Source organism: Gymnoscopelus braueri (genome assembly GCF_963280865.1).
Source record: "Gymnoscopelus braueri genome assembly, chromosome: 7".
Classification (NCBI taxonomy): Eukaryota; Metazoa; Chordata; class Actinopteri; order Myctophiformes; family Myctophidae; genus Gymnoscopelus; species Gymnoscopelus braueri.
In genome coordinates, this window is record NC_137608.1 from 18,569,038 (window position 1) to 18,713,216 (window position 144,179).

At 42.0% G+C, this 144,179-nt stretch overlaps 3 protein-coding genes across 5 annotated transcripts; 2 read left to right on the plus strand and 1 right to left on the minus strand.

Moving 5' to 3' along the window:
- Window positions 1-1,571: 1,571 nt before the first annotated feature.
- On the minus strand, window positions 1,572-2,807 carry LOC308088925 (phosphatidylcholine:ceramide cholinephosphotransferase 2-like; the record flags this gene model as incomplete). Its single annotated transcript, XM_080433508.1, has 1 exon — window positions 1,572-2,807. The coding sequence occupies one exon, from the start codon at window positions 2,805-2,807 to the stop codon at window positions 1,572-1,574; it is 1,236 nt and encodes a 411-aa protein (XP_080289634.1).
- Window positions 2,808-18,665: 15,858 nt separating this feature from the next.
- dapk1 (death-associated protein kinase 1) lies at window positions 18,666-113,664 on the plus strand. Of its 3 annotated transcripts, none has more exons than XM_080434023.1 (26): window positions 18,666-18,809; window positions 20,891-21,074; window positions 50,046-50,267; window positions 55,127-55,265; window positions 57,847-57,979; window positions 59,831-59,879; window positions 60,159-60,185; window positions 65,854-66,006; window positions 67,755-67,800; window positions 68,041-68,130; window positions 68,842-68,934; window positions 73,746-73,865; window positions 75,112-75,210; window positions 75,613-75,711; window positions 81,789-81,887; window positions 82,599-82,796; window positions 83,473-83,670; window positions 85,669-85,767; window positions 92,661-92,738; window positions 97,462-97,678; window positions 103,416-103,601; window positions 104,793-104,990; window positions 105,539-105,677; window positions 106,117-106,237; window positions 106,729-106,917; window positions 109,408-113,664. In XM_080434023.1, the coding sequence occupies exons 2-26, from the start codon at window positions 21,013-21,015 to the stop codon at window positions 110,707-110,709; spliced, it is 4,356 nt and encodes a 1,451-aa protein (XP_080290149.1). In that variant the 5' UTR covers window positions 18,666-18,809; window positions 20,891-21,012; the 3' UTR covers window positions 110,710-113,664. The 3 variants fall into 3 exon arrangements, with proteins under 3 accessions (XP_080290149.1, XP_080290148.1, XP_080290150.1); XM_080434022.1 differs by having other exon boundaries at window positions 18,666-18,805; XM_080434024.1 differs by having other exon boundaries at window positions 18,670-18,817; window positions 20,898-21,074.
- An 18,053-nt stretch (window positions 113,665-131,717) lies between these two features.
- LOC308088504 (uncharacterized protein) lies at window positions 131,718-136,199 on the plus strand. Its single transcript, XM_080432972.1, has 6 exons — window positions 131,718-131,848; window positions 132,316-132,430; window positions 133,313-133,441; window positions 133,916-133,998; window positions 134,537-134,737; window positions 135,877-136,199. The coding sequence occupies exons 2-5, from the start codon at window positions 132,328-132,330 to the stop codon at window positions 134,717-134,719; spliced, it is 498 nt and encodes a 165-aa protein (XP_080289098.1). The 5' UTR covers window positions 131,718-131,848; window positions 132,316-132,327; the 3' UTR covers window positions 134,720-134,737; window positions 135,877-136,199.
- The last annotated feature ends 7,980 nt before the right edge of the window (window positions 136,200-144,179 follow it).

The following is a 144,179-nucleotide window of genomic DNA, read 5'->3' on the forward strand; positions in this document are numbered from 1 at the left end:
GGCACTATATAAATCAAGGTTATATTATTATTATCAACTCAATAGGCTTTGTGCATAACTGTAGTCCTGGCACAGGGAAATTAAACACAACATGCAAACATCTGATTAAAAAAAATCAAGTTCAACATGCGGTTCCCTTCCAGTTTGTGCTTCACGTACAACAACAAGGACTATGCCTTTGACAACGCTGAGGAGGCCAAAGAGGAATCGCTTGAACTGACAGGGAGTGATGATGGCCAAGGGTCTGAATGATAAAGTATTTTTGTTATTTCTGTTCTCTGCAAGTTCAGACAGGCTTGTCTTGCAGTTTTTTGTGTTCTTTATTATGTTATTTTTTCTTTGACTTTGGATGTGATTGAGTCAGGGGCGTCAATTGGGTATGGCAAGGTATGGCAGGTGCCTTGGCTCCAGAAAAAAAAAAATCATGAATAGTATCCTAATGCAGGTGTAAGATTGTGTTTGTATTGTGTTATAGGTATAATGCATAGTTTTCTATGCATTTCGGGGGTTTTGGGGGGTTTGACCCCCAAAACGCTCAGTTGGCAACCCTAACCTTGTCATACCTTAGCTTTTGCTGAACTGATGCCACTGGATTGAGTGATTATTAGCACAATATGGCAGAGATGTAGTGTAAGTACAGTTTTGCTGTTCTATTTCGTATGGTTAGTATTATACAATGACAATGGGCACATTTTTTTATTATTTTTTAACAGGTCTAGTACATGAGTACAACTAAATATATTTCACTTAATATAATGGGGGCAAATCATGTGATAAAACGTAAAAAGCGTCTGTCCTGGTTGAAGAGAGAGAGAGTTAATATATAAACCTGAATGAAAAGGAGCATGAAAAACAGAAGAGAGTGGGTTGGCCAAGTATACTATTCCTCCTTTTCAACAAGTAAAAGAGAAGTTGCCATTCTTATAAATAATACACCATTTACTTTAGATAGTTGTATTAAAGACAAAAATTTGTATGTTCTCATTTCTGGTGTTTTATATAACGCATTATGATTGGCTGCATACAGTATATGCTCCGAATAGTAGAAGAGTGACTTCTACTCTGCTTTGTTGGCTGATGTTTCCTCTCTCTCTTCTTCGTATACCATATTGGCAGGAGATTGGAATTCTATGGCCAATCCTGAGGCAGACCATAATCACCCCGTCCACGGCCAAGCCTACTAAAATGTCAAGAGCCATGAGAGAAGTATGTTCTGATTTAGATCTATTCTATTCTATTAGATCTTTTTTTTTTTTTTTTTGTATTGTGTGCCTTTAATTTATACCATTCCAGTGTGTCAAACTTTACTTAAATACATTCATGTCATATTTTTCTGTGGAAAAAAAAAAGAAAAGAAAAAGGATTATGCCCAAATATGGACATGCCTGACATCACAGTGCTGACTTCATAGACTGGCATGAAAATACTTTGTACCTATTTCACCATGTACTGACGTCATAGAATGTCCTCTAAGTAAAGCACTCCGGCAATGGGTAGTGACTATCTTCAAGCTGAACACGGATATAGACACACAGTGCTGACATCATAGGTACTGGCATCATAGATTGGGTCTAGGGCACTGTTTCTGAAAAGGTCTCATCTCTCTGTCTCGTCTCTTCTCCATTACCCGTAGGCCAGTGATGTGACAATAAAGTTGATTCTGATTCTGATTCATTGGTCTGAATGGTCTCTCCTCCTCCTCCCACCATGCTGAATCGCGGTTTACAGCCAGGTGAGAGACAGAAAGGCCAGGAGAAGACAAGAGGGACGGTTGTCTGTACGTTTCTCTCGAGGAAGTTGAACACAGGGTTCCACCAGGTCCTCGACAGGTAGGGGTTAGGCCCCAGTTGCAGTGCATGCGTATTGGCCATTTCGTGGTACACCCAGAATAACCTGGAGGTGAAGAAGTAGGCAATGAAGATGTCGATGCTGTAGTGCAATTGACTCAGCTGGATAAAGATTATTCCTGTGGCGCTTAACAACCAGCACAGCCAATGGTACCACCACATCGATGGCGGGGAGTACTCTTTGATGAAGAGGTATAAGAGAGTCAACATGACGGTGTGCCCACTGTAGAGATAATCACCACACATTTGATGAGCCCCTGCAAAAGACATACCTCCTCCTAACATCAGCTTTAATACCCTCCAAATCTTAGCTATAGTGTCATCATTCAACTTGGGACTGCAGACAATGTGTGGAGGAACAGGCAGAGGTGTAATGTACATGATGGCACAACGATACATGTACAGAGTACTAAGCAGAAAGAGAAACCTACGACTTATTATAGACTTGTGTTTTAGCAGCAGCACTTGGATGGACCACAGTACAGCCAGTGTGAGTCCGGTGACCTCGGTTACTGTAAACCCCCAGTCGTATCTGGGGAGGTGGTCAAAGAACTTATCAGGGAGGGGGGGGCTGACCGACTGATCGGGCATGCTCTCGTGCACCTCGGAGAGGGTTATCGCAGTGAGGAGACCGATAATCATGGTGTAGAGGAGGGTCAGGCCTGTCTTCCACCACTCGTTAGGCAGCCAATCTGTGTGTCCCTTGGGGATCGGGATTTCAGTGTAGTCACTGTGATGGTTAGTCCCATTGCCGTCGATGTCACGAGCACCCATTACCGCTGGAGACGTGTCAATGGTGGAGAATGATGCAGGGGAGGTGGACGTGCAAACCAGTTTGCTGTCGACGACCTGACATGGTGGGAGGCGTGGGATTGAAGGCAGACTCTCAGGTATTGTCACTGTGATTTCCAAGTGGGCAGGGATGGCATCATTGTCATGGACCAGTTCAGAAGCGGCCATGGAAGATGAAGGGAACCCAATTACGAGCTTGTTGACTCCTCAAGAATCACAGCCCCAGGAATGTATCAGCTGGCCAATCGGGACAGTGTACTGTTTCAGTCACGTATAGGCTATCAATATCAATATACAGGCTGGATCAGATCAGATCCAGCCTGTAATCAATCAATTTAGAATGTATGTGTTAGTTGGTTACAGTATTCCAAACAAATCTCTCAACATCTCTCCTCCTTTCCTCGGGTGGAATCACTGGCTGCTTGCATCAAGTTCAGAGCTGTGTTGTCTTTATCAATATCGACGGGCCTCTGAAGTCCGGTGGTTCACCAGACTTATATAGGCTACAGATGTTTCTCGTCACGACTTATGACACAATATGGCTTCCCATATATGGTGCTGTGCACTGAAGCACCATATATGGAGTCTGTTGTGCTCTAAATCTACCCGGAGTCCAAACAAAGAGAAATCCGGTCGACCTCTACCCGGGTATAATCCGGGAATCGGGAATCTGGGTATAAAAGTAGGCTTATGTAGAATCATGTTTCCTTCATATTATGTATCTGAAACAAGGCTGTATTAAACTCTCAAGTATCGTGTTGGAGTGAGCGCCGTGCCTCTGTTTGTCTGTGTTCCGGTCTGTGAGGCGTCATTGTCGTTGCTATTATAACGAGTTGTCTGTGACCATGAAGGTCATACGCATGAACGTCTTTATGTACATGTAAAGCGCAAGCTTAAACTAGTAGTAAATGCTCAAAATGTTCAAAGAAAATGAGAATTGGAAAACATGTCAAAAGAATGGACTCAAAGAGATACACGTTCATTCTCTCCCATTGCATACAGTGACATCCAGCATCAAACCAGTGTGCTTGATTTGTAGGCCTGCTGAGACCATGCTGATCATTAGTTAGAATGTTGTTAAAAACGAGCTACGAATCCAATTCTTCTCCACTGCAACCAGGAGAACTGAATTACTTGCTTAAAGGACGACTTCACCCATTTTCAACCTATTTGCATATAATAGATCCTCACTAATGCTCCTGATAAAATTGTGTCATTTTTTTCTACTCTGTCTGTGTCTCATAGGAGGGCTGTGGACACTTCAGAAACCTGTCTACCAGAGACATCATAATTAGGAAGGGTTTGTTTTTTTGTTTCAATATTTATTTTCTTTTGATTTTTATTAACGCAAGAACAATGGCTTCCATTATAGCATGCTAACTTTCCAGGAATAGAAAGCCTGCCGTTTCTATTAGCTTGGATTCCCTATCGATGATGTCACTGGGAGACGGGTTTCTGAACTGTCCACAGCCCTCCTATGAGAAACAGACTGAGTAGACAAAAGGGGTGCCATGTTATCATGAGCATTAGTGAGGACCAATTACATGAAGACAGGTTGAACATTGGTGAAGTCGTCCTTTAAAAGGATCCCTGGCTAATAAGCCGAATATGCCTTAATACATTATAATTGTCCTCAATAACTAAAATGTAAAATAAAAATCTTAAAGAGGTGGTGCCATGGTTTTGCACTTTTTCAGTTTTTCATGTGTCTATGAGGTTGATAGAACTTCATTAAGCCCCCTGGTGGTGTTTTTATGGTGTTTTATGTCTTCTCTGACTATTTTGAGTTTCTACCTGGAGGCTGAAACCTTGAGGGTCAAACGTGCCAATAGAGAAACAGCGCTTTAGTGACATAGTAAAAACATACCCTCCCCCTCATTATCATAACACAACAGGTGTGGGCATGAGTCTAGGGAGTGTCTATGATAACCTGCATTCACGGAGTGTCTACAACCTTCTAGGGAATGTCTGACAATATTAACACTTATTTTGTGCCTGTTTCGCTTTTTCCCCACTTTTTTCTAAAGACTATTCATAATGAATAACAACCAAGAGAGAGACTTTGTTTTAACTGAACAAAGTTTGTACATTCTAGGAAACAAAGAGAATTCAGTCAAAGTAAAATAAGACAAAATAAGCTATATAAAATAACCCATCACACTATAGGCACTAACAGTATAGGTCTGGTATGAACATCTATGTTAAAGCTGCAATATGGAGGTTTTTGCTTTACTAAATGTTCTCGTTTAAGAAATTCCTTTTGGCATTTTTGATCATGTTGTTTACTAGATTACTTAGTTTTAGGTAGCTGCTCATTACAGGTTTTCCTGTAGGGGAAGGGCGGTACGTTGTGTCCCATTTTTGCCTTGCTCAATAATGACAAAAATGTAAAGTTAATGACTTGGATCTGTCTGTGAACTGTTGTTGGTGTTTTTTTTTAAATTAAATCTCAAACATAAAAGCCACAATTTCGCTTCAAACACGATTAGATTTAGCACACAGGAACAACCAACCCCGACAGCGGGGTCGGTTAGTTGTTCCGCTGAAATAAAGATCACAGTAAATGATTTACTCTTTAACTCATAGCATGTGTTCAGAGACATGTTTTCTTTGACTTAATGTAAACAAAGTTTAAAAAAAAATCTAAATTGAATTAGTTAAAATCCCTGTGAAATCAGGTGTGCACTGTGCAGTCATAATAACTAACATTACATTATAGTAGTGGACAGATAAATGATTAAAATGATGTTGTGACTGTTTTATGGCTAAATTACAGGTCACTACTTGAAAACTAGTGGGGCTGACTTTTATTTCTTCCATTGAAGAGGTAATCAGGAAGTGAACACCTGTGCAAGATCATGCACAAGTTTGCTGTTGTGATGACCCTGAAGGTGAGGTCCAAAGACATCAGAAAACCGAAAACCGATTATCTGACTTTTTATTGTCTTAAAAAAGATGAGGAACAACTGACCCTGTGGAAGAAGATACCCCGCCCTCCCCTACTCAGAGTAGTTTTTGTTTCTGAGTTTGATTGCATTCAAGATGTCTCCATTCATCCAAGATTCAATACAGGCTTTGACCCTTACAACTTTTGTGGGTGCTATATCAATCACAGATAAGAATGTAGATTTAAACCAAGACCAGGCCTCCATGGCCGATGTGTAATTTAGAACATTGGACCAGTCCATTTTCTCCAGAGCTGTTGTTAGTGCTTCACTAGAGTGGTGTTTCATTGATCTGAATCTGATTGTGTTGTGACAAGACTACAGATTTATGAATTTTACAAGTGCATAAAATGATATTATGGTCACTTAAATTGCATTCAATGACTCCACTTCTTGTGATTCTGGACTCGTCCGAGGTCAAAATTAGGTCTATGATGGTAGGGCACACCCTTGTAGTCCTCAAAGAAAAACAAAATGACCGACCAAAAATTGACATCTTAAAAGGCAGCATTATGTTAATGTTTTTTAGGGAAATTAATGCAAAATGGGTAATGTTTGAAAATGTGAGTGATACAGTAGCCTTCAGCTGTAAAAAAAATATTTATATATTGTTGACCCTATTGTAAAGTAGTTTCAAGTTTCAAGTTTCAATTGATTTTCATCAATACTGACCCTTCTGGTTACCAGTTGTGAATGTGATGTTTCTCACTTGCTTTTGTTTTGTTCCTTTCGCTCATAGAATCATCCTTTATACTCATATCATATCATATCAAAGCTAAAGCATGTCGGTCCATTGTTTTCTGTGTTCCTTCTTGACTTTTTCAAAGTAATCTTGGTGGATACTGGATATACTGTAGAGAGGCCAAAAAAAACAAACATGCATTCACGCTGGAGATTAATGCATTTACTGTATGTAGAACAGTCAGTGGTTCTCAAAGTGGGGTACAGGGACCCTTAAGGGTTCCTTGAGGGGGTTCTAAATGGACCTTGCAGATCTGTAACTGTGAGAGTGTACAAATGGAACCAGCAGGGCTTGTCAAACCTTTTCACATCATGGTTTCATTTTGTACACTCTAAATATTATGGGAATCCTTGAAATTAAAAGGTTTGAGAACCACCGCTGATGTAGAAGGCTCATGGGGTCTTGCTTGTGTAGTTGTATGAAGGCTCACTCACTGCGATGACTCACAGAATCAAATCAGTCAAATCTAATCTAATCAAACTGTATTTATAGAGCACATTTAAAACAACAGAAGCTGACCAAAGTGCTGTACAAGGTTGAAACAAACAAAGCATCAACAGGAGCCCATCGGCGCACAGACACATATATATATAGATCGTTAAAACACATTAATCAATGAGATAGGAGAGATGGACATGGAAGTAGAGGAGACAAGGACGAAATTACTGAATTTACTGTAGAATGTTGTGTGAGCTGTCACTTGTTATATTTTATGTCAAGGAAGGGAATGTCACTATTTTGAGACCCACTGTGTGTGTGTGTGTGTGTGTGTGTGTGTGTGTGTGTGTGTGTGTGTGTGTGTGTGTGTGTGTGTGTGTGTGTGTGTGTGTGTGTGTGTGTGTGTGTGTGTGTGCGTGCGTGCGTGCGTGCGTGCGTGCGTGCGTGCGTGCGTGCGTGCGTGTGTGTGTGTGTGTGTGTTTGCTGTGGGTGGGGGACTGGTTGTGTTGTTGCAAGCAGCTGTGTAAATATAAACTGCAGATGATTTATGGGGCCCACCTAACAGGCTCCTAATGACTCACTCACCCATTGATTGACCTGTCTGTCTGTCTGTCTGTCTGTCTGTCTGTCTGTCTGTCTGTCTGTCTGTCTGTCTGTCTGTCTGTCTGTCTGTCTGTCTGTCTGTCTGTCTTACTGATTGACAGTGATTGACAGTCATTGACAGGTTGACAGTATTTAAAATGCACAATTATTGTATGAACTGAATAGAAACTAGAAAAAGTGCTCCTCGGAGCACAGGTCTCCGCCAGGTCAGGTAGGTTATTGTGGGGCAGCAATGTTCGGAATTAGCCAATCAGGATGGAATATGAAAAATTGGATGGAACCATCTTGATCACTTGACTATATGTGTACCGATTTGCATGATGTTTGAATTTGTAGGAGTAATATAAAAAAGAAAAGTGTTGCAAAATTGGCCTCATGGTGGCGCTATAATAGGGCAATGTTAAAAGGGTGGCATTTGTTCTTCAATGTAGTGCGAATGTGCGTGCAAAGTGTCGCAATCGGACGCTGCATTCATGATTTGTGGCATTTTGTTCAAAACGGGCCACTCCTGCAAACTTTAGATGTCAATGTTAGCCAATCAGGATGGAATATGAAAATTTTAAAAGATCCATCGTGATCACATCATCGTGATCACATGACTATAGAGATCAAGTGTACCGATGTGCGTGAAATTTGGATAAATTCTGAAGGCTTAATATCAAAGAATGTGTTTTACATAAGTCGGCCTCCTGGTGGCGCTATGAAAGGCAAATGTGAAAAATGCAGGTCAGTTGTTTTTCCTTGGCCTCTAGGGAGTGTGCATGCAAAGTTTCATGCAGATCGGTGCAGTTATAGGTAAAAACATAAATCGTCCATTTATAGCGCCACCATGAGGCTGATTTGAACATTTTCAAGTGGCATTTCTTCCTCGGCCTAGTGGGAATGTGCGTGTGAAATCTCACGGAAATCGCAAGCTGCGTTCATGATTTGAGGCATTTTGTTGAAAACGGAGCAATCCTGCAAACTTTGGAAGCCAACCTTAGCCAATCAGGATGAAATATGGAAAATTGGACAGATCCGTGTTGATCACATGACTATAGAGATACTGTGTACTGATTTGCGTGATGTTTGGATAAAATCTGTAGGAGTACTGTCAAGAAGTGTGTTTTGCAAAAAGCGGCCTCCTGGTGGCGCTATAAAAGGCTAATTTGAAAAATTTGGGGCAGAGGTTCTGCTCTGTCATCCAGGGAGTGTGTGTGCACAGTTTCGTTGCGATCAAGCCAACGGTGCCGGAGATTAGCTGTACACAAAATGACAGAATGACGGACACACGGACACACGGACGGACACACACACACACACACGCACACACACACACGGACGGACGGACGGACAGGGGGCAAAACATACTCTCTCGCCATGCCTTTCGGCCTGGCGGAGACAATTAAAACATTTATATATATATTGCATCTTTTATGCTCTGTTCCCATTTTCCTCTCCTTTCCAATTTGACCCCCTGGTGCGGTGCTGCCCCCTATAGGGCAGGCCCCCACTTTGAAAGCCTGTGCTGTCGGAAATGGCTGCTGTGCATCACCCAGGTGGGTGCACATTGGTGGTGGTTGAGGTGAGCTTACCCCTTTCACTGTGAATCGCTTTCTGGATCAATGTAAAGCTCTAAATGTAATACATTATTATTATTAGGCCAAAGAGCTTTGCAGCCAAAAGCAGTGTAGGAAAAAAACACAATGAAAACACATTAGGACCTGTGGTAGAAATTATCCTTTTCAGGTGGTTAGTTTCAACCACAAGTCATAGCACACCCTGGGAAAGGCCTGCCTCAAGAGGGTCTCTGCCTTCACCGCAATGTCAACCACCATGACTAACATCAGTCTGACTACAACATAAAAAAAGTGATTTCAGGAAGTCCATTAATACTGACTTGACAGAAAAGTTAAAGAGGAGGTTTACAATTAGAAAACTCATCTTGATGGTCAATTAAATAATAACAATAATCCAATTATCTCATAATCAATTTCCTTCTTTAGCTGACACTCAGAAACCATGTGACTTCAGTGAGAGTGACTTTCATACAGTTCCAAGCAAGGTCACCGATGAAACAAGCAACCAAACGTACAGTCGTCCGTGCCATTGACCAGGGCTTTTCAAACCTTTTCACATAGACACCCAAATTGACTCTCTTTTTCTTTTTACATAAAAATGGCAACATTGAAACTGAATATTTGTACAATTGAATATTTGTACAATTATTGTGTAATAATTTGAAGTGAATTGAGTTATAGTGAAATTTAACTCATTTAACTGGGGAGCTCCCTGGAACCCCCTCAAGGACCCCTGGCGGTCCCAGGACCTCACTTTGAAAAGCACTGCTACAGATCACCATGACAATATCCCTGCGATCCTAGAATGATTGATTAGCAGAGAAGAGAGAACTGTCAGAAATATTGGTGGTACGATATCATTTATTATACATAAATCAAGATGAGCCGGGTATATTAACCACTTACCGTAAGCTTGATTTATACTTTGTTGTACGACGGTGTCATGTGGCGATCATCATTTCGAAAAGTTTTGATTGTTTAAGTTTTTCTGAACATTTTCACCTATAATGACCCCCTATATAAATAGAGACGACAGGTAGGAAGAGGTCAGAGTGAGTAGAAGAGAGGATTGGGTTCTGACAGGACTGAAATGAAAAGCAATATCCAGGTTGACTCAAAGAAGGGAGAGCTAAGCTGATGATACTGGAAGGATAAAGAGAGAAGACTGCTAGCCTGAACAATAGATTGGAATAATTGAGGTACAGCACCATGACTTGAGGGTGCACCACCAACAGGGTTGATGGGTAGGAGACTCTTCTACAGTAAGTCCTCCTACTCCTTTCATATGGTCCTCCTTTCATATGATAGGGTGGCAGTGGCTCAGAAGGTAGAGCGGCAGCTTGAAAAACAGAAGGTTGATTCCTCTTTTGATCCACGGCTACCTCTGAGGCTGTGATAGTGTCGAAGTGTCCTTGAGCAAGATGTAAATGAGAATGAATTCTCATTTATGAATATTGTCACTGATCACTGAATATTGTCAGTGATCATTGTTGTACTTTCGGGTTTTTAATGATCTTGGAAATGATGATTTATGAGGGCAACTAATAGCCAAGACAGCACCAGCACCAATTCAGGAATCTGTATTACAGTAAAAATGCAAGTCCTGAAATGAACACTTGGTGGCAGTAAAGTTCTGATTCAAAGCCAAGAACATATGCTGACCATAGGAACCTTGTGTTCACATGGGAATAAACTAGAATATATCATTCAAAGTAACCACAAAGATTCCACTCAAATATTCTTCTGATACAATTGTACTGATAAAATATTAACTCACGCTTTGGATTCACATGAGGATAAACTTGATCAAGAAGTTAATAATTCTTGAGACTCAACTCAAGTCTGATAACAAAATGGATATTGTATTTATGTAAATCTCTGATTTGACTTTTTTCTGGCTATTGATATACGCTTAAGAGAAGATGAAGATGTTGAGGAGAGCATTTTAATGCACTTGCCATCTCAGAAGACAAGAGCAGAAGTTGTTGATTCCATGTGTGTGTGTGCATTGTTGAACAGAGACTTTTAACTTGAACTGTCTCCATGAACCTTGGCCCTGACCTGTGTGTTGACACCAATACCTTAGCTCTGAACCTCATCTCAGAAATCATGAAATTGTAACTGGACAAAGGGTGCTTTGTCCTAATCATAAACAGATGAGCTATGACATCAGAGCCTTGATGGTATTGAATATCATGTGCTATTATGCACCCGCTACTTTGCCTTTAGGTCATCTGACATCCTCAGAGAGAGAGAGAAAGTGAGAGAGAGAGGGGGAGGGGGCGTAGAGTGAAAACCTGAGGTCACGTAACTGCATGACATACATGTTTTGCTCTGGTGATGACAGATGCATGAAGCATGCACATTTGATGTGTTTTCATGTTTGTCTGTTTTTACAGTCACAAATGGAATGACACACGGACACACGGAAGGACACACGGATGGAGACAAAAAGTGCATAATTATTAACCACTTTCAAGCTGGTGTCCTTGTTTTGGGTGTGTCATTATACTGTAGGCGTAGATCGGTATTTTCGATATTCGTTGTACGGCAAAATATATAGTTTAGGGCTTAACTTAAACCTGCAGGGGCCTGTAGGCCTACTTGGCTCCCTCCTTTTTGCCCCTTTTCATCAAAAATAGCCAATGTACAAGCTTACAACAACGTGTCTCTTTGTGACATGTGAACTTGTAGATTGGTTATTTGTCTGTTTTAAGACATGCCCAGAATCACATGTCCCTAGTGTTCATGTGATTAACACTTTAAAACACTTCTGGGTTCATTTTGACGTCTACTTGACCTTTTGTGTGCAACCCTTTTTTAAAGTGGCATGATTCAATATTTAGATATATTGTATTATTTTGATCAGACACTCCCCCTCTCATATTAGCCCATTCAACTTCAAACTACACGTTAGACTCATTGAAGTTTATATAGAAGGGGGGCATGTCTGGGGGGGGGGCATGTCTGATCAAATGAACAACAAATATCTAAATATTGAAATATTGAAGCCCTAGTAGGCATTAAAATGAACCGAGAATTGAAATACCTGTTTAAGTGGTTATTTCAACTGCAAAAGTCTCATGTGTGTCTGTGGACAAAAAGTTACAAAACTAATGAAAAGTTGGTTGAGTTGAGTGTTAAGACAATTTTTGTCATGTATTACACAGAAGCAGTTCTATTGATGCCTGTTTGGTTTTGGTTAGCATTTCTATTTTATCCTGCAATTTTTCTGTAATTGATTGATTGATTGATTGATTGATTGACTGACTGCTTGACTGCTTGACTGCTTGCTTGCTTGCTTGCTTGCTTGATTCATTCATTCATTCATTCATTCATTCATTCATTCATATTAAGTATTGTTAATTACAGACATGTTGACAGTTCAGAGATTAAAATAAACTCCTTCATAATAAATATTATTCTACAAGGTTTTTTAACATTATATCTCAGAGGTTTTATATATTTAAAAATGTTAAATGTGGTGCATACACTGTGGTGTCATTTGTGTATTATCTCTCAATTACACTTTAAAATGCAAACTTCAGTCAGCAGATGGTGCACTTGTTCTGTACAACATACTACAACTGGCAGCCAAATCCGGCCCCTTGGGAACTTTCCTGTGGCCCCTGGAACACATTCCATATTTCAATGTAGAAATAAATTATTAGATGTTTGGTTGTACAAAAACAATGGCATATAGTCCTTGGGCCAAACCCCAAAATCTCACATATCGGTACCACCTGGGATGGCAAATTCTAGTTGGGATTTTTTTATTCCTATACATCCCTATATATTATTTTTGTATGGTAGACCTTCCTGAGGCCCAGCTAAATTGGGGTTATCAGCTGCTAAAGTTACCACCCCCCATTGAAAAATGGCGTTTTAGTTGTGCATATCTTGGTATTGGCTCACGTTCAGGACATATTACAATGTTTTATATTTTATGTTTGGTATCATTTTTAAGGGGACACTTTGAGCTTTCATTCAAGCCCTTTGGTGACTATGTATGATAAGTACAGTGGTCACTGGAGCTCTTCAAACCTTTAATAACCTTTTTTTTCTCACAATTTCCGCCTAAACCATATATTTTCTTTTAGTTCTGTGGCATCAAGAAACATCAGAGACACAAAATACAACAACTGGAATACTGACATGACCCTAAGGATTCAGAAAATGTATAATTTACCCATAGTATTTCATTCTGAGGTGGTCATTTTCAGCCTTATCTTAAACAAGCACTTTTTATGAGAAATAGGGTAAAACTAGAAGGTAAAACGTAGCCTTCTACCTACGGTGAAGCAAAAAGAAGGCTGTTTCTGTGAACAACTCGTTCGCAATTTACAAAACCGGGGTTACGGAAGTAACCCTTAGTTTTGCTACATTGCTCTCTCGTTGTTCACATATGGGTGATATAAACCCCCGGAATGTATCTACAACCGAGATACCACAATACCTGCCCCAGCGCCTGGGCGCCAGGGCCACGCCCCCCCTGGGACGTGACCCCCTGGCGTCCAAGCACCCCCAGACCCACCGGGTCTGGGGGTAAGGAACAGGAAAAGAAGTGGAGCCCTGACAGACCGAAGTTTGCCTCATAACTAATAAGCAGGCACAGCCTGTCTATTCTAGTGGGGGGGAGGGCCCTGACAGACCGAAGTCCGCCTTATTAATCTAAGGCCCAGACGTCGGCCTATCATACACTAAAGTACAGGGGCATGAACAGATCCTACGGCCGTTCTATGCACCTACCCACCTTCAGGTGGAAGCCACACCCAGGACTGCGTGCGCCATGGAAGACGCCGCCACGCCCAGGCTGTAGAAAGCAGCGAAAGTCGAGGGAGACGCCCAACTCGCTGCCGTGCAGACGTCCTGAATGGAAACCCCTCTGCAGAGGGCCCAGGACGTCGATACACCCCTAGTAGAGTGCGCTCTCAGGCCGTCAGGCACTGGGGCCCCCCTACTAGTGTACGCCAGGCGAATAGCCTCCACAATCCAGCGGGAAAGCGCAGACTTAGTCACCGCCTTTCCCCCAGGCCCGGGGCCCAAGGAAACGAACAGCTGGCTGGGTCGGTCCTGGGCCGCAGTCCTCCGGACATACAGCCGCAAGGCCCTCACTGGACAAAGACAGTGCAGCCTCCGATCCTCCTCTGAGGCAAACGGAGGCGGACGAAAAGCCACCAGCACGGTCGGCGTTACCACCGCCAGGTGGTTCTTGGGGATGAACGCCGGGTTGGGTTTAAGAACAACCCTACTGTTATCACCAGCGAACCTCATGCACTCCGGAACTACCGATAGGGCATGCATATCGCTCACCCGTTTCGCTGTTGTCAGCGCAACCAAGAGCACCGTCTTGAGCGTGAGGAACTTTGGTTCCACCGTCTCCAGTGGTTCAAAAGGAGGACGAGAGAGTGAGTCGAGCACCAGGACCAAGTCCCACGTGGGAAACAAGGACCTGGAGACAGGGTGTTCACGCAACACGCCCTTCATGAACTGGCACACCAGTGGTTGTTTCCCCGCGGTTTTTCCATCGATACCAACATGGTTGGCCGAGATGGCCGCCAAGTATACTTTGATTGTGGAGAAGGCGTTTCCCAGATCCAACCTATCCTCAGGATGTCTGCGACGCCTGGAACGGGACCACAACCGGGGACCGGTCCAAGCACCACTCCACAGATCTAGGTCTGCGGGTGTGGGATGATGAATCTCGCCCCCCGCCTGCTGCAGCAGGTTCTCTCGCAGCGGGAGGGGCCAAGGTCACTCGTATAGGAGGGGAGCTATCTCCGACCTCCAAGTGCCCCATGCTGGAGCCACCAGCAGCACCGTCAGGCCCCGGAGCCTGATCCGTTCCAGAGTGGGGTGGATCAGCTCCAGCGGAGGGAACGCATAAAGTAGCCCACCCGGCCACTCGTGCGCCAGGGCGTCCAACCCCAGCGGAGCCTGGCCTTTCATTGAGAAAAACAGCGAGCATTTCGCGTTCTCCTCTGATGCAAATAGGTCCACTCGGGGCCGCCCGAACCTGACCTTTTTCGGCCGGTGGGGCTGTGAGCGCCTCAGCGTGAACAAGGACAGTGTGGAGGTTCCCCGCTGGGGCTGGGCCGGGTGTCGGGGGGCCGCGGTCCGCCGCTTGGGCGTCATCCCGGACGGCCTCCCCGTCCCCCTCGACCTCGTCGACGACCAGGTAGTCCCGTTCGTCGTGCTGCTCGGCCTGGTAGGGAGTGAGGACGTCGTCATCAGCCTCATCGTCGCCGACCGAAACGACGCTCCCCGGCGCGGAAGAGTAGTGGGAGGCCGCACGGTGCTCGGTGTGGCCCCCGGGTGGGGTGGGATCGGCTCCCCTGTTCAGAAGTCCAGGTACATGAGAGGCGTTGATTGACTCCAGGTGCGTGTTGCACCATAGTATCAACCTTCGTGCCAAGCCGTCCAAGGTAGGAGACCGCAGGCCTCCTTGCTTGTTGATGTAGGCCATGGTCGTGGTATTGTCCGTCTTGACCAGAACGTGACATCCACTGATGTGGGGTCTGAAGCGCTTTAACGCCAAAAAGACCGCCATCAACTCCAGGTAGTTGATGTGGGCCGCCCTCATACTGCGGTCCCACACACCCCTGGCCACTAACCAAATAATAGGCCACACCCACTTCATCAACTACTTTAATTGGACACAGGTTTGTTTAATTTATAAAAAAAAGGAGCAGTGTGATGTCCAAAAAGTGTGTTATATAACTTTTAATATGTTGTTGGCTATGAATGAAAATCCGCCTATTGAGAAAAATAACAAAATGTCAAAAAATATAAAAAGCTGCTCCTATGGAAAGGCTATCATATTTTTATTTACTTATATTGGCCCAAAAAACTATTTAGTATAGGTAAGGTTTTGCCGACTTAGTGGTACCGATATCTGGTCTGGCCCAAGGACTAATAGGGATGACCAATTTGAATGTTTTTACATGACAAAACTAATTAGCAATTAACATTACTCGATAAGAATAAAATGTGGGCTACTATTTAGAATTGAGGAAACGCTGTGACTCACTCAGGGTCCCAAATGTACATCCGCCAGGACTGCATTTACAGTTGTGAAACTGCTACAGGAACCCAGTATAACCAAATGTGGGTACATTTAACCCTTGATGAGTAAATTATGGAGACAATCCTCCACTCTGGCTGGTAGGAACAATGTATTTTCTAATCTACTACTGTGGATCTGCGGTCCCGCGTGTCACATACGTAGTGCGTTGTTGCCTCGATCAACAAACAGCAAGCTAATTCATTCAAGCTAAAATATAGATTTGTGTCGTTATTTTATTTATCACCACACAAAGTCCTCAGTAGGTCGGTTCACTTTTTATTTTCTAAAAGTGTGACAAGGCCATATTCACTGGTGAACATGTGGTAACATTTTACTGTGCCAAAAAAAAGGAATAGTTTGGTGACCACTGGAGAGACGGTTGACAGCCGTAATGTAGACGGCATCCGGGAGCAGTATGGGTTAGCGCCCCAGCCTGTGTCTTCAGTGAGGAAGAAGCCCAACAAATCCACGGTGAGGCCTTTAGGAGGGTCATTCAAGCAAGCCGCAAGTGGAGCCAGCAGTACCACCATGGCTTCTGGCGTGATGGTTCCTTGAAGGAACCATCACGCCAGAAGGAAATGTTTTTTATTTACAGAACCCGCCAAACCAGCTCTCTCGTGCTGCAGTCCTTGATAAACCAACCAAAATGAAGCCAGGCACTGGAAGTTGGATTGATGGAATTGAAGGAATGCTAAAACATATTTTGAGCAAGGCAGACTTGGCTCTGGAATCTGTCATTCTTGCAGAGTGCTGCTGATACTGTGAAAACATGTGTGCTAAGTCCATTGCCATCTCTAATGACTTCAAGAGCCTACAGTACCCTAATTTAATTGTCAAGTGTTAATTCAAGAGTATTTGGGTCAATTTTTACACCCTCAGTTAACCACTTAAGCCCTATTTTACACTTTGTCGTACAATGGTGTTGTTTGGCAAATAGCCGATCTACAAGCTCACAACAAGTTGCATCACAACACATTGATCTTGTAGATCAGGGTGTTTTTTTAGGATTTGACAATTTTTGCCTATGTGACAAAATAGGGACAATAAGTTGAAAGTGGTTAAATTTACACAGGCAAGCTGTTTTATTGTTTAAGGGTATACTGTGTAGTGTCAATCTGAAACAACGGCACAAAGTATAACATGAGCCCCCCCTACCGTGAACCCTTTCATTCCCTGGGACTCATTATGACATGGATTTGTGCTCACTCAAGGTGAAAGTGTTACATGTTGGAACAATGTGCAGCCTACACATCACTTTGTATAGCCTCATACCAGGGCTGGCCCATACCAAGTCTGGTCACCCTGCCTTACAGTGGTGCAGTATACTATTTCTTTTGAATGAGGAGGTTGTTTAACCAGCAAAGCACCATGAGACACTTTGAGAAGTAGATTCACTCTTGCAAGAAGAACAAACTAGACCAATGGTTCTCAAACTTTTACATTTCAAGTTCTCCCCTTAACTCTGACAGTATACAAATGGAACCAAATGGACCCGTTAGGGTCCATTTGGTTCCATTTGTATACTATCAGAGTTACATACTTGTAGGGGTCAATTTAAACCCTCCTAAAGGAACCCAGAGAGTCCCTGAAATCCACTTTGAGAACCACTGAACTAGACTATATAATTTGACACACAAAAAGGATAGGTAAAAGCTATTTAAAATAGGGCCATTGCAGATTTTGCCTTATTGCCCTCGGTGGTAACCATATATCCTATATTCAAATTGGCTTCAGGGAGGACAGGCGGGTGGACCACCACGTCACGCTCATGTCACTGTCATCACACCATGTCATCATGACTCAGCCTTAACCATATAAGGACTTCCCAATGCAGCCACGCCCAAATATAGAGTGCGTTGTCTAACCTCAATGTGTCCTCATGGCATCAGGCACAAAGAAATCAGTCAGCTCCATATATGGGCACAAAAGGGGGCATGCCCATATATGGGCATATATGACATCAGGGATCGCCATATATGGGCATGAAAGGGACATGGACTGACAGATACAGAAAACTCCATAATGGGCATGTCAGTCGGATTGGTGGTGCAACATTGGTGTGAGGGCCGCATAGTGGTCAGAACTCTAGATGTGAGGGTCGCGTAGTGGCCCGAACCTCTAGAGTGTGTGTGTGTGTGTGTGTGTGTGTGTGTGTGTGTGTGTGTGTGTGTGTGTGTGTGTGTGTGTGTGTGTGTGTGTGTGTGTGTGTGTGTGTGTGTGTGTGTATGTATATATATATATATATATACATATATATATATATATATATATATATATATATATATATATATATATATATATATATATATACATATATATATATATATACATATATATATATATATATATATATATATATATATATATATATATATATATATATATATATATATATATATATATATATATATATATAAATGTACTTCTATAACTAGCAATAAATAAATATAAATGGTGCATTTCGTATAGGCCAACTCCCTAAAAAGAGTATTAATAATGGTGTTACAACGATTTTGTGTTACTTAGATAATTGCTACGCCTGCAAAAGTGAAAGGTGGGCAAAACCGTGGCTACAGAAAAGTGAACGCCTCTGCTGCCCCCCTGTGGTTGAAACGCTGGCCATTTTGTGGTCTTCCACCAGCCTCCAGACAGACAGACAGACACACCACTGGTTACATTGTTACGTTGCTGCCGTCCGTTCACTTCACGACAACATTTTGTCTTCCGTGATCAAAACTGGGGAACCTACGCTCCTCCAAAACGCACGCAATCGTGGATTAATTTGGCAGCAGGATAGAAGACACCGTCACCATGTATGTAAGATAGTCTACTTTATTATTATCCACACATTGTTGCAGTTTCCCGACCAAAATGTGATAACGTTGGGCTACTACTATCACGGTTCCACAAGGGAGGATATATATATATGCAAGGGGCGAGTCAGGTTTTAAAACATGTTTTAAAGCCAGTGCTTTGATAACAAATGTGGGCGATCGGTTGTGTTCGGCGGCTGAGAGTTAGAAAAGGAGATGAGGAAAAAAAATACAGTTTTAGGCTATAATTTGATAGACACCTGCGCTGCTGCGCAAAAGATCCACGAACGAGCACTCGTTTTCTTTAGTGGAATAAAAGGAGTAGTAGTAGTGTAGTGTTGGTGCCAAACCCGTGTTCTGGTGACTACGTGAGGCTTCTCAGGGAACCGTGATCAGTGTTTCCCCTCTATTTGCATTTAACCATGGTGCACCACCCACAGCTTCAATTTGAGCACCACAGTTCAAATGTTCTGTAAATCATTATTATTCTTTTATTTTTTACAATGGAAGATGGCTCCATCTTAGATGCCTTTTAATATTGGTAACATCATTTTATAATAAAACATAATTATTTTCATAAATCTTCATATTTTAACTAGACATAGTTTAAATATGAATTGTAACAACTTACAAATATGAACTGCTACAACTTCATCCTAGGGGGAAACACTGGTGATCCATTACCAACCAATATGCAGCGAGACAGACGTGCTTAATGATCACAGCTTTTCAAATAAGAGCACAAGCACATCATGGCATCATGTAACATAAGCTCTGTCTTTGTAAAGCAGAGGAGAGAGAGAAAATCAATTATAGGAGTCGTGACGTAGCCAAAAGGTGCAGGTTCACCGCGCTCAGTGGTGGAAAAAGTACTCTTTTTTTTTTTACTTAAAGGTAGGGTAAGTGATTTGCAATTATTCAAATAATTGCAAAATGGGTCTATGTTCTGATAGTGCTCGTTACTATAGAGTGTCCTGTCCATATAAAAAGTCTCCATGTCTCTCCAGCTCTTTATAAAACAGAAAATGTATTTTGTAGTTTTTTTTTTTTTTTTTGTAGTTTCATTTCCAATTTTATCCAACCAGGACAGAGAACTCAATCAGGATATAGATTAAACAAGTGAAATTGGAAGTGATGACACTAAGAAATGAGCAGACACAATTTTAACTGGAACACTATACAAATTAAGCTTAAAAATGGGTACTTTCTCCTGATTGGCTGAGATTTTGACACCTACCGAAAAATGTATTTTCTGTTTATTAAAGAGCTGGAGAGACAGGGAGACATCTGTTACTGAACAAACACTCTATAGCAATGATTACTATCAGAATATAGTATTTTAACCTTTTAACAAAATACTTTTTGTTTTAACCAAAAAATATCACTTACCCTACCTTTAAGTAAAAGTATCAATACTGCAATGTAGAAATACTCTATTACAAGTTAAAGTCCGGAATAAAACATTTACTCGAGGGATTGGTTGATTGGATACTTTATTAACAGTTTGCAAAGACAAGCACATGGAAGTACAGATCAATACAAGGTTTGTTAAGAGGATTTGAAACCCCAAAAAGCACTATGGCTTGTAAAAGTACAAAAGTATTGATATCAAAATGTACTTAAAGTACCAAAAGTAAGTACTGGTTATGCTGAATGTCCCATTTCACAAGTTTTCAAATGTAAAATCTTTTGAAAATAGCAGATCTACCTACAAGCTCACTGCAATGCATTGTGAGCTTGTAGATCGGCTATTTTCAAATTGCCTAAATGTATAGGGCTGAGGTGGTTAATGTAGGTTTTGTGATAATAATCTAAATCTGCAAAGTACTAGTAACTAAAGCTGTCAAATAATTGTAGTGGAGACGTTTAGTAAACATTTGCCTCTGACATATAGTGGAGTAAAAGTATTGAAAATTGGAAATACTGAAGAAAGTAAAAATACCTCAAAATTGTACTTAAGTACAGTACTTGAGTAAATGTACTTAGCTACTTTACACCACTGTGCTTTTCATACTACTGTATGTGGGAGTTGTGTTCTAAATGATAGTTCTGTCTGCATTTCCCCCTTTTCTTTCGTTTAAAAAGCTCCAAGTATGAGGAAGACAGTCAGTAAACCTGTCCAGAGGCTGACAGGGATGGCCCTGTTGTGAGGAGGAGGTCAGTGGCTTTGGAACAAGCGTCCCTGGAGCAGGAAACGCCGCGACAATATGACCATTTTCAACCAGCAAAATGTTGAGGAATTTTACGAAATTGGAAATGAGCTCGGGAGGTAAGTTTTGCATTGACATCTACAATGTCAGTGGTTCTTAAAACGTTTTTAGTTATTTTTTATTAAGGGCCCTCTTAAGTTTGGTATGCATTAGACCACCAACCCCCATAACTCTGAGTGTACAAAGGAGCCAAATGTGTACACTGTCAGAGTTACAAACCTTTAAGTGTCTATTTGGTTCCTATAACTATCAATCAAAATGATTGATAGTGGTGATGGATAGCTGGAGTGAGACCCCCTGGACTCAACGACCCCTGGGGTTGTCATTGAGGTGGCCTAGGCTAACTGGGCTTAAAGCCTATAACAGGGTAGCATTTTCCACACTATGACAGCATGGACAGTATGAGCACAATGCCTTTGGCTTTGTCACCGGTTAGAAGGCTACTGAGTGCCATATAAACGTCCTCTTTATTTTCGATGGTAGAAGACTAATGATGAATCTTCAATTCAGACGGCTTTTATGTGAAATGTAATTAAATGTAAATTATGGTCCTTGTGTAACGGTATATAATGTTGGTGCCCTCAATGTATGCAAAAGGCTTTTGGATGCAGTTCATTTAACAAATGCCTACACGCGCATACACACACACACACACACACACACACACACACACACACACACACACACACACACACACACACACACACACACACACACACAGTCACACACAGTCACACACACACACACTCACTCACATATGGTATTTGCATGGAAGCGTTCATAGACACACATGCACATTTGCTTACACATGAGTAAACATGCATGGGTCATCATCAACACTTGCACATGCAGGCTCACACATTCTCGCACACATACACACATACATTTACACAGACACAAATACGTTTGCTTGCACACTTGTGCAGTCTGCATGGGCCAACACGCACAGTCGCGCACATACTCATCCCACACAGTGAGATATGCCTGACTGGCGCTGATTGATGTTCTCATTGTCAGTGAGGCTAGTGTTGGTTATTGCAGTGGTTCTTAAAGTGTGGTCCAGGCACCCCCAGGCGTCCCTGAGAGGGTTTCCAGGCGGTCCCCAGAAAAATAAGTTCATACAGCATCAAGAACTGTTTAACCACTTTAACCACAATTGCATCGGCTATTTCAAAATAGCCGATCTACAAGCTCACAACGCGTCGAAATGCGATACAAAATAGCAGATATACAAGCTCATAGCGCGGCACTCGAGCTTTGTAGATCTGCTATTTTTGAAAAATTAGTGCAAATCTTTGAATATATATTGTTTTAAAGCGAACATTTTTAACTAAAATCTTTGCTTCTGGGGGTCCCTGGAACAAAACGTTTTGGGATGGGGGTCTGCGGCCAAATAAATATAATTTTGGGGGTCTTTGACATGAAAAAGTTTGAGCACTGCACCACTGATCTAGAAACATATGTTTTTCAGAAAACTGTTAGGATTTAGAAGACATTTGTAGAATCGGCTTCAGGTCTTAATGGGTTAACAAAGAAATCTTGTATGGCCACATACATATTAATTTGTGGGTCCTACCTTGACATGAAAAACTTGGAGAACCACTAGCTGCTCTGCCCTCTGTTTGTTAGGAGGAAGACGCAGACTGAATCTTTCTGCTCCATTAGGATTCATATCGTTACTGATGTGTGGAATTTTGAAATAACCTCCTAGTTATTTCGATAGATCAATGTTATTGCTCAGGAGAAGGTATGCATTATGCAATACCTTGTGAACTTGTAGGTGTGTTATTTTAGCAACGGTATACTTAATCACGCCTGTAATTACATGCTCAAAATAGGAACACCAGGTTGAAAGTGGTTAACCAATGAACAGTATCAGAGCATTAGAGTACTCACAATGACTCCATTATAACCATTGGAACAGGTTTTTTTTATTTTTTTCCATTTCTTGAGAATTCATGGTTTTGGACATACATGGTATCCACCAGACAGTGATATACTAGTGAGGCCTGCCTTCAGTTCGTCCAGTTCATGTTTGGTGCAAGGTGCCCATTTGCAGAGGGATGAAAGATGTTGAGAGATGGAAGGGGTTAAAAGATATGGACTCTGCTGTCGTGATTACTTTTTTTAGTGCCATTAGCGCATGCAGTGGAAGACAGGTGTGCATAAATGACGGATAGCTCTTACAGTACATGTGGCAAATCCCATTAACACCATGTGCAGAACAGAGTTGGTGAGATGAACGAGGCAATGTGCTTGACAGATGATATGTAGGCTACGATGCATTAGGCAAGCTCTGCCGTGAGAGCAGAACCCCAGACGCTTACAATGTAAAATCCTGAATGTTAATTTAACCCTGTGAGGGTGAAAACTCAAACTGACTGAGGAAGATTTCCTCATGTCTGAAATAAAGCTATTTTTGCTGAAACAACAACAACAGATAAAAAAGAAATTGTAGGATAAGGATGAAGCGTGGTCTAAAAAATTCACTACTTTTCTGCGGCATTTAAAATAAAGATTTGGTTATTTGAACATTTTGAAGCATTTATAATGTTTATATTGTTCCAATGAGGTTTGGTCTAATTGGTCTTAATTAGTGACATGTTCCCTTAATTTTAGACTAGTCGTGTAGTCTGTTACAAAATCATCATTTAAACGTCAGTGAATTTGGTCGCTGGAGGCTCTTGCCGTCTCCCATGTAGATAAAGACTTAAAGTACATTGGTGTTTTACCTACAGCGCTACAGTGTATGGTGGCATTATACAATGTGATTTATACTATGGTGGCATCATGCAATGGGAGAAGTGAGCTGCTTCTCAAATGACTGCTGCAAACATTGAAATGGAACTCCAGAAAGACTCTCTGATATGAAGGCATTAAGGCATGTACCCCATTCCTGGGATAGTCAACCAATTGTGTTCTATTCTCTGGGGGCTGTCTTGCTGCAGGTATGCAGCTTCTCAGTTCAGCACTCAACTTTCTGCGCTAAGGGGGCACAGCTGAATTTGGTAGTGGCTTCATTCAGCTGCACCGGTAATGGAGAAGGTTGGGGAGCCGTGTCTAATGGTATTGAATTACTGCCTGGAAGCAAAGTAGATGGCTACGCGAGTGCGATAGGTCTTGTTTGGAACTTGTTCCAGTCTGGGTCCATTGCCCGCTGCAGTCTTGCTCAGGAGGAGACTAGAGATTCTTGGTTGGGTTGGGAATGATAATCATGATATGTGTTTTAACAGCTCATGCTGTAAATGGCATTCTTTCAGTCTGGTGACGATCTGATGTAAATTGTTCTGCATCAGTCTATAAAGATTGGAGGGCCCAGACAATCATCCTCTCTCAGCTATTTCTCATGGCTTTTAAAGCATTGTTTTAATTTTTAAATAGCAGTCAAAAAATATTAACCAATAAAGCCTAAAAATCGCCCCAGTTTGCTCATTTGAGTGCTTGGTCTGACATTGGAACTAGAGGAAAGGTCATGGGTTCACCAAAATCAATAGGTTTCTGCTACATCTCAGGACTATGAATATTCACTTTTTTGTACGACTAAGGATTTGTGAGATACACTTAATTGAAAATGGAAATTTTGGTCTGATGGTGGTGCTAGAGAAAAGGTCACAGCGTCACTAAAATCAATACATTTCTTCGTCCTCTTGGGAGCATGAAAGTGCACAGCACATTTCATGGCAATCCATTTGTTACTTTTGGAGATATGTTGGTCACAGACAGACAGTGGTGAAAATATAATCTTCTATGATATACTAGAGCAGGGCTCTTCAACAGGGGGTCCGGGACCCCTAGGGGGTCCTCAGAGTAACTACAGGGGGGGCCGCCAAATCGTGTGATAGGGACTTTTTTTTTTACACTAACCACTTGAACCCTATCATCCCTATTCTGAGGGGAACATGAGCCAAAAATAGCCGATCTACTTCTCGGCTATTTTTGGCAACAAGGTTTGGTGCAGAGGGAAAAAGGAGCAGACCAAGTACAGAGCCAACTGTCAAGTTTACAAAGTACAGAAGGTTTAAGTGGTTAAATGTCTGAAAACACGCATGAATACAATATGTAGTCGGGGTCCCTGCTTCATCTCTCTCTCAGCTAGGGGGTCCTTGGCCTGAAAAACGTTGAAGACCCCTGTACTAGAGATTAGAGACTTTAACCCTTTAAGACCTGAGGCGATTCTTAAAAAAAATCTAAATCCTAACAGTTTTTCGAAAAAAATATAAAAAAAAAAAATTTCACGTTTTTTCAAAAATAGCAGATCTACAAGCTCGTAGCGCGGCACTCGGTGCCGCGCTATGAGCTTGTATATTTGCTATTTTTGAATAGCCAAAGAAATCTAAAGTGACACAGATGCGTTTAAGGTCTTAATGGGTTAATGGGAGAGAGGCGAGGTTGAGCTGGTTTTGACATCTGCGGAGGGGGGGTGAGGTATTGGGAGAAGGATGCTGCCAGGCAAGAGGAGAAGAGGAAGGCCAAAGCTGAGGTTTATGGATGCGGTGAGAGAGGACATGCAGGTCGCTGATGTGACTTAGGAACACGCAGAAAACAGAACCTGATGTTATCAATTATTTCATATTTTAGAAAATCTATTGAATCTGAACATTTTTGGACTCTCCCGTTGCACAGTATAGGGAAGGGGTGGATGAAAGTACAACACAAGTTCAGTGTTAATTTGGCACATGTTACAGAGTACATCACATGTTGTTATTAAAATGCTCAACCAGTGAAACTGCTGGATGTCAGCTTAAATTGAACACCATGCTGCTCAGAGTAAATGTTTTGCAACATACTGTATAGTAAATGCCATGCCCTTTCTGTGTTGATTCTAAAGTTGATACTCTTAACTCACCTGTATACAAAAACAGGTGGGGTTGATCAAGGGACCAAGGGACTGTTTATGATGAAAGTCGGTGAGCCTATGTGTTCATTGGCTAGATTACAGCGGTGTGACCTGCTCTGTAATTTCTTAGAAAGAGAGCCTTTTGATCTGACTGTATTCCAGTCTTGACTCTGTCTGGAATTGGAATGAAGCCCATTGGGTTTGGCAGAGTGGGAAATGACCCAAGCGGCGGTGAGTTAAGCCTCTCACTGACGCCAAGTCTGCTTTGGAATGCTTGATTTCACCAAAACCTGGTTTAACCACTTAAACCCCAGCATCCATATTGTGGGGAAATGGGGCTTTCATTGAAATTAGCTGATCGACAAGCTCACAACGCGTCGCGTTGTGAGCTTGTTGATTGGCTATTTTCAGCGAAAGTTTTCCCCACAATAACAGAAAACAGAAAATACACTTTTATAGAGCCCTGAGGGACTCCGGTCAACCATATAGGGTTTAAGTGGTTAACTAAGCGACCAACCCCTGTTCCTGAAACCCCTCTGAAACACACAGTATTTGTTTGTGTTGTTGTTGTTGTTGCAGTCATAAAGATCACAGTGTATTTGACGCAAGCCCTGGCCATAGAGGTTCAAGGTTAACTAAGTATGTTATGCCTTCGCATTAGCCTCAGTGGTTGATTCATAAGGCCTTGACCTTTTTAGTCCTCACTCTAAGGCTTATCTCTCTCAAGCTGGTCTGAGGAGTGCAGATGTGGGATAACCTCCCGGCTCTTTAAACTCTTGCAGAGTGACACACAGAGGCCAATGCTGACAGTCGAGGTAACAACAGAGCGGTGAATTCAATTGTAGAAGTCATAATGGCTCTTCTTACCTCTGGAGCTGCTTTGAAAAATGTGCACGTTTCACTGTAAATGTGAGTTCAGTTCCCTGAAGTGCCGCATGTAGTAGCACTGCTAGTCTCCTTTCCTCTAATAAGCAAAAAAAGGCAAAAACACTGACGGCATCGGCTCACAGACGATTTTGTCTCTCTAAGTGCTTCACGGAATGCCTGAAAATGTCCACTTTATGTTCGTGGATCAGAGGAAATCATCAAAGGACACTTAAGCATTGGATTCCAGGCGAAGCTCATCGGTGATGCCCCTCAGGCTAGAGGCACCTCTTTCTGGGGAACCCTTTAGAGGCATTAACCCATTAAGACAGGGAACACATCTGTGTAACCACTTTAACCATTATTTTATACTTTGGCTATTCAAAAATAGCAGATATACAAGCTCATAGCGCTATGAGCTAGCTTGTAGATCTGCTGTTTGTTTTAAATCGTGAACCTTTGTGCAAATCATTGAATATATATATATATATATATATATATATTTTAAAGCAAACATTTTTACATCCGTTTTTAAACTGATAAAACAAAGACATTTGTAGAATCCCCAGAAGCAAAGATTTGAGTTACAAATGTTCGATTTTCATGATTTTTCTAAAAAATAGCAGCTCTACAAGCTCATAGTGCGGCACTCTATGTGCTTGTATTTGTATATCTGCTATTTTTGAAAAATGACAGGTGCTTTCCCGGTCTTAATGGGTTAAGATGTCTTGAGTGGGTCCTAGACTGAGTAGTGTTATGTAGCCACTAGCCAGTGGATCACAGGAGAGGACCAAAGCCAAAGTGGAACTAGTCAAAAATATTGTTTTTTTTCCAAGACATGTTGGAGCTTTTTACAGACCATCTTCTCTTCTTAACCACCTGAACCCCAGCATCCTCATTCTGGGGGGAACGTTCGTCAAAAATAGCACAATGTTGTGAGCTTGTAGATTCGCTATTTTTGGCGAAGAGATTTGGTGTAGGCGGAAAAAAGCGGTCCAAATGCAGTTGTAACTCAGGTCCGTTTTACTGAGTCTAGAGAGTTTAAGTGGTTAAGTAGACCATCGCTATGCTAACATTTTAAATACTGATAATTTGTTTTAGTCACACCCAAGCACCCTCTAATGCCTTGCATAAACTACATGTAGACCACTTTGCAGCTGGTGACCTACATCCCACTGGTGTTGGGGGGGGGGGGGGGACCTGGACCCAGTGCCTTGCCCCTCCACCCAGGAGAGGCAGCCTAGCCACATCCTACCAGAGATTGTACTTGTCTGTTGGTGTTGTCACAAGTACACAACATGGTGTTTGAACGTAGTCGTTAGCAATACTTTCTCTTATTGTTGCCTGTTTTATTTTTTGTAAGCTGTTTGTGTTCTTTGGTTAGTTAGTTACATGAGCCGGGAAAAGAAGACTCCCTTACACTTTACTGCATATCCCTTTTTGGTCAAGACGTGGATGCTCACGCAGCCAGAGGGAGACCTGGGTTCAAATCCAAATGGTAACATCTAGGTGCATTGTTACATCATATACTCAGGGCGAAGCTGAGAGTGGACTGTACGTGCCAGGAATGCAACCAGGCGGCCAATTCAAAACAATAGTGACAGGGAGGCAACGTTATGTTCACCTGACCACCTAATGCATCATTTATGATCCATCATATGACGGTGCTGCACGCTAAAAATAGCAGATATACAATCTATATCTGCTATTTTTGGCATACAACAAAGTGTAATTTTATTTTTTAGCAAGGTTGAGTTTTTGAGCTAGAATTTCTTTCTTGTGGTCTGTGATCTTGTCTTCAGATGTTTAGTCTGTCTTTAAGCCTGGACGCCTTAAGCCTTTTGATAGCACCAAAGCAAACAGACTCCTCTTGTTGCAGTTTGCTGGAAAGTACGAAAAGAAAAGAAAATGTACCTCCATTAAGGCAATCCTCAAGGAGTATAATTTTCCAGAATTAATCTGCACAGTCAATGGAGGATAATTGGAATCCTGCCAACTGTGTTAGCGGGTGAATAGCAGGAGTGTGTGTGTCTGCGTGTGTGTGTGTGTGTGCGCGCACGTTTTGAGGGTGGGGGGTGTGTACTGCTGACAAGCCATTGTGGTCAATGAAGAGAGAACTGTGGTCAGTCAAGCATGCAAACTGAGAGGCTGTGATAGCAAGAGGAAAGCCAAGTTTCCCTCGTCCTTTCTCTTGGTAGGTCATCACATGTCACCCTGCATACTCTGCATAGCTATGCTGAGTGTGTCGAGAATCCGATCTTCACCCCTACAAACCACAATTGACAAAACATCAGCTCACTGTTGAGTCACCACAATACCTAATACTTGCACACATAAACAGAACACAGTGCAATAATATATTTTCTGTCAGTGATGAGGACTTAAAAAAATATTCATAACTTAAGACTTGGTTTGTGATGAACCACAATGTCTTTAACGCTCATTCAGTCTCCCACTGAGCTGTAACTATTTTTTTTTCAATATATCAACATATCGACAGTCGACACAAACAATCCTAATAGGTTGTTGATAATCAAATTAGTCTAATTGACCACTTCACCCTGTATTATACTTTGTTGTATGATGGTGGTGTTCAGAAATAGTGAAAATAGCAGATCTATAAGCTCACTACGCATTGTGATGTGACTCGTTGTAAGCTTGTAGATCTGCTATTTTCACTATAATAAAACCAAAAACTTTAATTCATGGTAATCGAGGCAAAAGTTTTTAATATTCCTGATAATGATTTGAATCCAGGCCTTGCACAGGTTTATTTTAAGTGAGGGTTAGCGTTGGGGTTAAGGTTACATAAGCACTGGAATGCACCTCCTCTGCCGTCTCACCTGCGTCTGAAAGGTTCTCGCCCTTTCAACTGTCATTTCAGAGGCACTGACAGCAGAGACAGAGGGTTGAGTGTCAAGTTGTCGCTAATGTTTTTTTCCAAACCTACAAAACCAGTCCGTGTGCCTTCCAGCACCCACTGCGGTCGTGATGACAGAGGTTAACCACCTCGAAACCAGCTGAATGTCAGTTTCAGCACGCATATGGGGGCCCAGGCTAAGAACACAGAGCGAGAAAATGAAGCAGGAGATGACAGATGGACCAGCTGATGCCCACCACCACCACAACCACCACCAGCCTCGCTGACAGCTACCACCGTCTTGTCTCTTGAGTCTTGCACAGCTTGTGCTTCTGTTTGTGTCTGATATCGTTGCTGTCGGATAGAAGCTGTCTTATCTCCATATTTTTTTCATAAAATGAACACTATATTTTGTACGGTACTTTGTCATTTGACAGTGTCTCACAAAAGTAGCAAAAGTAGTTTCTATTTATTTTTTATGTTCAGCTATAATGACATGCCCCTAAATGGGGACTCCAGGTTGACAGTGATTAAGTCTGTCTCTCAGTTTGATAAATATCTAACCAATGAAAAATACAACACGAGCTTAACTACATTGGATCCTTTGGAACACAGGGTATTTTTTCCATTAACTGAAAAGTAACGGTTTTGGACATACTTGGTTTCTGCCCGACAGCAACGATATCCAAATTAGCTTAAACAAATCCTTTCTCTTTCTCTTTATATCTCTTCCAACTCTCTCCTCTTTGTCTGCCTCGATTGTGCCAGCCGTCTGTCAGTGTTAAACAACTTTCAGACAACTCTACCAAAACCTGTTCTCACTGAACCAGTTTACACAGTACGACCCAATGTCAACCTCGAACCCGAGTCATTAAAGGATCTACACCATGAATTTAGAAAAAATATTTGATATTTAATATCATATGGTGTATGTCCCTCAAACCTTTTTCAAAAGGTTTGAGCCTAAATCATCACTCAGATATACTCATCCCAAGTCAATTGTCTCTGGCTTATACAGCACTTTCAGCTGCAATACCAAAACGTCCTCTTGGGCAGGGGGGGGCTACTGAGCAATTCTGTCTGGCCAGCATCAATGCAATGGCAATGCAAGTGATGTCACTTGCATTGCCATTCTGAAATGGCCTGTTCAGACACGCCCATTCTGAAAATCTCTGAAATGAGAATGAATGACTGAATGTTAAAAAAAAATATTTTTGGGGTACAAGAGACACTGGGGAGCCCAAAAAATACCCCCCCCCCCCAAAAAAAAAATGAAATTCATGGTGTGGCCCCTTTAATTTAGCAAGTTACCAATGAAATGTATGAGCAGAGAGATTATTGCTACTACTGTTCCAAGAATTCCAAGAATAGATGGCATCGTTGTGCTGTACTTCCTCAACTCATCCTATTGTTCCACGTGTCACTCCACCAAGTCTCCTCAGTTGTTGCTGCGTATAGCTATCTAATTGATTCTCTTTAAGGATAAGTCACTGTAAGGCTAGCTGTTCCCATGGTCTGATGGGATGTCAGCGGCGGGTCAGGACCTTGCGGTTCACCAGATGGCATACTTTTCTCTTATCGCTAAGCTGAAGATTGTAAAGGAGAACTGCTCTAGAATGCCTAGATGCCGAATTTAAGCTTTTCCTGAGAGTTTGGTTTGTTATACCTCTTACCTCCAGTGACAATGTGTCCACTGTTGCCTTTAAGCTGGGGGAGGTGAGTGACATTCCAGTGACATGCTGAATGGCCTTTCCCTGTGAGTACAGACGAGTGCAAACACTGGATACCTGCTCTTATTGTGGCTTTCTTTCCCAGTCATGAGTGTGTCACTGCTGTGGCTCATACATAGTTAGACGCTGCAACCACTCCAATGTGCCGATCTTTCCTCTTAAAGGACAATACTGGTGTCAACACATGTACGTTTACTAGAAGGATAAACCCCTTGAGATCATGAATCAACTCATTTTCGAGGGGGGGCCTTAACAGAAAATACAATACACGAAACAATACAACAGAAATACATCCATACAAACACAGATAAAAGCTCTCTCAGCCCTAGCCACTCCCACGCCCCCTTATTACCCCCAACGTGCATACAGTCAATGCGGCATGTGTACACATACCCATTCAAAGCTATATACAAATAAAGACCTGCACATTGGAGAACACATTTCCATAATTATGTCAAGTACAATTCTCAAAAACAATTAGACGCAAGAGCAGGACGTTGAAGGTAAGTAAAAAAGAGATGCTTTAAAGCAGTGGTTCTCAACCAGTGGTCCGGGGACCACCAGTGGTCCTTGAGGGGGTACCAGGGGGTCCCCAGCAAAATTTGTTAACATAGCATCACAATCATTTTTTTTTTTTTTTACTAAATTTTTATTGGAACAAAAGATTTTCAAAAGACAGATACACATACATGAAAACAAGACAGAACATAAAAGTGGGGGGGGAAACAGAAACAAAAAAAACCAGGACAGTAGAAAAAAACGAAAAAAAACCCGAAAAGGCTGCATTCTACAATTGTTAGTTATTTTTCTATTACCGGTACATATTGGTTATACATTGTCCATGGGCTGAAAGAGAGATGACCACTTTTCCCAGTATTTGTGTAATTTGTCCTGAGTCTGAGTATGAAAGTTAGTTTTTCCATAGAGTATATTTCCCTTATTATGTCCATCCAATTGTCTTTGGTTGGGGGATCCTGTTGATACCAGCGACGCGTGATCGCTTTCTTGCTTGCTGCTAGAAAGATTTTGATTAGATATTTGTCCTGTGTCAAGAAATCTTCAGGGATATTTCCCAACAACAACAAGGTACAAGTCTGAGGTATCTCAAAACCAAGAACAGCCTCTATGGTGGCGTGAATATCTCGCCAATAATTTTGAATTTTGGGACGTCACAATCATTTTTTAACCACTTAGCTTTGGCTATTCAAAAATAGCAGATATACAAGCTCATATCTATGAGCTTGTAGATCTGCTATTTTTGAAAAATCTTGAAAATGTGTGCATATCTTTGAAAATATATATATTTTTAAGTGAACATTTTTAACTCAAATCTTTGCTTCTGGGGGTCCCTGGCACAACATTTTCAGATGGGGGTCCGTGGTCAAATGTATGTCAATTTGGGGGTCCTTCCTTGGCATGAAAAAGGTTGAATGCAATGCTTTAAAGACATGGATGTAGGTAATGGAGCTAAATAAACAGGATAGGTTGTTCCAGTCAGATGGAGCTATATATTTGAAGGCACATTGGCCAATGTCTTTAGATGCCATTGTCTATTCACAGTATTGACCATGTATCATAGTAGACCAGGTTTGTTTATGTTTGCTCCGAAGTCATTATAATAATTACTGTCATTACCTGAATAATTGAGTCATTGTTGGCTAAACATCATTGCACGGTTAAGACATTTTGGTTGGGCACGCAAAAGTGATGGGTGGGCGGGCTGGCACACCCACAGATTTTCTTTATTGTGAAAATCCTTTGCTTTTCGTTATTTCACAAGCTGATGCAGAGGGGCATGGGATGTGCATGGTTGCAGATTTGTCCTAAGGCAGTGTGTTTGAGTCGGCTTAGCTTGTGACAATGAATCCAGGGGTTGACTGCGTGTAAAAGGATGTGCAATGCTACATTTTCCTGGGGTTTTTAACTGGAACTTTCGGTTCTCACATGGCCTTATATATTTGTGCACTTAACCTTTTAAACTGTCTCGGTTGTCGGCCATGGAAAACGTTTGGTTCCTTAAATGTGTTTCATGGAGGAGGTGTCAGAGTGCCATGGGTATTTTAGACCGTTAATCCGTTGTATTGTTTACCTTGTCATGAATACTTGATAGTGTTTACAGCTCAGGACAGAATATATCAGTGCTGTGTGCACAGTGAAGTGTGGGGAAAACTCAGGAAGTACTAAACACTCAGGAAGTACCCTAACACACACACACACACACACACACACACACACACACACACACACACACACACACACACACACACACACACACACACACACACACACACACACACACACACACACACACACACACACACACACAGAGAGTGAGACATCCATCCAGTATTATCCACTGCACTCTTCCTCCCTCCAACCAGTGCTGGTTCCTCTTCTCAAGCACTGAATCCTGTTGCCTTGGTTACGCTTCCGCCGTACACAAAAGCCTAGTGGTTGCATAATGCTTAACTGCCGGTGCAGTTTGTAGCCCACGCTGCAGCTGAGTGGGCAGGCAGCGTTCGGAGGGATCCTCCCACACTTAAGCCTGTTGCGCATGGGTGTCGCAAAAATATAATAATATATATGATATAAGTTCACAGAGAATTGCAGCGCAATGCGTTGTGAGCTTATAGATCGGCTGTTTTTGGTCCGCGACACCGGCGCAACTAAGTACGAATCAGGCTTACGTTCCATAATCGTGAATAGCTCAGCCTCACCAGGGAATATTAACACTGAATGATACACCTCCCAATTGGACAGTGAGGGAGCCCATCAGAGCCCATTGTTGCCACTGTGCCACATAGGCAGATCATTACTGGATGACAGTTAGGCCCAAACATGAAAGGATCCCACATGCCCTTCGGTGATACTGATATTCCAATGTAAACAATACATTATTGTCTCCGCCAGGCCGAAAGGCCGTCCGTGTGTGTGTGTGTGTCCTGTCCGTCCGTTAGCAGCTTATCTCCGGCACCGTTGGCCCGGTCGCTGCGAAACTGTGCACACACACTCCCTGGATGCCAATTCAGAACCTCTGCCCTCTTTTTCACCAGGAGGCCAATTTGTGCAAAACCCATTTTTGACATTACTCCTACAGATTTTATCTAAACGTCATGCAAATGAGTAGCCTACACAGTATCTCTATAGTCATGTGCTCAACACGGATCTGTCCGATTTCCCATATTCCATCCTGATTGGCTAAGGTTGGCTTCCAAAGTTTGCAGGATTGGTCCGTTTTGAACAAAATGCCTGAAATTATGCACGCAGCTAGCAATTTCCGTGAAATTTCACACGCACATTCCCACTAGGCCGAGGAAGAAATGCCACCCTTTTCATATTGGCCTGTTATAGCGCCACCAGCAGGTCTAATTTAGCAAAACAAATTTTTGGAAAAAAATGCCTCAAATCATGAATGCAGTGTCCAATTGCTGTGAAAGGCCTAAGAATAAATGGCACCCTTTTCACATTGGCCTATTATAGCGCCACCAGGAGGCCACAATAACGTACCTGACCTGGCGGAGACCTGTGCTCCGAGGAGCACTTTTTCTAGTCTATCTATAATATTGTCTATAATATAGGAGTTTTTTTTTTACAGGAAACACTGTATTTTTGGGCGGTGAAACCGCCCCTATATGTGAGGTTTGGACATTGCACCCCCCCAACCCTGCGCTGTGATTGGCCACCAGTGTACCCCCCTAACCCTGCACTGTGATTGGCCAATCACAGTCTATTCAGGACTGTGATTGGCTAGTGAAACATGACACATGTGCATAGCCCCATAAATAGGACTAAGCACTTAAAAAAAAACACATTTATGGGGTTTTTTAAGTTAGGGGTGTACAATGGTTGGTCCACAATATTACTTTTCTTTAAGTGAACTTCCATCACTGTGATGACCACTGTGACCACACCGCCCACTTCACACTGGGTGTGATTTTTGGGCGGTGAAACCGCCCCTATAAGTGAGGTTTGGATATTTGTACAACAAATCCTGCGCTGTGATTGGCCAAAAATGTACCCCGCCTAACCCTGCACCGTGATTGGCCAATCACAGTCTATTCAGGACTGTGATTGGCCAGTGTCACATGACACATGTGCATAGCCATATATAAGAAACCATAACTTTAAAAAAAACATATATATATTTTTTTTAAGTTATGGTTTCTTCCATCATAAATAGTGTTTCAATAAATGTATTTATTTTTTGTACATGATTGGTTGACTCCATTCAGTATTGTGATTAGCTAGCAAGACACCGCCCACTTCACACAGGGTGTGATTTTTTATGTTTTGTTCGATAAGGTCATAACCTTTGCTCCAAGGTTACAGCAGGTAGAGCTATGAGTAGATTAGGAACAACAAGGAAACCGGTCCTATTTATGCCAACCAAAATCTGAGGATTGTTATTATTGTTTTTCTGAGTTTCATAGTTATAATTACAGTACCTCCAAAATTATAGTTTTAGAATTTGTTGTCCTGAAACCCGGAAGTGGGTCTGTAATGGGTTCCATCACCTGGTTTCCAAGGATTTTTTCAATTCATGCAGAAAACATGGTCTGTGGTTTGAAATAAGCCTAAGAGAGTTTCACATATTGTTCTACAGAATTTGTTACACCTGCTAAACTAACTAAGAAATTTGAAGCTGTTCTGTGCCATGTTTTTTTTTTTTTTTACACAAGCGTTAATTGCTTGTGTGGTTCAAAAATCATGTGTGGATTAGTGGGGATTATCTTGTTGAAATGTCTGAATATCATAAGCCTTTGTTTGCTACAGAGCTTATTTTCTTTTATCCAAAGCCCAATGCAAAAAAAATCTATTGGAAATTGGAGATAATGGTTTGTTTGGCCTACAAAAATACATCATCCATACAGCATATAGTAATCAGTTGACAACACCCTTGATAACAAAATTACTATATGTAATTTAAAAATGTTCCCCAAAATGTCTTTTAATTGTTATTATTTTCATATTTTATTTTCCCGATTCATAATAAAGAGATTTCTGTTTTTTCAGTTCAATGTTTTGGGTTTAGATGCAGAGACTGTAATAGTAATTTCCTAACATTTATTTTGTGTTTCATCATGGAACCATTTTTGCGTTGTTTTTGTATCCACTTGTGAGCCATTGCCTCGTTGAAAGGTCCACCTGTAGCCAGAGGCAGTGACATTTGCATTCATTTACAGATTGGTATCCAAGATAGATACGTGACTGAACCCTTTATATACAGTTGATCTGGACAAGAGTCTCTGTGCTGCTGGCAGCAAAATAGGCCTAAAACATGAACGATCCACCACCGAATTTGACTGTGATTAGAAAGTGCTTTTCCTGGTATGCTGCTGGAGAGACAAGGATTGAGGATGAGCCTCAATCCTTGACCCATCTGACCGTGCCAAGTCATGATCAAGAGGTTTCTATTAAAATTAAGACCATGGGCAGTCCACTCCCCTTTTGTATTTCTGAGAGTTGTACATTGAATGGGCACTGCTGGGTTTCACTCAGGGTCCTGTGTAGGACTGGGCGAAATAGACAAAATCAAGTTGACCAAAATACCTCAATATCGATATTGTGACGATAATATCATATATTGTGACAATAATAAAAAATGTCAAAGTGAACAGCAGATCTACAAGCTCACATGTTGCTTGTAGAGCTTGTAGAATGGCTATTTTCACTACCTTTGAAAAGTACAAAATAGGGGTTATTCAAAATAGGAAAAGACCTACACTTATGCCATATTACGATATCCAAAATACAATACAGCGATATAATATTGATATATTGCCCAGCTGTATTATATTGCCCAGCTGTATTCCTGTGGTAGACAACGCCTTAATAATTTGACCAACAGTGGATGGACAAATGTAACGGTAATTTGAATAAAGTGGAATGTGTGTTCCCCCCTGTTACCGTTCGTGTATACTACACATCAGCCTTTTAAAATGTAAATAGCCTCACAGCTTGTCAGGGTGACATTTAAACAGGCCAAATCCACTACTCTATTTTAAACGGTCTCTAATGTGTGATGTTTTGGCTGTACGGGGGGATATTGCAAGCCTGCCAAACCCCTAGTAGTCCATTATGTTGCATTGTTCAGTCAGCCAATCACTAGGCTGCACAAAAGCTGATTTGTCAGAGAGCGGATTGAAATTGAGGTTTTGGTGTTATTAGAGGACTCTGTTAGCCAAGCCGACATACAGACCTGGATTGAATGAGGTGCCATACAGTGTCTCTCATGAAACCATCTCTTGGGCTTGCCTAAAAAGGATAGACATAATAACTATAGACAGTAATAATAATAATTGTGTCCCCTTTCAGTTGTTGTTGAGGTATTTGCTGCTGTATTTACACACATACTGTATACTGTATGTAGAATTTGTCCTCTGCATTTACCCGTCCTAGCAATGGATGCCATTAACCCATTAAGACTTGGAACGCATCTGTGTCATTTTTAGATTTTTCGCTAAAAAGCATTATTTTACACTTTGGCTATAAAAAAATAGCAGATCTACAAGCTCGTAGAGTGCCGCGCTACGAGCTCGTATATCTGCTAAATCGAGAAAATGTGTGCAAATCTTTGAATATATACATTTTTAAAGCAAACATTTGTAACTCAAATCGTTGCCTCTGGGGGGGTCCCTGGAACAAAATGTTTTGAGGCCAAATACATATAATTTTGGGGGTCCTTGACATGAAAAAGTTTGAGAACCACTGACAGCAACATAGGTTTTTTTCAAAAAACGTTTAGGATTTAGAAGACATTTTGTAGAATCTGTCTCAGGTCTTAATGGGTTAATACGACACTGGGCTCAGGGACACTTGGTCACATCAATGGACGTGTCGGGGGTCAAACTGGTTGCCCCATAAGCAGTGTACTGCGCTTATGCAATAATCACTCATCATTTTATTAGCAGCGAAACTACGTCCACCTTAGGTTGCTGCAAATGCCAAATGTGGCTCAAATGTGAATACATAGGCTGCCTTGTTTTATCAGTATCCTCCAGTTAGTAGTACTACGGTATATTCCATCCTCCAGTGGCGTCACTGCTTTGAATCGTCTGCAGCAATTTAGCAACTTTCAACCTGGTGCCCCTAGTTTTGGCATGTCATGATAGGCAATTAGTTTTTTTTAACATTAGCGTAAAGTTGACAATACTGAAAAAAACATTGCCAATAAGGGTAGTGTTGTTTCTGTGGTGCCACAGAGTATTAGAATGCCCGTAAACTCAACCTGAAGTTAATTTTCTACAAGGTGAATACCTTTTGCAAGTAGGCCAGTTTGACATGAGTCACCTTGATTCTTTTCACTTGTCTCCTGCAATCGTGTTGCAATAAAGTTCACCAAAATGTTAGCCTACTTAGTTGTGTTAATAAATGTCCTGCCAGAAAACTCCACCCGACGGCCACCAATCAGAACGTTGCATGGACACACAGAAGATCGTGACGAATGAATGGCAACTGCACTGTGGGAGATGCAGTTTGATATCCGGTATTATTGACCAAAAAAAACATTTATCTCCCTGGCCCTGACTATTATTGTGATGGCAAGGAAAACTAGACCCGTTGCAATTCAGGGCAATTGCAGAGTGTGGTTGCGCCGACGCGAGTCGCGGGTCGCTGCCGCCGGGACTCGAGGGATACGCTGGGAGGAATACCGTCGGAGGCTGCGCCAATTACATTGTCACGTAACTCCTGAGATCACTTGCGTTTCATTTTGAGAGGATTGATCCCCCCAACATATTTGCATCAAAAGGTTACATTTTGAGCATTTGTGGCGCCCCCTATGGATCAAAGTGGAAATATTTTTGGGGATTTGTTGAGTAAACCACACTTGACATGTGATTCAAATTTGGGATTGACTGGACGTTTTGTTCGTGATTTGTGGGCTTTTTTGTAAAACGGGCCCCTCCCGCTGTTTCGGTCCAGATTATCGCATGGGTCCAGAGATCATGTGTACCGATTTTTGTGAAATTTGGACAAAATATATGGGAGGAGGAGCTAAAAGTGTGTTTTGAAGAAAATTCAAAATGGCGGAAAATCTATCATGACGCAAATGGGCGTGGCCTATATGGGGAGATGCGTCGTGACCCAAGGAATCCAGGGGAAAATTTTGATTTTACGACCTACGGTTCAAGAGTTATAGGCCAAAACGTAAAGGGGGCTGTTATAGCGCCACCATGTGGCTGATTAGTGTAATTATTTTTTCAATAATTTCTGACTAAATTATGAACCTCCCCTCCAAATCTGGTAACTCTAGCTCTTACGGTTTCAGAGAAACAAATACTTGAATTTGAGTTTTTTAACTTTTTCATTAAAGCGGATGGGGAAATTTAATGCACTAATAAATCAATATCAATTAAACTATTTAACCAATCTCTTAGCAAAATACAAGCGCACGATTCCAGGACAAGACGGTCATTTTGACATATGGCACGAAATTGTGGAATAAAAACTGTGGGAGGAGTAGCAGCCCGAAGTATTGTTTATCCGGAATAATAAAGAGTATAGAGTACTATAGTCTGGTTGCCCTGTTAGGGCAACCACACTAATAATAATAAAGTGTGAAGATTACTATAGTCTGGTTGCCCTGTTAGGGCAACCACACTAATAAGAAAGAAAAGTGCACTTTTAGATAACAGCCAATCGGCAATCATTTCCCTAATATACTCACCTGCTCAATGGTTTGAACATAGTGAAATATATGCTTTGAGAGGTATTGTAATGGTACGGTAGTCTCTTCCATTGTGTATTCTGCTGTACATGTGGAGTTTAGGTTAAAAGACTGTATTTAATAGATGGATTATATTCGGATTGAGGCCAAAGATTAGGAGGATAGATGTCACACTTTCCTTTGTCACCGGTAACTGCAACATGTATTATCCCTATATTGTATTTTGATGGACATTTGTTCATTTATTATGCTTATAAAATAGACCATGTTGGGTATAATGGTCTATCTGTGAGCGTGTAGATCTGAAAATAATAATAATAATAATAATATTTGTGTTATAAAATGTAATATACACCATGGGGAAATATATGTTCAATATATAAGATAATTCCTTTCTTCTTTTTTTCTCTTAATCCTAACCTCCCCATTCTAGGCCAAACGTTCAGCAGAAATATGCTACACTAGTTTTTCCCTCCAATATTAAGTAAGATAAGTTTAGAGAAAGCCATGCTAGTTTTCGTTCATAATCATGAACAGCACTAGTGTTGGGCTCACTACAACCAAAGTGTTTGCTCTGCCTGTTTTTCTTCCTGTCAGTTGCAGACATTAGTTTTCACACCTCTCACACCACACACACACACACACACACACACACACACACACACACACACACACACACACACACACACACACACACACACACACACACACACACACACACACACACACACAAATGTACAAGAACACACACCTGATACTGACATTGCTTAGCTTATCTCTCTAGACCTGTTAATCCCCATTGCCAACACAGACAGAAAGCAGAGGGCTTTTTCCCTCTGAGACGGCAGTTGGTTGTGACACTTGCTTTTGTTTGGGAAGTTTGGCCAATTATCCACCTTGTGTAAGTCTTCGTGGTACAGCAAAGAAGAGTGCAATAACATTGAAATCATTATACATTTTAATCATATTGAAGATACCGTGTTTCGCTCATTACACTTTTTTACCAAAATTGTCTGTAATACAACATCTATAAAGCTGTTGTTTTATGTTTGGTGTAGCTAATTGAAACAGGAGTAGCAGTATATCTTGTGCAGCAATCTGTTGTGCTTTCTAAAGTTAGAATTATTGATTGATTGAATAATTCAATATTTTATTGAGCAAGGCTTTTTTCCATTGTGGACCATTAAACATTCAACACTCAAACAACTGGACAAAACAACAACAGTGGAACAAAAAGAACTACACAAAAATATAGAAAATCAAAACATACAGTTAAAATTCATGATGAGAGTGGTGCAGTGCTAAAGTTGGCCCGTGTTCGGGGAAGGTAAGCCGGACGGGGAGGGTGATAATTGTCATTGCATGTACTCCTACGGGCTGGGAAGAAAAAATCATGATGCAGTTAAATTCATGATGAATTATAGCATGGCTTCTGATTGGTGGTTTATCTACAGGGCTGTGTAATGCTTCATTTATGCTCATTTATATCATACAATGCTCTGCAAAAATATCAGATCTACAAGCTCTACAAATGATGGTCTGATATTTTGGTGCGTGACACCTTTTGTACGACGAACAAAGTATAAATCGGGCTTATGTAGGAAATTGAACAATGACAGTGTTTGGGGTGTGTGCATGTCCATGCCTGCCGGTGCACAAGTCTCTTAGTACATTCGACAAACCCTAATGCTGCTCATACTGCACTTGACAGCGGATGCACATGGCATACTCACCTGTCTCTGTTATAAAGGCCGTTCATATCTAGGGAAACATATATAACCATAAATCTGCAGGATGTCTCCTGAGATGAAAAAGCCTTACAACTAGGGTCACGATTACATTTAAGTTTGACGATTAATTGTCACACAATTTGTTGCGATTAACAATTTTAATTGTGTTTTTGGCATTGACCATTGGGAACATATGAATACAAGCTTTCTGTTTGGCCTTTTAGGCTTCATAATCACGAATTGCACAGGGCAGATATGACAAATAACTTACATGTACAAAGAAATTAGTGACACATTTAATAAAATACGGAAATAGTTGATCTACCAGCTGTAAGCTTGTAGATCTGCTATTTCTGCTATTGTTGGAAAATGTTTGAAAATGTATGAGCATTTTTCAACATGGAAACGATTATGACGATTATGCAAAAATAATTGCGATTATCTCAAATAATTGCCATTATGTAATAATTGTGACAGGCCTACTTACAACCTTGCAGACCAACACTCTTTTTTTCTCCACACCCAGCTGACAGGCGCAAATAAACTCTCCTCTCCTCTCCCCTCCCCTCCCCTCCAATTGCTTTGTGGAAACAAGTAGGCCAAAAGTTGGAAGCCTCGCCCTCGTCTGTCCTTAAACACAACAAAAGGGGAACAGCAACTTGATCCAATAGACTTCGTAGAGTGTTTTGCACTGCCTGGTGGGTGGATGGGTGGTTGGTTTAGCAAAGGCTTGAGAAAACGGTCTCCCTACAACTGTTTGTCAGCGTTTTCTAAGCTATGTTTTTCACCGCTACTCACCCATAAATTCTGCTCCTAACGTTGTGTTTATTCAGCAGCCTGCGAGTGAGTCAGAGAGCTCTCCCCAAGGATACCTCACATGACAGAAAGGGATTTCCCAGGTAGTCTTTGCTAACCAGAAGTCATTAAGCCACATTTGCCTGAACATTATGAATTGTTGTTCATAGCACTCACTATATTCTAAGGAGAATTGACTAAGACAGGGGTTTATTATTTGAAAAACAGCAGCAGTACTTTAGCCCTATTTACTTAGTTGTATGACAAGTAGCGCAATAGCCGATCTACAATCTCACAAACTGCTATTTTCACTACTGTATGTTTGACATTTTCTTCAAAATGTTGAAAAATGTAAAAAAGAGCGATGGCACGGTTAATGTGATTGAAGTGCTTATTATTTGAAAATCATTTTCAGTTTATGGTTCCTCTCTACTATCTCAACAAGGGAATAGGGCTCATTTGAACTACTGACATTTTCCCCCTGTTTGTGTGTGCAGCTGGTGTTGTTAATGAAGGGTGGGCTCACTCCCCCCCCCCCCCCCCCCCCTGTGTGTGTGTGTGTGTGTGTGTGTGTGTGTGTGTGTGTGTGTGTGTGTGTGTGTGTGTGTGTGTGTTTGTGTGCGCGCACACACACACACACACACGTGTGTACACTGTACAGTGAGGTTAATAGCTTTGTGTGATTCTAGCGAGCCTCCCACATGTGCTTTTATAGGTAAGGCGTTGTGACTGTTTCCAAACTAATTTGGGCTGGTCTAAAACGTTCAATGTTCAAGGTAGTACTGCATGGGTAATTAACCGAAAATACTGTATATTGAAAATGATATTTAGAACCAACTTATAACCAAATAATCAAAAAGCATGTTTTTCTTTTCTTTTTTTGGATAATCTTATTTTCTTAAATATCAACAAATGGACACGAAAAATTTTTTTTTTCATTATCAACTAAATCGATTAGTCTGATTAACCACTTAAGTATTAGACTTTGTTGTACAATGGTGGCACACAAAAAGAGTGAAATTAGACGATCTATAAGCCTCACAATGCGTTGCGATGTGAGCTAGTAGATTATTAAGTTATTTTGAAACACACCTCAAGCTCTGCCTTCACTCCAGATGAACAATCTAGCACTGTAGAAGTAAACGTGATTCACCTCAATGCAGCAGCTCAATACAATAACTCATTATAAACATCAGTACATTGGACAGCTATAGAAAGAATGCACTGCCAAAATAGGCATACTGTTAGCAGGCATCATATTTTCTGAGTTCAGTCATCCCATTGCTATGGGGTATACCCTCATACTGTCAGATGCTGTCACACCATCAAACAACATCCCATCACCTTGAGGCACAGCCACAGCCAAAAACATTGGATTGCAAGACGACGACAAAAATTGTACTGCATTTAGATAGAAACACTGTGGCTAAAGCTGTCGTGTCAGCTTCACATGTTAAGAAATGTCTTACCCAACACTGTCTGCCCTCTGTGTTACCCAACCCAAGTGGCTTCTTTCTTTTCACATCCATCCTAGCATGAAGCAATCATTCAGAATGACCTTCAACCTGGCATCTTCTCTGTTGTGTGCATGTCTTCATAGGCAACATTTTTGCACATTTTAGGAAATTCTGAAATATATACAACAGCAGGAAGAATAAAAAGGCGGAGGGGAATTATTACGAAGAGATCAGTTTTCAGTTGACCATTGTCTTAGTGCTTAACACCTTTACCGCCGGGCCCGTAGTTCTACGGGCCGTTAAATCCAACGGTTAAGCGCCGAGCCCGTAGTCCTACGGGCTGCGGTCTTTTCGCGCATGCGCGGTCCGGGTGCACTTTCGGAATTTTTTTGATCCACTTCCGTTTCCGGTTTGATGACAGGAAATAGAATTATTTGGGATCCGGTTTCGACGATCACGCCCGCTCCCATTCTACAGACGAAACTGAAACTCAATTCTCTTCCTGTAGTTTTTTCTCCTCGCATTTCACTGTTTAACGTAATCCGCTCTAACTACAGTCATGGAAGTCCGTTTGACATGCGGTCTTCACTGGGAGATACAGGGAGATCGCGCGGATGTAAACAGACCGTTCACGGCTCAATCTTAAGGATTTTAACAAGATCTATGGCGACATGAAAAAAACAAAAAAACAACAAAAACACCTTGGCAGGTGAGTACATTATTATGAGATTAACCTCTGGCGGTGGATGTGTTAAAGGACCACTTCACCCATTTTCATCCCACCTTCATATAATTGTTCCTCACTAATGCTCATTAACCCATTTAGACCTGGAACGCAGCTGCCAGCTGTGTCATTTTAGATTTCTTTGGCTACTCAAAAATAGCAGATATACAAGCTCATAGCGTGGCACTCTGTAGATCTGCTATTTTTTGAAAAATTGAGAATTTGTGCAAATCATTGATATATATAAAAAAAATATATAAAATATTAGTGACATCATCTGAAACAGTCCGTGGTTCGGGTGACTGCAATCTTTGATTTTGTGAGCTTTGCAGACAGAGCATTCATTGTATAAATCTTGGATGGTGGGATTATCACATCCGCTGTAATTGCCAGGTGCGTTTCTCAGTGAGGTGAAGTTGTGACCTCCCAGGAAGTTGAACTTACTGACCCATTCCACTGCAGCACCTTCTATGTAGGGGTGTGCCTCTGCCTGGCCTCCTGTTGTCCACCATCATTTGTTTGGTCTTGTTGAACTTTGACATCCAGGTTGTTCTCTCGGCACTCCTGACAAAGTATAAAATAGGGCTTTTTAAAGCAAATTACAGGAGCTATCATATCACATCATATGTATAATATATACCTTTCAGTTCTTTGTTGGTGCAACACAGACATTTCTATAATTTTATATATTTAGACATGACTTAGATTTGAGTTTATAAGCGTGAGCTTGCATTGCAGTTTCAGTTGTTTGTTCCCCCTCAGTTGGGGGGAAAAAAACATTAGGGTGGACCATAAATTGGAAACTTTTTCCAGTTTGATTGAATACTTATCTCTGAACAGAAGGAAATAAGTTATTGAGGCATTAGTCTATACCTGAGATGTGCGCACCCAAACTATGTACAGACTTGGGGCCGCAACCGCGACTACACTAAGGTGAAAAATGTTTGCGAATGGCCACATAAATGTATAAATGTTCCCATCCGGTGGTCTAGGATAGAGCCCTTGGGAATCCGGTCAACTAAGTATAGGGTGTAACGTGTAAGTGGTTATTGAGGAAGGGGAACTCAGTTTTGTTTCCTTTCCTCATTGCAATCGTTTTTATCACACCAAACAAAACAAACAAAAGGTTACAAATCAGACTGACCTTTGCAATATGTTTTCAGTTCCTTGCGATCTGTAAAGTTCCTGGCTGTGTGTTAGAAATTATACAACATATCGTGTACAATGCAATATGGATCAACAATGACCACATGTTACGAAGCTATTTGCTTAACAGTTGGCTTGAAAGCGTCCTTATTCTGGGCATGTCATAATATTCAACTTCAACTTTTTTTCTTTTTTTAAGTGGGCGAAATGCTCCCACTATTTGTAGTTTTCCAGAGAGGGGAAAAGAATAGAGATACACAAGAGAAACAAGGAAAATAGGTCAGAAATGTGAAATATTCCCAACATTCTGCAAAAATAGCAGATCAACAAGCTCACAATGTGTTTCGTCGTGAACTATGGTAAGCTATTTTCGGTGAAGAGATTTGGTTTTGAGGTAATAAGGAAGGCGGCCAAGTACAGACCCCTGGGGACACCGGTCAACAAAGTATATACGGTTTAAATAATTTTACGCCTCAGAGGATTCTAAAATGTCATGCTGAAATAGCTGTCAGGCACTCGTTAATGTCCATCCCTAACAGTGAAATCCTCAGTGTTAATTTAACTCTGAGTGTATGGACCCTTACGGGTACGTACATCTTTACACTCTCGGAGTTAACACTGAGAATTTTACTGTGTATTTTCTCATCGGAGGCCTGACTTCGAGCCAGGTCCCACAATAGGATGATGCTAAAATGAATAGGGGGTCGTCGGAAGGTACATTAGCATGAGAAAGCCCCCACCCCCAACCCTCCTTTCCTCCTCCCTGCTCCTGTCAACAAGCCTCTAGCTCTTCCTTAACAAGCCAGATGGCTTGTCCATAGAGTATTTCCAAATGTTTTTCTAAATTTAGCATTGGGTAGAGATCAGGTGTGTGCCCAGGAGGTACAGGAAACTTATTTTATTATTTTCACTTCGATGGGCTGGAAATCATCTCCTTTGCCTTTCGGATCACGTGCCGTTGCCTTCGCCATTTGAATCATATAGCCTAATATTTACTCCACAAATATCACACACATTGCAGATACAGAAGACCTATAACTTAATGCTCTGATTGACTTTCTATAAACTATCCACTCTGCTTATGGCAGGATGATATAAGTCTGATGACAGACGCAGGGCAATCTCTTCATTATGTCCACTGCTTTTGGCCAGGACAGAGGAAGCCATTGGAAATGTGCCTTGTTTACACGTTCTCCTCTCTTATTATCTCAAAATGTTTGCCTCTGTTTGCCTCTCTCCCCCTCACACCTATCCTGCCTGTCTGTCTCTCTCTCTCTCTGTTTTCCGTCTTCCTGTCTCACTCTTCCACTCCTCCCTCCCTCTCTTAGCGCGTGTTTGATATATTAAGTGCATGACTATTGCCTGGGGCGCGAGGAGAGGCACGTGCGGCGTGGGCGTCGACAGACCTTACACAAACGTCCTTGCTTCCTGAGTGTTTGTATTTTTTTCCAGGCTTTGTTTTGGTAGCCTGACATGTTGTGTAGCAGTGGAGTCAGCGTTATCCCATCTGGTAGCCCTGTTCAACAACAATGCTGCACAGGGACATGATGGTGGAATTTCCATTAAAGAGTTGTCTTTTTTTTTCTTCCTGACATGCACTCACGCCCACTGCAATATCAGAGTCGCTGCTGCTGCCATTACCTCCACATACTGTGCGTCCCTCATCTGTCACGGCCTGCTAGTACAGTGGTTTTCAAAGTGGGAGCTGCCAGCCAGGACAATAGAGGAGAAACGGAGGAGAGAAATAAATACATAAAATGTGTTATTTCAATTCAAATTTCAATTCATAAGATTATTGTGGCAGTTTAAACATTTTCAAACTGGCATCCCTATTTTGGGCATTTCATTATTGTCAAAATGTGTGTGAAACCTTTCAAAAAATTGTTAAAATTGCAGATCTGGCTATTTGTCGTACAAAGAAGTACAGGCATAGAGCTTAAAGAAAATGCACCCAAAAAAGTGATTTTCAGGAAATGGAAAATCTGTGTTCCGTAGATCAAATGTAGTCATTTAGTCACAAGCTCTTTTTAACACTTTTCATTGAATAAATATTCATAAAAATACACAGGCAGACTTGACCCCTTTCAACCTGTCATCCGTATAGGCGAAGATCTTTCTAATTGTATCCAAAATAGCGAAAATAGCAGATCTACAATGAAATTTATGAAAAAACGTATATAGATATAAAGATATAAAGTTTACGTCTCACAGCAATTGTTGCACAACAACTTTCACGACCTTAACCCATTAAGACCTGGAACTGTGTCATTTTTAGATTTGAGCTAAAAAGCATTATTTTACACTTTGGGCTATTCAAAAATAGCAGATATACAAGCTCATAGCGCGGCACCGAGTGCCGCGCTACGAGCTTGTAGATCTGCTATTTTTGAAAAATCGTGAAAATGTGTGCAAATCTTTGAATATATATATTTTTAAAGCGAACCGTTTTTAACTCAAATCTTTGCTTCTGGGGATCCCTGGAACATAATAATTTGATGGGGGTCCGCGGCCAAATACATATCATTTTGGGGGTCCTTGACATGAAAAAGTTTGAGCACCACTGATATAGAAACATACGTTTTTCACAATACTGTTGAGATTTAGGAGACTAGAGAAGAATCGGCTTCAGGTCTCAATGGGTTAAGTTTCACTTTAGCCTTTACTTCACCAGGCACTTCAGGCTTTCATTGCCAGAGGTGCTGTTTTGTGATGTCATGTGCGGCATGAGCTGTGATCTACATTTGAGGGGATGATAGACATACTGTACATACATATAGAGTTGTATATATCCCTGTTGTAGATGGCTTGGCCTTTGGCCACAGGGGAGTCCCCCTTGGCCAGGGAAGATATTAGGCAAACTGGCAGGCTACTCGGTTACGCTCACCTTCCTTTGACCTCGGGCAGGGCTACTCCATTACACTTGTACATTCTAAAGCTTTGTGAATTTGAAAACTTTCTATGCTATGTACTGTAAGTGTACAATGATGGTTGTTTGCCGAATTAGCCCACATAGTATCCATAACCACTATGGATACTATGTTGTAGTTGTTTTTTTTGTTGTAGTTGTTGTTTTCGCATTGAATATAGAATTTCAACAAAGTAAACAAATGCCTGTTTGTGAAGGAATAGAATGTTGGCCAATCCTGTAGTGCAGCATTCTGGGTGTGGAGCATAATATTGCTCCTTGGATGCATTTCAGCTGGGAGTGGTGACACTGGTAGTGAGCCATGAGGCTCTTCTACAGCGGACCCTTGTTGGTCTACGGATCATTCCATGGTAGTCCACGATGCCAGTCCGACTCCGCATGCAAATTTGATTTATTTGATTTGATATATAGGCTAATATTCATGACCATTAGTTGTCTATGGAACAGCTGTTTCAACTGAAACTCTGCATGCAGTAGCATTGTAACATTTACGTAACATTATTTAATGCAAGGGTTAATTTATACCATGGTTATTACAGGGAAGGCTCACAGTTCCAAACCATGGATTGTTACTGTAGATACCATGGGATACCTTAAAACGGTATGCATCTCTACAAATGACCCATACCACTACTACTGTACAATATTTGAGGTCCTTGTGGGTCTAATGTTTGTCACAATAATGTCTAGAATTAGTCTTCTTTTGTAATATATTTTCCAGCCCAGGGTCCCTGTCCAAGACTGTGAGAGTGTGTTTATAGTCAAGGAAGTAAATTTATCTCAACAGGCTGTCCTTTAGTGTCTGTTATTTATGTTTTACACAGATAACGGGGAACTTGACAGAATGCTCTGGATGGCGATAACATTTCTTGGCTCTTTTTTTCTTGAAGAGTGGTTTGTAATAGTTGGAAAGTGTCTTCTTAGCTCTTTGCGTAATCCCAGCAACAATAACTGAGATTTATTGATTTGTTTTTTGGTTCTGCAATGTTTAATTGATTCCATCATTGCACATCATAAATTTAGTTTTGAGTGTTGTTTATCAGTATTGTGTACGAATGGTCCTCTTATATGTATTCTATTCCTAGTTTATAGTCTATTTTATTTTATATGATGACTCTGAGGAAGGTCGAAAGACCGAAACGCCAGTCACTGTATGCTTGCACCTAAATTAAAAAAGGCTTAAAATGTCCGTGTTGCTCCAGCGTTAATCTCTTCTGCATTTTATATGATCAGTTGGTATCATTTCATTTGTTCATCTTCTAAACTCCCTCTTCTTGCCTTTCTCATTGGCAGCGGTCAGTTTGCGGTGGTCCGGCGATGTCGTAACCGAAGCACAGGGGTGGAGTACGCCGCCAAGTTCATCAAGAAGCGACGGAGCAAGTCGAGCCGGCGCGGCGTGACGCGGGACGACATCGAGCGCGAGGTGAACATCCTGAAAGAGATCCAGCACCCCAACATCATAACGCTGCACGACGTCTATGAGAACAAGGCCGAGGTCATCCTCATCCTGGAGCTGTGAGTCGCCCGCTCTCTCATCCTGCTCTTGAAGCTATGTTAACCCATTAACTCATTCACTGCCAGGCTTATTTCAAGCTTGTTGATCCATATGCCACAGGCAGGAAAAATTGAAAAATTTGATTTTTTTCTCCGTTTACATTTTAACATTGAAGTGGATGGAGCATTAACTTTTTGAAAATCGTTTTCTCCTAGTTCCTTTGAGATAAAAAAAAAAAAAAAAAAAAGAATTGAAAACATTTTTTTTTAGGTGACGTCAAAAGACGTCATTGGCACTAATGGCACACTGAAAACGGCCGTCAAAAGACGTCATTGGCACTCAATGAGTTAAGACCAGGAAAGCAGCTGTCATGCGTGGCACCGAGTGCCGCTCTATGAACTTGTAGATCTCGAACATTCACAACCGCCCATAGAGGTGAGTTATCTTTTTAATCTGTTGGAGGTGACGTGGGGTCACAGTAAGACTGGTTAGACCAGTTACACTAGTTGATAATTGCGCTCACAACAAAACCCTGCATGATCCTTGTTCCCTAGACTAGAGCAGTGGTTCAACTGAGGGCCTAGAGTGCAAACCAGCAGCTATTATTTTCTTTTCCTGAGACACCAGGCGAAGAGAGAAAATGAAAAAATAGCTGTGGTCTGAAATGCCAAAGAGCGGAAAACGACAATGTAACAGATTTTGTAATGTTATAGGTTAGATGCCTAGAGGTTTGACACATTGGCAGTCAGCAAATGGCAGATCTGGCTCTATTAGAAACACGTGTAAGATGTGAATGTATTTTTAAGATGCAGGGATCTTTTCATGGAGAGTGACATCTCCGAAGGCATGATATCCTTTATGCCAGGATCTGGAACCTCGGTTAACCCCTTCAATCCGGGAACGCATCTGTGCCATGTTAAGATTTATTTGGCTATTCAAAAATAGCAGATATACAAGCTCATAGCGTGGCACCAAGCGAGTGCCGCGCTATGAGCTTGTGTAACTCATTTGTAACTGAAATATTTTCTTCTGGGGGTCCCTGGAACAAAGCATTTTAGATTGGTGTCCGCGGCCAAATACATATCTAAAAATGTTTTCTAAATCCTAACATTAGGCCTATGTTGCTATATCAGTGGTGCTCCAACTTTTCCATGTCAAGGACCACCCAAAATGATATGTATTTGGCCGTGGACCCCCATCTCAAAATATGTTATTCCAGGGACCCCCAGAAGCACATATCGGAGTTAAAAACGTTTGCTTTAAAACACATTGGGTTATTGTCCACCGGGCAGCTATCAAGTCCCTTTCTCTGCAATATCTAACTTGCAGGACTTGCAACTAGAGAATTTTAAGAAGATTAGGAAATATATATCCATATCACAGAAGTTTCTCTTGTCCATATTCCACTTCTTCATGTTGTAAACTCTGTGTGATATTTAAATGACGATTGTTTTCAGCTGCCATATTTATCAATGCCCAACCATTCTTATGCTGTTATTAGTTGGATACAACCTTTTTATAATTTCACATGTGAACCCTGTCGTAAGATGATTAGAGCACTCGGATATATGCTGGTTTCTGTCTACGTTTAGATTAATAAATGACGACCCAGGTATTTACTAGACCGTTCAGGCTTTCATGACACCATGCACGTAACGGTAAGAGCTGTGATTGCTTTATGTTTGAGGGAACATACATACATACGTAGATATGTATACAGGCAATAGCATACAGACAAACCCTGTTCTAAATGGCTTGGCCTATTTCCATGTTCAATTAAATTGCTTATTTTCATGACATGAACACCACCAAGCCTCGTGATTGATAAGGAACGCCGCCATGATGCTTATGAACTATTACTAGAACAGAGACAATTATTCCAGTGAATTCCACATGTGAAAGTGAAACTTAGCTTATTCCCACAATAAACTAAGCCTTTGTTAAAAGTTATTGGTAGTTACTAGGTTGTATTAATTCCCCTTTTGTGTCAGATTTACTTATTTTTCCCCAGTTCGGAAGAAAGTTATGAGCCTGGTCGCCTGAAGGCTATAGAAGCAGGCTAGCTGTGACCAGCTTTCTGGTGTGAATATGTGTAGTGATGGATCACATGTGTCCAGCAAACCTCCACCTCATTAAAAACAACTAGAAAAGCTATCCAGAAAAGCTGGCCAAAGGACAGCAGCTGTGCCATGTATGATCGACATCCCTCTTTGCTTTTGGCACGTATTCATGCATTTACAGTCTGTTTACTAGCAGAGTAGATGATGAAATAAACATTCTAGAAATAGAGTGGTGGAGGGAAGGGTCTCAAGGTTGTTATCATCCTTATTATCTCGTTCCAGATGTGCAGCTAATCTGGTGATTGAAAGATGTGTGTGTGTGTGTGTGTGTGTGTGTGTGTGTGTGTGTGCGTGCGTGCGTGTGTGTGCGTGTGCGCGTGCGGTGATGGATGTGTTTGAGGAAGCATGGCGGTAATTACAGTTATCTGGTCTCTCTCTCCTCTTTTTTGCCATCTCTTTCATTATCATCTCCACCCAAGATGAGTCCAATGCTTTCTGTTTCTACTCTCTCTTCAAACCATTGTCTTGTTTCACTTAATCACTCCATCACTAAAAGGCATACAACCTAAAGTTTGGATTCATCAAATACCCATATCAAGAGGCAAACATATTTGTGATAAAGGGCTTTTTTAGTTTCCCCCCCAACCGGCATCCCTTAACTCTTTAAGACCGGGAACGCATCTGTGTGTCATTTTTTTATTTCGTTGGGCTATTCAAAAATAGCAGATATACAAGCTGCTACGAGCTTGTAGATCTGCTATTTTTGAAAAATCGTGAAAATGTGTGCAAATCTTTGAATATACGTTTTTCAAAGCGAACATTTTTAACTCAAATCTTTGCTTCTGGGGGATTCTATAAATGTCTTCTAAATCCTAAGTTTAAAAAAACAAAACGTATGTTGCTATGATATCAGTGGTGCTCCAACTTTTTCATGTCAAGGACACCCAAAATGATATGTATTTGGCCACGGACCCCCATCTCAAAATATGTTGTTCCAGGGACCCCCAGAAGCAAAGATTTGAGTTAAAAATGTTCGCTTTATAATACTATATATTCAAAGATTTGCACACATTTTCAAGATTTTTCTAAAATAGCAGATCTACAAGCTCATAGCGCGGCACTCGGTGCCGCGCTATGAGCTTGTAGATCTGCTATTTTTGAATGGCCCAAAGAAATCTAAAATTACACACATGCGTTCCAGCTCTTCAATCTGACATCCACAAGGAGGATTGTGCTGTGTTGCGTTGTGTCACCGCCATCGACGTTGTCCCATGCAACGCCACACCCGGTGGAGCTCAGTCGTAAGGCTACGTGTCTGCAATTAAAATACAACACATCACTGTCTTGTGTTTGATGTTAGATTTGATTCAAGCTTTGGAAAACTTCACTAGACTTGTTTTGCATCTGGAGTACAATATCGTGGGCACTCTAAACTGAGGCTACATTCATTCCACACTAATACGTTTACTTTTCATTTAGAAATGCATAACTTTTGCTATATTTGCACCTAGCGGCTGTCCACTAATGAGGCGTTTTCAAACCCCTAAAACTCTGACTGTTTCTGCTTAGTTGTTTCTGATACTGGCATAGAAATCTCTTCAAATGTAATTAACCCATAGAGACCTGGAACGCATCTGTGTAATTTTTTGATTTGAGCTAAAAAGCATAATTTTACACTTTGGCTATTCAAAAATAGCAGATATACAAGCTCATAGCGCGGCACCGAGTGCTGCGCTACGAGCTTGTAGATCTGCTATTTTTGAAAAATCGTGAAAATGGGTGCAAATATTTGAATATATATTATTTTAAAGCCAACATTTTTAACTCAAGTCTTTGCTTCTGGGGGTCCCTGAAACAAAATATTTTGAGTTGGGGGTCGGCGGCCAAATACATATCATTTTGGCGTCCTTGACATGAAAAAGTTTGAGCACCAGCCACCACTGATATAGAAACATACATATTTTCAGAATACTGTTGGGATTTAGAAGACATTTGTAGTATCGGCTTCAGGATGAATGATGATCATGTGATATGCCTTTTCAGGCATGTTAGTATGGATGGAGATTATTTCTGAAACAGTGCTACGGTGCTCAATGGGACAGATATCGTAAGATATATTATAATTTTATGCCATTTTAAAATGAAAACGTATTCGTGTTAGAGTTTTGTCAGAGATGATTGCTATGTTTGGAAAAGATAGGAATCTACCCGTTTAAAATACCTTGAAAGTTGTGGATAATGTCCATTTATATGACGTCTGACAGAGTGCAATGCGATGAAGCATACAGAGGATCAGAATTTGATTGTGTTTGATTTAGCTGATGCTGATTAATTGGATTCAGATCGAAATATAGCCACATCAAATGAATAAAAAAGTCAGCCTTTTATCTATAGCGAGAATTAGAGGATTCGTGTCCAAACAAGACTTGTCTCACAACGTGTTCATCGCAAGCTTGTAGATTGATTATCTTTGAAAGTTTTGGAATAGAGCTTTAGTGGATAAGTCTGTCACACTCGGTTTTGTCGGATTGGTTTTGTCCATGAGAATGTGCTATGGGTGCATCCCAACTTTTAGTGTTCGTAGTACAGGGGATGGTGCCGGGGTGCACGGCAGTCTTTAAATATGTAATTAAGTAGTTTATTGTCAGCCCCTAACAATGATAGACATTGATTAAAATCATGCAGGGATGTGTGAATGTGTTAGAATCTAAGATTAGCGCTGCCGTATTAAGGAGATTGGTAGTCACTGAGCAGCTGAAATCCCACCATTTAATTCTCTCTTTCTCTCTCTCTCTCTGTTTCTCCTTCTCTTTGTATAGGGTGGCTGGTGGTGAGCTCTTTGACTTCCTGGCAGAGAAGGAATCACTAACGGAAGAAGAAGCCACACAGTTCCTCAAGCAGATTCTAGACGGGGTCTTCTACCTGCACTCCAAACAAATCGCCCATTTTGACCTCAAGGTATGACTGCAACACACACTGTATCAAATAGGCTATAAACACCACATCTTCTGTCAATCCAACATGTCACTGTTCTTAAACACGGTGAGACGGTGAATCAGAACCCTGCACTCTGAATAAGAAAAAAACTGAAAGGTCTAAAATCAGAAGTGTAAACCGGGAGAGTCTTCTGTCCTCAGATAATCCTCTGCGTCGATGATCCAAGACATTTTATTTCTGTTCTAGATTGTTTTCATTTAGCGCTTTTTGATCTTTGTAAGAAGATGAAGACTTCTTTTATTGGTGAGGTTACATTAATGAATCACTTATAATCTCTCCACATATCCCTCTGTCTGATAAATGCACACATAGCCTCAACATGCTGTAATATGAGGAGAAAGTGCAGTGCAGTTGCTGCGGTTTGTCTTCAGATTCAGTCCAAGGCAATGTGAGACTTGATTGTTGACACCACTTCAGGGAATTGTATAAATTATTGGTTCACTGTTATGACAGTTCTTTAGTTAAATCATTGTCAACTTCATTGATTTGCTGTCCGCTTAAGGGGCAACTTTGCCGATTTTGAACCCAAAACCCTATAGTGTTCTTTTTTGAGGAGGACGTGAAAAATTAGGCTAGTTTATTTCCAGCACCTTTTGAGCGTGACCTCTCGTCAAACAGAATGCATTGGGAAGTCAGAATTGTGCATGTCCTCCTGACAAGAGAATATAGGATTCATTCGGGTTTTTAAAAAAATAGTGACGTTGCGCTTTTAAATGAAGAAATGTCCTCTTAAGTCTGACTTTCACCACTTAACCTCCATGAACCATAAGTCAGAGTTCAGGCCATAAAACCCTCCCGGCCCACTTAAGCGATTAGCACTGTGCTCAACCAGCCACATCCAATCAATGGCAGAGCAAACACCAGACCACCCCCACCTCTGCTTATTGTTATTTACCGTCTAGTATTGACTAGCATGACATCATCATTTATTAGTTAGGTGAATTCTGTGATGTCATTTGCAAGGCTATTTGAACTTGAGTGTCATAATTAGCAAAAAAAAAGAATTATGGCCCAGTTGACTTTTGTGAGAAATGATTCTGTCAAATGTGTTCCATTATGAATAGAAAATCTCTGGAAAGAAAAGCTCCAGTATGGGCTTACGTCATCGGTGATCATCGTCTTTCTCACTCGTGCATTAAACGACAGAATAAGCTAATATGAAATATAAGATGATTGGATATATTTTTCTTTAAACCAATAGCTAAATCAGAGCCACCTCAGTGACTTCCATTAAAACATTAACCCATTAAGACCTGGGACGCATCTGTGTCATTTTTAGCTTTGAGCTAAAAGCATTATTTTGCACTTTGGCTATTCAAAAATAGCAGATATACAAGCTCATAGCGCGGCACCGAGTGCCGCGCAACAAGCTTGTAGATCTGCTATTTTTGAAAAAATCAAGAACATTTGTGCAAATCTTTGAATATATATTTTTAAAGCGAACATTTGTAACTCAAATCTTTGCTCCTGGAACTAAATATTTTGAGATGGGATTTTGAGATGGGAAATATTTAATGGGTTAAATATTTCAAGAAGTATAAACGTGTGGAAAAAACCTTAGTGAAGGTACCTCTGTGGCCTACTGGCAGTGTGCACAAAACATTTGGAGCTAATCAGTCCAGCGGTTTGGGAGATTAGCTCCAGACACACACCCAGACAGATCTATAAGACCACCTCATAGAAGGCTAGCCTCCTGCTGAGCCACGCCCTAAAAACAAGACGGATACTACAGATATAATCCACCCATCTTCTGACAGAAACTCGGGTCATGCTAGTGCTTCTCACGCCTGATTTATACTTGGTTTGCGGCACTGGAAAATAGCAGATCTACAAGCTATTTTTGGTGAGCAAACGCACACGCGCAACTAAGTATAACTGCAGGCTTCATTGCACCAGAACCATTGGTCTGAAATTGGGTAGCTCTGCTCTTCCTGCTGCTGTTGTCTACAAGCAACCTGCTATAGTTCTTTCTCCTGACTAAATACCTCAATGTCGGCCTCGAGACAAGTCATAAGAGCTTTTAATGGATTACGCCTTGAGAACAGATAGCCTCGGCTAAAGGAGGTGCTGTGTTCATTGGAACACAGCACAGGAATGTCCGGCCTGTGTTGTTTGGCTTCACTTTCTGCACATCTTTGACTTCCTTTCCTCTGCCCACTTCCTCGAGAGGCTTTACCCCTGTTTTGCATGGGATTTCCATGGCTGACGGCTCTCATTCCTGTCTGCATGTTCCTGGTTTTGTTGCCCCTGTGTTCAGTTAAGATGTCTTTTATTACTCCTCTAATCGGTTTGGGAATTGATTGCCAAATTGACGTTTTATCAATTTATTGTCAAAAATAATAGGCTGTTTTCACACGTTTTTGTGTGTGTGTGTGTGTGTGTGTGTGTGTGTGTGTGTGTGTGTGTGTGTGTGTGTGTGTGTGTGTGTGTGTGTGTGTGTGTGTGTGTGTGTGTGTGTGTGTGTGTGTGTGTGTGTGTGTGTGTGTGTGTGTGTGTGTGTGTGTGTGTGTGTGTGTGTGTGTGCGTGCGCCCGTCCCTTTAGCCGGAGAACATAATGCTGCTGAACAGAACTTTGCCTCATCCGCGCATCAAGCTCATCGACTTTGGCCTGGCTCACAAGATTGATTTGGTTGGCAACGATTTCAAAAACATTTTCGGAACTCCAGAATTTGTAGGTCAGTGCCCTCCACGAGACTGACCTTGTCACATCTCAGTGCAGTGCAGAGTGTGTGTGTGTGTACGCATGCACACTCTTGGTCTGCTATTGTGAAGAACAGGTTTTAGTGGTTTGTAGAGCTAGAAATACAAACACGAGAGTTAAGAAAGACACATAGACATCACGCTTGTGCAGTACTTTGCAACACACACAGCTGCACATGTAGGTCCTGAACATTAGCACCGCTCTGTTTTCCTGGCTTAACCCCCGCCCCCCTCCCCATGCCAAAAAAGCGTTGAGTGAGCAGGTGCCAACTGGGCCATGGGGACTCAGTAATTGGCTGGAGATTATTAGAGGACTACTGCTCTGCCATGCCAAATCACACGCACGCACGCACGCACGCACGCACGCACGCACGCACGCACGCACGCACGCACGCACGCACGCACGCACGCACGCACGCACGCACGCACGCACGCACGCACGCACGCACGCACGCACGCACACAACACACAACACACACACAAATACACACAGCCCTGGCCCTGCCCAGGCCATTATCTGTGCCTGTTGACCACCTGCTTGCCAGGCGGCTGTCCTCCAAACCTACCAGTGCCAGGCCCCAGCCGCCCATCCTCATTGGTATACAATCAGGGGTCTTCAACGTGTTTCAGGCCAAGGACCCCTTAGCTGAGAGAGAGATGAAGCAGGGACCCCCACTACATATTGTATAAAACTGTGTTGCAGATTAAACATTTTCATAGATTTCATAGATAGCTTCACAGACTTTTGTTTTGTTTTAAGCACTTAGACCCTCAATACTTAGTCAACTTGACCTTTGGCTCTGTACTTGGTCTTTTGCTCTTTTTTCCCTCTACACCGAACCCCTTCGTTGAAAATAGCCGATCTACAAGCTCACAACACCTCGCGGTGCGAGGCGTTGTGAGCTCGTAGATCTGCTATTTTCGGCTAATATTCCCCTCAGAATAGGGATGCTATAGGGTTGAAGTGGTAAAAAAAATGTTTCCCTATCACACAAAGATTTGGCGGCCCCCCTGTAGTAACTCTAGGGACCCCCTAGGGGTCCAGGACCCCCTGTTGAAGACCCCTGGTATACATTGTTGCTCGTGGTGTCGCACACAGGAAATCAAATAACCGATCCACAAGCTCATCATGCATTGTGAAATTGCTGAGTAATCTGCTATTTTCTGTGCACAACCAAATTTAAATCCACTTTTACCCCTCACCGCTGAAGCCAAACCAGAGCCTGTGCACGGATCATTAGTGTCCACTCTGTGCCAGTGGACTAAATAAAGACCAATCAATGGCCCTGGTAGCTGTCACTGGAGAACAGTCCTTGCCAAAGTGCTTGCATTAGCTTTCGGGGGACAGAAATTATTTTAAAAGAAGCAGATGTTGCCTCGCTTCAAAGAGATGATCATTTTGAACCACTGCAATACAAAATGTGATATTTGGCGTTTCATATTCATGTTGCATTCCCTCTACTCTGTTTATGACTCTTCATCTTCATTTTTGTGGCAGACAGTCTTCCATCGCATGTGTCTGTCTGTCTGTCTGTCTGTCTGTCTGTCTGTCTGTCTGTCTGTCTGTCTGTCTGTCTGTCTGTCTGTCTGTCTGTCTGTCTGTCTGTCTCTCTCTCTCTCTCTCTCTCTCTCTCTCTCTCTCTCTCTCTCTCTCTCTCTCTCTCTCTCTCTCTCTATATGGTCATCATTGCCACATAATTTGACCTGTCTATCTTCATGTCAGGAATACACCATGGTACATGAGTCATGGTTACTTTACACATGAAAACAAAATGCATAAATGAATATGGAAAGTGTTGAACTGAACATAATTGTTTGTCTTGCAGCCCCAGAGGTGGTAAATTATGAGCCTTTGGGCTTGGAGGCAGACATGTGGTGAGTACACACGCACACGCACGCGCACGCGCACGCGCACGCGCACGCACACGCACACGCACACGCACACGCACACGCACACACAAATAATGCTCATCATTGAATACACATAATTTGAGTGTGTGCTATGAGGTCGTTCCATGGTGTACATTCATTAACACTGCATCACTTTGAACAGCTGCGCTCGTTGTTTATCTTAATTACAATGGAGAATGTTAAAGTGTAGATTCATAATTCAGATCTTCTCTCTCTGCTCTACTCTTTCCTATTCTCTCCCAGGAGTGTTGGTGTAATAACCTACATACTGTAAGTACTTTACCTGACAGGTCACTTATGATGATGAATGTGTGTGTTTTTGTGTGTGTGTGCGTGTGTGAGTGCATGTGTGAGTGCGTGTGTGTGTGTGTGTGTGTGTGCAGCACGGCAGGAGCGGTTATTTGCCTGTCAAAATGTCCTTGAGCAAGACATTGAATCCTTGACCAGTTCATTCATTGTAAGCCAATCTAGAAATGTGCGTCACCTAAATGACAGAAACTGTGCTGTAATGTACATGTGCACTCATTCATGTAAGTGTGATTCAACTACAGCTGTAGACTGATCACTGTGTGTTAAGCTACCTATGTTCTTATAGCCTCTACAGAGGGAAATGCTACTGAACCTCTCCATGTTGCATCACGACCATACCTAATGAAACATAATTCTAAACCTAATTCTCAATAAATATCTCTTTAGTGATATTAATTACTTACCCTCTAAGTTGAGGGTGGTAAACCGGCACACTCGGCCAAAAATTCGGCAGCAGTGTCCTCTTGGTTTGGTTCTTGATTATTTTCTTACCTGCACCAATCCACTCTTAAGCCTGTTTTATACTTGGTTGCGTGCAGGTGTCGCACACCGAAAATAGTAGATCTACAAGCTCACAACATGTGGTGCTACGACGCGTTGTGAACTCTGCGATCTGCGATTTTCTGTCCCTTATTGAACTGATTAACACACTTTGTTACAATTTTTTTTGGGAGACCATGCAGACCCATTGAGAGATGTTGCACTCTGTCAGAAATTCAGAAAAGTGTTGTGGGCTGATTGTGAGCCTAAACTATCACTGGATGTGTTGTTGCTGATATCGGTGTGACAGCAATATTCTGTTCACAATATGCTGGGTGAATAATGACAGCTATATCAAACTGTCTAGAAGCCATACAGTAGGTGGGCCAATGACTTTGACCAGTTTCACTTTCAAAACTTTGCATCATGCATGTCACACAAACAGAATGCGATGCGTTTTTGTTGATATAACAAGTTTGTTCATATAGAGTCCTATCCACAAATCAACCATTTTACTTCCACAATCCACATTATCAAAACCATTGGTGTTGTGTGCTGGATTCTGTTTGTGTGACATGCATGATGTCAAAGGTTTTGAAAGTGAAACTGGTCAAAGTCACTGGCCACCTAATCTCTCAAGAACAGATTCTGCTCTGCGTTTGAATCTGTCGGGGGGGTTTGTCATATCGAGTACGCACTGGCCTACAAGTGGGCGTGCCTTCAGATCAGGAAGCAGGCCGCGCTTTACCCAATCAAATGTAGTGGGCGGGATTTACGTGTGCGCCGATCCTTCCCCACTCGAAACAAACCGAAACTCATTTAACAATAGCGTCCTCGGAGCAGACAAAACCACGGAAAGATATTCACATTTTAACTTGCTCTTTCATCATAGAAACAAGTGGGCTTATAACCACATTCTCTGGGAGAAGTGGTGTTAGTGTTCCGTGTAGAAATATTGTTAGTGGGAATGAAAACATAGTCGCACCACCGGAAGTGATGCGCTGAAGGCAGACGGGTGCTACGTCAACTTCCTCCCAGAGCCAACTGAGATAGTAAAAAACAGCAGAGGGCGCTGTTTTTCCTTTTCATTTGGCTATGGGTTCCCAGATTGCTGGCCACCTACTGTAGATGCTCTCTGGATTCACACACTGACCTTGCATCCCACCAGAGCTTGTTAACCCCCCCCCCCCTGTCCCCTGTCCCCCCCCTCCCCTTTCACCGTCTCCTCTCAGCAGTCCTACTATATTACTCAAAAACAATTACAAGTAGGAGCAGATCTAGACTGCCCACTGTTATCTCATTCATGTGAGGAATGCACTACATGAGTCATGGTTACATCACTCTTCAGCCAGATGAGCTGTAGAGATGCCAGCACAGTAGTTTACAATAGAATGTTGGTCAGCTTGGCCATGTTGTTTTATGCCACAGTGAACAGCACTTAAACCCTATATACTTTGTTCTTTTGATGTCCATTGATACCATGTAGAGAATATCCTGTTGGATAGCTTAAGCTAACTTTTGGGCCATTCATTTGCTACCATTTAGTATTAGCGTGTACAAGCAAATTGTAAGGTCATCGTGTGTCATTGTTGGTATGATTGTATATAACATGCAGAGATAAAGTATACATCTTTGTAGGCTGTTTCAGAGGCATTCTATAAAACGAAAGTTAGGGAAAATGGCATTTTTGTGGCATAATTGTACTGTAAGTCGACTTAGTTTCCCTCTATTATTGTCCTGCACTGTGATGAATTGCTTTTATGATTTGTTTGTGCAGCTGCAGTTTATTTAGTCAATAAATGTATATTTCTGCCAGACGTCCGTCTGAGCCGGACCCTTTACATTTTGTCCCAGTTGGCATGGTAATTAGTCCATGAGCTGCATGGACAGTGTTTCATGGAGCAGGAAAGAGAGTTGGTCAGAGTGACACATTTGGTTTAATTGCCTGAACCAATTGCGCAACTCGACGTCCCAGGATATGTGACCATTTGACAATGTGTGTGCGTGCGTTTGTCTCTTGTAATGCTATCTTTGTGAGGACCCAGTGTCTTCTCATGGATAGCTTGATGAGCAAAATCCTGAATCCAAAGTGAAGTCTTTTCGCTGGTCCTATAGTTTTAAAAGTGCTATGAGAATTTCGGTTGTGTTAAAGTTAGTGTTGTGGCTAAAGGACCATATCAGTGGTCTAGTATGTTGAAACTCACAGTATAGCTGATATTACTGCCATTTTTTCTTTTCATCTTTTGTTTTTTTCAAGGAAGCCATTGGACTAATTCCATTCATTTCAGTAGGGTATGAAAGTCATCTTGCAGAGACTTGAAACTTGCTTGAGATTGCACACGAAATGTCATTTACAGTAACATTAAAGATGTGTTTTAATACATTTTAAAACACGGATTGATTTTGAAAAGTCTAGAAAAAAATAGTCCTCGGAGAAAAGATATTTAAAGAACTTCAAACATTCAAGTTGAATTTCTTAACTGACTCAACTATTCAGGTAACTTCAGTAACATTTTAATGACTTTGGAGAAAATATAAATCAGAAATGATGCCATTTAAGTGAAATGTACGATTATTATATGTACGAAGCTGTGAATATACAATGACGTATTGACGTCAATATGGCTCATTTAAGGTTTAAGGATTAGGGGTGTTGTGGTGAAGACGAAGAACCATCTATGTTTAATATAACATATTTTGACCCATAAAACTTCATTCGCAGACAATCTCTTTCTGTCTCTCTCTCTCTGCACCATGGTTGGTGCTGAGATACATGCTCCCTTGCTAGATCAAATGAATGATTCATACCTTTATTCTATTATTCTATAGCCTTATATTAATAAGGTTCAGTAATATAATGGTTTAAATAAAAGCCCAGGCTGTTAATTACATTTTCTCGTGACATGAAATGGGAAATTGTAATCAAACCAATCTATTCAGTTACACTCCATTTATAGCCTACACTTTTGTAATGTTTTCGTGTAAATAAAATGAAGGCACACTTCACAATTGTTGTTTATGACAACAAAGGACATTTTACCCAGAGGGAAAATTCCAAGCAAAGCTTTTAGATCACTCTCTTCGGAGTCTGGTCATGAATTTTTCTGCCACCATTGCCCATTTCAGTTGGATCTACATTACCATTTTCAATCAATTAAAGTGATGTTGTGTGATTCCTGTGTGTATTCAGTGCAGCGGTTCTACCCAGCCGGGGTTGTCTGTCTACGCACAGCAAGGCAGGGTGTAACTTGAAGTGTAGCGTTGCAATCTGCAAACAGATGGCTCTGTGATCTTGCGAGGCCAGCTGCTGCTTTTTAATTCCAACCTTAATTTACACATTCAAATGTTTGTTTATTTTAATATTTGACTATAGGTTTGAATGTGGAATATTCGTTGACAGCCCTGCCGCATATATGCACTACGGGTGAAATATATCACCCTATGATGAGGGTTTTCTCTCCCAGGATTTCAGCTGCGTGCATTTCAGAGTGAGAAATGCTTACCAGGTTGAATTAACCCCAGGGCTTGACAACTTGAACCCCAACAGTCCACCCCCTATTCTGGGGGGAACATTTGCCCAAAATAGCAGATCTACAAGCTTTACAACATGTCGCGACGTGACACGTTTTGAGGCCTTGTGAGCTTGTAGATCGGCTATTTTTGATTACGTGATTTTCTTGTAGATGGGGGAAAAAAGTGGTCCAAGTACAGTTGTAACTCAGGTCTGTTTTACTAAGAATAGAGGGTTTAAGTCAGGGATGGCAAACTCATTTTAGCTCAGGGGCCACATGGAGGAGAGCCAGAGGGCCAGAGGGCCGGACCGGTACCGGACCGGTACCGGACCGGTACCGGACCGGTACCGGACCGGTAAAATCATGGCATAATAACTAATAATAACAATAACTTCAGATAGTTTTCTTTGTTTACTTTACTTAGTCTTAGTTAGTACAAGCACATTCTGAAAATGTAAACTTCACAAATAGGGATGGCCAAATGGAGACATTTTATTAACCGTTTACCGTTAGGCCTTACCGATTAATTAATCGATTACTGTTGAAAAAAATGTGTTAAAAAAAAAATATATATATATATTTTTTTTGTGCCAAAATACATTTTATTTCAAGGGGCCAAGTCTACACAGTTTGTTTTGTGTCTCCAGCAGAGTTTCTAGTGTCTCTATCTCTCTCTGGAAGAGGTTGCACATGAACTCTGCAGCCGCACTGAGGCGCTCCAACACAAACAATACCAATACAAAGACGAGGAAGAAGAAGAGGAAAGTGGAAGTTACGTGTGGTTGCAGGTGTAGACTTGGCCAAAAAAATATGAAAACATTTTTGGCACAAAAAAAAAAAAAAAAAAAAAAAAGTTTTTTTTTTTTTTTTTTTCCTGCTTTGCAAAATCATCTCGCGGGCCGGATTAAAGTAGTTAGCGGGCCTGATCCGGCCCGCGGGCCGTATGTTTGACATCCCTGGTTTAAGTGGTTAACATTCCTGAGGTCCAATCTGAGTGGTGGCGTAGATGAGAGGATTGCGACAGTCCAAGTACATTTCCCCTTGCTCGTGTTTGACTTCCACACTCCTTTTAGTTTGATGTCAGCCTGCGACTAATGAACCAGCAACAAGAGCTTGTTCCGTAATCACGTTTTCACATCAACATGGTCTTAGTTTCAGTTTCCCAGGTTGAAGCCAATCAGTGCAATCACTGAATTACTCCCTGAACTGAAATGCAATCCCAGCTCCTTCCTTTTGATTACTGGACCCCACTAGGGACAAGTAAGAGAGAGAGACAGAGAGAGACAGTTTTTAAAACTTTTTTTAATTGAAAGATATCCCAAATAGCAGATCTACAAGCTCAAATGCGTCACATTGGCGTTGTTTTTTAAAGCTGTAACGTAGTGTATGAACAGCACGTGTGCAGCAGTAAAGCTTAAATTAATTTATTGTGGACATTGGACACAGGGTCCATTTGTACACCATTAGGGTTAAATCAACACTCAGGATTCAGCTGTGCTCATGCATAAAATGTTCATTTTTTTTTTTCAAAAAGCAAGTGCCGTACAGTGTTCTTTTTTTTCTGTTTAGAATTTTGTGCATACTGTGCAAGAGAGCACTGCCGGTTTCACTAACTGGAGTTGTTTCCTGTTGTTCAGTTTGAGTGGTGCCTCTCCCTTCCTGGGTGACAACAAGCAGGAGACGCTGGCCAACGTGTCGGCCGTGGACTACACCTTCGACGAGGAGTTCTTCAGCAGCACAAGCGGCCTGGCCAAAGACTTCATAGCACGACTGCTTATCAAAGACCCCAAGTATGCACAAGCTACCGGTTTTCTCTTGACATTTTCTCTGGGCATTGTGATCGCTCCTGTCTGTGTGTCTGTGAACAAAATAAGTTGAACGGATGCACAGATTTACAACTTGGTGAGGATGATGATGTACACAGCCAAATCATCAGTGCAAATTTAACTTTAAGTGTACAAAATGGTTACATTTGTACACTCTTAGTGTTACAAATGGATTAATGAATGCTGAGGATTTTACTGTGTAGGCTACCCGAATGAGATGATTAACGTTTGGGTCTCAAAGGTCAAGATCAAAATTAAGCTCAAGGGGAAAATCAACAATGGATGGGTGAACCTGAAACTTGGCGGGAATGATCAGTCGGCCGCCACAAAGAGATGATTAACTTTTGGGTCCAGATCGAAATAAGCCTACGTTTGTCAGATTCTGTATTTGCAGGAATAGATTGTTCGCAGGAATAGATTGCTCGCACCAAAGAGATTTTGGTGAGAGCAGGGTTTGCGCTCCCAGGTGCCTTTTGTTTAATTCCAAATAGATTCTACAGTGAAAATCGGTGTCAAGTGGTTAGGGCCTGTAACCCCACCCCTGTGCGCTCATCTGAGACATCTGAGCAGCCATCTGCTGGGACCAGACACTACTCCCTTTCCCCTTTCCTTTCCCTTTCGTCTGACTCCCCTGTACCCTACTGTACTGCACTGTACTGTATAATGTATCTCTTCGTTTATCTACCATCAACGTATTAAGAGTAATGGACATTACGCTATCCTTTTTAGTTTTCTGGTTTCCAGGGGAAACCAGAAGCCAGAGGGCTTTGACTCAAACTCATTATGTCAGAAAGATATACTGTGTGCAGTCTAGAGGTGCTAAATTGTTCCTTTTTTATGCTTGTCCTGGATGCATAGCACACTGTAGCATGTTAAAAGGATCCCTGGTTAATATGCCTTAATACATTATAATTGCCCTCTATAACTAAAATTAGAAATTAAAAACGCCGTAAATATTTTATTGATTTTAGAAATAGTCGATCTTTCACTCTATAGGGACCGCTGTCGTCGCAAGAAGATGATTCCACGTGCGTTCCATACATTCCATAGGTCTGAACCACACACATGGACACATGACATCATCAACTTGCGACGGGGGCGGTCCCTATTGAGTGAAAGATCAGCTATTTCTAAAATAAAAAAAATATGATCTCATTTAATTTGAGTTATAGAGGGCAATTATAATGTATTGAGGCATATAAGGCTTATTAGCCAGGGATCCTTTTAACCCATTAAGACCTGAAGCCGATTCTACAAATGTCTTCTAAATCCCAACAGTTTTCTGAAAAAAAACGTATGTTTCTATATCGGTGGTTTTCAAAATTGTTCATGTCAAGGACCACCCAAAATTATATGTATTTGGCCGCCGACGCCCATCTCAAAATATGTTGTTCCAGGGACCCCCAGAAGCAAAGATTTGAGTTAAAATGTTCGCTTTAAAAGAATATATGTATTCAAAGATTTGCACACATTTGCACACACGTTTTTTTCAAAAATAGCAGATCTACAAGCTCGTAGCGCGGCACTCTGTGCCGCGCTATGAGCTTGTAGATCTGCTATTTTTGAATAGCCCAAAGTGTAAAATATTGCCTTTTTTAGCTCAAATCTAAAAAGTGACACAGATGCGTTCTAGGTCTCAATGGGTTAAGAAATTCCCATCCGTTTTCTCATCCTTAATATGTGCAGTTAACTCTTTGCCTGTTCTATTCTAGAAAGAGAATGACCATTCAGGACAGCCTCCAGCACCCCTGGATCAAGGTTAGATCCATCAGCTGAAGTTCATATTTTAAATGTTAATCTTTCACATCTTTGTGACAATAGCTATTCACCACTTTCAACCTGGCGTTCCTTTTTTGGGCATGTCATTATGGGCAAGATATATAAAAAAAAATCTGTAGATCTACAAGCATGTACATAAGTTATTTCTGCTATTCATTGTACGAAGAAGTATATAGGGCTTAAGTGGTTAATCAACATATTTCCACTTTGTCAAACCAGCCAAAAGACACACAGCAAGCACTGAGCCGGAAGGAGTCTGCTGTGAACATGGAGAAGTTTAAGAAGTTTGCAGCACGGAGAAAATGGAAAGTAAGTACTTTGTTCATTTACATCCATGCACTCAAACCTTGCATTTAGCATAAACTTGACCAATAACTTAAAAGTATTGATAAACAACACACACACATCTAATATAATAATAACAGTTTGGACAGTTAATTGCCAGAAGGCCCTGCCAGGCATGCTGGTATTAATGAGAGCAGCTGTCTGTGTGGTGGGTTGACTCCTGTCACGCTGTCCCTCGCTGGCGTGCTGTGATGAGCGTCGTAATGAGGAGGCATGGATAGTACAGAACAAAATATAGATTGTTCAGTTGAAATAAAAAATGAAGCAAACATTTCAAAGACACAATTTGAATGACAGCACAGCTCAGCAAGGAGAAAACGCACACGCACACGCACACACACACACACACACACACACACACACACACACACACACACACACACACACACACACACACACACACACACACACACACACAGAAAGTAGAAAACTCCAACTATTCTGTGTCACACACACACACACACACACACACACACACACACACACACACACACGCACACACTTGTACCACAACCCACGCCCGCTTCACTCCACAAACCATAATGGCTTTCCTCTTCCCATTTCCAAGTTCCTCCCCAGCTAAATCAATTCCCTTTAACATGACCTGACCATAACCTTTCCAGTCAGGTAGACACTAGATAATCATTCACTCGTATCTGTTCTTCTCTGTTCCAGCAATCGGTCCGTCTCATCTCCTTATGTAACCGCCTGTCCCGTTCCTTCCTGTCCCGAAGTAACATCAGTGTGGCGCGGAGTGAGGACACACTGGTAAGCTGCTGGTTTTCGTACTCCAAATCACGATGGACCATATTGACATGGCAGCCATTGGTCAGTGTCAATCAATGGTCAGTGGAATCAATGGACAGTGGAATCAATGGTCAATGTAATCAATGGTCAGTGGTATCAATGGCCAATGGAATCAATGGTCAGTGAAATCAATTGTCATTTTGCATTACAATTGACATTTAGTCATTTAGCAAACGCTCTTATCCAGAGCGACAATTGCAAAATCAGGGTAAATGGCATGAACCCTAGTCAACAGAGTAACCTGACCACCCCAATGGTCAATGGAATCATTGGTCGTTGGAGTTAATGGTCAGAGATATCTCAAAACCCATTAAAGAGCTACAGTGAAGACGTGGCTAGACATTGACTGAGCATTCTGGACCCGTTTTGAGTGACATGGTAGCTTTTAGTCAAAAATGTCTTTTACCATCGTTTCCTCTACATGCATTCAGCTGCTGCTGTAATATGAATTATTTTGTATACATTTGTATTTTATTTTATTTTATATATATTTTTACGGGCTTCGTCTATCTGCCATCTACACATTTAATCGGCGCTACAAGCACTCCATATCTTGGTCAATTCACGGTTTCTGGATATCATTCACAGATGAGGTAAAGATTTTTTTAAAAGACAGTATTGTGGGACTCGCGCCACAAAAAGAACAGATCTACAAGCTATCACTGCATTGCAATGCAACATGTTCATACCTTGTAGGTCTGTTCTCTTTGGCAAACAACACTGTTGTAAGATGGAGTGTAAATTGAGCTTAAAGTTACAGCAAATGCAGTCATTTGATAGGAATATGCTAGGACTTATCCATATTGATTAAGGTAGTAGCCTACCCACTGACACTTCTTCCTGGTGGCGGACCTTACTAGAGCCAGACCGATATATCGATTTGTTCAGTGAATATCAATAATTGTTTATTATACTTTTATTACAACTCGTAATGTAGACTCGACAGACATTTCCCCTGCTCATTAATGTGCATAAATGTACTGTATGTATACCTCAGTCGCCTGGACGTTTCTATCTGCCAGCATAAGAAAAAACAGTTGTCCACCATCGCTGCTACAACTCCATCCTAAGGAAACACTGCTGTTACTGTTTCATCCCTCACCATATATCTTCAGTATAATTGTCAAGTAACCAGCTGGTAGACCGTTTCAGATTGTGCTGCTATTTGCAATGCCTATTTATTATTTTCCAGTTACATCTCAGCCACTTTGTGTTCAATTAAGTTTCTAAGAATGTCCTTAGCACCACATTCCCCAGAGTACCATGCTTGTTTGAGGAGCCACCGCAGTGTTGAGCTTTGAAACCTGGGTAGTCTCGGGGGACAGTGTTAACGAATGCACTTCAGCTGGAGAAAAAATTTGTGTGTTTAAGCGTCTGCATGTGTGTTTGCCTACACTGATCTTGGTGTGTATTTATGCAGGTGACCATAACATGCTGGTGTGTAAAATCCTCACTGTTAATTTAACCACATGAGCCCATCATCCATCCATGCTCTTACCGCTTATCCGGAATCAGGTCACGGAGGTAACAGTTCCAGCAGAGAATCCCAGACTTCCCTTTCCTGGCCCAAATTAGCTACTTCTGACTGAGAGGGATCTCGTGGAATTCCAAGGCCAGCAAGGAGATATAATCCACCCATCTGGTCCTTGTTCCGCCCTGTGGTTCTCTCTTCTCAGCTGTACCTGTGTGGAAAACCTCCCTTAGCCCATTAAGACCAGGAACGCATCTGTGTCACTTTTTTGATTTGAGATAAAAAGCATTATTTTACACTTTGGCTATTTTTGGAAAAATTTGGAAAATGTGTGCAAATCTTTGAATATGTATATTCTTTTAAAGCAAACATTTGTAACTCAAATCTTTGCTTCTGGTGGTCCCTGGAACAAAATATTTTGAGATGGGGGTCGGCGGCCAAATACATATCATTTTGGGGGTCCTTGAGATGAAAAAGTTTGAGAACCACTGATATAGAAACATACGTTTTTTCAGAAAACTGAAGACATTTGTAGAATCGGCTTCAGGTCTTAATGGGTTAGATGCCCGAACCACCTAAACGGGCACCTTTCCACGTAAAGGAGCAGTGGCTCTACTCTGAGTCTCTCCCGGATGACTTAACCCTATCCGTAAGGGAGATGCCAGCCACCCTCGTGAGAAAACGCATTTTGGCCGCTTGTATCGGCGATCTTGTTCTTTTAGTCATAACATAATAGCCGAATATTCTGCCAAAATAGGCGAACCTTCAGCAAAAATAGGCAAACATTTGGTATAGCAATAGCAAATCCACATCCTCACAACACATCAGGTAGCGATGCGTTGTGAGCTTGTAGAGTGGCTATTTTAGCTATTTGACGTTCAAAAAAGTATATTGGGCAGAGGTTAAGGGGTTGACTCTGAGTGTCAAATTAACATGGAGGATTGTATTGTCTTATGTGAACAGGCAGTTATGTATCCAATATATGTTGCTGTACTTATGTGATGTGAGGCTTAATGATCAACAAACCCAGGCCCGCTGTTACCTTATCTAAAACTTTTATTGCAACTTCCTCATTTCATTGATAGACGGTTGACACAGTTCAGTTAGTTCAACAATAGATATAGCGTGATACAAGAACATTTCACATAACTTGTTAATGACTGCAATTTGCGTGTGTGTTATCGTGCAGGGCACCCGTTGCCCAAATTACAAGTGATTCTGAGCTGGTGTCTCACTAGTGCCCCATTTTGCATTAACCATGTAGTCAAGACCCAGTATAATGAACAACAAAGCCAACATATTCCTCCATGAAAGGTATTTGGCCCCCTTTTATTATGGAGGGAGGGATTGTTTCACCATATATTTGAGGCCACTGATCCCTGACCAGTGTGTGGTCTATTTATCGTAAAAGGAAACCATATGAATGAAGGGAAATGATCTGTGATACTGGTTCTCTCTAGTCTAGACCCTAAAGATCGATTTCAATGATGTAGAATATTTTTATTTATTTATTTTCTTTGGTTTTTATAGTTGATTTGATTGCACATTAGAGAGTGCATTACATAAGTACACAATTAGCACATGAAAAAGGAAGAAAATATATATATCTGCATGCTGGAATTATTGGAAGTTCCAGACGTCGCTAACAAACAATGGAGCTTTAAACTCTTTATTTCTTCATCTTTTCTTGAACTGAGAATACAGACTGCACACTGCACGGTGTGCACAATGCTCCTGAGGCTCTTCTATAATAAAGTATAGAGCAGTGCTTCTCAAATCTTTTCATGTCAAGGACCCCCAAATGAATATGTTTTTGGCCTTGGACCCCTTTCAGAAAATACTTTGTGCCAGGGAATAGCCGATGTACTGTATATAGTGTTCAAGTGGTTGAACAAAGTTTGACGCTATGTAAACTAATTTCGCTGGGGACCCCCTGGAACCCCCCTCAAGGACCCCTGGGAGGTCCCCAGACCCCACTTTGAGACGTTGAAACTGTTCTGTAAAGACAGTATAGACAGTACCACCTTGTTACTTTCATTTTGAAAGCAAAACAAAACGAACAAAAAACAATAGCTGCACAATCCACAAACAACAATATACAAGGTTGTATTAAATATAAAAGAAGCTGTTAACTGCATGATACCAGTACCATGCAGTTAACCCATTCAATCCGGGAACGCATCTCTGTCATTTTAGATTTCTTTGGCTATTCAAAAATAGCAGATCTACAAGCTCATAGAGCTATGAGCTTGTAGATCTGCTATATATTTTTTTATTTAAAAATTGTGAAAATCTTTGAATATGTATTTTTTATAGCGAACATTTGTAAAATATTTTGTTCCAGGGACCCCCAGAAGCAAAGTTTCGAGTTACAAATGTTCGCTTGAAAAATATATTCAAAGATTTGCACAAATTTTCACGATTCTTATTTTTTTTGCAGATCTACAAGCTCATAGGGCGGCACTCGGTGCCGCACTATGAGCTTGTATATCTGATATTTTTGAATAGCCAAAGAAATCTGAAATGACACGAGATGCGTTCCCGGATCGAATGGGTTAAAGCAACACATTCCCAGCGCAGCCGCTGGCGGAGGTCGACCGCTGGTCCGCGTCTGTGTCATGTGCCTGCTGGTTGGCCCGGGTGATCACGACTGCCCTGGCAGCGAGGTGAAGTTGGAGAATGTGTTCCGCTTGGCTGGGCAAACCCCCTTGCACACACGCACACGCACGCACGCGCACACACACACACACACACACACACACACACACACACACACACACACACACACACACACACACACACACACACACACACACACACACACACACACACACACACACACACACACCTCTTTCTCCTTCCCTCCCTCCTCCTTTCTCTCTGATGTATTTTTCTCCCTCCTTGTATCTGTGCAGCAGAGCATTCCTGCTCATTTCGGTGCTGTTCCACTGATGCAGTTTGAAGGTTATTGGGTCACATGCCTAGCTGGCGCCTGAGAAAAATTCTAATGAGTTCTGCTTGTTATTCATCTGAACGGCAGCGATAGAAGAAATAATTGCTGAATTTGGTGAATTTGTGTGGGTGTCGCGGGAGGTTGTCTGTTAACCAGACTTGACTGTTTTGTGAAGAAGGGACACTGACCGTTAACAAAGCATGTGGGAGAAAGAGACATGGAGAGAGACAACCTGATGGAGAGAGCATGAGAGGGACAGCATGCTGCTGTCAGCCTGGTCTTCGGGTTTTAAATGACAAATGACAAGCGAAGCGTTTCATTTCTCAGTGGCTGTCAATCCCCATATAGGATGAGGAAGACTCCTTTGTGATGAAGGCCATCATCCACGCCATCAACGATGACAACGTGCCTGGCCTCCAACACCTGCTGGGTTCCCTGACCAGCTACGACGTCAACCAGCCCAACAAGGTGACGCACTCCCACAAACACAAAAACCAAGGGCCTTTTCCCAGCCTGAATGGATATCATCTACTAATGTCATGTTTCACTATCCCAAGATTCAAACACATTAGCCACTCAAGCCTGACACCGTCATTAGGCGAAAATAGCCGATCTACAATCTCACAACTGGCGCCTGGCGATGCGTTGTGAGCTTGTAGATCGACTAATTTCGGTGTCCGACATCACCCAAATCATTGACGGAAAGTCGCCCGACAAAGCATACACCCCTCACAAAAGTTTCAAACACATTAGCCACTCAAGCCTGACACCGTCATTAGGCAAAAATAGCCGATCTACAATCCCACAACTGGCGCCTGGCGATGCGTTGTGAGCTTGTAGATCGACTAATTTCGGTGTCCGACATCACCCAAATCATTGACGGAAAGTCGCCCGACAAAGCATACAACCCTCACAAAAGAACAACTCGTAAAAATCCCCTAACAGAGCCCAACGGTTCCTCTTGTTTTTTGTTTTTTTCATTCTGGCGAGCAAATCTCGCAGTCAACCATGAATTCTTCCTTCTTCCAGCGGCTCGCTGGCTTCCACTCTTGACAGGGAGGAAAGGCTGTTTGTTTGACAGCTGACGGGGGCGTGGGTGGGGGATGTAATGGTAAGGGACTCAGTCAAGTGTGGAAGAAAAGCGAGTGAGCAGGGAGACGGGACGGGCAAAGAGAGAAAGAGAGATAGAAGGATCATGCGTCAAGTCACACAGAGTGCAAGGGGGCAGGCGTTAAAGGACGGGAAAACATATGCGGGAGACTGACAGGAAGCCAGGACAGAAATGGACCGATGTAGATTGCTAGGAGGCAGCCAGCTGCCTGGATGGATTCTGTACTACTCTGTACTTGACTCTTGCTCTGCAGCCGTTCTCTGTGTGTTGGTCTTCCTTGTGTTTCCACTACCACACTGAAATACCCCAACTACTGTAAATGTGGGTTGCTGTGAATATAGTCTTCACTGGGGAATTTCACTGCTTTCACACTTTCCTGTTCGTTCTGTTTGTTGAGGGCTCACACTGGGCAATCACCGGCAGCAACGTAAAACTTTACTTGGCCATCATCTTGCGTAGGCTGTCGGAGACTTTCCAGCATATAAAGAATATCGGTCAAATATCGGTGAAGCTGCCCCTAAGAAAACAAGGAAATCTGGGTATCTAAAGGGTATTATAGCTATTGACACTGAAATAAAAATGTTTTGTGTGTGTGTGTTTCAGCATGGGACCCCTCCCCTCCTGATTGCAGCTGGCGGTGGTAACATTCAGATCATCCAGGTGCTGATGAGGAAAGGCGCAGAGATCCAGGCTCATGATAAGGTGACAGACTTCATCTATCAGTATCATGCTGGCAGAACACTGCAGACCTGTGATGATTTCCAACCTTTTCAATTTCAAGAACCCCTTGTTTGATATGCATTACGGCCTCTGACCCCCCTTTGATACGACCGTTATCTCTGGATCCCCAGTCTGCCCTGTGAAATAAGCTTAAATCTTCACAGTTAATTAGCCTAACACACGATGCAAGTGCAATTAGTGTATCCTTAAGTACTTCGATGTACACGCAGTATCGCTGCACTTTGAAGGTGACTATGTGAAGGCTCTATGTGAAAACTGACGTGCCAAGGACGCTCTTGCCAAGAGAAGATATCAACAGTTTGCAGGGAGGGTGATAAATGCCTTAGCTTTCTTCTCTTCTCTTTCCCCTCTCGTCCCCTGCAGAGTGGAGCCAACGCTATCTATTACGCAGCAAGACACGGCCACGTCGAGACCCTGAAATTCCTGCATGAAAAGAAGTGTCCTCTGGACGTTCAAGATAAGGTACCTTGAGTACCTAGCTCTCTCTCCCCCTCTCGTCCTCTCTCTCACTTGTATACACCCCCCCCCCCCACAAACATTCTGGCATTACTCTCACTCATTAATCTCTGTACATACTCTAGGCTAAAAGTGCTGTTTTGATTTACAAATCACGCGCACGCATGCACACACACACACACACACACACACACACACACACACACACACACACACACACACACACACACACACACACACACACACACACTATATAGTGTATATATACCTATACACATACTGTACATACACACACATCACCCCTTCACAAATACATGGTTATACACAGCACACTGCAGCAGCTACCTGCGGAGAAAACCAGTCACTCTCGCTTTCATCCGCTTATATGCTGTTGCTATAGAAACAAGCCTTGCCGAGAATGGCTTGCTGTGTGTGTGTGTGTGTGTGTGTGTGTGTGTGTGTGTGTGTGTGTGTGTGTGTGTGTGTGTGTGTGTGTGTGTGTGTGTGTGTGTGTGTGTGTGTGTGTGTGTGTGTGTGTGTGTGTGTGTGTGTGTGTGTGTGTGTGTGTGTGTGTGTGTGTGTGTTTATCAGTGAACTGTGTCTGCTGCTTCTGATGCTGGTTTTGTTGAGATTAAAAAGCAAAATCCCAAGGCGTTGTCACATATCTGGAGTCAGTCTAGCCCCAGCAACCCCCCTCCCCTCCCCCACCCCAGCAGCAGAAGCAGACCCCCTTATTGTTTGTGATTATTGCTGACATAAAGATGGTGGCGGCACTAGATTTCAATGAATACATGCTATTATTGCTGTGGGACTTCCCAGCCAGCACGCCCACGTGGGTCCCATATGGGCTCAAGGTGGGCTAAACCATATGGGCCCCATGTCGGCATGTCAGCGGGATCCACTTGGGTCCCATCTGGGATGCCCATGTGGGCCTTACGTGGGTACTACCTGGGCCCCACATGGGCCCCATGTGGGCTTTAGGTGGGTTTTACCTGGGCCCCACGTGGGCCCCATTTGGGCTTTAGGTGGGTACTACCTGGGCCCCACATGGGCCCCATGTGGGCCCCATGTGGGCTTTAGGTGGGTACTACCTGGGCCCCACATGGGCCCCATGTGGGCTTTAGGTGGGTTCTACCTGGGCCCCATGTGGGCTTTAGGTGGGTACTACCTGGGCCCCACATGGGCCCCATGTGGGCTTTAGGTGGGTACTACCTGGGCCCCACATGGGCCCCAACTAGGCATGTCTATATGGGACCGAGGTGGGTCCCAACTGGGATGCCCATGTGGGCTTTAGGTGGGTTTTACCTGGGCCCCACGTGGGCCCCAACTAGGCAAGTCTATATGGGACCGAGGTGGGTCCAAACTGGGATGTAGGTGGGCTTTAGGTGGGTTCCACCGGGGCCCTAGGTGGGTCCCATATGGTTTAAAGGTGGGCTGAACCATATGGGCCCCATGTCGGCATGTCAGCGGGATCCACTTGGGTCCCATCTGGGATGCCCATGTGGGCTTTAGGTGGGTACTACCTGGGCCCCACATGGGCCCCATGTGGGCTTTAGGTGGGTTCTACCTGGGCCCCACGTGGGCCCCAACTAGGCAAGTCTATATGGGACCGAGGTGGGTCCCAACTGGGATGCCCATGTGGGCTTTAGGTGGGTTCTACCTGGGCCCCAGGTGGGCCCCAACTAGGCAAGTCTATATGGGACCAAGGTGGGTCCTAACTGAGTTTGTTTGTGCAATGGTTCCTTTGATTTCCAACGTGGGTCCTAATAAGATTTAAATATAAATAAAATAGATTAAGCAGCAAACATGAACCGTGTTAATTCTTGTAAGCACACCTAAAGTAAAAATTGGGTATAAGATTTTACACGTCTTCAGTTTTACCAGGATGAAAATAGACAATATATATTTTGACAAATTTATTAAAAACAATATTACAAGATAATGAAAATACAATGACAATAAAGAGAGATGGCACACACATCAAATGTGCAAGTGTACATACAGTATATACATAAAATCACAAAAATGCAAAATAATATTCCGACAATGCTCCACAGAGACTATTAACAGAACAAAGTATAAGAATAAAAATGGTCCAAAAAATAAATAAATAGTGTATAAGAGGTGCATCAAAAACTTCCATTGTCCATGTAACAGGGCAGAGGGATTCTGAGATCCAGTTTCATGTTGCAGATTAATCTGGGCCCTCTGTGTGCCTGGGTGTCTCTTGAGCCTTTCTGTTTAAATCCCCAGTATCCCCAAGCATTGTGCTGCTAAGGGGAGAGAAAGAGAGACAGAGACATTGTCTACTGGGGTGGTGCATCATCCAGTTGTGGAAGCTGTCTCTGAGCTCAAACTTTGTTTCCACCTCTATCACGAGCCCCGGTGAACCACTTGGAGAGCCTCCTCTCTGCATCCTTCAGTCCTCCTAATAGAAATGACAAGAAGCCAACTGTTAGAAATTATAGAATTATGAAACTTTCCATTACTGTATATGCTGTGGCATGCCTTCTACTGGTATACAACAAATGTGTTGCCAAATTACATTTAAAGTTAGACAGATAAAGGAAAATTAAATACCCAAACTTACAAACATAAAGAAGCAGGTCTCTGAACTTCCTCTTGCCGTTAGGCACAAAAAGGTTGAACTGGAGTGCCAAATCATGTGAGAGGAGGTACGACATTGGTAGCATCATCCAGTGAAGAGCCTCCGATATCTCCAACCATGGCAACTTTAGCCTGGACAAAACAATCATTGGCATCTACAAGAAAAAAAAATATTCAAAATGTTAAACTTTAAACGTAAACCATATAATGACCGGTGTTCCCAGGGGTCTATACTTGGGCCCCTCCAGAACTATTTGAACCAACCTATATATATATATATATATATATATATATATATATATATATATATATATATATATATATATATATATATATATATATATAATACTTGTAAAGGTTTCAGCTAATGCCTTGGCTAGCATACTATAATGATTCACCAAGACAAGCAGGAAGAATGCCCAAACTGAGCAGCATAAAACAGCATGAAAATAAAGTTTAGCTTGAGAACAGAGTAATGCACAATCTACTACTTAAAGAGATCAGTACAGCATTTAAATATTTACTTACTTAGTTATGAAAGCAGAAATAAATCCATCACAAGGCAATCCTCCTCTCTGCTTTGCTGTTTGCTCCTTGATTCCTTTGTCAGTTTAAATTTGAATTTAGTGGGCAAAAAGAGGGGGCCTTTAGGACCCAAAGCAAGCAGGACCTTTAGGCTGTCCTTAGAAATGCCTGAGCAAATAAACAATAAATAAATAACAATAAAATACTAACTGAAAACTTAATACATTGGCCTTGCCTGTCTCAAGTATAGTGTGTAATACTGCATACAAGCAAACATCACCAGCCTTTATCAACATAACCTGTGCTGATGTAAACATTCGACTTTCTAAATGAACACCCAAGCTCTCTCTCTCTCTCACACACACACACACACACACACACACACACACACACACACACACACACACACACACACACACACACAGCTTCTTGTTTTCATTATGTTTAAAAAAAAGACTCTCTGTCTTTCTAAAAGGAAGAAATGTGTGTCCCCACTGCTGCCTAAGCTAAGGCTATTTTTTTTTTAACTTGTCTGACTAATCCATATTACAATAAAAAATGAAAACTAACTTTTAAAGAAAGAAATAAACTAAACCACCAACCTCCAACCCCAGACTAGTCTGGCATGGCTTTGAAGTGATAATTTGAATACCCATTGTTTCATTGTTGCCATGTGTGGTCACAGAGAGAGACAGCTATTAACAGGCAGGCAGGGGGAGGGGATTTAGTCTGGATTTGACCAGGAGAATACAAAAATGCTTTGACTTGAAGAGGCACAAGAAAGCAGAAAGCTCTGAATCCACAAGCTTATGAACAAATTGTATTATCATTGCTCCCTATCACAAACGACACATTTATACTTAAAAAAAAGTTTTAAAACGTGAGTTGGGTAGCTTCCCCTTTAACCACTTAAACCCTTAGTAAACTTGTACTTGGTCTGCTCTTTTTTCCCCCTCTACACCAAACCTCTTTGCCAAAAATAGCCGATCTACAAGCTTGAGCTTGTAGATTGGTTTATTAGCCAGGGATCCTTTTAATGGTTACCAGTTAAACGGTTAACAGTTAAACAATTAACCTGCCATGGCCATCTCTAATAAACAAACACAAAATACTTAAAAACTTAAAAATACAATGTAATGTCCAATCTGTATGGTAGAGTATGTTCATACAATATAGCTTATACTATATTATTGGGGTGGTTGCATTTTGTCTCCCTGCTCTTCTATTGAGACATTTTGATTGTGTCAAAGGTCATGTCTCACCTAGACACAGGATCTGACACAAATTCTGACCCGATGGTCAAGATTGAAATCATCCCCTGAGCAGGCAGGCTCTATCTTAATGGTAAATATTATGTCAGCACTTGTGCAGGAAACTGGGTTAAAATCCGGGGTAGAAGAAGAAGATATAGTACAACTTAAAATGGGGTTGAATATTTTGTCCGTCTTTGTGAGCTTGTAGATTTGGCTTTTTGGCCTTAGCGTTTAGTTTGGCAGTGGTAAAACAAAAAACAAAAACAAATGTTTCTGTTTACACATTAATCGATTTATAGTGAGTGAGTGCGCGTGCGTGTGTGTGTGTTCCAACCCATGCCCAGTTAGCCCATATGTACATGCCAGTTAGCCCACATGTACACCACGTGGGAATCACATGGGCTTGCCCACTTCCAACCCATGCCGGTTAGCCCACATGCAGACCACGCAGGAACCACGTGAGCTTGCCCGCTTCCAAACCATGCCGGTTAGCCCACATGCAGCCCACGTGTGAACCACGTGGGCTAGCCCGCCTCCAACCCATGCCGGTTAGCCCACATGCAGCCCACGCGGGAACCACGTGGGCTTACCCTTCTCCAACCCATGCCGGTTAGCCCACATGCAGCCCACGCGGGAACCACGTGGGCTTGCCCGCTTCCAACCCATGCCGGTTAGCCCACATGCAGCCCACGCGGGACCCACGTAGGCTTGCCCGCTTCCAACCCATGCCGGTTAGCCCACATGCAGCCCACGCGGGAACCACGTGGGCTTGCCCGCCTCCAACCCATACCGGTTAGCCCACATGCAGCCCACGCGGGAACCACGTGGGCTTGCCCGCTTCCAACCCATGCCGGTTAGCCCACATGCAGCCCACGCGGAAACCACGTGGGCTTGCCCGCTTCCAACCCATGCCGGTTAGCCCACATGCAGCCCACACGGGAACCACGTGGGCTTGCCCGCTTCCAACCCACGCCCAGTTAGCCCACATGCAGCCCACACGGGAACCACGTGGGCTTGCCCGCTTCCAACCCATGCCGGTTAGCCCAGATGCAGCCCACGCGGGAACCACGTGGGCTTGCCCGCTTCCAACCCACGCCCAGTTAGCCCACATGCAGCCCACGCGGGAACCACGTGGGCTGCCCGCTTCCAACCCACGCCCAGTTAGCCCACATGCAGCCCACGTGGGACCCTCATAATTTGCCCAGTTCAAGCCCATGCCCACTTGGTACCCAAGTAGCCCGCATTGGGCCCATATGGGTCCCACGTGGGCGTGCTGGCTGGGTTGTGGTTCTCAAACTTTTTCATGTCAAGGACCCCTAATCTGTATTTAGCCGCAGACCCCCATCTGAAAAGATTTACTGCCAGGGACCCCCATAAGAGAGGATTTTTGTGAGCTTGTAGATCGTCTATTTTGTTTAGCCAAAGTATAAAATAGGGTCAAAGTGGTGAAACTGGTTTTGATGCTACATAAACAAATTCCGCTGGGGACCCCCTGGAAGCCCCCTCAACGACCCCTATATGGGCTCCCGGGACCCAAATTTGAAAACCGCTGCCTTAGAGCACGCGTTCACATTTCTTTGTTTGTTTGTTTGTGTGTTTATTTAAAATCTTAACATTTCAGCTGACACAGCGTTTGTAGCACGGTTGTGGCATCAGGTAATGGTCTGCTTAACGTCTCTCTCTGTCCGGATGTTTCAGTGTGGGGAAACAGCGCTCCATGTGGCGGCACGCTACGGCAACGTGGACGTGATCAGCTACCTCTGCAGTATCCAGGCTAACCCTGACCTGGCCGACAGGGTAGGTGCACACACACACACACACACACACACACACACACACACACACACACACACACACACACACACACACACACACACAGTTTATGAATGCCATTTTGAAAAGAAATTAGGCATGTTTAACCGTAAGCCTAAAGCCGAAAAATAGCAGATCTACAAGCTCTGTAGCTTGTAGATCGGCTATTTTCCGGTGTGTGCCAGCGCTGCACAACTATAAAATTACACTACACTATAAAAGTATAAAATACCTAAACCTGAACCTGACCACTAAATGTCTAATCCTAACCCCAACCTGAATCTTTTTCTAATTGAAAACGTATCTTTAGAAATCGTTTTTTAACCATAAAACAACTTTTTTTGTTGTTTCTCAGCAAAATGGTCCTCACAATGTCTATTTCTCAAATTCTACTATACTTGTGGGGACATTTGGTCCTCACAAGTATAGTAATACAAGCACACACACACACACACACACACACACACACACACACACACACACACACACACACACACACACACACACACACACACACACACACACACACACACAGTACACACACACACACACACACAGGTTTTGTGAATCAATCAATCAATCAATCAATCAAGCTTTATATAGCACAATTCAGACAACAAAAGTTCAATGTGCTTCACAGGAAAAATGAATAGATAGATACTGTATCCATGTCTACGTTGTGTCTTGTCATTCCAGGAGCAGGAGACCCCGCTGCACTGTGCTGCCTGGCATGGCTACTCGGCAGTGGCGCGTGCCCTCTGCCAGGCAGGGTGCCAGGTGGACGCCAGGAACCGCGAGGGCGAGAGCCCCCTGCTGACGGCCTCGGCACGAGGCTTCAGCGACATCGTGGAATGCCTGGTGGAGAATGGAGCCAACATGGAGGGTACAGACAAGGTAGCAGCAATCCACCACCTACTGTATGTCTCATTTGGGACAGCAGGCACAAGCCTCCTGTCTTACGAAATAACAGATCTACTAGACTAGTTCACAACGCGTTGCATCACGACACGTTGTGATTGGCTATTTTTGGCGCCATGTGAGAGCATGGTACGAAGAATTAAAAATCAAGGCTCAATCAAACTAGGCCTACTGACTACTTTTTACAGTGTGGCTTGTGCAGGAATCTATAATAAAGCCTAACGGAATAATAAATGAAGCATAACGATTGTTGTGCCTGCTTTCCCAAATGACATTTATTTTAACCACTTAAAACCGGGAAAGCATCTGTCATTTTAGATTTGAGCTATATATCGTCTGTCGGGGGGAAACCTCATATGCCCAAAACTGTTACTTTTCAAGATTCAAATTCAAAAGTATCAAAAATGGCAGATCTACAAGGTTGCAGATTTTTTTGATACTTTTGTGTGACGCTGTAGTATGATCAAGTAGGGCATCCATTTACGAAAAAACACGAAAAGTTATTTTGGAGATGAGAGGTTTTTGCCCGACAGCAACGATATACGTTTTTCAGAAAACTGTTATGATAGGCCTCAGATCTTAATGGGTTAAGTAAGTGTTCAACATTGTGTGTGTGTGTGTGTGTGTGTGTGTGTGTGTGTGTTGTGTCCAGGACGGCCACACAGCCCTCCACCTGGCGGTCAGAAGGTGTCAGGTGGAGGTGGTCCGCTGCCTCCTCAGACACCACTGCCACGTGGACCAGCAGGATCGCCACGGCAACACGCCGCTGCACATCGCCTGCAAGGACGGCAACCTGCCCATCGTCACGGCGATTTGCCACGCCAAGGCCAGCTTGGACCTGGCTAACAAGGTCAGGAGAGCATGGCTTCACTACGTCGGTGGTTCTCGAACATTTTCACGTCGGGGGACCCCCAAATTGATATGTATTCGGCCAGCAGACCCCCCATCTGAAAATGTTTTGTGCCAAGGACCCCTGACATTTTCAGTTTTTTAAGATTTTTCAATATGTTTCAGAAATAGCAGATATACAAGCTCACAACGCGTCGCATCTCGACGCGCTGTGAGCTTGTAGATCCCCCCTTGTACAGCTTGTAGATCCCCCTCGAACCCCCTGAAGGACCCATGGGTATCCATGGACCCCACTTTGAGAACCAGTGCACTATGGACACACAGCTGCTGTCAGATATCAAGCTCTGGTCCTGGGTTGATCTAGTGAGCAGTAACAGAGACGGGACAGATGGTTGGAATACAGAGAAGAAGTCAGGGTTACTTGTGATCAATAACAGAAAGGACAGATGGTTGGACTGCAGTCTCGGAGGAGACTGTGGGTGCATGCGTGTGTCTGTGAACTTCTGCCTTTTTCAAACGGAAGGATAGTCAGTCTTTAATGGACAAGAGATCAAGAGGGCTTGTGAGTGTATCTGATCGATAATCTCTCTAAGTTTAGCACATGGATTTGTAATGGCTGCTGATCTTGATTTGATGGTACATACCAGTAACCCTCAGGAATACAGCTCCTGTTTTTCTCCCATATCTCCAGCATACTTTTACTGTAACAAAACTGGACACCACTAGTTATGTTTCAACGAAGCAGACTTCTCAACCACAACGTGGTTTTGATCGAACGATTACCATTCACATCACATGGTGAGGGGAATGCATGTGGCAAAGAGAGAGGAACCCAAAGCTCGCTCTCCCTGTCTCACACAGTTTCTGTTTACCGCTCATAAATTGCATACATTATGGTTCATTACTCTGTAATCACACAGTAATTGTGGAAATGAGGGCCCTGTGATTCAACCTAATCAAAGTGAAGATAATGTGTACATTTCCTTTTTTGATTTTTACAACCTTTTTTTTAACAACGTATTAAAACATTGGATATTCTGAAAGCTGCTCCTCTAAATGTTTTTTTTAGTATAGACAAGATGCACTTTTCCCTGACTTACACCTAGGAATACCTTTGCTGTGTAGATCATTCTGAAATTAAGCCCAACGTTTCCTTAAGGGCAGCTCTCGCCTCACCCGTTTTTATGTGAATGCACACGATGCCAGCCTGCTGTAAGCCATGGGCTGCGCACCACTTCCCACAACAATTCTCTGTCTCTTGTGAAGCCGCATCCTATTTTGACACCAAGTACTCTAATGTATTCTGAGACGGGGTTGCTTTTCACAGACAGCCTAAACCCTCTCAGCTTTCACACAGGGAGACATTTTGGGTGGCGATGTGCATCAGGAAGGAGCAATACTAGCCTGTGTTTTGATTTATTCATATTGCTATTGTCGGCATGTATTCAGTTTCTGAAATGTCATATCACTTGGGTGGAGAAATACCGACGGAACTGGGAGCTTTGTCTGCATTTCTGTTTGTGGTGAATGAAAATGTAATGAATACCATGTTGTATTTGAATCAATACAGCAGTCTCAGCAGGAACAACATAACAGCAGTTTGTCATGGAGTGGATAAAGTTTGATTCTGCTCATATTGTTTACCTTAGCAACACCATAAAGCTCGGCTCTAATGCTGATTGACTATTTCGCAATTAAATGGTGCATGATGACTTATCACCTAAATAATATTCAATAATGTGTTATACTTACATTTTCTCATCCTAGATATCACATTTTTCAAATGATATAATGATATTCTTAACGCTCATTAGTTGCATTTTCTTCACTTGACAGAGTGGAACATTGTATTGATTATATATTAAAATATTTTGTAGCAAAACATATTGGCATCAAGCTGTACTCCTACTTCTGCCTCTAATGAAATGTTTGTATGGGTATTTGACCTGTGTGTAACCTCAGACTGAACAAGCGTGTACCATCTTGTTTCTTTGTCCAGTACGGAAGAACTCCTCTTCACCTGGCAGCGAACAATGGTGGTCTGGAGGTGGTTCGCCATCTCTGCCTGTCTGGAGCCAACATCGATGCCATCACCAATGTAAGTCATTAAAGCGGCTTTCTTCGTGTTTAGGGGTCACGAACGATTATGAAATGTTACATAACGATTAATTGTCACACAAATAATTGCGATTAACGACTTAATTGTGCTTTGTCGTTGAACACCGGAACATAGGAATCAAGATTACATTTCTGTTCGGCTTTGAAGTTGCACAGGGCAGATATGACAAACAACATAAATATACCAAAATAAATCATTGACATATTTAATCATTTTATATATACTAAACAGTAAATAAATGTGTCGAATTGCGGCCCGTTGTGAGCTTGTAGATCAGGTATTTTCACTATTTTGTCATTCCTTTTTAATTTTCATTTTTCAACATGGAAACGATTATGACGATTATCTCAAAATAATAATCGCGATTATCTCAAATAATTTGTGATTATGTAATAATTGTGACCGGCCTATTCATGCTCTGCACAGAATACTGCTTGATGCATTGCTCGTGTCAAGAATATATGTGTGTGGGGGGTAACTATAAAGCCACAGTGTGTTCTTTTCTATTCATGGCATGAATGTTATTCTATGGCCGTGTATTGAAGGTGTGTTTGCAACAGGACATGAAAGCACTTTGTATTGCTTCGGTGTTCCGGGCACAGGCGTTGGTTGGTCAAGAGCCTCTTCTGGTTGTATGATTAATGATGCTGCGTGAGTGTGTTCATAGCTGAATAGCTTTGCTGTCCAGTAGAGATGAGAACGCATTAACATGCAGAGAGGATGGGTGGCGTTGACATGCTTCAGGAAAATATTATGGATGAACCATATGCATGGCACAGCTCCTGTGCGTCTCAGCTCATCTCTTCTTGACTCAATTTGTGGACATTCAAATTAGGGCTTACTTATTATTTATGCAGTGAGGGTTTGGATAGTTAATTTTCTGCTTGAGCTAGTTTGCAGCTGTAGAGCGAGCCGCGGTGCGATCACTCGCAAATATGGGAAATGAAAGTAGAAAAGCTGATGACACGTCTTTCTCTCAAAAGAGGGTTTAACCCTTTAAGACCTGAAGCCGATTCTACATGTCTCCTAAATCCCAACAGTTTTCTGAAAAACGTATGTTTCTACTTTTTCATGTCAAGGACCCCCAAAATGATATGTATTTCGCCGCGGACCCCCATCAAAATATTTTGTTCCAGGGACCCCCCAGAAGCAAAAATTTGAGTTAAAAATATTCGCTTTAAAAATATATATATTCAAAGATTTGCACACATTTTCACGATTTTTCAAAAATAGCAGATCTACAAGCTCGTAGCGCGGCACTCGGTGCCGCGCTATGAGCTTGTATATCTGCTATTTTTGAATAGCCAAAGTGTAAAATAAAGCTTTTTAGCTCAAATCTAAAAATGACACAGTTCCAGGTCTTAATGGGTTAATCTGCAGGCTTCCGCTGCAGCACAAAGAACGCACCAAGTGTCTAAACATTAGGACCGCCTTCTTAAAACTGAGTTGCACTCCATTCCATCAATACTGATCTGATTGGTTTTCAGAGCTGAATGGCCTAAAGATACCCGTGTCCTCCACTGTCATATTGTCGCCGTCAGGCAGAAACATTGTGTCAGCATATTTCATCTTTTTATGTTTATTCATAAATTAACGCCCTATTCCATCTTTTATTGTATGAAAACAGCTGATCGACAAGCTCACAATACATCGCGATGTGAGATTGTAGATCTGCTAGTGTCCCCATTTTTGAAACATTTTGGAAAATGTTCGCCTATGACATGCACTGAAGGGATCGCCCGGTTGAAAGTGGTTAAGTCTGTCAGCTGTTGATGTGCTTTATAGTATTTATAACCAGTGAAAAGTATTAACGTAAAGTGACTAAATAATACCTACATTATTGGAACACAGGTTCTTTTTTCTTTCCTGAAAAGTAATGGTTTTGGACATACAAGGTTTCTGCCCGACAGCGATAAGGCTCATGGCTGTGTTTTAGTCATGAAATCTTGCTTGCAACTGCATTCACCTTCATGGAAAGATCAGAATCTGTCTTATTATGTTGTACAGTCACTCGTTCTATGAAATAATGATACGCACAACGACTGTGCCGTCTACCTCTACGTTCACAGCAGTCTAAATTCAAAAGTCAGATAGTGTATCAAGTGGACATTGTCAAGGTGTAACTGTATACAGTTCCAAACCTAATGTGATGTGGTAAACCTACACACAAATCTGTCAGACAAAATAAGTTAATAATGCATTGTGCAGAGCAGAAGTACAAAAGGTGGCAACAAGTCTGAAAAGAAAGTTATTCTGTTGCATGCCTTGAAGCTCTAGTTTCCCCATGAGCTGTAGAGTTGTCATATCATATAACAGAGCATGATGCTCTGTTACAGAGCTCTGAAACTTTATTCTGTCAGTCGCAGCTCTGTAAAACTGACACTGCCCTTCCCCAAGTCTAAAGCCGTGACTAGGGTTCAATCTGTTTGAAATACTTTTCTTTATGAAGCTGAAATGACAGAGTTGTGGTACAGTATGTTCTTCATGAATACAGATTCATCTATAACTGAGCGCACTAGTGTCTACCAAGGGGCTAGCATCCGGCTTGTAAATTGAGGCTATATAGGAAGTGACAGTTCATATGAATAGCCTGTAGTCTCGCTGTTTTACCCCTGCTGGCGTCAGAAGCAATTAGGCTCTATTCAAGCGGTTCATGGGTTTTTGCCGAACTTTACACTTGATTTTATTACCTTAATAAACATTATCATAAATACTATATATGCTTCCAGTTGCTAGTTTAAAGTCCTCTTTCAATCACCATGATATGCGTTTTGGTAAATTATGGTCCCATTTATAAAAAAAAATATGATAAAGTCGGGTATGCTTTTAGGAGGGGTGTGGCTACCTTGTGATGATTTTGATTGACAAGCTACACAACCAATAGCATTAATTCCCACCCCTGCTCTGGTCCCAACCAATACCATTAATTTCCGGGTAAATTTTTCGGACCGGATATAGAAAGATGGCGGATTTGAAATCGTTGAAAAATAGGCTTCATTTAGGGTCTGTAGAAACCAGGGGCATTTTTTCCGGTCTATGGTGACTATGGAGTATGCCAACAAGAAATCGTGTGAAGAATAGTTAGAATAGTCTTAGTGCCCAAGCCAGAGGGACACAACACTTGAGAGTGTAGTAAATTATTCGTCATTATCCAAAGATGAAGTCATTATAGCTGTCAGTAAAACTGTCACTTTTCTTAACTATCACTATCACTCATACACTTATACACTTTTTAGCTATTTGTCACTCACTCACTCTCTCACTCATTCACTATTTCTGTCATTTTAGCTACAGAGAAATTTTCATTCTCCTATAGATAGAATATCCGAGCCTTGTGGCCCATAGGCCGAGCCTTGTGGCCCATAGGGCAGGAGCCTATATTCTATTTCTGTACAAGTACATCCCTCGACCCTGATGTACGGGATGTACCCCTGGACATGATGATAGTATGTCACAGGGACATGCCCCCAATCCAACCCTTGATGCTGAGTGTCCTATAGTCTTTGTTATGACCCGGCCAGGGGATTGAACCCCGTCCTCCCAGGCTCAGGGCAGACACTCTAAGACCACAGAGTTAGCCTGGTAGATAGAATGTGTCGTTTTTATTCTTTTATTTTATTCAATATTTATTCAATATTCTACATTGCAATGATGTCCGAATTATAATAAATATAAATATAAAAAAAGATATAGATTACCTCCAACCACTGCAGATGTGCTAGTTATATTCCATTAACATACTATACTACAGTAATTCCCGGATTGTAGCTTTAAAAATTAAACCGTCTGAGCTACTCTAGGAAACGGAAAGTGCCAGTTGAGTTTTTTTCCTTCTCACTGTGCTATTCTCTTCTTGTTAATATTGTATGATGGCTAAGGCACTATGCATGTTTAATCCAGAAAGCAGGTATTGGGATATATAATTCATTCTGCTGTGGCTCATGGTCAGTGGGTTGTTCTGAGCAGCATTCCATAGTTGGATGGACAGAGAGAGAGGACTCCATATTCTGTTCCATATCCGTAATGTTTTTGTAATATTTTCAGGAGCCATTTGGCACCATTTGTAGACATCATGTTCTGTTCTCGTGTGTGTGTGTGTGTGTGTGTGTGTGTGTGTGTGTGTGTGCTTTGCATGCCGAAAGAGACGTCAAAACGTGTCGAGAACCTCTGCCGACGGTGTTGCATACCTCTAGAAAAATTAAAGACGCCTTCATGAAATGTTGCATACTCTAATTGGATGGGAAGATGCACAAGTCTTCATCTACTTTCTAGTTCACGTTTTGTGGCAGTCTAAACAGTATAATATCAAAAAATCTACAATGCTGCAGATTAAGTATTTAGAGATGAGGTTTAGGGGTTAGGGTTGGAGTTATGCCTGATTTATACTTATCTGAAAATAAGGGTTATGGTTAACAACTCTTTCACTGCCAAGAGTATTTTCATAAAGTACTCCCCCAGTGCCAGCAATTTGCGTGTTTTTTAATTTTTTAATTTTTCATTCAAATAAATTATCTGATTGGGTTTTTAAACCCATACGACAGTTCTACCAGTAGAGAGCAGCAAATCGACACATTGATGACCTCGCTGGCTCACTCGCCCCCTCCCAAACAGGCTCACGTCACATCCGGTCATAACCGGATGTGACATTTTCGCAATCGGGCTAAATTACGATGTGATACACGACTACGATGACTGATCGTCACCCAGACCAAAGAGAGTAGACGTGGACCTCTCCGTTCGTTTTTTATACCGTGTGAAAAACCGTGACTTTCCCTATTCTGGCCGAAAATGACCGCGGGAAAAAAATGAGAACCGGAAACGGAATCTGCTTCATGAAACCGGAACCCAATGAGTCTGAAGGAGTCAGGAAGCGAAAGTGATCATGAAAAATAAACAGAATAGCGCGACTACAGTCAAAAGTAAAAACTCGGGATTTCTCGTTCTGGCACTGAGGGTATTCAGGAAAAACTCGGGATAACTCGGGCGTGGCACTGAGAGAGTTAAAAGGGACGATTAAAATGGGACAAATGGCATATCTAGAATTGCTGTCTTACTGTTGAATTTTTATGTCCTCACAAATATAGTAATAAAATGTGTGTTTGTGTGGTCCTGTGAGAGTAGTAAAGAAGCCAGGGCTTCACGATGACAGATTGACGGCGTAGTGGGCAGAGACATGATGCTCATTGGAGCTATTGTGTTTCTGTGTCAACACGCTGAAGAAGGGGAAATGAGAGAGAGTTGTCAGCTAGGCCATTTGTGGAGATGGATGGAGGCGTATGTACTGTGTGTGAGAGAGACAGAGAGAGAGAGAGAGAGAGAGAGAGAGACGAGTTGTGTGTATCTGTGCATGTGTAACACAACAGTATAACAATGTACCTTTACCACAGCATACGTGTGGCAAGGTATTGTAATCTCTCCTGTCTGTGTGTGTTTGTGTCTATAAACAAAATAATAATATGGTATGGCCAGATTTTCTCTCTTTTTATATATACGTTTTGGGCTTTTCTGCCTTCATTGGATTGTAGTACAGTGAAGAGTCACAGGAAACAGGGAGAGAGAGACGGGGAGTGACACGCAGCAAAGGCTGTCAGGCTTGGGAATTGAACCCGCGACTTGCTGTCAGGCTGCATTAGAGCCTATATGTGGTATGCGCCTATATGTGATATGTGGTATGCGCCTTATCGGCGCCCCCCATGGGGCAGATTTTCATGAAATTAGATGGCTGTCACGAAGAGATGGTTAACATTTTCACAATCAAGTCAAAGGTTAAAATGAGTCTACATAATTGGTCACATCTCAGGAGCAGAGAGATGTAGAAGTGGTGTTTCCACCACCAAATGCATTTTGTTCCATTGAATATGGATCAGTATGCTCAACAGTCAACACAGAGATAATGAATGAAAGAAGGTAAACATGAAGTGACTGTTGACATTTGCAACAGTCTTGTTCTGCTTCCAAGTTTTAGGCTGATGCACCCTTTTTTTATTGGCAAACATTGCGTTTTCTTTGGTCACCAGAAATTTAGTTTTAGTATCAACTGTGTTAATATGTGTCAGTCGGAAAGTGACTCTCCCCACTCGGATACCTTTTGTCAAAGCAGTTCAAGTTCCAAAGCAGCCAAAAGCACATATCAGTGACAGAATCATGGCCTGTCATTTCAGCCTGGTCAGTGTAGAAGGACAGGAAACCAGGGACAGAGAGAGGTGGGACATGCGAAACAAGACAAGGGTCGTATTTGAACCCGGACCTTGTGCTTCCATTGAACATGTGGTCTGTGCACTAACTGGCTGAGCGACCAGGCACCTCCAGAGTCATTATTTTAGCTAATATGTTTCTGACTCAATGTCTCGCCTGTTATCTCTCATGTTGTCTGTCTTAGTGAGTTGTATGGCAAGCTGGTGGTTTAATGTGTTGGCTAACAGCTCAGTTTCTTTAAACCATATACTGGATGTTTAACAAGTATTCCTCTATACACAGCATTCCCAGCCTACCAAAGCAGCCATCAAGTTATTTCAGTTATTTTTGTCCCAGCTAGTTTTTCTCTTTTGAGCTGTAGCCCAAAGGATTTGACCTCATAACAAGTGTGATTGCTTGTGGTTCTCAGTCATCTGAAATGGAATATTCTAGAACATGTGAATAATTGAATATTTGAATCTCAGTGAAACAAGCTCTTGGTGGTGGTGGTTGTGGCCACAGTGGAGTGGGGCAGTAGGGAAAGGCCCCTGTGACTTTGGCTTCCTGGACTGTCAACACTGCCTGCACAGATCTATCTATCTATAGCCATACAGTATATCCATATATCTATCCCTTAGTGACTCTTGTCTGTTTCTATCTATCCCTTAGTGACTCTTTTGTCTGTTTCTCTCCTATAGGATGGGAAGACTGCAGAGGATCTGGCTTCCAGTGAACAACATGAACACATCGTTGCGTTACTAGGCAGGCTTAAGAAGGTATGCAAATTTGACACACACACACACACACACACACACACACACACACACACACACACACACACACACACACACCCCCACACACACACACACACACACACACACACACACACACACACACACACACACAAATAAACTTCTAAGCACATTTCAGATTTTGTGGTATGTGGTATGAATGATTACGTTTTGAAATAGAACAGGAAACCCACACCCAACTCTCGAAATGCTTGATCACACCTCATGTGCTGTGAGGCGTAGAATGAAACATTTACACCATGAATCTGTTAGATTTCACTATTCTTTTTCTGTCTCTCACCTCTGTGCTTAAGGCATAAAACTAGAAAATGTGTATGATGTGTATTCAAAGATCCCCTAGACCAGTGGAACTCTATTTTTAACATGAATGATCTTATGGCTAGATTGATTGATTGATTGATTGAATACTTTATTAACCAAATTGTCAACAGTTCAGTCAAAGGTTATGGTAAAAGGATAACACAAAAAGCCAGGGGGCTTGTTTCCATTGTGGTCCATTGTACTCAGTTCATCAGTAACACATAATAACATTCAATACAATACAATTACACTACAAAACATATGGGAATAAAAAATAAAAAATAAATAGAATCATGAGGTAGAGCTAGATATTTACAGAGAAAGGAGGGGGCAGGGGGCAGAGGGTTCTACTATCAAGGTGTTCAAGGAGTTAAACTATGTTCACTTGTATTTTAAGGACAAGAATTATTTTATACCTAGTTGTTGCATGCTGCTGTGACGCATTGTGAGGTTGTCGATTGTCTATTGTCGGTGCGCAACGGTCAATATTTCATATTTCATAAGCCTTTTTCCCACACTACGCCTATTAGTAAAAACAATGATAATTTGATGGAAATATCATTTAAACATATTGATACCAATCCACAATATATATATATTTTAAATATTTTCAAAACCCTTCCCATGGCCCACCTGTAATTATGCCATGGACCCCTGTTTGAGATACGGTGCCCTAGCCTAAACCATCTCCTGAAACTATCAAGATAATGCCTCATCCTGGTGGTAATGTAGTCTGGTAATAAATGCACTGCATGGTGAGTCATTATTTGTGTTACTGAAAGCATCTGTAAAGCAAATTGAATATGTCCTCGTGATCATCTGTAGATGCTTGCATTGAATGGTTAATATCATGTTTATGTATTATTATTAAATCTTCAGTTTTCAACAGACAACTTGCTGACATTCAATGCAGCGTGTGAGACTGTGAAAACTGCCATCCTTTGCATTATATGCTGTCCTAATCTGAGAAACCGTGACTCGTGCCATGAGTCATGCCTGCTGGTATTTGAGAAGCAGTTGATTCTCAGAGACCCGAGATTAATCGTGTTCAGATAACTATTCAAAACCATGCCCATCATTTCATATGAGAATCATTGCAATGCCCCCCCAAATGCCCTGACTGCCCCCCTTGTGGGTGGGGGGGCTTGTGAAAGTTACATTTATGTCATGATATGAAATGTGAGGTTACCATAATCAAAATAATCCTTAATCATATTCCATCATGTATCATTGCACAATTCAAATAATCCTCTGCCCTGATTTTCCACACATACAGTCACACACACACATGCAGTACTACTCCTAAACAATAGGAAGCAGTATTACACAAACAGCCTGAAAAAACGGAAACTTTTTTTTTGCCGCCGCGCTGCGCCGAGGAAGCCGCGTCAGATATGACTTTTCCGTTTGGATGCATGGGCTGTCAAGGCCAGAAAGTATTTTTTTTGACACTCAGTAGGCATTCCTGCATAACTTCCGGGTTTGATGATGATGTCACACGCCTACCCTCTATAGACCGCCGAAGTCTGACGTCATTTACACATCCTTTGTTTGTCTACCTGGTTTGCAGTTTTCCACCCCCGTTCTGAATCCCATAGACGTATTGAATATCGCGTCAAATAAGAACTGTGTTCCAAAAATAAACACATGACCCCGGCGGGTTGACTCTTATGGATATGAAGCATCAACTGACGGTGAGAAAACGATAATGTTACTTCCGCCGAATTAGTTACATTTTCGCCAGAAACAGACTGTATCAAATATAAGTGACTGACTATCATAAACGACACAGAACCTCCTCCCTGACAATAACGCCGACACGCGGTGTTTATTTTTGGACCACAATTCTTATATGAGACGATTCTAAGATGACCCAATGTTATTCTCCATAGAGAAATTACTTCCGCAAACCTGGGGATGAACGAGTGACGTCAGGACTTCGGTGCTCTATTGGTATTCCACAATGTTCGCCTGTAATTGGCTTCCGAAATTCTAAAAAGGCTTGACGGTGCACAGCAAGTTCCACTGCGTAAATTAAAAGCACCCTAATCAAAGACTGAACCCCAGAATTTGGAGGCGATCCAAACACCACATGAACCTCTCATTAAGTATAAGCATACAATAGGATTGATCTCTTATCTCTAAATTTGTCAAAGAGTTTTAATTTATTCCACTACTAACATTGAAAGGAGGATCCTATTGTTATTTTTATTATTATATATTTCACTGTGTTGATTTGACGAGAGAGGCAGTCTGATACCGGTAGCATAGCATAGCATGTAGATGGTGTGAATATCACTTCTGTGACTGAGAAGAACAGCTTGTTGAATGTGAGAAACCTCACAACTGTTTGTCTTTTAACCCGTTCAATCCGGGAACGCATACTGTCATTTTAGTTGTTTTTTTTGGCTATACTGTAGCTATTATTTTATACTTTGGGCTATTCAAAAATGCTATATTCAAAGATTTGCACCAATTATTTTTTCTTTTTTCGATTGTTTTTTTCTTCTCCAAAATAGCAGATCTACAAGCTCATAGCGCGGCACTCGGTGCCGTGCTATGAGCTTGTAGCTTGTATTTTTTTGAATAGACAAAGAAATCTGAAAATGACACAGATGCGTTCCCGGATTGAATGGGTTAATAGACATGTACAGGCATATGGCAAAGTTAGAGAACAAACACGTTACTAAATACTAGCTGGATGGATAGAGGTTTAGTGCAGGTCTGTTGATGCATGATGCATATTTAACCATCATCATCATCATAGAACCAGCATGGTTATATGATGCAGTGGCTCCCAAACATTTCTGGATCAGGGCCCACTTGAAAATCTTGAAAGCAGTCGCAGGCTCAGCCATCTGACCACTTCAGTGGTACGTATGCAAGTGGGTGGGCTGTGTGCAAGTGGGTGGGCCGTGTGCAAGTGGGTGGGCCGTGTGCAATTTTAGTGAGTGCTTATTTTAATGATCAATCGATCGATTGTGTTCCCGACTTGGATCAATGGAACCTACGTAGTAAGTTCTTATTTCTCTGTATCATAATTTTGTATTATTAATGTTATATTATCATTAAAAATCTTGTGTTTTGCCAATTGTTTGGGGACCCACTTGCAATATCCTCATGGCCCACAGGTAATCACTGTCATAGAGATTTTTTTGTTTTTGTCGCATTCCTAAGACAATACTTTGATGATAATAATAAAGACCCTAATGTATCCAGTAGGAGACACAAAGTCTCTTTGTGCCTTTTTTGGGTGAACTACTCCTTTAATTCTGAAAGTGTCAAGACCATAAGGATCCTCAGTTAAATTAATTTACACTGGATTTTTCTGTGGAGTTGAGGCCTCTCTCTCTCTTTGATAACTGTCTTCCAGGATGACAAGAACTCCATCCAAAGGCAGAATAGTTTGATGAACATGAAAAGTTAGGAAGCCAGTTGCTATGATACCAGATTCCGACCCAGTTGAACCAGAGCCGTATAAGGAGAGTTGCATCACCTCCGTTCACTTCATCGGGCCAGTCTTCTACAGAGCCTTCTATTGGCGAATAGTGACAAAGCCCTGAACCCGGGAGTTTACGGAATGCACTGGAGTCTATGAGCGTTTGTCACTATTTCGAGTTTACATGAACCACATGACCGGTGCTGCTTTCTGCCCCGTAGTTGACGTAACTCTCCAATAGAAGGCTCTTGAATTGAACGCTTGACGTGTACTGAACGGTACAGCAGAATATGAATGTCCCTGTGAGGGAAGTAGGGAACGGTGTGAAATATTACCAGCCGTGGTCCAGAGACCCTTGTTGAGAATATGCCAAGAAATTCTGCAGTGTTTCCTTCTGTTCGTCTTGACCTTGCACCATATTCAGACTCAGTGCTGAAGTACTGGTGTTGACGTTATCTTGGCTGGTTTGATTCGGGTCTCAAAAATGTATGCACCGATGGAACCCGGGGGAAGAAAAGATCATTTAGATAAACGTATCCACCTTTAGATGCATACCTGTATGCCTGCTGCTCAGTGAATGGTCTCCTAAAGCAATGATTCTCAAACTTTAAAATATCAAGGTCTCCCCTTAACTCTCACAGTCCCTAACGGGTCCATTTGGTTCCATTTGTATACTGTCAGAGTTACAGACTTGTACGGGTACATTTAGACCCTCCAAAAGGAACTCTGAGTGTCCCTGGAATCCACTTTGAGAACCATTGTCCTAAAGCAGTGATTCTCAACCTTTTTTCAAGGAGCTTGTAAATCTGCTATTTCTGAAAATCCCAAAATATAAAATAATGGTTATAGCAAAAACTAATGTAAAATGACACAGTAGGTATGCGTTGAGCGGATTGAATGGGTTAACGGACCATTGTCTGTCTATTGGATTATTATTTTTTGCTTCAGGACAACCTCAAGCTGAACTACATCCAGCAGCTGAGGCCTACTCAGACGGTCCAACCCAGGATCAAGCTGAAGCTGTTTGGACACTCGGGCTCCGGGAAGAGCACCCTGCTGGAGTCTCTGAAGTGTGGCATCCTGCGGAGCTTCTTCAGGAGGAGGAAAACGCGCATGACCAACACAACACGTCACCCCAACTCTCCCGTCAACTCCAAGCCTGCCGGTAAGGCCAAATGTCCTCCCTCTCTACGGGGCTATACACTGTACAAACAGTGTATATAGTGGGTATATAGTGGGTCGTACATTTGTGGGTCGCAGACACATTTTTATGGGTGACAAGTCAATAAATATCCTTTTATTGATCTTTTCCTACATTTTCTTTGAAATTATTATTTCAAAACATTTTCATTTAAAAAATAAATAAATGTAAAAGCTACATGTTTCATGAATTAGAAACAAATTCAATGATTTTTCTAGAAAAAAATCATAAATAAAAAAATAAAAATTCCATAAATTAGAAGACAAATGTTTAAGAAGTAGCGAAAATAGCCGATCTACAAGCTTGTGAGCTTGTAGATCTGCTATTTTCACTATTTTGGATCCTGTGGATTGGGTCTTGAGATAAAAAGTTTGGGAACCAGTGCTGTAGGTAATGCCTGGGGCGGTTCAGAAGGAGGCTTAAAGCTCTATACACACAAGGGATGTAACTATTAACGGGTGTTACTATTAACCACGATTTAGAACTTCACGATTCATTAACCGTAGAGGCTCAGTATAACCAAAAAATCATATTTACTCAGGTCCTAAAGAAATGCAGAACGGAAAATACTGTTTTGTTATGCAGTTGAAGAACCTCGCAGACAGAGGTTCTGCAGCCTACATGGATGTTTAAAGATGTAGCTTTGATTTTCTTCCAAAGAGTGTTTATTTTGTATGTATTATTTACACTTAATAATTGTGATAATCATGAAATCATAATAACCGTGCCATCAGAATCTATAGTCATTTCATCCCTAATACACACCAAGCCGTTGTCGGTCAATTGTGCCTGAAAGTGAATCATGTAAATGTGCGACCAATGTGCGGCCATGCATTTAGCGGGGCCCAATTCAGTATGTTTAATTGGTGGGGAAGGGAGAGGATTTCACTCACATTTGCCCAGTGCAAACCAGAAACGTTATTTGGACAGCATGCACATTGCACAGTGAGGCAAAGAGCATGTGTGTGTGGGTGTGTGAAGGAGGGATGGAGAGAGAGACTTGCAGCACTTAATGGACTCAATACTTTTATGGAACGTACTCACTTCTGGCAAAAAAAAACGTCACATTTAAAGTCTGTGTCACAGATGATCAAAAACCCTGCCCACTGCAGGAGTGTGTTCAACAACTCAAAGAGCTTCATTACAGAGTCGGTCACCTTTTTGTGAGTGGCAGGCTTTAACATTATTGTCTCCGCCAGGCCGAAAGGCATGGCGAGAGAGTATGTTTTGCCCCCTGTCCGTCCGTCCGTGTGTGTGTCCGTGTGTCCGTATGTCCGTCATTCTGTCATTTTGTGTACAGCTAATCTCTGGCACCGTTGGCTTGATCGCAGCGAAACTGTGCACACACACTCCCTGGATGCCAGAGCAGAACCTCTGCCCCAAATTTTTCAAATGAGCCTTTTATAGCGCCACCAGGAGGCCGCTTTTTGCAAAAGACATTTCTTGACAAAACTCCTACAGATTTTATCCAAACATCACGCAAATCAGTACACACTATGTCTATAGTCATGTGATCAACACAGATTTGTCCAATTTTCCATATTTCATCCTGATTGGCTACGGTTGGCTTCCAAAGTTTGCAGGATTGCTCCGTTTTCAACAAAATGCCTCAAATCATGAACGCAGCTTGCGATTTCCGTGAGATTTCACACGCACATTCCCACTAGGCAGAGGAATAAATGCCACTTGAAAATGTTCAAATCAGCCTCATGGTGGCGCTATAAATGGCCGATTTGTGTTTTTAACTATAACTGCACCGATCTGCACGATCTGCATGAAAATCCCTAGAGGCCAAGGAAAAACAACTGCCCTGCATTTTTCACATTTGCCTTTCATAGCGCCACCAGGAGGCCGACTTATGTAAAACACATTTTTTGATATTAAGCCTTCAGAACTTATCAAAATTTCACGCAAATTGGTACACATGATCTCTATAGTCATGTGATCACGATGGATCTTTTAAAATTTTCATATTTCATCCTGATTGGCTAACATTGACATCTAAAGTTTGCAGGAGTGGCCCGTTTTGAACAAAATGCCACAAATCATGAATGCAGCGTCCGATTGCGGTGACACTTTGCACGCACATTCGCACTATGTTGAAGAACAAATTCCACCCTTTTAACATTGCCCTATTATAGCGCCACCAGGAGGCCGATTTTGCAACTTCTTTTTTATATTACTCCTACAAATTCAAACATCATGCAAATCGGTACACATTGTCTCTATAGTCAAGTGATCAAGATGGTTCCGTCCGATTTTTCATATTCCATCCTGATTGGCTAATTCCGAACATTGCTGCCCCACAATAACCTACCTGACCTGGCGGAGACCTGTGCTCCGAGGAGCACTTTTTCTAGTTCATTCATGTATTTGTCCAGTACGGTAGATTTATTTCCTCTCATGCAGGCACAGAACAGTGCCATCAGCTGATTGTCAGCTGTAGTCTATGCAGTTTGTTTGGAGCGACTTTAACCTCTTAAACCCTGTGTATTTGACCGCTGTCCCCCAGGGGTCGATACGTGGTCCCCTCCTTTTTTCCCCGCAACTCCAAATATATTGACCGAAAATAACAGATCTAAAAGCTAATTTTTCCTCTCCTTCTCCTCCACAGAAAAGCTTTCTGTGGAAGCTAGTCCCAGGGAGAGTGATTGCATTTATGTCAAAACTTGAAAGACTTGTTCAGTGTGGTGTGACCAACACTGACAGGAAGACATTGTTTTCCGGTTCCTCTCTCTCTTTCACGGCCTCCCTCACTCCAGGGGCGGAGCTTATCTTTCCAGCATACGGGTGCAAGCTACTGAAATCGGTAACCGGAAGGCTCGCCCCAAAACACGCTCGCCCCCATTTATATCGCAGACAGCTCCTCCCCAGCGGTTCTTGTATTTGTTTTACTGAGGATAAGGTTAGAAATAAGGTTAGGTTTTGGCATAGTTTTACTGAGGTTAAGGTTAGGAATAAGGTTAGGTTTTGGCACTGTTTTACTGAGGTTACGTTTAGGAATAAGATTAGGTTTTGGCACTGTTTTACCGAGGTTACGTTTAGGTATAAGGTTAGGTTTAGGCATAGTTTACTGAGGTTACGTTTAGGAATACCAGGTGAATACCGTTCAGAGATCGACGGATTTGCCCCGGGGCGACTGTGTTTTGGGGCGAGCATTTTGGTAATCCTGAGTCAACCATAGTCTATTATACAGGCTATTCAAAATAGCCAATCTATAAGCTCACACAACGCATTGCATCGCAACCTTGTGAGCTCTCAATAAAGAGGACAGTAAGCTGAGAGAGTCGCTCCTCGCAGTCAGGCACAGGTGGCCAGGTGCATTTGAAGTGGTTTAAAAGTGAATTAATGGTCTTTGTGAGATTGTTATCTCCACAGAGGCCAGCACTTGACGGTAAATGCAGTAGTTGAGAGTCACGGGTCGAGAGTTCACATCTCACAGTGATCAGAGAGTGCAGAATCTCCTCTGCTGGAAGAGTGTTCAGCCTGCATACTGCCTGCGTGTTATGCAATCTCTAAAACGTATTACTGGAAAATAGTTGGTAATTGTTCATAAGCTATATGTCTGTCTGTCTGTCTGTCTGTCTGTCTGTCTGTCTGTCTGTCTGTCTGTCTGTCTGTCTGTCTGAACCATCCATCTCTAACTCATTCTTTCTGTAGTCTGCTTTTTTCTCTCTCTCTCTCTCTCTCTCTCTCTCTCTCTCTCTCTCTCTCTCTCTCTCTCTCTCTCTCTCTCTCACACACACGCAATTTCACATACAGGTTCCTCTGCATTTTGCCTTTTGCCTTTACTACACTGTCTATTTTCTGGCTCTCCCAGGCAATTACCTCCCAGACAGACATGCTGCTGGCTCAGATAATGGTCAGTTAATGTGAGCCTTATAGAGTTATCATCCCATCTGCTGTCGTATCTGTCATCGTCGTTCCATCTGCAGTGGGCTAGAAAGTCTATTACCTGTTCTTACCTGTCATTACGTCTGGTGAGATTGCTCTCGCGCCCTTACTGACCCCCATGCTGTATGTACGTTAATACATGATGATGAAGAGAGAACATCCACTCTAGTGGTATACCCCACCGTCTTATAGATGACCTTTCCTTAAAATGTACACTATCAGTAAATATAGCTATGTTTAACATGTGTTTGTTGAACAATTCATATTGTTTGGATGGCAGAATGTCTGATATTTGGAAGGTGTACCTCGTCTCAAAATGCTCTGCACTCAAACTAATTAAGTATCATGATAACAAATAAGAGCTGTACTCTCATTTGTTAAACTTTAAAAAACAACTTCAGCTCTCTCAAAAGGCTGCGATGACAAGAGAAAATAGTCCATACAAGAGAGAAGCCTGTCAGCTGACCTCAAACCAGTAATAGGGCTTCAGATTCCTTATTCTGCTAAGACAACCAAATGCCTCTGAACATTGTGAGAGGTAACTACCATGAACAGAATTATTAGTTGGCTATTATTTATTTCTTTGATCAAATCTTGTGAACATATTAGAGGAAAACGTCATTTGCTCTTGGTTTAACTTATAACGTATTTAGTTTGACTGTTTAAAGTGTCTGATGATACTAGCCTGGGACCATACAGGCTTGTGAGTGCAAGGTAAGCTGTGGTGCAGAACAAGGAACTGAAGGTCTCATCAAATAGCTACTCTACAGCACATGGTCTCCTGCAGTTTGATGCCTGTATTTGCTTTGATTAAGCAACAGTGCCCCCTTGTGTCAGAAAGTATGGTTTGTTACCAACAATTAATCACCAATTCCTGTGATGGAGGGTCTAAATCACAAGTCAGTGTGTCAAAAATCACTCACTCATTCACTACTCCCTACTCCTTATACAGGGAGTTCTATGTAGAGGACTGGATCTGCCAAAAGTATGTTCAAATATACAGTGACAAATACCCCAAAGAGTGGGGACCAAATTATTATTTTGATAACTATTATTATTATAAAATTAAAAAACACTTTTCAGACAATACACAGGGCGCTGTTAATGACATCATTGCTGTCACCTGCTAGATAAACATCATCATGTTCTTTCAGCGTAATGCATGATGGTAGTCTATATAAGGTTTGAGATTGATTTTACCCTCCTTTTCACAATGCATTGTAGTGTAAGATGAGTCCACTATATAGGGTAAAATAATTATCACTATACATTCAGACACTACAAAAGAATTGTGTGATCACTATAGAGTGCACTGTATAGTGAGTGTTTGTTCAGGTTTTCCCAGAGAAATCTCAGGTAAGCTTCTGATTGGCTGGGCTGTATCGGAAGTTCATAGTTGGTCTGTGGTTTCTCTATTCATAAGTCTGTCACACTTGTTTTTGTCTCCTTAACCATGTTTCAATAGTTGTGCTGCAAACGTTAGATATCTATCAGTCTGGTTACTGCAAGACTACTGACTAACACTCAGTAGAGCGCAAATCTCAGACACACGGGTCCGAACTCAGTATCTCCTGGCTGAGATAATCATATTCCTGCTAGGAATAAAGAATATTTATTATGTTATAAAGGAATATTTCAATACTTAATACGGTGTTCACAAACCATCATGGTTGAGCTTTGAGAAATGTTACCACGTCTGTCTCAAATGTATTTCTATACAGGCTAAAGTTCTTCAAGTGTTTATTGTTGTGCTTTTCATGTTCTGATGTAGATATTTTATGCATCTTGTCTGCATTCGTATCTTCAGTATCGGTGAGCATCTCCAACCTCTACCCGGGCTGTGAGAACGTGAGCGTGAGAAGCCGCAGCATGATGTTCGAGCCCAGTCTGACCAAGGGTGTGCTGGAGGTCTTCTCCCCTGTCCACAATGCAATGTCCTCTGCAGATGAACAGGCCACCAAGGCTATTGACATCCAGAATGCCAATATCAACGGTACGAACCATGCACACATATGAGAGAGAGGAAATGTACAGTACAAGTAGAGAGTGTGTTTTTAGAACCCGCCGAAGTAGCTGAGTTTTTTTTGATGGACTGATTAATTTTATTTGGTGACATAAAAAAGAAAACAAAAGCACTTTCAGACATAGTCATTGTATCACTGAGGATAAAAACACAATAATGCCAATGGCTTATTTCCATCGTGGTCCTCTTCAACAAAAAACACTAGACAGCATAACAAACGACAACGCTGCAACAATACATCAGACAGATATAAATAAGAAACTAGACTCTAATAATGTGCAGTCAATGCAATTTTACATATTCTTTTACCTTTAAATGTGCGGTCAATGCGTTTAACCTATTTTAAAAAAAGTGCTTTGTATCTACACTATATAGTATATAATAAATTTCACAGTTTATCATATAAAGTGTGTGTACCAAACAGTCATTTAAAGTGCATATTATGGCATTTAGTAACCATTTGAAACCATTTGGGTAACTAGTAGCAGCAGGGCAAAGGGAATGTATATAATTTGACTAAAAGAACATTAACTAGAAAAAAATTAAATACTAGGATTTTGGTATTTTGAAGCCAGTTTTTAAGAGCTGTTTTAAAGGTGCTTAGAGGAGCACTTGTTTTTATTTCCTTAGGCAAATTGTTCCATTGCACTGCTGCACTGTACAAGAAGCTATTCTTACCCATGAGATTTTTAAAACTGCTTGGTACAAAGTCTGTTGAACTGCCTCGGGTGGAGTACCTGAGTCTCACCCACCGGTTTAAAGTAGTACTGTGGAACAGGTACTGTGGAACCATTTTTGTTACTATTTTGAGCATTCCTGCTTGAGGCCTCATAACAGTTTTACTTTGAAAGTGTAAAAAATATCCCTTAATTCTGTTAAATTGTTCTGCACCTAGCACGTAGAAAGTCATCCTCGTAGTCCCTGATACTTCACTTAGAACTGGAAAATCATTCATCTGCATTCCACATTGAAAGTAATGACCTACAAAATGACCATTACCATTACAAAACCAGCCGAGTCCAGGTGCTCTTGTGTTCAGGTAAATGTGTACAAATGTATCATCTTGGCTTTGACCTTTTGCATTTCATGGGTATTGCTGCCCATGTCTACATTTGTATGTTTAGAAATCTTACCCACGTATCCATCCCCACACACTTGTAGGTGTTGGGGACTTCAGCGTGTGGGAGTTCTCTGGGAACCCGGTTTACTACTGCTCCTATGACTACTTTGCGGCCAATGACGTCACAGCCATCCACCTGGTCCTTTTCAGCCTGGAGGAGTCGTACGAGACCCAGCTGAGCCACATCACCTATTGGCTCAACATGCTGAAAGCCCTCACCCTGCCCCAAGAGACCATAGGTGAGGAACGGAGGGAGGGAAGGGGAGGGACCAGCGAGAGAGCGACAGTGCAAGGAAAGGGTAAAGGGAGGGATGGAGGGAAACGGTACGGAGACGGACTGCTAGCGCTTAGCAGTGTAGGCTAGCTACTCTCTTTAATCACCTAGCAACAACTGACCATATTCACAAGCTCTTGTTAAGACTTTTCATTGAAATGTTTATAAAAACCTACAGACAGACTCAACCAATGACAGACAGGGAACCAGGGATCCTTGGGCTTGTCATTAGGTGAAAACCTTTCTGCTGTAGCAGATCTACAAGATCCCAAAACGTCGCATCATGGTGTGTTGTGAGCTTGTAGATTGGCTATTTTTGCTGCTTTTGCGCAACACTTATATGACAGTATAAAATATAAAATAAAGTATGAAATAGATAGGGCATTCATTCAAATGTATTATGGAGATACAAGGTCTCTGGTCGACAGCAACGATATTGTCTATTGTGTGTATCTATTTGTGGTGAGTTGATAACGTGACTGTGTGTCTATGTGTGTGCTCGTCTTTTCCCAGCTTTTGGAGGCCGTATCCAGCAGCCTCTTGCTGTGGTCCTGGTGGCTACTCACGCTGACCTGGCTAATGTCCCCAGAGCCTTCTCTGGAGAGATCTGCTATGACAAAGAGAGAGCTCTGCTCAAGGAGGTCAGGAACAGGTATGGTGTTTTCTGTTTTGCCCTGTAAACTGATTTACTTTACACCCATATAAATAGACTTCAAATAACTTGGTTAATTTTGTTGGTGTTATCAGTATTGTTCGCATCCCACCGATTGAAACAATGGGAACTGCAAATTCCCCAGATCTACATGATTAGATTTTTTTTTTTGCTTCCTCACTAGTTGTTTCCCATTGGTTAAAGGATGCTTACATTGCAGCAACCAAGACATTTGGCTGAAGGTCAAATGTAGGAATTGTTACAATATCTCAACACACCGGAGTTCAAAATGTCATGTAGTATCTATGTGAAGCATTGGGAACTTGAAAAGGTCCAAGGAATCTATGAAACTCATCATAAAGCTATAGTGTGTACAGTATCACACCCTTTTCCCGTGCGATTGGACCTTTTTAAAATGTGCTGTGTGGTTTGTCGTTAGGTTTGGAAATGACCTCCATGTCAGTGACAAGTTGTTTGTTATGGATGCCGGAGCCTCCAACTCCAAAGACATGAAGCTGTTGAGGAATCACCTGCTGGAGCTCCGTACCAACATCATCTCTGTATGTTCAAACACAAGCACACTTTGTCTCTCTCTCTGTTTGTCTAAGGGGTTGTCACACCGACCATGTTTTTAAATATTGTTCTTAACTTGTATGTGCTTCTAAAAACCTATAGAAAAACAATGTGCACCGTAAGCTCCTCTCTTGTGACGTACAGCGCGTTTTTCTAAAGGTTTTAGACGCACATAAAAGTTAAAATATTAACTTTTCAGCGCAAGGTGCGCTGTCGCACCGGTCATCACAGTCAGTGCTTTGTTTATCAAGAGCGCCAACTACAGAGGTAGCGCTGGCAGCTCAAAAAACGCTTTCTGTGAACAGAACCCCTGTTTGCCAAGACATTTCTGTAGTGTCAGCATCTGTAACGACACATCTCGGTGTGATCAAACCCTAATTCCTTGGGTATTCATTGGACAATAAAAATGACGCTGCTGAATTTGAAATGTACAAATCCTTTAAACATAACACTTTCCGTGTTGTTTTTGTGTCTGCAGAGGTGTAGTCCCATGACCCAGCTGTGGGAGAGGCTGCTGGCCACCCTGCCAGCCTGGAGGAAGCTGAGCGGCCCCAACCAGCTGACCTCCTGGCAGCAGTTTGTCAGTGATGTCCAGGAGCACATCAACCCCCTGGTCAGCCAAGAACACCTCCGTGCACTGGCCCAGCAGCTACACAGCATGGGGGAGGTGGGTGGTTACACACACACACACACACACACACACACACACACACACACACACACACACACACACACACACACACACACACACACACACATACGATGGTGTGAAGATATAACAATTCACAAACTTTCCCACCTATACTGGCCAATAAGCAGGGCTGGGTAATAACTAGTCTCGCATATGCAGACCTTTCATAGCTCCGCCCACACAATTCAATTAAATTCAATGGAGCTTTATCGGCATGAGAAATCATACGTTTACATTGCCAAAGCAAGTGTCAAAATATAATAAAAACAGTTAAAAATGGGGAAAGTATATACAGTTGGAGGGGGTACAGCATTGTGTTAAACAGGGCTATGTCAAATAGCAGCATTTTTTCTCAAAACTATTTAAATAGTATTAAAAAAAAAGCCTCAGATTTAAAATGCGTTTAAAGGTAGCAGCTCTGTTTATATGTGCTGTAGGTCTAGAGGTCTACTCGGGACACACAGCTCCGCCTACTCTCCTCAGGCGGAGAGTGGGCGGAGCTGTGGAGTGTCTGGCTAGTGGCTACCCAAGACTAGGTAATAACTGACTACATGTAATCGGGATTACGTAATCAGATTGTGAAAGATAAATAACTAAGCTCAGACTAAACTCTGATTTTTTAGATTTTTTATTATAGTAACTTTGTCAAGAACCACAATGGAAACAAGTCCCCAGAACTTGTTTGTGTTGATTGATTGATTGATTGATTGATTGAATACTTTAAACTGGATCGCTCATAAAAGCACTTGGCTTGTTTAAAATGAGATCCCCGTGCACTCAAATCATGATGGCATTTAAGAAGACATACAAATATACACTACTATGCAGAACGATGAATGAATGAACGATGAATCATCAATCAATCAGCTTACAGGTTACTGGTATGAAAAACAAGAAATATGTACAATAGACAGTTTTAGGAGGAGGGGAGGAGGGGGGGGGGTAGGTTAAGACTTTGACAGGGGACAATTTGGAATTGCAGCCTCCTGAAGGTGATTCTTTAGGAAGTGTTATCCTTTTAGCCTTAATGTCTGACTATACCACGTGCTGTTTACATTTCTGACTAGTAAAATATTCAATCATCTATCAAAAAGCTTTAAAAAAGCCAAAACGTCTTTCAAATATGCCAAATTTCAACCCCTGCTCCCCGAGAGCTCATCAGGACAGTCTGGTTCTCAACCCAGACCCCCTGCTATCCCAATCACACCTCAACTTCACACAGTTGTAAAATAGACAACATTTACATAGCCATTTATATGGTCAATGGGTCCTATTGTTTATCCTCACAATGCTATTGGATAAATGTGTTTTATTTGCATTGAAAAGTTGTTTAAAGACAAAATGTATGTTATAAAACTCCACTTTTTGTGCATTCATTCTTTTAATCTAAGTTGCAATTTTTTCAATATTAGATTTTTTGTTATCCAAAAGTATTCAGATTAGATTTTTTTGTTTCGTAATCCAAGGGATTACGTTACTAATAAAATAAAATTGCCATGTAATTTGTATCTAGTAACTGACTACATTTCAGAGTAATCTGACCCAACCCTTGAATGTGCATATGCATCTAGGTGTGGATGAGCAGTGATTTATATGCAGATACATAGATTAGAATCCACAGTAATGGTTGGTTTGGGATTTAAATTAATAACAACATAAAAAACAGCCCCCTTCACACACTTTATTCTATGTATATAATACTATTACTGTGCCTCTGAGGCATGCTTTGATAAATCCATTTTCCTGGCTGTGTCATACCACTAGGGGTCACTGTTTGTTCATTAGTAACACTGTCTCCATGTGCTATCAATGACTATGGGAATGCTTGTGGTCAGTCAGCGAGCCACAGAAAACTTTCAAAAGCATTTACCCAAAGCATTCTACATTACTCTGACCTGACTGAGTACTCTGGATATCTCTTCTGGGATTTTTTTGTGTAATTCGTTTGTATCTTTTTGCTCTGCCTTCATTCTCCCACCATATTCTTTATGTTTATGTCAGCATGTTTAACATATTTCATCACCACATCTCTGTTTGTGACTCTGTTCTCACCTTGTTCCTATTCCTAAATGTCCCCTCCCTCTTTTCAAGTTTGACTCTTGACAATGCGCGCACGCACGGCACACACACATCACGCGCATTTTATTTTACCTTGAAGTAGGAAACATGTTTGTATAGGAAATGACTAGTTTTTAGCTTAGTTTTAGTCTTTTAAACTAATACAAATAATTCAAGGAATGCCTTGAAAAAAATAATGCCTCCACGCGGTGGTGTCACGTGAAGTGACCAGTGCACCCCTGCTCTTGACCGCAATCTTTCTTCCCATGTTCTTCTTTGCTTCTTCTGCACACATTTCCTTCTCTGGACTTAATTTCCCCGGCAACTTTCTTACGAGCCAATTCTGTCTCTCTGCTTCATCCCCTATGACCCCCTTCTCCCTCCACCCACCCTCTCCCTGACCCTCAGATCAACATCATGCAGAGTGAGACGGTGCAGGACGTGGTTCTACTGGAGCCACGGTGGCTCTGCAGCAACGTCCTGGCCAAGCTGCTGTCGGTGGAGACGCCCAAGGCAATCCACCACTACAGGGGGCGCTACAGGCTGGAGGAAGTGCAGGCGCTGGCGCCCGACAGCGACGTGGATGAGCTGCTGCAGATCCTGGACGCCATGGACGTGTGCGCCCGCGACCTCACCAACCCCTCCATGGTGGACGTGCCGGCCCTCATCAAGACCAACGGCCTCCACCGCTCCTGGACCGAGGAGGAAGAGGAGGAGACATTGATATACGGCGGCGTGCGCCTGGTCCCCGCCGAGCACCTCACTCCCTTCCCCTGTGGCCTGTTCCACAAGCTGCAGGTGAACCTCTGTCGCTGGAGCCACCAGCAGAAGCCAGAGGAGGAGGGCGGCGAGGAGATGGACGGAGACATTCGCCTGTGGACCAACGGCGCCAAAGTGAGCCAGGTGGGCGCCGAGGCCATGGTGCTGCTGGTCAACCACGGCCAGGGCGTGGAGATCCAGGTGCGCGGGCATGACTCTGAGCGGGCCAAGTGCTACACCTTGCTGGACACCATCTGCAGTATAACAGAGAACCTGCTGGCCTCCACGCTGCCGGGACTGCTGACCGCCAAATACTACTTGAGCCCTCAACAGCTGAGGGAGCACCACGGTCCCGTTATGATCTACCAACCCAAAGACTTCTTACGCGCCCAGGTGCAGCGGGAACCGTCGCTCACCAACACCATGGGCGGCTACCGGGAGAGTTTCAGCAGCATCCTGGCGTTCGGCTGCGCCGAGGTTTACCAGCAGGGGAGTCTGGGCACCCATGTCCACATTTCAGACGTTTGCTTCTTGGCTCGGAGGAAGCTCTGCCGCATGCTGGATCCACCGGACGCCTTGGGAAAGGACTGGTGTCTGCTGGCCATGAACCTGGGGCTGACGGAGCTGGTGGCCAAACACTCCCAAGTTGGGACTCCCAACGGGGCGGCCCCTGAGCTGGACTCGGACGCACACAGCGAGCAGCCCCCTCAGTTGCCCAGCCCCACGGCGGCATTGCTCCAGGAGTGGAGCTTGCGAGCAGACAGCACGGTGGGCGTGCTGATGGCCAAGCTGAGGGAGCTGGGCCGCCGGGACGCGGCCGACTTCCTCCTCAAAGCCTCGCCCGTCTTCCGGGTCAACACGGAAGCGATGGGCGGGGCCGCCAACGGCTACGTCCCCACCTGCAATGGGGGCACCTCCTACAACTCCATCAGCTCCGTCATATCCCGCTGATCCAAAAACCAGACAGAGTCGGTTTGTTCTTCCGACCAGCCTGTGAGGGGTGAGCTAAACCGACCTGAGAGGGGGGCGGGGGGACGGGGACATGAACATGAAGTGCAATCTTTTATCAGAGGGACAAGCTGCTCCCCCCAGATGTGTTTGTGTTTGTGATATACTGTATCTACCCATCCTTCCCTTCAATAGGAATGTTCTGAATCAGCTGGCTGTCCCGAGCTCCAAAGACAAAGTCTGTGCTCAACTGGTTTTAATTCTGTGCTTAATCTATTGTGCTGCTTTTAATACACTCCCAAACCCCAACGCGCATCCATGTCTGACCCCTGTTACAACTTCCGGTCATAAAGCAAAGAAAAGCTGTGTTAAAAAAAGGATATACAGCTGTGAAAAGATGGCAGCCATAAGATGGCTTTTTCCACCCGTAGGTTTTCCACAAAGCAAAGCTATAAGGATATGGTGCCTGCCATCTTTAGACACATTGTCTCTCCCAGCTACATTTATTATGATCTCCTTGCATACATTTTGTGACAGTGGGTATTCTGTTCAGTGCTTAACAGGATAATTGCTTCTTCTTTTTATTTATTTATTTTTATTTTATTATTTCAGAGTGCCTTTATGGCCTTCTACCTCCCTGAAGAAAAGCACAATGATCCTGTTGATATGTCAAACAATAGTTTCCATTCAAAACACTTGAGGAACTGTGCCTTGTTGACAGTCATAAATGAAATACATTTCAATCAAATTCAAGCAGACAAAGTGCCCTCTGACATTAGCAAGAGCAAGCGTTCTTTACAGTTTGATTTATGTTATACAAAAATGGTTAAAATAACACCCCAACTTTTGCTGTGTAACTTGTGTAATGTTAGTGCATTTGGGCACAAAGTCAGGTGTCACTATAATTTACAATAATTTACACACACGTCATGGTGTCGTGAATAAAAGGGGAATCTACAGTATGTATACACCGGGGAATAGGCAGATTCCCCAGTGGGTTGGGGAATTTGGTTAAAATCGTTGCGATGGGCTGGATGGAGGAGGAGCGCTCATTATGTGTCACTCGCTTTCCCAAGTTCAGCTGAATAAAGAATGGTTTTACAGCCATGACTATGTCACTGATCTTGAGGCTTGTGAGGCACCACTGAGAAAGTCGATAGGTGAGGAAGTGGCCGTGCCGAGCAGCAGACTAGCGCGCCGTCTGAGTTGGCAAGTCACCGGGGAATATGGAATATCTGCATTTTCCCTGGTGAATATGCAGATTACCCTTTTATTAACATTCCCCGTAACATATACGTATTGCATTTTGCAATTGTTCACATTGTGACAGTTAAGAGTTTCCTCCACAGGTAGAACACATTTCCTAACCTGGGATTTCTCTGAAACTTTCATAAAAAAGGGTTAGACAGAGAGAGGATGTTTTCTAGTAACTAGAAACTAGTCTCGCATAGCCATACGATCTGAGATCTCTACATACCAATACAGCCGGGAAAATCTAAACTCAATATAGGGGCTTTAATAGTGTTGAAAACCTCTGGTAACAAACCTAGGGCTAGGCCTACTGATTTGTTATTTAACCAATCCTGATACCGTCCCACTATGAAGGACCACTCTAAAGTCTTTGCATTGATTCTGCAATGCAGTTATTTATGAATCTATGAATTGTTTCCACCAACTGTTGGCCCCAACATTGTTTTAGATGTCACCAGATGTATCAGTTGGCAGATATCTCTGATTGTTTGTTTACGGTAGACTATCAGGAAGCCAATATCTGTTTTAATAATGATGGATACTAAATAAGATCAATCTATACCCAGGTTTGACCCGGCCAGCAACCTAGTGTTTCATCTCTGCCTCTCACCATCATTATTAACTTTTCAAAATATTCCAATTTGAGTTTGGGGGCATTTGAAAGTTTTCTATCATTACTTTTGGTATAGCCTGAAATGCCAATATAACCACTGTACTTCTACATATAAATGTATAACATATCTGGGGATTGTTTCTGTTCCTTCTGCCAACTGCCTCAACTCTACCCCAGTCTTTTCTTTTGTTTCTTTTTACACTATAATTTCAGTTACAACCTTGTTTCCAACAGGCTGTGTTTAAACACTGTAAGATGAATGTATTACCCCAGAAGTCCTTCTGGGGTTATTGTGTCAAGTAAAAAAAGAAAGTACTGACTTCTTGTCCACAAAAACATTTTGATCTGAAATGTCCCACATTAGATTACTTTTAATATTTTATTTTCTCATTTTACTCAAACTGTGTGGGGTAAAGTCATTGCCAATTATGTGTGCCTAAACACACATCATTCCTCTATTTTTGCCTTGTACAGTACAGTATATACGCTGAAGAGAGATGTTTCTTAAAGGGAAGTGAGTATGTTTTCCTGTTTCTTGTTCAAAATACAGGCACATTTTCTGAATCCTTGGAACAAATGTCCTAATATTGATAGTTTTTTAAAACTTGTCAATCTTTGGTGTCCTTTTTTCTGGAAGATTCTGAGTGTTCGTTGCTCTCAGACATAAAAATTCATCTGCGGGAGAGGAGTGGACTGAATTATTCTCTGAAATCTTTTTTTATGTGTCTTTTAAGTATGTGCTCTACACAGTTTCAGGGAAAACACAGCATTATTTTGAGTGCATTTCCCCTGGAAGACTCCTGTCTAAAGCGCAATTTATACTTAGTTGCTCACTGGTGTCACACACTGAAAATAGGCACGCTACAAGCTCACAATGTGATGCATCGTGAAGCATCATGAGCTTGTAGTTATTTTTGGTGCTGGACACCCTTGTACGACTAAGTATAAATTAGGCTTAATCGTCTCTTTGCACAAGTCTGTTTTGTTTCTATATTTATGTTACATTCCTTCAGCATGTCTTGGAATGCCATGTCCTTATTACTTCTGACACTTTATAGTGTAACACATTTTTATAATAAATTCTTCACCCAATATTACTGTCTCCAATGCCTCATTGAAGCTGTACATTTTAAATTAAAAACATTTATTAGAGAGGATCTTCTTTCAGTTAATTCCCATTAGGGGTTGCCACAGCGCATAATCTATTTCCATTTGTTCCTGTTCTCTGCATCTTCCTCGGTCACTCCAGCCACCTGTGTGTCCTCTCTCACCACATCCATAAACCTCTTGGCCTTCCTCTTGCCTGGCAGCTCCATCTTCAACATCCCTCTTCTAATATTCCCATCATCGCTCCTCTGCACATCCACATCCACACCATCCCAACCTCTCCTCTCTTACTTTAACCCCAAACCAAATCCAGTATGCACAAAAAATATTTTTTTACAGAACCATTACAGTATGTATCTGAACAGCCCCCTCAGTCTGATCTCACGCTGCTATCTCTCACTAGTGTTTTGGGTATAGCCTACTTAACAAAACAAAAGACGTAGATAACAACCCATTGAAAACCATTATGTGTGAGACCTCAACCCCCCAGTCTGTTTCTCAACAAGGTGCTAAATGTTAACATGCACGGCCACAACAATCTTGTTACAGAATGAGATAAGAATACCACGAAGACTGTTTTGGTTCGTCTTGTGATGTGTAGAAAAAAAGAAAACAATGGGGGTGACTTTATATGCAATGACTTTGTATGCAATGACTTGACATACTATTGAATTATCCCCAATAAAAAAGTGTTTAAAAAAAAATAATACCACGAAGACGTGTGCCTTTCATGCATAGAATTTTGATTTCTTTCTTTTTTTTCTATTTGCTTCACTGGGAGACAAAAGGGATAGAATAACTGGCTACTACAAATGTTTTTTGTTGTTTTTTTGTTGAAAGAATATTACATTGTCCAGGCCAAGGTTTCCATTTAAACCATACATTTACTTGAAAGGTGTACAGGCATTGATTTATGGTCATGACATGAGATGTGTGTGGCAAAGAAAAGAAGCCTGGAGGAAGAGGTTTGAACTGCTCCCCAGATAGCCACTTACTTCTATGTGAATGTGAGAGAAAGAAGAAGTCCATGAAATGGGATCTGCTGTGTAGAGCTGTGCAGAATGCTGAGGGAATATGGGTATTTTAGTTCACTCTTAATTGTGTTGCATGCAATAGCACATTTCAAGCTGATGTTCAAATGCTTTGAGCTGGCAGGAATCAAGAAGTCCATCACTCAGATTTTCAGCTTGAATCTTTTCAATCTAGAAATCTGACATAACACTTCCCAATGTGTTCTGGAGAACATACTCTCCAGGCACTGACAAAAACAGTCCAGCCTACGTAAAATGACGCACAGAATACATTGGGGAGTGTCATGTCAGATTTCCTCACCACATTATGATAGCAGGATTCAAGTTGAAAATCAACAAAGCCCTTTAACAGTATCAATTGGCAGATGCAGTATTATCATGCTACCTATATTTCCGTTTCTGTACTGTATTGTTTTGTTGTGGGTTGACCGTATATGCTCTAAGGCAGGCCTGAATTGGATTCCTAATAAATTCCAGGCAGTATTATTTACATTTCCCTGGCCTCATTGTGGGTAGCCAGATACTGGCTCCAAAAATTTACAGTATGAATGTTACAGCCTTTAGACCTACAAACTCCAAATGGGTAATTACTGATTGTATTTTGCAAAGATGTCTAGAATTGTGAGATTATAAGGACCATAGATTTATATGGATACTGGTATATGATATGACACTTCAAATTTCACTTTACATTTGAATTGATTCAAATGGGAAAACGTGTGAAAATTGATTGATTGATTTCTGTTCAGAGACATGGGAGGCCCCTGTTATAAATAAACTATAGCGAGTATTACTATCACAATATAGAGCTATTTAACACTTATGTCAACAAAAACATATCATACTGCATGCATTTAATGCTTTGTTGTTGTTATATAAGTGTTAAATAGCTCTATATTCCGATAATACGTTCAATAACGGGGGTCTCCCTGACTCTTTAAAGGTTCTATGACATTCATTTTCACTTTTTAAAAAAATGTTTTTTGGGGGGTTTTATGACTTCAATTACACCCAAAAAATCTGAACTTTGAACATTCAGTGGATTTTCTGTGGTCTGGGGTTTTCTGAATAATTAGGCTGAAAAGTAATCTGAGCTTGGCCCTTCGGCAGTGAGGTCACAGCCGATTAATCCCGCCCACTCTCCTCCTCGCCCCTCCCCTCCCCTATCCTTTCCTTTGGGGGGGGGGGGGGGGGGGCGGAGCAGAGGCGATGATTGACAGGCAAAATCCCTCACCAGCGACACCCGCAGGCAAAGATTTATTTTTTCATTGCAGTTGAAAAGGCTTTAGAAATGTGAGAGAAAAACACCTGCCATGGATCAATGGAGTGGAATTTTTTGTTAAAACTTTCTATACACGTTTGAAGGACCATGACAAATACTTTTAATGTGTGGTAAAACTGAACGTCATGAAACCTTTAACTATTTAGTAAACACAATATACATTTTCCGGCCAGGATACCAATTTCATCCAGTCAGATTTAGGAGAGAGAACTCATAATAAAGGATACAGGATAAATAAGTGCAAATATAAGTGATGAAACAAAAACAATAAGCAGACAAATTTGGAACACTACAAAATTGAAGTTGATGAAAGATCTTTGTGTAGTTCTCTGTCCTGATTGGATCATTTGTGTCCTGACCTGAAAATGTATTTTCTGTTTACTGAAGTGGTGGCGAAATGAGATGTTACTGAACACTCTATTACTATCAGAGAGCTTTAAAAATTTAAATAAAAATAACAATATCACTTTAATGTTTTGTGTAAAGCACTTTGAATTGCCTTGTTGTTGAAATGCCACGTTTTAAGTAGCTGGCTTGTACTTTGCTCATTTTTGTTGATCTGTTGTTTTCAATTGCTGCCCTTGTTGTAAAGCCCTTTGTAACATTGGTTTTAAAAAGATATTCCCCACCACAACGTGTTGGAATGATAGTGAGACTGACATTGGTCAGTAGACATGTTGATCAATAGACATTTGTTTACTTTGTTTTGGAAGACCATGTCAAACTTACTTGAAGAGTGTTTCTAATCTGTGAGATACTGGCTCCAAAATGTAATATATGAGTGTTACAGCCTTTAAGCCTATATGTAGCAGGATGGGCGTTGTCTCCCACTCTGCCCATGGCCCATCCTCCTCCCACTAATCAGTGGGCTGATTACCTGCAGTACATAACCAGCACACACTCTGCCCGTGTTAGCTGTCTCCTCTCATGTGTGTGTCCTCACTGACGGGGTTCTAAATCTGGCCTGTTTGTCACCGGGGTGTGCGTGTCCTCACTGACCAAGTACTTCCTCAAACAAAGCTGGCCTGTTGGGCTTCAGTTTTGTTTGTTTGTCCACCATGCATCAGCGCAGGTATGTTTCTTGTTTAGTGAATGCCAGTGTGTCTTGATTTAGTTATGTTATGGTCATGAACTTGACTGGTTGTTATGTCATTTTAGTCTTGTGCAACTGTCCGAGTGTCTGACTCTCCACGAGAGCACTCCCCCCTTCGGTTGTCAACTATGGAAGATAATATTGGACTTTATTATCTGCAAAGATTTTTGTTGGTCACTCGTATTTCTCCATCTCTCACTCGTATATTGGGTGACATCACAAATATTATCCATTGTTCACTCGTATTTATCCATCTTTCACTTGTATTTTCGGGCACCTCACAGTATTTTGTAGTGTGGTCACAAAAAAAAAAGAAGATTTGTAAATATAAAATTGACCTCTGTAATTACGAGAGGTTTTTTTTACATTTGTGGTTCGCTTATTACAAGTGGACCACGAATTTCACACTTGCGCAATAATGTCCAATTCCTCCCTCTCCAACTCTGTAATTTACACCTGGCAAATAATCTTTATGGCTATAACTCGCAAATGAATTCACAAATGTTTTGACTGCTTCACTCGTGTTTTCTGGTATCTGCAAGTAAAAAAAAAAATCGAGCTCTGTAACTACGACGCACAATATACGCTTGTGGATCTGATTTCTACACATGTGCGCATGCCTTTTACAAGTGACGCAATATACGCTTGTGGATCTGATTTCTACACATGTGTGCATTGCCTTCTACAAGTGACGCACACATTACGCTTGTGGATCTGATTTCTACACATGTGTGACTCCTCTTTTTCAGCTTGTGGCCGCGTGTCATTTGTGACGTATTTTTGTCCAGTCTTAGGCTAGCGTCACTTGCAAAAACAGTGCGTGAGGACATCACTGCAGCAGAGCATACAGGTAAAGTGCCTATAATCAATTGCCTATAATGATTACTGGGGCATAATCACTAAACACTGAACAGTATTAGACCTAAGAAAGACTCATCATATATTATTTAATTTTTATATTATTTGAAATACATTTAGCTTAGTTTATTATGTAGCAGGACCATGCTAACGACTATGCTAACGTCATATTAACAGGGGTTTACAGGCTGAGTGGGGTATGAATAACATAATCACTGATCACTATTATGCTCCAATTAGACCCTATAAGACCCGATTTTATATTTCATATTTTAAATAATATTTAGCTTATTTATCATGTAGAAATTAAAGGAAGAACCATGCTAACGATGCTAGCGCGTTAGCATCATCATGGTTTATAGGCTGAGTGGGGCATGAATAACATTATCACCGATCACTATATATGCTCATTAGATCCTGAGAGACTATATTTTATATTTCATTAAGATTTATATGGTTACATTTGACGTAAAAACGATTTTGTTGTTGTTGTTAGCCATCTTTAGCAACTTAGCTCCCCTTTATGTAACCCATTACATTAAGCAGGGGTCTTCAACAGGGGGTCCCCCCTAGGGCGTCCTCAGAGTTACTACAGGGGGGATGTTTGTGTGATAGGAACTTTTTTTTTTTTTACATTAACCAGTCCAGAACCCTAGAATTCCTTTTTCTGAGGGGAACATTAGCCAAAAATAGCAGCTCACATTGTGAGCTTGTAGATCGGCTATTTTAGCAAAGAGGTTTGATGTAGAGGGAAAAGGAGCAGATCAAGTAGGCTACGTACAATTATTTAGGGCAGAGGTCTTCAACAGGGGGTCCGTGACCCCTAGGGGGTCCGCGGAGGTACTGCAGGGGGTCCGCGAAATTGTTGTTTGATTAAACAATATTTTTGTTTGATTTTTTTTCTTTTTTTTTTTACCTTTTATCCCCCAAAATGTCAAATTGTCTTTAAACATAACATGAATCCATAGCAAACAGATAAATGGAGGCACAATGCACAATAACATGGTATGTTTATACATATTTTGTAGAGAATTTTTATTTTGCACACCTACTGGGGCAGGTGCGTAGGAGCAGGCAATATAAAACACAATTGTATACATAAATATACAATGTATGTGGTAGCCTCGTAGGGTAGGGGTCCCTGCGCCATCTCCCCATCAGTTTGGGGGTCCCTGGCCTGAAAAGGTTGAAGACCCCTGATTTAGGGTTTTTAAGTGGTTAACTGTCTGAAAATACACATCAACATGAATCCAACAGTGATGATATGAAGCTATCTATGAAAAAGTTTAATCTGCACACAATGTTATACAATAAGTAGTGGGGGTCCCTGCTTCATCTCAGCTAAGGGGTCCTTGGCCTGGAAAACGTTGAAGACCCCTGCATTAGGGCATTAAATGAGACATATAATTGTGCGCTTGTTATGAGCTTGTAGATCTGCCATTTTTTAATTATAATAATAACACCTGTGTGTGTGTGGGGGGGGGGGGGGGGGGGGGGTCCTGACAACCGGACAGCGTGGATACCAGCCTGCAGACACCAGTAGCAGGTATGTCTTGTATTGTATTATATCACATCTTGTATTTCATTTCTAACGCTTACTGGTCCATTTGGTTCCAGAGCAAAATTTCCATTTAGGATCAATATATTTGTAAGTCAAGCTTTTCACACATGAATGCAATAAAAATCCATTCTCATGACATTGACATTTTATGAGCAAAACGTCACGTTTGTCTGCTTATTGCAGTACACCAACCTCACCAAGTCAAATGTACTTCTGTGTGCAAGACGGTGTACATAGAAGAATAAATAATTCAGATTTTATGTGTGATGTTCAAAATAGACTGATGAAAATCTAATATTTTATATGTACATATCCTTTTTGCATTCAGGGCCTGCTGCTTGTCCTCTGACGAACAGATGTACATCTCGTTTCTCCTCTCACACCAGAGAGCACCTACCAGGCGCCTACACTCATCCCAGCCACCTAGTAGATGTTCTGGAGCAGGACGTTGTGTGACGTTGTCCCTGCCTCTCCTCAAGCCTAACTGCACCCCCAACCCCACATAATTATGACTGACATGGTTCTATGGCTGTAGGAACAGTGTGTGTGATTGCAGGAACAACATGAGAAACATTATTCTACCAATCACATAGTAAAATCCTCAGTGTTAAACTATAAGTGTGTGTTTAATTGTAACCCAGTGTACCTGTAACAGGTGCATTTGGTTACATTTGTACACTCTTGGTTAAATTAACACTGAGGATTTTACTATGCAGGAGGTGTGAAGCTGATGAAAATAATACACATTACATGCCTTGCATTTGAGTTCAACTTTGGTGAAACATTAATTTTGCCAAGGCAGGCTTGGCCAGAACCTCCATCCAAATTTGATGATGGAGAGGGCCATTATATTTCCACACTGACTCCAGAGAGCCACATTGCATATACTGTCGGGCAGTCACCTCTTATCTCCATATTTTAACTTTTTTCGTAAATTGATGCTGTACTTCGCCATTCTATGTCACGCAAAAATAGCCAATCTACAAGCTACATTGGACACAAAAAAGACAATAATATTGTAATACTAGTCACTAATATAGACTGAAGTAATTAAAGTGGGTCATGTTTGCATGTTTGGAATTGTAACAGCTTAAATCAATCAGTATTCTGATATTAAGTGAACAGTATACATGACTGTTACCATATCCTTGTATTGGTGCATTTGTCTCCAGGGGGATACACCACAAATAAGCACATGAGCCAAGCTATCACGCCAGTGTATTTGAATAAATTAATAGGCTTGTATTTGTATTTGCAGTCAGATCACCTTACCACTATTTTTTTTTGGGAAAAGACAAGACGACTAATAACAGAACTAATGCAAAACATGGTTATCAATTATGTAGTAATTGATAACCATGTAGGTTATTCATACTGAAATGTTGTATTATAATACTGTATATTGAATTTTCCCCTCTGGGAGTCAATAAAGGTGCACCTTATGTTATCATATAATTGTGTCTTGAAATATAAATCTGTAATTCACTGCTATACATTTTACAAATATACAAGTTAATGAGCTGTGTTCTGACCTGAAAGGTTAACATGATGGGAACATAGATTGAAAAAGCAATTTCTACAATGCACATACAGTAAGTAAAGAGACCAAAACATATTTTGTTTTGTACTAAGAATGTTGAAAACCAAATCAATTATCAGTACCAGATTAATAAGGCTAACATCCTCTAGGTCAGTGGTTCTCAAACTGGGGGTCGGGACACCCAGGGGGATCCCCAAATTATTTTGGGGGGTCCCCAGATGATTAAAAGAACCCCCCCCCCCCCCCCCTTATTCTGGGGGGAACATTTGCAGAAAATAGCAGATCTACAAGCCAACAACACGTGCTGCAACCCCTTGTGGGCATGTAGATCTGCTCTGTTGAAAATAGCCAATCTTCAAGCCAACAACACAGCGCTGCGACACGTGGGCTTGTAGATCGGCTATTTTCGGTTAATAGGTTTGGTGTAGAGGGGAAAAAAGAGCAGACAAAGTACTGAGGGTTAATGTCTGAAAATACACATTAGCATGACTCCAACATATGAATAGAAAAGATATGTAAACAGATAAAGAATATTAATTTCCACAACACTGATGAGTGCTGTAAAACAAGTCTATGAAGCTATCTATGAAATGAATGAGTTTAATCTGCAACTCAATTTAATTTTTACTACAATATGTAGTGGGGGTCCCTGCTTCATCTCTTTCTCAGCTAAGGGGTCCTTGGTCTGAAAAACAGAGTCTATACGTGGTCCATTTCTTTTTCCATCTATGAACTTATAGATCTTCTATTCTGCTGAATGTTTGCCTAGGTCACATGGGGTCATTGGGGGAGACACCAAGCTAGATGACTCATCTAATACCCAAGACCAATCAGCAGTGGTCATGGAGGAATTGGTAATTGGCATCACAACAAGACTCCAACCTAGACGTTCAACCAATAGTGTCCAGGAGAATTACCCTCCCATACGCCCCATCCCCGCTCGCGGCAGCGAACACTGCAGGAGGGTTTTTTCTCCCCCCTTTTTTATCTCTCCTCACCTTAATGTTGGTGTATTCCACAATATTCCACAACATTCCGCAAAAAAACAACAACAGACAGACAGACAGACAGACATAGATATACAGCAGACAATCTATGTCTGTCTGTCTGTCTGTTTATTCTTTTCACAAAATAATGTAGTGTATACAGTAGCTATAGCTAGGTTGCCTGAGTTCACTCTACCGTTCAATTAATTGCTTTTCATTTGAAGTTAGGAAAATAATAATCTCAAGTGTTACTTCCTATTATAGATTATGCTGATGTTGTGTATGCAGAACACCACAGAACCTCATCTTAAGCCTCTTAATGTTTTATATGACTCCTTGTGCCGGTTTGTCTTGAGGTCTATATGGAACTCATCACTGCCTCATGTTCACCTCACTCAATTGGTTGCAGCCTAAATCAAGAAGGCAATTACTGTAGATTGGTTTCTCTTTTTAAAAACGTTAATGCATTTACTTTAGTTGCCCTTCCTTCTTTGAAACAGTATTAGCTCAATATACATCATCATATTCACTTAGACACTAGCAATATCCTTACTTTGATGTCCCACACATCTTTAAAGAGGTTGGACGAAGGTCATTCTACTACATAGCTCCATTTCCTCCTTCTGACCCCTTTTTTTTTCGATTTAGAGGTATTAAAAAGGTCTTAAAAGTCCTTAAACTATCACTTTAGAAATGTGAAGATACCCTGTATACGCTTATACTGTATTTGACTGACTGACTGACTGACTGACTGACTGTACCAGGGAAATTAGGGCACAGCAGGTGAACATACTTAGAGGTAATCGGCGCACTGCACAGAGACCGAGGAGTTTTATTTATTTTAAATGTATATTCAAAATAATTAAGTAGCACAATTTCAACGGCACAAATTAGAGCACAAGCACAAAAAATGAGATTTATACAGGGGCTAGTTTCGAATTGCAGCCACCTAAGTGCTCTTTTAGAGCGGTTTTATAGATAGATATATCTGTCCATCTGTCTAACATTGATGTAGCCATAATGTTATATTATAATCATGTATGTGATATACATGATATATACATATATATATATATATATATATATATATATATATATATATACTCAAGTACTGTACTTAATTTACAATTACAATTTTGAGGTATTTTTACTTTACTGGAGTATTTCCAGTTTGCAGTACTTTTACTTCTACTCCACTACATCTCAGAGGCAAATATTGTACTTTCACTCCACTACAATTATTTGAAAACTTTAGTTAGGCCTACTAGTTACTTTGCAGATATACATTATTATATTATAAAACCATACTTTAAACATTTAAGCCCTATTGTATACACAATGGTGCCTCCTGCTGGATTGTGTAATAACTGCAGCCCACGGGAAGGGGTGGGGGGCTGATACACACGACGCACTGTTTACACGCGACACACTGTTTCTGCAAGTGAGCTAGCCTCAGATTGGACAAAAATACGTCACAAATGACACGCGGCCACAAGCTGAAAAAGAGGAGTCACACATGTGTAGAAATCAGATCCACAAGCGTAATGTGTGCGTCACTTGTAGAAGGCAATGCACACATGTGTAGAAATCAGATCCACAAGCGTATATTGCGTCACTTGTAAAAGGCATGCACACATGTGTAGAAATCAGATCCACAAGCATATATTGTGCGTCGTAGTTACAGAGCTCGATTTTTTTTTTTACTTGCAGATACCAGAAAACACGAGTGAAGCAGTCAAAACATTTGTGAATTCATTTGCGAGTTATTAGCCATAAAGATTATTTGCCAGGTGTAAATTACAGAGTTGGAGAGGGAGGAATTGGACATTATTGCGCAAGTGTGAAATTCGTGGTCCACTTGTAAAAAGCGAACCACAAATGTAAAAAAAACTCTCGTAATTACAGAGGTCAATTTTATATTTACAAATCTTTTTTTTTTTTGTGACCACACTACAAAATACTGTGAGGTGCCCGAAAATACAAGTGAAAGATGGATAAATACGAGTGAACAATGGATAATATTTGTGATGTCACCCAATATACGAGTGAGAGATGGAGAAATACGAGTGACCGACACAAAAATCTTTGCAGATAATAGTCCAATATTATCTTCCATAGTCAACCCCTGGCGGTTTATGTGTGACTGCACCACGCAAAATGTGTCCGCAGGCACTAACTGTGCCTTGACGCGGTATGTTTAAATCTCTCTCTCTCTCCTGTTGTGTCATTAATTTTAAGCACTATTTAATAGTAGGCTAACACACTGCTGCTTGTGTTTCCAGGGCTTGGTGTGAGGAGGAAACACAGCGCTGCTGCTTTGCCACGGGTATTTCACCCCTGACTGTCAGCCCTGGTGTTGGGCTTAGTTTTTATTGATGTTGTGTGAAACCCCCGGTGATACACTGTCTAGTGTGAACTGTATTTTAAGTAATCTAATGTATTATACTCGTCCTCACTATTCTTCTCTCTCTGTTTAGTTCTGGTGCTGAGGCCCCAAGTCTGGACCAGGTGATGCCCGCTCCAGTGGTGGTGGTATCCCCATTCCTTTTTGTGTGCTATTAGATTATTTTGTCCTTCATTTTTGTGGCTTGGGGTGCCACTGCCCTGGGCTGGTTAGCCATTGATCTAGCTGAACTACCGTGATACAACTTAACCTGGATGAACTATCCCTTTCTATGATATAATGTGAATACAACTGATAACCATTAGCATTGATCCATATTTCTGCCTTTATGATTTATTGTACACGAACTGGGTGAGGGGTAACTCATGTTTCAGGTGGTTTACTTCATTTAACCCTCGTAGGGTCCTCGGGTCCTTTTGACCCGGTTTAACATTTTCAACATGAATTAAAAGTATGTAAACATTTTTTGTTCTCTATGAAACTTCTTCTATTTGCCTTATTTACTGTACTAAACATGTGATATGAAAATGAAAAATTTAATTTTCATTAAAGATTAAAAAAAAAAAATTGTGACTAAAACACGAAGACCCTACGAGGGTTAAGTTCCTACAAACTATTTCCTAGGGTGCAATTCCCTAGGTGGTGTAGTTGCCTATACATTAATGTATACCCCCCTGTTACACCTACAAACTCTAAATCATAATCTAATGCAGCATGTGAGTTTTCACCAACAAATTAGGTAATTACTGATTGTATTATGCAGGGCGTCAAGAGAAGAGAAGATTTTTTTTAATAAGGAAAATCATGAATAGTAGCCTAATGCAGGTGCAAGACCATTGTGTTATAGTATAATTCATAGTTTTCTATGCATTAGAAAAAGATTATGCCGCACGGCCCAGGATGGGTGTCTCTTATTTTAATCTCTGGCCATGGCCTCAAAGTTGAGTTGCACTGTGACTGAACTATTTCAGAACATAATGGAAACAAGAATAAATATGACTTGACAGTCATTATTAGCAGCTGCATTGTGTGTGTGTGGCTTGTCAGCGTGTGTGTGATTGTTATCATAGACCTGCTTGTTTCTCGCCAAACCTGGCAACTGTGCGACTCTAAATGCTAATTATGTTTTTTTTTAATATAAGTGTTGGCAACCTTCTTAGACAACACACGGGTCTTCCAACAATAGCGAAGATTAAAGTTAGGGTGAACATGGCCAAATAACTTAATAGTCCAACTAGGTCTGAGGAAGCACGCTAGCATTTGAGCTAACTCTGTAGTCCGCACCGTCTGAAGCTACGTTGCACTTGCAGAATACTGTTATTGTCGAAGAAACTAGGAGCCTTGATTTCCTCTAACCTCGCGTCACCAGTCTTTCCACCTCGGAGGATTAGATTTCCTTAACCTCGCATCACCAGTCTTTCCACCTCGGAGGAAAGCCTGGTGTTCGTTACTAAAGACCCATATGATCCGGTCTAGGCCACGCCTACTGAAAAAGAAAAAATAATCCTCTTTCCGGATTGTCGCGATCCGGTTTTGCGGTGCCGCTTTGTTTTGGTTCCCCAATCCCTATTTAAATGGAATAGAATTTCCCCGTGGGATAATACGGATAATACAGACGCTAAATAGTCTCCGGAAAGTACACTCACATTTATATTTAAAAAATAAGCTAAACTACGCCACATCAAGGATTTTATAGGACGGACCTATTTTGGGGTGAGACGTCTTTCCGGTTTGTCGCAATCCGGTCGCTGACGACGCGGATGACGTAGAGCTCCCGACCGGGGTGCCCAGGCTAAGATTTCCTCAGGGAGGGGAGGGGTGGTACTAAGGAGGACGGGCCGTATCCCCATTGGCTTAAACGGGGAAGTGTCCCCAACAGTGAATGGGTTAATTCATTCCAGCAGGTGGCAGTAATGTACTAACCTGCCGTTAAACGCCACAGAAGAACAAAGAGTTGCACCTGGCAGACACACACTGCACGCAATCATTGCACTAGCGTAGCAGCAGCTTTGCAGCAGTGTTTGTGCTAACGCTAATTAGCAACTAGCAAAAGATGTATTGTGGCGGAATCCCTCCGATCCCGTTGTTCGCCGGCATCGTCCCGGTGCTCGCCGGCGTGCACGCCTTCAGAGCGGTCTTCAGAGCGGTGGTTGCCGGCGTGCAAATCACCGGAGCGGTGGTCCCCGCCGTGCGAGTCACCGAAGCGGTGCTCGTCGAAGTGCGGGTTGTTGGAGCGGTGGTCACCGGCGTGGCGTTCGCCGGAGGGTTGGTCGCAGGCACGGTGCTTTCACGTGCGTTGTCCCCCCCCCGTGTTGGTCCCCCCCGTGGCCCTCCCGAGACTCGGGACAATTCATATGGCCAATCAACCTGGAAATCATGGCAACCTAGCAGTGTATTCGGTGCTGCACCTGACCGGTCAGATAGAACGGTATGATTTGCATCGGATCGAAGATACTGGTAAGAACGTGCTAACATTATCCTAGCTTTGCTCGCTAGCTCCTATAGCTACTCTTGACCAGGGCTAACTTTTTGGTCTCGCTTGCCGAAAATAACTAAGCTAATAACGTGACGTCGTTAGCAGTGGTGGAAAGTAACTAAGTACATTTACGTACTTAAGTACAATTTTGAGGTATTTATACTTTACTGGAGTGTTTCCGATTTTCAGTAACTTCTACTCACTACGTGTCAGAGGCTAATAATGTACTTTTACTCCACTATTGATTAGTATTACTACAACCTACATTAACCACCCCACTGAGCATTTTTCGGGCTATTAGACGTCTAAAATACGTCTAAGGGCTAGGCTAAAACGGGGTTATAATTTAGCCCCATTTAGAACCCCTCCCTCCGCTAAATAGCTCGGAGATGAGGTCCTACGTGGCCTGGTGCCGTTTGGGTGTAATTTTTCCGCACATTTTCCACTTTACATGTTTCTTACCCCTTTCTGCACATCGTATCCAAAAAGTAAAGGTTTTCTGAAATGCTCTCAGATGTTTGAATTTTTAACGTACCATAAAATCTATCCAACGAGTTGAAAAAAAGCGTTTAATTCGCCTCTCTCCTCAGCCAGTTACATGTTTTTAAGAGTTGCGCCCGTAGAGATAACGTTACTGATTCCCCTACTGGTCAAATGTTGAATTGCATCTTCTAATGCATAATATTATGGAACCGGCTGAGGAGAGAGAAGCGATTTAAACGCTTTTTTCAACTCGGATAGATTTTATGGTACGTTAAAATTTCAAACATATAGGAGTTTTTATAACGACAGTTCAACAGAGAGTCTGAACGAACCGTTACTCAGAACACTCCTCTCCTATCAACCAATTTCCCAATTTGGCTCTGTTCCAATTGTAGCCCCCACAGTCATAGTAGCCAGTACCGGCAAGCAAAAGACCTGCCAATCGGGCTCAGCCCTATTGGCATGACTGGTAACACGTCGGACTGGCGAGTGGGAGCCTCGGGTTCAATCCCAGCTCACTGCACTTCACTACAATCTGGCGTAGTCGGCAGGACGAGGAGCGTAATATCCTTGCGTGAGGAACATGAGGGACGTCGTGCACGGTGGTCCGCGGCGTGAAGTGCGAAGCGCGAGGACGCGCTCCAAAGATCAGGGGGGTGATTGTAGCCCCCACAGTCATAGTAGCCAGAACCGGCGTGCAAAAGACCTGCCAATCGGGCTCAGCCCTATTGGCATGACTGGTAACACGTCGGACTGGCGAGTGGGAGCCTCGGGTTCAATCCCAGCTCACTGCACTTCACTACATATGCAGCTCACCACCTGTCTGTTCATATGCATGCCCTGCTTTTTAACCAAGCCCTTAGTGCCCTCTTCAGGCCACCACATGTTATAACATGTATGTTTACAACTCATAAACTAGAATAACTCTTTGCTTTAAAGCAGTATTATGTAGTTTGGGGTATCAGTGGCCACTTTGGACACAAACAACATCTTTGACTTCATTCATATGCTACTGTATTTTAACATCAGTCATAATTTATGACTGATGTTAAAATAGAGTAGTAGAGTGGTTAAAAAGCAGGGCATGCATATGAACAGACAGGTGGTGAGCTGCATTGACTTTTACTTTCGTAACTATGATAGTCTTAGCAACCCCGCCCCCCAGTGGTGTGTTCTAGATTTTTTGGGAGGGTATACTATAACAATCCCCCCCCCCCCCTGGTTCCTCCCACACGCACCGCACGCACGCGCGTATAATTAATTAATGTTAAAAAAAAAAGCGTTTCTGCCCCGCACAAACTCCAGGCCCACTCAGGCCCAGTTTCACAGTAACACACTGAGTAGGCTCCACTTACAATATGCTTTGTACTGATTTTCTACTGTTTCTAATGTTAATCACCCTGTAACTCAACCACTTCGGAGCTGCTTTTAGCCTTGGATGCAATTCTTATTACCATAGAAGTGCAAGGATTGTTATAAAGAAATGCTGGTTAGGCTTATCAGATATAATAGCAGTGTTAACAGCAAGCATTCCTGTATCTATTACAGAATAGTATTAACTTGGCATTGAAGACACAAACTGTATTGAAGATTAAAGATTTTGCTGTGCTATGACGCGCAATTTGAATACTAATGAAGTACTCAATTCAGTGACCTACGTTCAATGAAGTGAATGGCAGGTCGTTGAAATGTGTGAATTCCTTCGCCAGTAGCCATTAATTATCACCTCAAGAACAATAGCCACGCACATGATAAGCCTTCACCTCAGAGTTAGACTAGTCAGACGGTCAGACCACATTCTTGCTGTTTGTATTGCTGTCCCCCCAGCCAGCCACTCCTGGGTGCAGCGTATCAGATGCATATCAACGTATCAGACACGCCGTTTCGAACTGTTTTTGAATGTATACGGTGGTGACGAAAAAAATCTGCAGGCCATACTACGTATACACGAATCCACGGAGCGCTGCCCTGCGCGCAGCCATTGCTGCGGTGTCAACGCTCCGCGGACGAGACACCGCAGCAATGGCCGCCTACAGGCAGCTACAGGCAGCGCGTCTGTGGATTCGTCTATACAGCGTACCACGTTAGAACACACCACTGCCCCCCCACCAGTTTGACCTGGAATGTTACCTGTAAAGTCCGTATTTCTCCAAACATGTACAAATGCAAACTATAGGGTGCTTACCCGCTTGCCCCAAATGTCAACTAGGTGTCTGAAGTATGTGTGTAATGTATTAGTCCATATCTTTCAATAGAGAAGTGTTTTTATCCCGTCTCTGGCCGACTCTGTCGGAGTTCCCAATGGGTGGTAGTGACGGGGCGCATCCGGTGAAAGCCGGAATTACACTCAATGTAAAAAGGAATTAAGCGAGGGGGAAATGGCGTTCGGCCGCAGACGGGATTAAAAACCTCTTTATTACATTGTGGAAATACTTCGGACACCTAGTTAACATTTGGGGCAAGTGGCCCTGCTGAAAAAACCAGCACAGACCAGCTTATGGTGGTTGCTGGTTTTAGCTGGTTTTAGCTGGTCTTAGCTGGTCTTAAGCTGGTTTAGATGGCATACCAGGCTGGACAAGCTGGTCAGGCTGGTCAGGCTGGTTTGCCAGTGTAGTTGGTTAGCTGGTCACTAAGCTGGATTCTGCTGGTCTTTGCTGGTCAGCCAGCTGGCTGGCTGGACTGACCAGCAAAGCCAAGCTGGTAGCTGGTCTTTGCTGGTCAAATGGGTGGACTTCCCAGCAAAGACCAGCTTACCAGCTAGACTTAGCTGGTCAGATGGCTGGACACTGGACAGACCAGCAAAGACCAGCTTAGCAGCTGGTCAAGTTTGGTTAGATCCCGATCCAACATGTGGATCGGGACTCCCAGGGGGGTCCCCACGTGATTTGGGGGTGGTCCCAGTCCCCAGATGACAGTGAAGTGATAATTTAAGGACCTTTAAGACCTTTTTAGTACCTAAAAAAAAAAACACCATTACTGCATCAAAAGTAATCAACAAACTATACTATAAAAAAATGTCAAACATTGGCCAAATTGTCTAACAATAATAATAATATAAGAAAACATTTTGAAAATAGCAGATCTACAAGCTCACAACACCTTCCTTGCGAGGCGTTGTGAGCTTGAAGATCTGCTATTTTCACAATAGAGTCAAACTAAACGTAATGCATCAACTCCTACATTCCAAGTGCTTTAAGGGTGGGGGGTCCCCAGTTCAAATATGATTATTTTGGGACGTCGCGGCCTGAAAGGGTTGAGGACCACTGGGTTAGATCACGTGTGTGTTTCCCAAAACAGTGGGTCGGGGCCCATTTGTGGGTCATGTACACATCACGAGGAAAGATCCCTTTTTTTGTTTCCTACAAAAATATATTACTATATTATTTCAAAACATTTCCCACCCAAAAATCTAAAATCTTCATCAATAAAAAAACAAATAAATACAAAATCTAAGAAATTCCATCAATTAATAAAAAAAAGCATGCAGTGAAAATAGCAGATCTACAAGCGTTGTGAGCTTGCAGATCTGCTATTTTAACTAGTTTGGATCCCGGGGAGACATCATACCTGCCATTAGACTGTGAAGATTTTCTTCTGTTACAATTGCCCCCCCCCCCCCCAGTATATACAGTATATTGTATTGTATTGTATTGTATTGTATTGTATTGTATTGTATTGTATTGTATTGTATTTTACTTTACATTTCTTGTCCTTTTCTTGTGATGTGACATAAATATTATATTTAATAATAATAATAATAATAATAATAATAATAATAATAATAATAATAATGTATTATTATTATCATAACAACATTCATCCAAACTTATTTACTTAATTTCGCAATTGGCAAATAATATGCTAGTTTGATTCTAAATAACACTTTTTTTTGCTATGGTTACCAAAATGAACAGATCTACAGATCTACATCTTGTCGCAATTTGACGTGTTGTGAGCTTGTACATCTGTTTTTACAGAGAAGCGGGCCCTTTATGGGCCCTGAGCAGTGTTGCCATATCTGCTTATTATAAGTGACTTTGGGCTTGTTTTTCTGTAAAGTTGCTTGTAAATATTAGTGAAATATTTCACTTATTATTTTTGAAAATAGCAGATCTACAAGCTCACAATGTGTTGCAAATGCGACGCACTGTGAGCTTGTAGATCGGCTATTTTCAAATAGGTTTAAATGTCGCTTCTTTTGGGCTTAATTTTTTTCACAGACCTGGCTGCTTATTTCTCTCACAAAATCTGGCAACACTGTCTCAGCAGGCTCGTGACCCTTGAACTACCGCTCGCGATACGCGGGGAGAATGAATGCTATCTGAGTCGAGCTGCCTGCAGGCTGCAGCTCTCACTTCAGTAGAAAGTTTATTGCGTTGCTTTGGATTCATCAAAAATAATTATAAACCGGCTTCAGAGAAGATAAAAGAAAGAAGAAGAAGCGGCGGACATTTTAGGTGAGTGTTGACACACAGAAATACTATTTATGTAGGCGTTTTAGCCTACTATTACTGTATTGATAATTAAGTGCGTAGGCTGCTGTGTTCGAAGTCAATCACAAGTGACTCATGTCATGACCCAACTCTACACATTGTTTAGTTATTTAATTTGTCTTGATAAAGGGATTATGACAATAATTACAATAAATTATAGTGGGAATATACAATAAAATTTATACTATAGGCCACTACTGCTTGCCTATGTGCCGCTCAAAACTAAATTCAGAATATGACGTGTGTGTGTGTGTGTGTGTGTGTGTGTGTGTGTGTGTGTGGACACACGCTTTCAGTGATGAAGCTACAGAGTGTTTTAATATCCCGTGAACTCTGAACATTAATGATTCCCTTGTCTGTCTGTCTGTCTGTCTGTCTGTCTGTGTGTGTGTGTGTGTGTGTGTTATTATTACACATTTCTTTGGCTGCAGTGGCCAAAATGAATGGTTTGCAGCCCTACTGAAAGAGAAAAAGGAACCCAGAGAGAACCATTATGTGTTATGCCCCCCCCCCTCCCTCCCACAAAGAGAAGAAAACAGTTTGAAGGTAAAGTGATATTGTTTTGTTAAATGTTAAAGTAATCATTGCTTGTTCAGTAACAGGGGTCTCCCAGACTCTCCACCTCTTTAGTAAGCCGAAAATGCATTTCCAGGAATACCATTTAACCAATCAGAACTCATACAGGATACAGGATAAATAAGTTACAATTGGAAGTGATGACACAAAGAAGTGGGCATACAAAATTTTAACCCATTTAGACCAGGAACGCATCTGTGTAATTGTTTTGATTTCTTTGGCTAGACCTTTGGCTTCAAAAATAGCAGATCTACAAGCTCATAGCGCGACACCGAGTGGCGCGCTATGAGCATGTAGATCTGCTATTTTTGAAAATCTTTGAATATATATGTTTTAAAGTGAACATTTGTACCTCAAATCTTTTTCCTTTTATGTTCAAAAAACTTTTAGGATTTAGAGAGCATTTTTAGAATCGGCCCCAGGTCTTAATGGGTTAAAGCTGCACTATGTAACTTTCCTCTTCTACCCCGGATTTGAACCCGGTTTCCTGAGCAAGTGCTGTAACCTTTTACCATTGAGCTAATAGAGCCTGCCTGCTTGCTCAGGTGATACATTGAATCTTGACCATCAGATCAAAATTCATGTCAGATCCTGTGTCTAGGTGAGACATGACCTTTGACACTATCTAAATGTCTCAATAGAAGAGCAGGGAGACTAAATACAACCACCCCAATTATATAAGTTATATTGTATTATTTGTATTAACATACTCTAACATACAGATTGTATAAGTTATATTGTATTAATATACTCTACGATACAGGTTGCATAAAATTACATTTTATTCCACTTTAACTTTCTAACAAAAAACATCTTGTTTTATCCAAAATATATTACTTGCACTACCTTTAGACTCTGACTCGTCTGAATACGGTGGAGATGCTGTTGTTCCCCAAGCTATCCACGACGAAATGTCAAGTACAGTCATACCCAGAAGAAGGCCAAAGAGTTGGAGCTGGACCTACAGCATCTTAAAACTAAGTAAGCAATGACTAATGTTAACGAAACAGTTGCATGAGTTTGCTCTTCTCTTTTTGTATATATCGATATGTTGGTTATTTGTTCTCATGTTCTTTTTTACTTAGATCTTGACCACAAATGTTAAAAAACATTATATAGAAAGCATGTTAAATGGAGTGGACAGATGCTAGGCTCATTATTAAACTGGTATCCTACTAAGGCATACATCAATTCAGTTTTTATTTTTTATTTTTCCGTACCCTGTTCATGCTTTAAGATGCAACAAATTAGAGATTGCAAAACAGAAACTGGAGGAAGGGCCCCAATATAGCTCTGCAGCAAAGCCTGACATCCCTGCTGCAGATAAGCAAACCAGTGACAGCATAGGTGTGTTTAGACAGTGATACTGTTCTACGGAAAATGGTGACAATGTGTACAATATAAGTACTGTGATACTGCCAAAAGGAGCTTAAATATGATTCTCTACATTTTCAGTTGCAACTTCCTCTGTTTCCTCTTCCCCCGAGTCAGACGATTTGGCATCGACACCTGGGATGTTTGACGGCAACGGTGACAAGGTATTGAAGAAACATACTGTGTAGGACAGTGGTTCTTAAAAGTGGGGTTCCACAGTGTCCCCAGCTAAATAAGAAACAGTTATCATTTCAAAAATAGGCAACGTGTCATGATGCATCGTGAGCTTGTAGATCAGCTATGTTTTGCTATTTTTGAACTCTTTTTGAACAGTTTTGCCTATGGCATGAACAAAATAGGGATGCCGGGTGGAAAAGGTTAATTTCACTACTATTTTACCAGCTAGAATGTAATCCAATGACAATGTACTGTATAAGAATTACTTCAACTCTCCCCACCTACAGTATAGACAGTTGTAGAATTCTGTACTAAATGTAATCCAACAATTAACATCTTCTCTATTGGAGGTCCATGGCACCAACTCTTTTCTAAATGGGTCCACATTTGGGGGTCCTTGAAAATGTAATTTCTTTACAGTAAATTCTGTTTGAAGTGGGCCTGCTTTTGTCAAAAATGAGTCTGAAATGTCATGGTAAAATGTTTTTTAATTTCTAAAACATGTGTTGTTTTCTTCTGTTTCAGGTCCAGATTGGCTCTGGTGTGTGGCTCGAAAAGGAGATCTGGAAGATGGTGGCAGCAAACACCAAGGACTCCCTGTTCATGAAGGAGCTTGCTGTTGCCATTTGGGGGACAACAACCCTGAAGACCATGCAGGAGCCTTACAAAGAATGCCCCACTAGCAAGGGGGAGGCCAAACCCCCCTGACCGCAGGACTCAGAAGAGGTATGTTTACTGTGGGGTGGGGGGGTTCATTATGACTTGATCTCATAATTCAATCTGCTCTGTGCATGACTGTAGTTCTCTTTTCCAGAAGGTGGAATTCCCGTTAGCGTTACCTGTTCAGTTTTTCATACCTTCATTTGGTTGTCTCAGCAGCATACTGTTTCAACCAGAAACACATATGGAGATGTTGGTTGTTTCCAATTTATATCTGCTGCCGAGCAAATCAAATGAAGCTATGAAAAACTGATCGGGAAACGGGAATGTCACCTTCTGGAAAAGAGATTATATTAAGCTTATTAATCAATCATAAAAGAAAATACTCTATTGTAATAAAATCGATTTTATGGCTTAAAGAAATGCCGATCTACAAGCTTGCAACTCGTTGGACGTGTTGTGAGCTTGTAGATCAAAAAAGTAATCAATAGAATAATCGCAAGTAGAATAATTGGTAGTGGCAGCCCTACATGCATGTGTGGCAGGGGTAGCTTTTTCCCCCAAATTGTTGTTGTCCATTGTAGCCATCTGACTTATTGCCTGCCCACTGTCCACCCACCTTTTTCATTCAAATGCATGTTTTCTAACTGAACTGAAACACGGGGTTAAAAAAACACTTCACCCCATTTTCAACTTATCTTCATATAATTGGTCCTCACTAATACACATTTTAAGATGGCACCATTTATGTCTACTCACTCTGTGTTTCGTTGATAGGTCGTGGACAGTTTAGAAACCTGCCTACCTTTGACATCATCGGTAGGCAGGTTTGGTCATTTAGAACAACTTTATTTGTTCATTATTAATGCAAGAACAATGGCTTCTACTTCTGCATGCAAACTTTCCAGGTAGAGACACACTGTAGTTTCTATTAGCTTGGAATCTCCATTGGTGATGTCACTGGTAGGCAGGTTTCTGAACTGTCCACATTCCACCAATGAGTGGCAGAACGAGTAGACAGAAATGGTGCCATTGTATAATGAACATTAGCGAGGATCAGTTAGTTATATGAAGATAAGGTTGAAAATGGGTGAAGTTTAAGTTACTTTAAGTTTTTCTCAAAACATCAAATTGACTCACCCCATGCAGTATATTGCTAATTATATTTGTTTTATTGTTGGGGGTTCTTGTTTGTTTTCTTTCAGACTGTTTCCATTGGTGGCTGCAGGGGCAGAACATTCTCACAAAGAGGAAGGCCATGGACCATGGCCAGGACATCAATAGAAAGGACAAGAAATTGTGTGTCTGTGTAGGGGGGGGTAATGCTTTATAGCGCCACCAGCAGGCCGATTTTTGCAAGACACATTTTTGGCTGCAACTTTACAGATGTTTTCCAAACATCACACACATCGGTATACAGTATCTCCATAGTCATGTAATCAAGACGGATCTGTCCGATTTTTCATATTCTCTCACTCTTTTCCAGTCATTTGAACACTGTGTGTGTGTTAGTGTGTTCCTCAGGTTGAAGTTCATGTATGTATGTGTTTATTTATACATTTATTTGTTATTTAAATGTTGTTTTTGAGGGTTTTTTATAAGTGTTTAATAAATTATTGTTATGTATGAAATTGATACATGATTATTTATGACTTTGTGGATTTTGCTCACTTTTATATAGGCTACTGTAGGCTACTGTTTTTTAAATATACCACGTGCTGTGGGCACCTGGCTGAAATTCACCATGATCATGCATCCTCTCCAGCAAAGTTGGTCACTGCATATCCAGAATACACCTGAATACACATAAATACCAGATAGCAGCTTAAACCAGCTTAAACCAGCTACCAGCTAAACCATCATAAATACCAGCTACCAGCTTAAACCAGCTAAACCATCATAAATACCAGCTACCAGCTTAAACCAGCTAAACCATCAAAAATACCAGCTACCAGCTTAAACCATCAAAAATACCAGCTACCAGCTTAAACCAGCTAAACCATCATAAATACCAGCTACCAGCTTAAACCAGCTAAACCATCAAAAATACCAGCTACCAGCTTAAACCAGCTACCAGTTTAAACCAGCAAAACCTACCACCTTAAGCTGGTCAACCACCAAGACCAGCTTAAGGTGTGTTTTGGACGTCCAAAACACACCTTAAGGTGGTCAACCACCAAGACCAGCTAAAACCAGCTGGTCCAGCTTAGGCTGGTCTAAGCTGGTTTTTTCAGCAGGGGGGTAGGCACCTTGTATTTTGCATTTGTACATGTTTGGAGATATACAAGCTTTACTGACATTCCAGTAGATATGAAAGTAAAAGTCAGACTCATACAATACAGACGATACTCTTGATCTAAGGCTATGATTATACCTGCCCCTATCTAAACGTCATCACATAATAGATGATCTGTCCAATGGCTACCAACCAGTACATCAATACATACAGTACATACCATAAGGTATACATACCATGATTCATAAAATAAAAAAAGGAGGGGAAATAAACAATAACCAACACTTGTGAACGCAGGCCCCTCTGCTCTGGTTAAGCATATATCCCATTGTATATATACTGTATGTTGTCAGAGTAGCCATTGTTAGAAATAACTTAACATACAGCAGCATTCTGCATGAAAAGACAGCATGTTGTGCTTCTCATCTATGTTGTTGTTTCACACTCACACCACCAGGTACACCAATATGTAATAAAGTAGAGCCCATGTTTATGAATGTGTTAACATTAAACACAGTGACATCACTGCACAGCTGTTGACAGATGTTTTATAAGCTCTGATGTACATGAAACACGAGGCAGAGCAATTACTGTATGTCTCCATATATATACTGTATGTTTATACCTCTTGTGCAATTTGCACTGAGGCAAAGACCAGTACATTATGTACTATACCTAAGTCTGTCTGTCTGACTGACTGACTGACTGACTGACTGACTGACTGACTGACTGACTGACTGACTGACTGACTGACTGTCGGTCTGTCTGAATTAATTTACCTCTGAGTGTAATGAAACCAAATGGACTTGTAAGGGTCCATTTGGTTCCATGTGTACACTCTCAGAGTTACAGACCTGTAAGGGTTCCATGTTTACACTCTGGACCTGTAGAGGTCCATTGGACCCCTGCTGGGCCCCAGACATGACATTGACTACCAGTGATGTAATACCAGCATGGCTTCCATGTGGCTCTAGGAGGTCATGTGACCAGTCTATGACGTCAGTACGGTCAGTATGATGTCATAAGTCCTATGACATCAGTGCTCTGTCATCAGTCATCTCCATATTTGGGCAAAGTTCAGCCCAATCTGACCTCCTCCACTGATATCCAGCATACACTTTAAGTTCTACCGGACCCCCGGACATCCGGCCGCCACGGGGACCCCCGTAGACCCCCGGACCCCCAACCACCCCTGTGGACCCCCAACCACCCCTGTGGACCCCCGGCCGCTACGGGGACCCCCATGGTCCCCGTAGCGGGGACCATGGGGTAGATCTTCGATTTTCGCATAAGAATTTAATATGTGTGGAAAAAGTCATTGGTTTACCATTGGAGTCATCCTCTCTGTCTGTCTCTATGCCCCCCTCTCTGTCTCTACCCCTCCCCCCTCTCTCCCTGTCTCTTACTCTCTGTCTCTACCTCCCCCCTTCTCTCTCTCTCTCTCTCTCTCTCTCTCTCTCTCTCTCTCTCTCTCTCTCTCTACACCCCCCCTCTCTACCCCCCCCCTCTCTCTCTCTACCCCCCTCTCTCTCTACCCTCCCCTCTCTCTCTACCCCCCCCTCTCTCTCTCCCCTCCCCTCTCTCTCTACCCCCCCCCTCTCTCTCTACCCCCCCCCTCTCTACCCCCCCTCTCTCTCTCTACCCCCCTCTCTCTCTACCCTCCCCTCTCTCTCTACCCTCCCCTCTCTCTCTACCCCCCCCCCTCTCTCTCTCTACCCCCCCCTCTCTCTCTCTCTCTCTCTCTCTCTCTCTCTGTCTAAGCAGAAGTAGGCTTACAGGAAGTTACATAGATGCTGTCAACATCTGCAACATGTGGCTCTAGGAGGTCATGTGACCAGTCTATGACGTCAGTACGGTCAGTATGATGTCATAAATCCTATGACATCAGTGCTCTGTCATCAGTCATCTCCATATTTGGGCAAAGTTCAGCCCAATCTGACCTCCTCCACTGATATCCAGCATACACTTTAAGTTCTACCGGACCCCCTGGACCCCCGTGGACCCAAGGCCGCCACGGGGACCCCCATGGACCCCCATGGACCCAAGGCCCCCCGTAGACCACCGTGGGCGGGGGTCCGGGTCTCTCTCTCTGTCTCTACCACCCCCCTCTCTCTCTCTCTCTCTCTCTCTCTCTCTCTCTACCCCCCCCACTCTCTCCCTCTCTCTCTCTCTACCCCCCCACTCTCTCCCTCTCTCTCTCTCTCTACCCCCCCACTCCCTCTCTCTCTCTCTCTCTCTCTGTCTCTCCCCCACTCTCTCTCTCTCTCTCTCTCTCTCTCTCTCTCTCTCTCTCTCTCTCTCTCTCTGTCTCTGTCTCTCTACCCCCCCACTCTCACCCCCTCTCTCTCTGTCTAAGCAGAAATACAGGAAGTTCCGCCCAAAGAAGTTACGTTGTTACTGTGAACTGCATACCATTCCAAAGCATGAAGACTGTGAGGTGATTGGTTGATAAAAGAGCTCCTGGACTAATAGCCACCCAGCCCTCATCTCTCTCTCTCTCTCTCTCTCTCTCTCTCTCCCTCTCTCTCTCTCAGCTCAATTGTTTTAACTCTTAGAAACACTTTATTTACCAACCATAAACTTATAAACAAGGACTTTATACTTATATACAAAACAACAAGACATTGAACTAACAGACAAGAACCCACTGACTCTTTAACTTCATCTGTTGCTGAATTCACAGGTAAGACCAGCTAACAATACAAAGTATGTAATGTAATGTTACTTTTTAAAAGGGTAATACGTGGTGTTGTGCAGGTTACTTCATCTTGGGACCCCCTGTGTGTGTGTGTGTGTGTGTGTGTGTGTGTGTGTGTGTGTGTGTGTGTGTGTGTGTGTGTGTGTGTGTGTGTGTGTGTGTGTGTGTGTGTGTGTGTGTGTGTGTGTGTGTGTGTGTGTGTGTGTGTGTGTGTCACATTCTTCCCTCATCATTTCCAAAATAATAAAAAGTAAATAAAATAATGCTTTGGAAAAAGGTATGAAATAATGTTAAGTATGCATGATTTGAACCTGCTAAATGTACCCTTCAACCTATTGTTTATGCCATGTATGACATCCACAAGTTGTATAGTAATAGTTGAAATTAAATGAAAAAAGTTCAGATCATGTATACTTTACTTATTTCAGACCATTTCCCAAAGCATACAGAGGCTTCTCAGGTGCCCACTCTTCTGATTACCCAGGAGGAGTTTAAAGGGATTATTTCACTTTCAAATAAAGTAAACAAAAACATATATATATAGAAAATAAATTACAAAAAAGTAGTGGAAAAGATCCCGGCTCTTTCGCACATTAGAATGTCCTTCTAATGCGTTCTAATTTTCTACTACTTTTTTAATAAAAAAAATAAAAAAATGTAATGTTTATTTTATTTGAAAGTGAAATATCCCTTTAACTCATATTTTCATACTAGACTAAGTAACGACAACCACAGCTGGGTTTTAAAAACAAAATCTAATTGCTTTGATTTAATTGACATGATTTCCCATGTTAGCCAGTCTGGGCTCGCTTGGCAGACAAAGAACTGTATCAGTGCTCCCTGGGCCACAGAAAAAATTCACTGACATACTTTACAGTACGCTTTGTAATCATCTCCACTGACGCTGTCAAGCCAAGGGTTTGCCTCTTCCCACTCATGTCTGTACTTTTGGAGACATTTTCTCTTTTGAGGACGCGGTGGAGTATCGGCTCTGTCTGTAGACATTTAAAAAATGTGCGGTGCCGGTGCAGTGAGCAGCGCTGGTGTCGGTAACTAGGCAACGATGACAGCAGGGCAGGTAACTAGGCAACGATGACAGTGCAGGGAAGGTACAGACAAGAGGGCAGGTACAGACAGAGGGCAGTTACAGACAGAGGGCAGGTACAGACAGAGGTCAGTTACAGACAGAGGGCAGGTACAGACAGAGGGCCAGGTACAGACAGAGGGCAGGTACAGACAGAGGGCAGGTACAGACAGAGGGCAGGTATGGTCATTGTATCGTCTACTCAGGCTTTTGTGAGCTCCCCAGACACTTTTTTAAGTTGCTTGATTCAGTATTTAGATATTTGATATTCATTTTATCAGATAAATAAAATTCCCCTTCCTATACAAACCCATTGTAACTTCAAACTATATTTTTAACACGTTAGATTCATCGGAAACACCCGTCCTTGGTTCTGGTGACTCACCCTGCCCTCCTAATACGTGAGGGGGCCGTGTTTTTCCAATTACTTTTTTCATTTATTTAATTTAATTTTTTTATTGTATTTTTTTTCATTTTCCAAACAAAATATCAAAAATAGATGAAAAAAGGTAATTGAAAAAACACGGTCTCCTCACGTATTAGAGGGACAATATCAGTCACCAGAACCAAGGATGGGTGTTTTTGATGAATCTAACATGGTTAAAATGGAGTTAAAACTGTCCGGGTGCTCCCAAAAGCCTGAGTAGATGATAAAATTACCCATTTAAAAAAAGTGAAATATCCCAATGAGATGCCTTAAGATCCTTAAGATGCCTTTAATGCTAATTTATAGCCAATAGACTAGATTAAAAAAAACACACCACCATACCTGAAGATAACAACCTGTATGAGTCCTGGTCTGAAGACCTTGTGTCAGATAGCTGTTCCTCTGGAGCAGTGGGGACCCCCACACAACATCAGGTTGGAAACAATCTGGGAACCCATCGCCAAATGAAAAGGAAAAACAGCGCCCTCTGCTGTTTTTGACTCTGTTCTTGAGAGATTAGGTTGGAACTGGCAGCCAAGACTAACAACAGGGAGCCCACCAAAACCACCAAGAAAATTAACCCACCAAGATTATAGATTGGCTATTTTTGGTAATGAATATAGGGACGGAGGCAAATAAAACTTTTTTAAAGTTTAAAAAAAAGTTCCCATTACACAATGATTTGGAGGCCCCCATGTAGTAACTCTGAAGACCCCAGAGGACCCATGGATTTAATCTTCTTGTTTTTTATTCACTTAACTTAAAACTTAAAGCACCCACTGTTCTTCTTCTCCCTTTCTGGAAAACAACTAAATGATGGAGCACCCATTTCTTTACAGTGCATCTGTCAGCCTGTGATGTGACAATAAAGTTAATTCTGATTCTGAGACATGGCTGTGTGTGTGTGTGTGTGTGTGTGTGTGTGTGTGTGTGTGTGTGTGTGTGTGTGTGTGTGTGTGTGTGTGTGTGTGTGTGTGTGTGTGTGTGTGTGTGTGTGTGTGTGTGTGTGTGTGTGTGTGTGTGTGTGTGTGTGTGTGTGTGTGTGTGTGTGTGTGAGAGTGAGTGCTTGCAGTGAGTGAGTGAGTGAGTGAGTGAGTGAGTGAGTGAGTGAGTGCTTGCAGTGAGTGAGTCAGTGAGTGAGTGAGTGATTGAGTGAGTGAGTGAGTGAGTGAGTGAGTGAGTGAGTGAGTGAGTGAGTGAGTGAGTGAGTGCGTGAGTGAGTGAGTGCTTGCAGTGAGTGAGTCAGTGAGTGAGTGAGTGATTGCAGTGAGTGAGTGAGTGAGTGAGTGAGTGAGTGAGTGAGTGAGTGAGTGCGTGAGTGAGTGAGTGAGTGAGTGCGTGAGTGCTTGCAGTGAGTGAGTCAGTGAGTGAGTGAGTGAGTGAGTGAGTGAGTGAGTGAGTGAGTGAGTGCGTGAGTGAGTGCGTGAGTGCTTGCAGTGAGTGAGTCAGTGAGTGAGTGAGTGATTGCAGTGAGTGAGTGAGTGAGTGAGTGAGTGAGTGAGTGAGTGCTTGCAGTGAGTGAGTGATTGCAGTGAGTGAGTGAGTGAGTGAGTGAGTGAGTGAGTGAGTGAGTGAGTGAGTGAGTGAGTGAGTGAGTGAGTGAGTGAGTGAGTGAGTGAGTGCTTGCAGTGAGTGAGTGATTGCAGTGAGTGAGTGAGTGATTGCAGTGAGTGAGTGATTGCAGTGAGTGAGTGAGTGAGTGAGTGAGTGAGTGAGTGAGTGAGTGAGTGAGTGAGTGAGTGAGTGAGTGAGTGAGTGAGTGAGTGAGTGCAGTGAGTGAGTGAGTGAGTGATTGCAGTGATTGCAGTGAGTGAGTGAGTGAGTGAGTGAGTGAGCGATTGAGTGAGTGAGCGAGCGAGTGAGTGAGCGATTGAGTGAGTGAGCGAGCGAGTGAGTGTGTGTGTGTGTGAGCGAGCGAGCGAGCGAGCTAGCGACCGTTCGTCCGAGCGTGCGTGCGTGCGTGCGTGCGTGCGTGCGTGCGTGCGTTCGTGCGAGCGAGCGAGCGACCGACCGACCGAGCGTGCGAATCTAGAGTTACAACAGGGGGGGCTCCAAATCATTGTGTAATGGGAACTTTTTGGTTTGTGTATGCGTGCGCATAAAGCACCCTTAACCTAAAACGTCTTTGGCTATGCGTATAGTGTCCAGGGATTTTGTTTTAACCTACAAACAAGCCGCGACAGCAACCCCGAGAGGAGCGACTGAACGCCAGCTCTCTGCGCACTGCAGACTGAAGTGAGTTAAATAGGCTGCCAACACTCGTAAGTAGAGAAATAAAAACCTTCCAAAAGATCCATCTCTACAGAGACTACAGACCTGTTTACACCAGGCAGGGCAGGTAAAGAGGTGGAGCCATAGCCTGAGCTTGGCTCACACAGCTCTGCCACCCTGTACTGGGACGTTTAGTCTGTTGGTCTGGAGTGGCCTCTTACCTTTAAACAACAGGCCCTTAGCTGGCAAGATGAAGCAATTCATACAGGAAGCGGGGGGGTCCTCACGAGCTGCTATGACGTGACCACACTGGTCATGGCCATCCTCTGTGGGCATATACGCCACACACACACACACACACACACACACACACACACACACACACACACACACACACACACACACACACACACACACACACACACACACACACACACACACACACAGACACTTATTATTAGAGGTGTAACGATATAGTAACTGCATCGGAATTTTAAATTTTCAACAATGTACTATATCGATATGCAAACAGCAAAATATCGTATGTATGATTGATTGATTGATGTACTTTATTTAGTAAGACATGAGAACAACAGTACATAGAACAGAACGTCATACAATCAGCTTACAGGTTACTGGTATGAAGAGGGAAAAATATATACAAGAGAAGAAAGAGAAAGGGGGGGGGTAGTGGGGTAGGTTAAGACTTAGACAGAGGCCATTTTCGAATTGCAGCCTCCTGAAGGTGTGTCTTTAGGGCAGTTTTGAAAGTGAGTAGGGTTTTACACTCCTTTACTCCTTTTGGTAGGGCATTCCACATTTGACCATCGTTTGACTTTGTATCGTATCGAA

Bases quoted from the DNA above. Each gene is read 5' to 3' on its own strand.
- dapk1 (XM_080434023.1), top strand. From the start codon at position 21,013: ATGACCATTTTCAACCAGCAAAATGTTGAGGAATTTTACGAAATTGGA. The intron at 60,186-65,853 runs GTAAGTACTTTA...CCTGTTGTTCAG, and splicing joins GGTGTAATAACCTACATACT to TTTGAGTGGTGCCTCTCCCT. The intron at 68,131-68,841 runs GTAAGTACTTTG...TCTCTGTTCCAG, and splicing joins CAGCACGGAGAAAATGGAAA to CAATCGGTCCGTCTCATCTC.
- LOC308088504 (XM_080432972.1), top strand. From the start codon at position 132,328: ATGGTTTGCAGCCCTACTGAAAGAGAAAAAGGAACCCAGAGAGAACCA. The intron at 132,431-133,312 runs GTAAAGTGATAT...CACTACCTTTAG, and splicing joins GAGAAGAAAACAGTTTGAAG to ACTCTGACTCGTCTGAATAC. The intron at 133,999-134,536 runs GTATTGAAGAAA...CTTCTGTTTCAG, and splicing joins TTGACGGCAACGGTGACAAG to GTCCAGATTGGCTCTGGTGT.